This window comes from Nycticebus coucang, chromosome 20 (assembly GCF_027406575.1).
Source record: "Nycticebus coucang isolate mNycCou1 chromosome 20, mNycCou1.pri, whole genome shotgun sequence".
NCBI lineage: Eukaryota > Metazoa > Chordata > Mammalia > Primates > Lorisidae > Nycticebus > Nycticebus coucang.
The window spans coordinates 17,022,307-17,166,485 of NC_069799.1; the positions used below are offsets into that span (position 1 = coordinate 17,022,307).

General features: G+C 40.7%; 2 protein-coding genes and 1 pseudogene across 2 annotated transcripts; 1 reads left to right on the forward strand and 2 right to left on the reverse strand.

Moving 5' to 3' along the window:
• The first annotated feature begins 8,652 nt into the window (after positions 1-8,652).
• On the forward strand, positions 8,653-117,057 carry LOC128572477 (zinc finger protein 679-like). Its single transcript, XM_053572528.1, has 5 exons — positions 8,653-8,745; positions 22,311-22,463; positions 82,442-82,568; positions 91,332-91,427; positions 113,173-117,057. The coding sequence occupies exons 1-5, from the start codon at positions 8,653-8,655 to the stop codon at positions 114,117-114,119; spliced, it is 1,416 nt and encodes a 471-aa protein (XP_053428503.1). The 3' UTR covers positions 114,120-117,057.
• Positions 86,496-86,925, reverse strand: LOC128572754 (elongin-C-like). The gene has a single exon (XM_053572810.1). It carries the CDS (start codon positions 86,852-86,854, stop codon positions 86,516-86,518), a length of 339 nt encoding a protein of 112 aa, XP_053428785.1. The 5' UTR covers positions 86,855-86,925; the 3' UTR covers positions 86,496-86,515.
• Positions 117,058-119,736: 2,679 nt separating the features above from the next.
• Positions 119,737-127,169, reverse strand: LOC128572478 (NADH dehydrogenase [ubiquinone] 1 alpha subcomplex subunit 12-like; annotated as a pseudogene).
• Between the last annotated feature and the right edge of the window lie 17,010 nt (positions 127,170-144,179).

Here is a 144,179-nt window from a genome sequence, read left to right on the forward strand (position 1 = left end):
AATTCCAGAAAAAAAAAAAAAAGAATTATTTCCAAGGGCAGCTTCCAAATAGAGGACCAGGGAGAATTTTGCTTTTCTGGTAAAAGAAACAAACAGATAACTTACATGGGGCATTGGAAGAAAGTGGGTATGTCCATCAATGAGAGGATTTTAGTATCCTTCATTGGAGAACATTCATGAGGAGTTCGGGCTTAGGCACAATGAGAAGGTCAGGAATAAGGAGGAGATACAAATGAGGTTCACCTGAGGGTGCATGAGAAGGTTCCAGAATGAGCCTCCGTGGGAAGTGTTCTGGTGAGTTTCTCACTCACATGATTCCTGCACAGAGTACTGCCTACAAGATGAGCACAGCTTGACTTTGGAAAAGAAACCAAAGGTCTCTGACATTGTACAGAGCAATGACATTGAGGAGGCCTCTGTTCCCTGTGGTAGGATCAAGTAAGGGACCACACTGGTCACAGCAAGTGGCCCTGATTGCAGTTTCCAGGAGATTACCTGCAGTGGTATAAAAAAAGCCTGGTGACTTTCCTCATGTTATGTCTGAGGGCATTTATCAAGATACAGCCAAGGTGTGAACACAGCAGCTGCATTTTCTACTAATCTGAGAGCAGCTCTTTCAGCTCACCTGAGACAGAGTCTCACTATGTGGCCCTTGGTAGAGTGCTTTAGTGTCACATCTCACAGCAACCTCAAATCCTTGGCTTAAGAGAGTCTCTTGCCTCATCTTACCAAGTAGCCAAAATGCCTAGCTATTTTTGTGGTTTAGCAGACCTGGGCCGGGTTCGAACCTGCCACCCTCATGTATGTGGCTGGCTCCATAACCACTGTGCTACGGGCGCCAAGCCACAATCCTTACCTTTTAATCTTTTTCTCATTATAAAGAAATGTATTTGAGATCTGAGAATTAAGTTTATGTACTTGTCAGTGTGTGCTTACAGTGGCAACACTGTACAAAGAACTCAGCAATAGCCGGGCGTTGTGGCCGGCCCCTGTTGTCCCAGCTACTTGGGACGCTGAAGCAGGAGAATCGCTTGAGCCCAGGAGTTGGAGGTTGCTGTGAGCTGTGATGCCATAGCACTCTACCTAGGGCAACAGCTTGAGGCTCTGTCTCAAAAAAAAAAAAAAAAGAAGAACTCAGCAAGGTTTATTTATTTTATTATTTTTTTTTTTGAGACAGAGTCCCACTATGTCACCCTTGGTAGAACACTGTTACATCACAGCTCACAGCAACCTCAAACTCTTGAGCTTAAGCGATTCTTTTGCTTCAGCCTCTCAATAAGCTGGGAATACAGGTGCCTGCCACAACACCTGGCTATTTTTTTGGTTGCAGTTGTCATTATTGTTCAGGAGGCCCAGGGCAGGGTCAAACCCACCAGCCTCGGTACATGTGGCAGGCTCCCTACTGAGCTACAGGCTCTGATCCAACAAAGGTAACTTTTAAGACAGTCAGTATGCCTGCTCTGACCACATACTAGGAGCTGGCTGGTGGATGCACACCTGGCTGAAGCCTGAGGAAACTTCTCTCAGGACTTGTCTTAACTGGACTTTGAAGTTTGGGGAAAGGAGAGGAGGGATGTAATCTGTGTACCCATACCACAGAATGTAATTGGCTTCAGCCAAAATTTACTTTAGGAAACTTACAAGAACAAGGTCACCCTATGAAAATTTTTGCAGCCAAGTAGTACAGGGAAACAAACGGAAACCCCTGAATTCCTTTTTTTTTTTTTTTTTTTTTTTTTGAGACAGAGCCTCAAGCTGTTGCCGTGGGTAGAGTGCGTTGGCATCACAACTCACAGCAACCTCCAATTCCTGAGCTCAAGCAATTCTCCTGGCTCCACTCCCCAAGTAGCTGGGATTACAGGCACCCACCACAATGCCCGGCTATTGTTTGGTTGCAGCCGTCATTGTTGTTTTGGCGGGCCTGGGCTGCCAGCTTAGGTGTATGTGGCTGGTGCCTTAGCCTCTTGAGCCACAGGCACGGAGCCAACCCCTGAATTCCTATGTTACAAAGCCCCCCTTGAAACCTGGTTTGCTTGCATTAACAGCTTAACCTGATGCGCCTCTGTCAGCTTTTTTGTTCTCTGATGGCCCCCCCATCTTATGTATACTAGTTCACATTATACCCCAAGTGTACATATATGATGGAGAAGGAGGAAGAGAACACCTAAATTTATATTTTAATTCCTACCATCTCAGAATAAAGACAGCCCCCATTCTCATTCCCCTCTTAATATCAGCAGGTAAAGCGGGATCTGCAGCACTTGGTGCTAGCTCTCTAGCCTTACAAGACGTTAACTTTAAATTCCTCAGCCAATAAGTTGCTAGAGATTTAGGACTGTTATAAAGTTCCATCGTCCAGGCTTAGCGCCCCTAGCACAGTGGTTACGGTGCCAGCCACATACACCGAGCGTGGTAGGCTCGCACCCAGCCAGAACCAGATAAACAATGACGACTGCAACCAAAAATAGCTGGGTCTTGTGGCGGATGCCTGTAGTCCCAGCTACTTGGGAGGCTGAGGCAAGAGAATCTCTTAAGCCCAGCATTTGAGGTTGCTGTGATGCCAGGCACTCTACCCAGGTTGACAGCTTGAGACTCTGTCTCAAAAAAAAAAAAAGAAAAAACATTGGAAGGTGGCGCCAAAAGCTCAGTGGTTAGTGTGCCAGTCACATACTCTGAAGCTGGTGGTTTCAAACCCAGCCTGGGCCTGCTAAACCAAAAAACTATAGCCGGGCATTGTGGCAGGTGCCTGTAGTTCCAGCTCCAAAGGAGGGTTAGGCAAAAGAATCTTTTGCACCCAAGAGTTTGAGGTTGCTGTGAGCTAGCACTGTAATTAGGGTGACAAGGTGAGACTCTTGTCTCCAAAAAAAAGAGACGCATTGGAAGAGGCCTTCCCTCTTTCTTTTTTTTTTTTTTGTAGAGACAGAGTCTCACTGTACCACCCTCGGGTAGGGTGCCGTGGCGTCACACGGCTCACAGCAACCTCTAACTCTTGGGCTTAAGCAATTCTCTTGCCTCAGCCTCCCGAGTAGCTGGGACTACAGGCGCCGCCACAATGCCCGGCTATTTTTTTGTTGCAGTTTGGCCGGGGCTGGGTTTGAACCCGCCACCCTCGGCATATGGGGCGGGCGCCCTACTCACTGAGCCACAGGCACCACCCAGGCCTTCCCTCTTTCTACTGGACTATCCAGACTGGAAATCAAAAGCAGCTGCTGTCTTCTTTTTTGGAACTCTAGAAGACCTAGCCCCAAATCATTTAAAACGCAGTACCCGTCTCTTATGTTAATTTATAAGTTAATCTGTTTCCCTCCATCTACACCTGCCCCTTAGCAACCACTTGGTGCACCTATACTTTCCACATTCTTCCCCTGAAAGAACCAAACCAGCGCCATCTTAGGAGTTAAGTTTCCCCCCTCCCCCGCCATTTAGTTTCACTTTCCAGGTATGCCCGGGCAAGCCCAGGCAATTCCCCGGAATCATGAGACAACTGCCCAACCCACCTAACCAATCCAGAAGTGCCCCCTTTGTTTCAAGCTGTTCATGCCCACCCGCTGCGCGGGACCATAAAAACCCCTTGCTCCACAACTCTGGGCTCCTGGCTTGGATCCGTTGTAACAGAGACCCCGGGAGTCCAAGTTCGAACTTGCAATAAAACGGCTTCTTTTGCTTTTGCATCGGTTTTGGCTCCTCGGTGGGAGATTTCAAGATCTGGGGACAACATTTGGTGCATTGGCCGGGAAAATCCCCCAGGACTCCCCTGAGGACATCCGATCCAAAGAGCTGATATGTGGTAAGTGTTTGTCTTGTCTATTGTGCTAATTTTTTGAGATTGAAGGTCTGTGCATGGTGTGGTCAGTGTAAAGTCAAGGTGAACGCGCTGGAGGCTGCCAGCCAGGAGAGCGCGCGGAGACATCCCGGCCTCTTCAGAAGTTCGAAACTCAGTGTATGTTGTAGAGGTAATCCCACCAGACTGGGACGAGGATATCCCAGGGCATGGTGTGGAAAAAGTGTTTTTTGTGCCCAGGCAATTTCGCGGGTCGCTCCCGCAGTATGGTCAGAGACCGTCAGATTACTTTCGGTTTTGTTTCCGCGGACCGTCTGTCTGGTTTGTCCTTTTGTGTGCCGTGTGTTTCACTGATGTCTTTGTGTGGTTGTGGCTGGCCTTGACGGGCGACTCTGACTTAGACTGTAACATGGGACAGACTCAAACAACCCCTCTTTCCCTTTTCCTTGACGATTTCTTAGACTTCGAGTCCAGGGGGCAGGACCTAGGACTCATGGTGAAAAGAACTAAACTCATCACTTTTTGCAGCAGCGAGTGGCCAACTTTCAATGTTGGCTGGCCTCTGGAGGGAACCTTTCACCTTCCCATCATTTTTCAGGTTAAGGACATTGTCTACCTCTCACGGACGGGTCATCCCGACCAGGTTCCGTACATTACCACTTGGATGGATTTGGTGGAAGATCCCCCTCCTTGGCTAAAGGCACTTTGGCCTCCAGCAGATAATCACTGCAACAGTACGGCCGTTCTTTCTGTAGGCTAGAAGACCCTCACTGAGAAACCCAAACCCAAACCCTCTGCACCGCTTTTCCCTGTGTTACAGGACAGCATGAACCAGGATTTCTCTTGTCCTCCTCCATATCGTCCTCTCTCCCCTCCACAGGTTGCTTCTCCACCTCCTGGAGAGGAGGCAGCCGGGGAGCTGGCCGCAGAAGCTGAGCCTGCAGCTAGACCTGGTGCTGGGAGCCTGCCATACACGAGGCAGCAGGCCCAGCGAGAGGCGAATGCTGACGCTACTGTCCTTCCTCTGAGGGCTGTAAGCCCCCCAGATGCACAGGGGGCACAAGATTTTTATTATTGGCCCTTTGCCACAAGTGATTGGTATAACTGGAAAATGCAAAACCCTACCTTTTCTGAAAAGCCTAGTGTGTTAGTTAATCTTTTAGATTCTGTTCTCTTTACTCACCAGCCTACCTGGGATGATTGTCAGCAGCTTTTACAGGTGCTCTTCACTACAGAAGAGAGGGAGAGAATTCTGTCAGAGGCTCAGAAGTCGTCGTGGGTGCAAACGGGGCTGTGACCACTAACCCTGCAGATATTAACACTGTTTTCCCCATTACCCGCCCTGATTGGGACTTTCATACAGGGGAGTCTCCAAGTCTACCGCCAGACTCTAATGAGGGGTCTCCAGAAAGCGGCCTGTAAGCCGACTAATTTGGCTAAGGTAGGGAATGTGCAACAGGAAAAGAATGAATCTCCCGCTTCCTTCTTAGAGAGGATCATGGAAGTGTTCCGTACTTATACTCCCATGAATCCTGAAGAAGATAGTAGCAAGGCTGCAGTAATCATGGCCTTTGTTAATCAATCTGCTCCTGATATATGAAAGAAACTTCAGAAAGTAGATAGATTGGCTGAGAAAACTTTACAGGATTTGCTTGCAGTGGCTGAGAAGGTTTACAATAACAGAGAGACACGGGAAGAAAAACAGACTCACGCTCGGGCCAAACAAACTCATGATTTGGCTAAAATCCTGCTGGCCGCCACAGCTGCCGAACCTAAAGATCGACAGGCTCGACTGAAGAGATTGGCCACTGAAGGTGAGGAGAAACCCTGGGAGGGGGGGACGCAGATGCTTACAAAGAGACCAGTGCACCTACTGTAAGGAGATAGGACACTGGGCCAGAGAGTGTCCTAAATGGAGAGCCGGTAAGCCTGTCCACCGTGGTGAAGCTCGCATCTTGGAGATGGGGGAATTAAGTGATCAGAGGGTCAGGGTTCAGCGCCCCTCCCTGTACCCAGGGTAACCATCAAAGTGGAGGGGACACCAATTGATTTCCTTGTGGACACCGGTGCCCAGCATTCAGTGCTTTTAAGAGACCAAGGGACCTGGCCCCAGCTGCACTGCAACCAAAAAATAGCCAGGTGTTGTGGTGGCTGCCTGTAGTCCCAGCTACTCGGGAGGCTGAGACAAGAGAATCGCTTAAGCCCAGGAGTTGGAGGTTGCTGTGAGCTGTGTGATGCCATGGCACTCTACCGAGGGCCATAAAGTGAGACTCTGTCTCTACAAAAAAAAAAGAAAAAGAGAGAGAGAGAGACCAAGGAAAACTAAATACAAAGAAATCTTGGGTCCAAGGTGCAACTGGGGTGAAGCAATATTCATGGACTACCCAAAGAACTGTAGACTTAGGCATGGGCCCGGTATCCCATGCATTTATGGTTATTCCAGACTGCCCATACCCCTTACTTGGAAGAGACCTATTAACCAAAATCGGGGCTCAGATATCTTTTAGGCAGGATGGCCCCCAGGTAACAGATGGGCAAGGGCGACAAATTCAAGTTCTCACTGTTCATTTAGAAGATGAGTACGCGCTCCACCAAATACCGCGTGGAGCCCCGGCTGACATCAGCGACTGGCTCCACTCTTATCCATTGACATAGGCGGAAACAGGAGGGGTAGGGTTAGCCCTTCATCAGCCTCCTGTCTTAGTAGAACTTAAGCCGGGAGCAGAACCCAAAAAGTGAAGCAATACCCCATGGAAGTAGAGGCGAAGAGGGGCATAATCCCGCACATCAGACGCCTCCTTCAGGTGGGCATTTTGATGCCCTGCCAGTCTGCTTGGAATACCCCCCTGTTGCCTGTTAAGAAACCCCTTACAAATGACTATCATCCAGTACAAGATTTACGAGAAGTAAATAAGTGGGTAATGGACATTCACACCACGGTACCTAACCCGTATACACTTCTCAGTGCTCTGTCACCGACTCAAAAGTGGTACACAGTACTAGATCTAAAAGATGCCTTTTTCAGTCTGTCTGTAGCCCCACAAAGCCAGGCTATATTTGCTTTTGAGTGGAGTGATCCAGAGGAGGGCATCAGTGGACAATTGACCCGGACCCGCCTGCCCCAAGGCTTTAAGAACTCTCCAACCATCTTTGATGAGGCTCTACATGCAGATTTAGGTGAGTTTCATAAATCTCATCCTGGCTTGACCCTTCTCCTGTAAGTAGATGATATATTAATAGCAGCCGCCACAGAGCATGATTGCCTGCAAGGAACAAGAGATCTACTTACTACCCTGGGAGACATGGGATATCGTGCATCAGTGAATAAAGCCCAAATTTGTCAGCAAAATGTGACTTATTTAGGGTATGTGCTTAAAGATGGCCAGAGATGGCTAAGTGAAGCCAGAAAGTGCACTGTGCTTGGAATTACTGTTCTCACTACTCCCAGGCAAGTACGGGGATTTCTGGGGATGGTTGGATTTTGTAGACTGCTGGTGCCGGGGTTTGCAGAAATGGCTAAGCCCCTCTATGAGGCCACTAAGGCAGGACAGCCCTTCCAATGGACAGAGGAAAGAGATCAGGCATTTAAAAATCTTAAGACTGCCTTGCTAATCTCCCCTGCGCTAAGTCTCCCTGATATCACCAAACCTTTCCATCTATATGTGGATGAGCATAAAGGGGTGGCAAAGGGGGTACTAACCCAGACTCTGGAACCCTGGACCCGCCCAGTAGCTTACTTGTCTACAAGACTCAATCCAGTTGCCTCGGGGTGGCCTGCTTGTCTACGTATTATAGCAGCTACTGCTCTCCTAGTGAAAGATGCCGATAAACTCACCTTGGGGCAGGAACTGTTAATAACAACCCCTCACACCATTGAGGGAGTTTTGAAGCAGCCCCCAGATCGGTGGATGAGCAATGCACGGCTAACTCATTACCAAGGTCTTCTTCTGAATCCACTGAGGATTCAGTTCTTGCCCAGTACAGCTTTGAATCCTGCCACTCTTCTGCCCAACCCGGATGCAGAGGTACCGCTGCATCACTGCCAAAACATACTGGTGCAAGTCTACAGCCTTTGCCAAGATTTGGCCTATCAGCCGCTGCCAGATGCTGAGGAAACCTGGTACACGGACTGCAGCAGCTTTGTGAAAGACGGACACAGGTATGCAGGGGCGGCGGTGGTTTCAGAGACTGAAACGTTGTGGGCTGAACCTCTTTCAAGCGGAACTTCTGCCCAACAATCAGAACTTATGGCCCTTACTAAGGCCTTAGTGCTGGGATAAGAGAAGAAGGCTAACATCTATACAGACAGCCGTTATGCATTTGCCACGGTCCATATCCATGGGGCCATATACCAAGAGAGGGGATTACTGACGGCAGAGGGAAAACAGTAAAGAATAAGCAAGAAATACTAGACCGTTTGACAGCTATCTGGTTGCCGACAAAGTTGGCCATCGTTCACTGTCCGGGCCACCAGAAAAGAAATTCCCAAGTGGCCAGAGGGAATCGCCAAGCCGATGAAGTAGCCAAGGAAGTGGCCCTTACAATGGCCCAGGAGCTAATTCTCCATTTGCCAGATCCAGGGGCGCCAGTTACCTGAAAAACCCAAATATTCCCCTGAGGACCTGGCTTGGCTCCGCACCATTCCTCAGGCCCATTGCCCAGATGAATATAATGGCTGGTGCGCACTGCAGATGGCAAGACTATTCTCCCAGCACAGTTAGGAATGGAAGTGCTGCAACGCATGCACCAGGCCACTCACATGAGCAACAGAAAGTTAAAAGATGTAGTCTGCCATGCAAAAATTAAAATAGAGCACCTAGACAACAAGATAGACCAAATCATCAGGGCCTGTAAAGCCTGCCAGCTCACGAATGGCAGAGCGGGCCCTGCTGCTCCGGGAACCTGAGAACAAGGAGACAAGCCTGGTGCGTATTGGGAAGTGGACTTCACAGAAGTCAAACAAGGTCGGTATGGATATAAATATCTTTTAGTCTTCATTGATACCTTTTCTGGGTGGACTGAGGCATTTCCAACAAAGCATGAAACCGCCCAGGTGGTGACGAAGAAACTGCTAGAAGACATCTTCCCCAGGTATGGACTACCAGCCTTGTTAGGCTCAGACAATGGTCCTGCCTTCGTATCACAGGTAATGCAGGGGGTGGCTACAGCTCTGGGAACTACCTGGAAATTACATTGTGCTTACAGGCCCCAGAGCTCAGGACAGGTAGAAAGAATGAATAGAACTCTAAAAGAGACCTTAACCAAATTAACTCTTGAGTCTGGAGGAGACTGGGTGGCTCTCCTTCCCTTTGCTTTATATCGGGTGAGAAATTCTCCCTATAAGCTAGGGCTTACTCCTTATGAGATACTATATGGAAGACCACCCCCCATCATTCCTAACACTCGTATAGATTTAATAACTGAGGCAGATGATGAAAATTTCCTCCTCTCCCTTCGGTGTTACCAGCAGGTACAGAAAGAGTGTTGGCGCCACCTGCGGGCTACTTACAAGTCTGGTCCTATACCTGAGCCCCATAAGCTCTGGCCTGGTGATTGGGTCTACGTAAAAAGGCATCACCAAGAGACTTTGGAACCCCGGTGGAAGGGCCCATATGTCATAATCCTGGCAACACCCACCGCTCTCAAAGTAGATGGCATCACCTCCTGGGTACACCACACCCACATGAAACTTGCAGACCCGTTTGCCATCCAAAAGACTTCATTCCACAATGGAGAATCCAGCAGGCCAAAGGCAATCCTTTAAAACTCAAACTAAAGCGCTCCCCACCTACTCGCTGTTAATATTGATTGTATGTACCCCTCTGAATGCCTTTCCTTACCGTAATCCCCATCAGCCATATAATGTCACCTGGTATGTCTATGGGGGACCTGTGCGGGGGAGGTTCCGGGGCACCTTTGTTCGAACTGCTGACTGGATGCTGTTGAATGCTACATGGGGTATCCATCCTAAAAACACTTGGTACCCAGATTTATATATAGAACTAGATCAAGTAGTGGGGCTCACGCACAGTACCTGGAGCCCTCAACACAGCTTATATTATGTGTGCCCAGGTCATAAAACAGAAGTGTGGAGGAAAGAACTATTTTTTCTGTCAACATTGGAGCTGTGGATCCACGGGTCAGATCTGGTGGACACCACCGAATACACCGACTTAATTACAGTAAAGAGAAGTCCTGGTCCATGGTCACATACGGTCGGTAGAGACAACTGCTGGCGTACAGGGCTCCTTGGGGAATTAAGATTATGTGACCCAGTGTGCATTCAATTCACTAGCCTTGGGAAAAATAGCTACACCACCTGGGAAATAGGAAAAATTTGGGGACTCCATTTATACAGCCCCACTCGAGTGGCAGGCTTTAATGGTGCTGTACATGACAAGGGAGGGTTCATTAAGATAAAAGTGGAATACAGACTAGTTCCTGATAAACCCGCACGAGCTGGGCCTAATAGAATCCTCCCTTACCCAGCTAGTGTTCAAGTATTTTCTAGGTTGAACACTTGTGACCCTATGACGTCCCCATCGCCATCCAGTGCCAGTGAAAGTAAGGGTCAATTTGCATACCTGGACCCAACATGGGACCTGCATACCAGTACGTATCAAGTGTTAAATTTAAACAGGCCAGAACTAACTGCAGCCTGTTGGCTCTGTCTCAGTGTAAAACCTCCTTATTATGAAGCTGTTGCCATCTAAGGGCAATACACTACTGGAGACGCCACAGCCTGCCGATGGCATCAAAACCACCCTAGACTTACTGTTCAGACAGTAGTGGGAAAGGACTTGTGTGTTGGAAAGGTACCCATTTCCCACCAGCATTTATGTAACGCTACTAGCCCATGGGATGGAGCCGGGTATCTGATACCCCCGAACAATACCTGGTGGGCTTGTTCATGAGGGGATTTTAAATCAGAATAATGATTTTTGTGTCCTGCTACAGCTTATACCAATGATAATCTGTCATAAAGAAAGTGAAATACTTCAGAAATATTCAGGTACCTTGAGCCCAGCCCCACGAAAGAAACGGGAGATAATCACCGCTCTCACTATTGCCACTTTATTAGGACTAGGGATAGCAGGAGCTGGGACTGGAGTGTCGGCCCTAGTCCTCCAGAACAAGAATTATGGTGCCCTCCAGGATGCAATTGATCTAAATATTCAGCAATTAGAGAAATCTATTACTCTTCTTCAAGACTCTTTGACTTCCCTATCCAAAGTAGTCTTACAAAACCAGAGGGGACTGGACTTACTGTTCCTCCAGCAAGGTGGGCTATGTACCGCCCTAGGGGAAGAGTGTTGTTTCTATGCTCATCATTCGGGGGTCATGAAAGAATCTATGGCACTTGTCTGAGAAAGCCTGTGCAGATGTAAAATAGAGAAAATGGTCAGAGCTGGTATGAGTCCCTGTTCAATTGGTCCCCCTAGTTGACAACTGTGATATCAGCAGTGGCAGGACCTCTAATAATATTACTGTTACTTCTAACTATAGGCCCTTGTATTATCAACAGGCTCATTACATTTGTGAGAGAACATGTAGGGGCTGTACAATTAATGGTTCTTAAAAGTCAGTACAGACCCTTAGCAGAACAAGAGATGATGGATACACAGGTGTAGGGGCAAGGCCCATGATTGGGCCTTTAATTTACAAGTAGAGGGGGGAGTGAAAGAACCAAACCAGCGCCATCTTAGGAGTTAAGTTCCCCCCCCACCCCGCCATTTAGTTTCACTTTCCAGGCATGCCTGGGCAAGCCCAGGCAATTCCCCAGAATCATGAGACAACTGCCCAACCCACCTAACCAATCCAGAAGCGCCCCCTTTGTTTCAAGCTGTGCATGCCCACCTGCTGCGCAGGACCATAAAAACCCCTTGCTCTGCGACTCTGGGCTCCTGGCTTGGATCCGTTGTAACGGAGACCCTGGGAGTCCAAGTTCGAACTTACAATAAAATGGCTTCTTTTGCTTTTGCATCGGTTTCGGCTCCTCAGTGGTCTTTGTGGGGGATTTCAAGACCTGGGCACAACACCCCTCCCTTCTAAAAGGCATCTATTTAAGTCTCTGACCATCACTGAGACATTGGGTAACATTCTTGGTTACCCAACATGCCCGTTGGTTCCCCCTATGGGCATGGTATTTGGAAATAAACTTTTCTCTTATTAATCTGCTATAATTGTGAGTTGATTTTTTTTTTTCTTTTTGTTGCAGTTTTGCCGGGGCTGGGTTTGAACCTGCCACCTTCGGCATATGGGGCCGGCGCCCTACTCACTGAGCCACAGGTGCTGCCCTGTGAGTTGATCTTTAATGCCAGATGCTCAACCCCTGGGCAATACTGTGACACTTAAAGGCCAGGCTGACTCCACTTTGCTTCATAAACCTGCGGCACTTCCCCTCTTCCATCTTAAGGGCCTTCTACCGGGTCCATCCCCCCAGTTCTTTGCTAGTTGCTCTGCAGTTAAGTACAAACCCTTTGAGGAGAAATGGTCTAATTTCTGTTAGATATTCTTTTTAGCAACTAATCTGCAGGTACAAGCTGTTTCACACCCCCTAAAAATATAACGCTGAAAATATTTCTGCTTCTGTAAAATTCTGCTTTGTGCTAGAATACGCTTGCCCGACCCTGGGGCCTGGGAGTTCTTTTTTTTTTTTGAGCTAGAGTCTCATTATGTCACTCTCCGTAGAGTGCTATCGGCATCACAGCTCACAGCAACCTCAAATTCTTGGGCATAACTGATTCTCTTGTCTCAGCCTCCCAAGTACCTGGGAATATAGGCACCTGCCATGATGCCCGGCTATTTTGTTGTTGTTGTTGTTTTCATTGTTTGACAGACCCAGCTGGGTTTAATCCCTCCAGCCCCAGTGTATGTGGCCAGCACCTTAGGCTGAGCCTGGGGCTGAAGTTCTTTGGGCAGGAACCCACTTGCTGCCAAGGGCAATAAAGGACTCCATACCCAATTTGACCTCAGTGTCCTGGAATATTTTCTGTAATTCCACTCACATCCTTGGGCACAATTACACTCTGTCTCAAAAAAAAGAATAAAAATATATATATATATATATATATGTGAAAAGAAAAGAAAAAGAAAAAGAGAAAGAAAAAAAGGCTTGGCACCTGTAGTACAATGGTTACGATGCTGGCCACATACACCCAGCCTGGGGGGTTCAAACCCAGCCCAGACCAACTAAACAACAATGACAACTGCAACAAAAAAATAGCCAGGCATTGTGGCAGCTGCCTGTAGTCCCAGCTACCTGGGATGCTGAAGTAAGAGAATCACTGAAGCTCAAGAGTTTGAGGTTACTGTGAGCTGTGATGCCATGGCACTCTACCAAGGGACACATAGTGAGACTCTCTCTCAAAAAAGAAAATAAAAAAATAAACATTACTTGCACTTTTTTTTTTGACAAAGCCTCAAGCTGTCATGCTGGGTAAAGTGATGTGGCATCACAGCTCACAGCAACCTCCAACTCCTGGGCTTAAGCAATTCTCTTGCCTCAGCCTCCCAAGTAGCTAGGACTACAGGTGCCCACCACAACACCTGGCCATTTTTTGGTTGCAGTTGTTGTTTGGCAGACCGGAGCTGGATTTGAACCCACCAACTCTGGTGCATGTGTCTAGAGCCTTAGCTGCTTGAGTCACAGGCGCTGAGCCAATTTGCACATTTTTTAAAAGAGTTCTGATATAAATGAAAAGCCAGCTTTTTCTCAAAATCTTTGTTTACGTCTATGTTCTCCATTAGGTATTTTCTTCTCTTTTTCATCAACCTAAGTGTTTTTTGTTATACAGTCAGAGTGAAGGGCCCAGCATGAATCCAAACCCTGCAGTGTGGTGGTGGAGGGATGGTAGGGGCTGGTGGGGAAGCAGCTACAGTTTAAAAAGGACCATTTTTCTTTTTTAGTTCTAAATAAGTAATTGACCTTGAGTCTTTTGCTGAATGCCAGCCGCTTATCTCAAGAGTACTTGTAACATAGCAACCACAGGTTTTTTCTAGCAACCAAAAGAAATAGTTCTTAAAAACTCTGCAGTAACTCTTTAATTGCTGGAAGGAGAGGGTTTTAACTGCAAGTGGGTTATTTACACTACAATGTTTTTTTTTTTTAATTTAATTTAATTTTTTTTATTAAATCATAACTGTATACAATGATTACACTACAATGTTAACTAACTCCCACCCAGAGATGTTAAGGGCAGTGGGAGACATAGGGGATAGGGGATATGTTAGAAGGTAAAAAGGCTAGTTAGCAGGGTGGGGGGGAGTCGGTCTTTCACCAGGGGCTGATAGAATCTCAGCGGCCCCCTCCAGGGTGAAAGTTGGCCCTTGTGCCCCAGTCACAACCAGTGAGGGTCTGCCCTTCCGAGTCTCACAGCCTCTGAGCAGGGTCGGTTCCAGATAGAGCCAGCCAGTCCAACATGCACGCCTTTTTTCTCACAGCCTCCAGGTAGGGCCAGTCCCGGATAGAGCCAGCCAATCTTAAACCTTCTAAATTACCTCAGTCCCTGCACCGACCAACCCCCCAACTTGGTCCCGGTTTCCCCGGGAAATTTCCTCTGCGCTTTGTTGCAACCCAAAATGCATCACGCCAAAGAGTATAAAACCTGCCATCATCTCTACATCGGGGTCATCCTCTCTGAGCAGAGTTCTGCCCTAGGTATGGCCCAAGCATACTTGAATAAAGTCTCTCCTTTGTTTTTTGCATGTGTGTCTGGTGATCTCTCAGTGGCGGAATTTGGTCTTAACAAGAGGACCCTGGCCAATAATTCCTAAAATACCATATTCTGTGTGGGGAAATTAGAGATTAAAGACCCTGAACTCTCCAAGAGCAAGATAGAATTTAGGAGTTTAACCTAGCAAAGAAATAGCATCCTAGCTTTAGAACTTCAATTGTTGTTGTTTTTTTTTTGAGATAGAGCCTCAAGCTGTCGCCCTGGGTAGAGTGCTGTGACATCACAGCTTAAGCATCCTCCGACTTCTGGGCTCAAGGGATTCTCCTGCCTCCACCTCCCAAGTATCTGGGACTACTGGCGCCTGCCACAACGCCTGGCTATTTTTTGGTTACAGCCGTCATTGTTGTTTGGCAGGCCTGGGCTGGATTCAAACCCGCCAGCTCAGGTGTATGTGGCTGGCGCCTTATCCACTTGAGCCACAGGTGCCAAGCCTTCCAATTGATTTTTAATAAAAATAGCTTTACTGGGCAGCCCCTGTGACTCAAGGAGTAGGGCATGAGCCCCATATACCAGGGGTGGCAGGTTCAAGCCTGGCCCTAGCCAAAAACTGCAAAAACAAAACAAAACAAAAATTAAATTAAAAAAAATGGCTTTACTGACAAACAACCAACCTGTGCAGTTCTTACAGAAAACAATATTGAGGAAGAAAACAGTGATCACAACTTGCCTATTTAAAGGTTAAATGGCCCAGGCACATTGGAGTGCACCTTGCAGTTTAGCAAGGCCTGACAGATAATTCATCAAGCCTAGGGGCCACAGCTCTTCTTGTAAAAGGATAAGGCTTCAGTTTTTAAGAGGGCTGGAACCCAGAAACCCTGGGAGAGAGGTGGATGCTGCAAAAGTTACTGGAGACAGTGTGCACAACCAAAACCCACACAAACAGAGGAAGGAACCCTTAGGCAGAGGTAAGAGGAAGGACTTCTTTCTCTTCAGCTTTCAAAGCCTATGTGGCCCCACAGGGGAACAAGGGTTCCCTTTGGACCCCTGAAGAGGTTAGGCCAACCAAGCAGAAGTGGGCACATCATGTTTGCCTTAAGGTTATGTTCCTTGTTTTTCTAGAAAGCAAGGACTAAGTACACTTAACTATCAATTAAGGAGCAGAAGATAATGGAAAAAAGTCATGTATTTATATAATTGCTAATGCATGATGCAAATAGCACACAGGTTGTTCATTACACAGTTCTCCATTAGTTCATAGACCTCCCAAATAAACTTAGCATTGACAAGGGTGTCCCTATCTCAGTGGTTGGGGTGCTGGCCACATGCACCAAAGCTAGTGGGTTTGAAACTGGCTTGGGACTGCTAAACAAAACAAAACAAACAAACAAACAAAATAGCCAGGGGTTGTGGTGGGCACCTGTAGTCCCAGCTACTTTGGAGGTGAGGCAAGAGAATTGCTTGAGCCCAAGAGTTTGAGATTGCTGTGAGCTACGATGGCATGGCACTCTACCTGGGGTGACAAAGTGAGACTCTGTCTCAAAAAAAAAAAAAAAAATTAGCATTGAGAGAACTCCATAAAAGTTGAGTGTGAAAGCACTGAGGGTCTCCGTTGAGTCTCACCATGGTTGATGGAGATCATATGGGCTCACCTATAAATGTGTCTCTCTCTGTCTTGTATCTTCATTTTCCACATTTGGCCAATTCCACTTTAGCAGGTACCCCACAAACCTGGCAAGAAACTGGTCCCCAACAATTCTGCTTCTTCCTAACATTTTAAAACTGAGCCCCTTCTCTGTTGGGATCTCACTTCATAACTGAGATCCCCTTTTTATTGTCTATCCAGTAAAGCTAAAATTTTGCTCAGATACTACAATTTCTTCCTCTTCCTCTGAAAACTGAGCAAATTATCATTCTCTTTTTATATGCATTATTTTCTATTCTGTGTATATTTTTTCTATCTTGTGGTTTTCAGAATGAGAAGTTATTCCAAGTCATGAATGAAAGGAAACAGACTCAGGTTGTGTGGGCATCATGGTCTTATTCACTTGGGTTGGAGTGAGTTGAGGTCAAGAAAAAAGTCAGCACCTGGGTTAAGGTGGGGTGGGAATATAAGCATTGGGAAGGATTTGTGTACTCATTCCTTTCTGGGCCTGGGCGGGACTTGTGCACTCCTTTCTGTGTCCCTGTGCTTGGTTATATCACAGAATAAAGTGCTTTGTAGTACCTGTGTTCCTGTGGGATTATTTTTTTTTGTTTTGTTTGTTTGTTTGTTTTTTCCATGAGACAGAGTCTCATTCTGTCGCCTCCTGTAGGGTGCTATGGTGTCACAGCTCACAGCAACCTCCAACTCCTGGGTCTAGGCAATTCTCTTGCCTCAGCCTCCTTCCCGGTAGCTGGGACTACAGGCACCCGCCACAACACCCAGCTATTTTTTTTTGTTGTTGTTGTTAAAGTTTGGCTGGGGCCGGGTTTCAACCCTCTACCCTTGGTATATGGGGCTGGCGCCCTACCCACTGAGGCATAGGCACTGCCCCCACCCCCAAAAAGTGTTTTCTATAAGAGTTTTTTTTTTTTTTGTAGAGACAGAGTTTCACTTTATTGCCCTCGGTAGGGTGCCGTGGCGTCACACAGCTCACAGCAACCTCCAACTCCTGGGCTTAGGCGATTCTCCTGCCTCAGCCTCCTGAGTAGCTGGAACTACAGGCGCCCGCCACAACGCCCGGCTATTTTTTGGTTGTAGTTTGGTAGGGGCTGGGTTTGAACCCGCCACCCTCCGTATATGGGGCCGGCGCCCTGCTCACTGAGCCACAGGTGCCACCTCTATAAGAGTTTTAGAAATTATTAGATGTAGTTAGTAAAATACTTACAAACTAAATAATGTGGTCTGTTATATTTACTTTAAAATGAGACAAGGGTGACTGAAGTTGGTTTTTCCAAGTGAAGGCAAGATGATAAAAATTGTGGAAGCATCTTGATCGGTAGTATGTGTGATGGGTTTTATTATATAAATATTTCCACTACTGGGTAAATGCGTGCATGACAATCATAATGCTGAAATAAAGAAAATAAAGCATTTTCATAAAAATGTGTAACACACCACTCATCATACCTTTTCCAATAAAAAATTTCCTTCTGCACATTGCAAGTTGTAAATGTTGAGGTTTGTCCCCAGATCTGAGTATGGCAAGTAAGTGTGTAGCAGACAGTTTGGCATTAGAATTGGAAGAGAACACTCTAAATGTCCCTCCAAGTGTGGACAGTGAAGTTTCCAAAAATATTTGTGGGAGATTGTCTCTGTGGGTTGTACTAAGAAATATTATTCTTACCTTGATGACATAATTATATTTTCTTAACAGTCTGTGAGTTAGAGCAGTGTGTCTTCTAGAAGTTAAAGTAGAAGGAGCCCTGGGATATGCAAGGCCCACACATCAGGTGCTAACGTCCTGCCCAGGAGAAGGGCAAGTCTACCCTTTACCTGCCACTTGTCCTAGTTCCACATCTCTGCTTACCCAGCTCAGCCCCAAGGTCCCTTCTCCTTGGTGCAGGCCAGAGGAGGAGGAGAAGAGGCTGGTGCTGTGCCCACTTGTGTTCAGTTTGGAGACTTAAAGTCTGGAAGGTTGGAATAATTAGTGGGAGTCCCTAATTCCTGGAGGTTGTGGATATACTTATCAGACTCCAGGTACTTCTCACAAACCTAGATCTCACACGTGCCCTGTCCAGTCACAGTAATCACATTGCTTATGTGTATATCCCATCCTTTGCAGAGTTATGCAACCAAACTATTGAGGTTCCTTTTTGGAGCCCTAATTTTTGTTCAGTATATGATTTCTGGAAGATAGATAGGCATGCGTCAAAGCAGAGCATGAAGTGTAGGTCTACTGGTAGTCCCCTTTTGTACATTGTCCCATGCTCCCACATGGGGCTCTGTCTCTCCCACCCGTGGACCTAAGGTGAGATTCTGATAGGGAGTAGAATGTTCACTTATTCTGACAACAAAAAAGTGGGGTTCAGGATAGTTACATCTCTGAGGTTAGTAGAGTCAGAGCCCTCAGTGCTATACTTCAATGTAGCAGCAACTGTACACGTGCTGTTCTGAATACAGAGCTGTACTCTACAGTTAATATGTAGAATGAGACTCATGCCTGTAGTCCTAGAACTCTGGGAGGCCGAGGTGGGTGGATAGCTTGAGCTCACGGGTTCCTATGCAAAAGCGAGACCCCCATCTCTACTAAAATTAGAAGAGGCAAGAGGATTGCTTAAGCTCAAGTTGGAGGTTGCTGAGAGCTATGTATGATGCTGCGCACTCTACCCAGAGTGACAGCTCGAGACTCTGTGTTGAAAACAAAACAAAAAAAAATTCTGGTGAGGTGGCTCACAACTGTAATCCCACCTCTTGGGGGGCTGAGATGCGTGGATTGCCTGAGTCAGGCAATGCAACAGGTCAAGACCAGTTTGAGCAAGAGCAAGACACCATCTCTAAAAAATAGCCAGGCATTTTGGCGGGTGCCTGTAGTCCCAGTTACTTGGGAAGCTTAGGCAAGAGGATCGCTTGAGCCCAGGAGTTTGAGGTTGCTCTGAGCTATGATACCACGCCACTCTAAATGGTGACAAAGTGAGACTTTGTCTCAAAATTAAAAAGTACATGGAATAATTTTTTTTTCTTTTTTTGAGACAGAGACTCACTATGTTGCCCTTGGTAGAGTGCCCTGGCATCACAGCTCACAGCATATTCAAGCTCTTCAGCTTAAGTGATTCTCTTGCCACAGCCTTCCAAGTAGCTGGGACTACAGGCACCCACCAGAACGACGGGCTATTTTTTTGTTGCAATTGTCATTGTTGTTTTAGCAGGCCTGGGCTGGGTTCGTACCTGCCACTCTCAGTGCATGTGGCTGCTACTGTAACCACTGAGCTACAGGCACCGAGCCTGTATAAATTTTAAAGATACATAACCAAAGTTATCTGTTATGAAAACAATAATATTTTGGAATATATTCCAAATATTTAGGTGGAAATAAACAGTAACAATTTGACCTATTTCATTATCTTTTCTTTGATGAGGCTACTAGAAAATTTGAAATGACACACATAGTTTTCATTTTATTTCTTTTTCTTTTTTGAGACAGAGTTTCAAGCTGTCACCCTGGGTAGAATGTCAAGGCATCATGGCTCACAGCAACCTCAGACTCTTGGGCTTAAGTGATTCTCTTGCCTCAGCCTCCCAAGTAGCTGGGACAACAGGTGCCCACCAAAATACCTGGCTAAATTTTCACTTTCTTTCTTTCTTTTTTTTTTTTTTTGGCCCGACTGGGTTTGAACGCGCTACCTCCGGCATATGGGGTCAGTGCCCTACCCCTTTGACCTACAGGCACCACCCCACTTTATTTCTATTGGACAGGCTGACTTAGAAAACTGCCTCCTATTTCAAAGCTTAGGCTACCTCCTCAAAAGACCAGAGTTCAGGCAAATAAAAAAAAAAAAAATCTCAAACTTTAAAAGAATTATTGCTTTTCACAAGATGGTGCCAAAGGCAAAGAAGGAAACTCCTGCCCCTCCCAAGGTCACAGCTAAAGCAAAGGCATTGAAGGTCAAGAAGGCAGTGCTAAAAGGCAACCACAGCCACACAAAAAAGTATATTCATACATCACCCACATTTGGGTGGCTGAAGGCTCTGTGGAGGCAGTTCACATATCCCAGGAAGGGTAGGAGAAACAAGCTTAATCAGTGTACCATCATCAAATTCTCCCTGTCCACTGAGTCTACCATAAAGAAGAGAGAAAAAGACAACATACTTGGTGTTCATTTGGATGCCAGACCAACAAGCACTAGATCAACAGGCTGTGAAAAAGCTCTATGACATTGATGTGGCCAAGGTCAACACCCGGATCAGGCCTGATGGAGAGAAGAAGGCATATGTTCCACTGGATCCTGATTATGATGCTTCAAAAGTTTCCCACCACGTTTGGCACAGTGGTAACAGTGCCAGTCGCATGAACCAAGGCTGGCAGGTTCGAGCCCGGCCAAGGCCAGCTAAACAACAATGACAACTGCAACAACAACAAAAAAAAATAGCCAGGCATTTTGGCAGGTGCCTATGGTCCCAGCTACTTGGGAGGCTGAGGCAAGAGAATTGTTTAAGCCCAAGAGTTTGAGGTTGCTGTGAGCTGTGACACTAGGGCACTCTACCATGGCAACACGGTGAAACTCTGTCTCAAAAAAAAAAAAAAGGAAGAAAAAGAAAATTCCCACCTAATTGGGCTGTTTTAAAGCAAGTCCAGCTGGCTAATACTAAATACAGGGTGTACATAAAGTTTGTGTGCAATTTAAATAGCAAAGTATTTTAACTTAAATCGAAATAGTGAAGCTTTAAGTTTAAATAGTAAACTATTGTAAATTGCACATGAACTTTATGTCCATCCTGTATGTAACTTTTCACCATAATATATATGTATATTTATATATATAAAATTGTCAATATGTTGTTTCCTTGAGTGGAAAACATGTATTTACTTTGTGTGTATATTATAAACAGATACCTATGTATATATAATTGAAATTAATAAAAGGATATAATTTAGGCTGGGCTCAGTGGCTCACACCTGTAATCCCAGCACTTGGGAGGCTGAGGCAGGTGGATTGCCTGAACTCACAGATTCAAGACCAGCCTGAGCCAGATTGAGACTTGTCTCTAAAAAATAGCTGGGCCTCGTGGTGGGCGCCTGTAGTCCCAGCCGCTTGGGAGGCTGAGGCAAGAGAATCACTGTAGCCCAAGAGCTTGAGGATACTGTAAGCTGTGATGCCATGGCACTCTGCCAAGGGTGACAAAGTGAGACTCTGTCTCAAAAAAGAAAAAAAAAAGGATATAATTTATATTTAGAGCAAAATACAAATATCCCTCAGCAGAACTGCATGCCAGAAGAGACACAAAGCCCTGTGTAACAAGAGTTAGGAGAGTTTGTAAGGTAAAATCCACATGGTAGCTGAGCCATTTCCCCAGGAGGTGTACCACATACTCCTAGTTATGCCTGTTAGTTGGGATCTTTAATACCACCTCCTGCATGAAGCCTCCTGCAATGCCAACCCCCTGACTGGAGACTAGAGGTAATTTCTAATTTCTAATTTCCCTTTGAACTGCCATAGCCAGACTTTGCTTTAACTCCCAATACCCTTCATGTGTCTGAAAGTTCACTGAATTCTTTACGAGCATGTTTTTACCTAGACATCATGATGTATATTGAAAACGCCTTCAAAGCAGAGTCTACCTCCTATTTAAATAATAGGTGCCCAAGTCTAGCACAGACTACACACTCAGTAAGTAGAGTTTCATTGCTTTAGTCGAAATTTGTTAAACAGTTACTGTATGGAAAACATGGTGGGCCTGAATAGAGAGATGAATAAAGTCATGGTCCCTAAGACGGATGCCGTGGTTCACGCCTGTAATCCTGGCACCGTGGGAGGGTGAATTGTGTGGATTGCCTGAGCGCACAGGTTCAAGACCAGCCTGAGACAGAGGGAGACCTCACCTCTTAAAAAAAAAAAAAAAATAGCCAGGCATTGTTGCAGGCTCCTGTAGTCCCAGCTACTCCGGGAAGAGTTGGAGGTTGGTGTGAGCTGTGACGCCATAGCACTCTACTGAGAATGACAAAGTGAGACTCTATCTTAGGAGAAAAAAAAAAAGTTCATGGTCCCTGTCCTTAATGAAAAAAAAAAAAAAAGTGCTGTGTTGAAAAAACTGATAGTATTTCTGGCCTCTTTTAGCCTTTCAGTCCGACGACATTCCTGTCACTCAAGGTCAGAGAGGCGGGGCCTGAGGTCCTATCCAATCAAGGATGCGTCTATATGACCTGTCCAATCAGATGCACAGCCAGAAAGTAGAAGGCGGCTCCGGGATTCTGAGCAGCGTTTTGTCTTTGGCGCTGGCCCCTGAGCGGAGCCTCCTCTTCAGCGGTTCCATCTCCTGGAGAGCCCAGTTGTCTCTGCAGCAGCGTCTGTCACCCTGTGACCTGCAGGTATTGGGAGATCTGTAGGGAGGACACGGGGCATCCCTGAAGCTGGGAAATGGTGAGTATAGGAGACTGGGTGTCCTGAGAGGGGGAGGGGCGTAGTTGAAGCCAGAGGTGGCTGTGGCGGGACCGGACAGTTTCACTTCAGTTTTAGAGTCTTCAGACTGCAGTTTGCCACTGGCACCCCTTAGCTCTCGGACCCCTCTTGGCAAAAGGAGAAGGGGAAGGGAATTGGGACCCTGTTGCTCCACGCGTTTCTGGACCGCGGTCTAGAGCTCGTTCTGAGCAACTGTGGCTGCAGCGCCACGCTTCCCTCCCTGGTGGTGACAATGGAAGGGTCCTCAGGGAAGAATCCCAACAGTGTGTGTGTGTGTGTGTGGGGGGGGGGTTGTTCATGTGAGAGGATGTAGTCCGTGGGACCCTCAACCCCTCCATTCTTTTGTTAAAAATAAACTTAGGGCCGGGGGCCCTGGCTCTCCCTGTTGGGGAACCGGAAGTGGCTCGCCTGCCTGTTGCTGTAGTTAAAACAAAGAAGGGGAGTTGTGTAAAAACGCTTTTTTATTGGAAAGGCTAGTAATTCCGGAAGACAGCGAGAGTGATTTTTTAAATGTTATTTTATCTATGCTACAAATTTTAATAATTTATATGGGGAATAATTTCAAAGTATACTAAAAATATACTTATGTGATTAACAACATGTAGGCAAGTTAAATACATATAACAATTAAAAACCAATCAAAAATCGTCATCAATAAAACGTCATTAAACTTGCTATTAAGTTGTTTCATAGTGCCTCGTTACTTCCTCAGTTTTTTTTTTTCAAGATTATTATCTTTATTCACTATTTCTGGTTTGGCCTGTTTGACTGACTTACTCTTCCTATGTTTTAAAGTGAATTCTCACTTTAGAAATAGCTAAGAGAGGTTGTGGGGGTGTCTGTGTCTACCACATTCTCTACTTTCATTTATTTTATTTTCACATCTATGAAATTGATTTCATAGATGGAAATCAATGGAATGGAAGTAATTGTTATGGTTATTTAAATTGACTTGTAGGCTGTGCTGGTTAATTTTGTTTTTTGAAATTCGTGAAACAGCGGGTACGTGTGAATGGTATCCATCGTATTTTGTAACATTAAGAAGCTTAATATACCGTAAAAATAAGTATAAAAGTTCAGACTTACGTAATGTTGGGTAATTATGACAATACTTTAGTTAGGAGGTATTGGATATTCTGAAAAATCTTGTAGTTGTATTGTTTCGACTATGTCCTTTACATATCTTAACTTTTTTTTTTGTAGAGACAGAGTCTCATTTTGTCCTCTTGGTAGAGTGCCTTGGCGTCACACAGCTCACAGCTCACAGCACCCTCCAACTCCTGGGCTTAGGTGATTCTCTTGCCTCAGCCTCTGGAGTAGCTGCGACCACAACACACGGCTATTTTGTTGTTGTTGTTGCAGTTTTTGAACCTGCCACCCTCAGGAGCCTGGGCCCTACTTACTGAGCCATAGGCGCCGCCCACATCTTAACTTGTTTTTTATGAGTTGGGAACTGTTAGATAAAATTGAAGGAATATATAGATTTTAAAGTTTTTACATCTATGATTGTGTTTTAATAATCAATAATCGCTGCTTGATTTTTAAAGTATAGTTTCTCATACTTGTTTTAATTCACTGTTCAGAGCTTTTATGGCTAGAGAAGTTGTATTAAGGGCCTTAGTGATGGCACAGGGCAATGGACTGATTTTCAGATTGAGTCCAATCACTATTGTTGGTATGACCAAAATGGCTAAAGTTGTGTATTTAGCAGGGCTAAAGAGGTGTAGTCGGCTGTTATATTTTTCAGGGAGGTTAATATCTTAAGTTACTTTAGTACAGTTGGACTTAAATTTTTGTACCCAGAGTAGAAAAGCTTTTAATTTTAGGGAACAAGGCGTCCCTGTTGTAGATGGGATATATGAAAAACCCTGGGTGTGGCGGTGCTTGTGGCTCAAAGAAGTAGGGCGCAAGACCCATATACTGGAGGTGGAGGGTTCAAACCCAGCTCTGGCCCAAAACTGCAAAAAACAAACAAACAAAAAAACCCTTGGTGCCACATGATAACTGTCTTTGAGGTAGCTTGGTGTGTCTATTGACATAAATTATAAAGGTAGTTAAGTTACTTTACATAAGGAATTATTCTGGTTAGTGTATCATAATGGGCACCTTTTAAACTGAATATATTTATGACTAGCAGTTTCAGTTTTCAATTGTATATCTTTTTTTTGACAGTAGTTTTTTTTTTTTAACTATAAGAATCTGAGGGGCAGCACCCGTTGCTCAGTGGGTAGTGCGCTGGCCACATATACCGAAGCTGGTGAGTTGGCACCCACCCGGGGTAGGTAAACAACAATGACAACTGCAACAAAAAAATATCTGGGGCTCAGTGCCCGTAGCACAGTGGTTATGGAGCCAGCCACATACACCAAATCTGGCAGGTTCAAGCCTGACCTGGGGCCTGCTAAACAACAATGACAACTGCAACAGAAAATAGCTGGGCATTGTGGCAGCCTCCTATAGTCCCAACTACTTGGGAGGCTGAGGCAAGAGAATCACTTAAGCCCAAGAGTTTGAGGTTGCTGTGAGCTGTGACGCCATGGCACTCTACTGAAGGTGACGTAATTAGACTCTGTCTCAAAAAAACCCCAAAAAACAAAAAAGAAAAGGGAATTAAATATGTAGTCATATATTCCATTTCATTAAAAAATTTGTTTTTACCTCTTTCTTTGAGTGAATGTGGTAAGGTTTTGAGATGTGCTATTGTTTGAGGGTGATTTCAAATGGAAACCCAGGGCTTAGCTTTGCAATATCATTAAGAAGGAAGAGACAGAGTGTGGATTGCTTTATGGATGCTTAAACATGAATACATTTCCACATGAAAGTGTGGTAGGTAGATCAATTGGTGAACTGTAAATATTCATAAAACATCAGTTTCTGTTACAGAGTGGAGAATCTGTGGCAGCAGGTAACTTTGTTCTGTTTTCTATCATCTGAAATTTGGAGTTTAATGCTAAATGCTATGGAAGGGGACTTGTAAACTTCCAGAGATGGTCTCTGATGATTGTTTACTAAATGATTTGTTTTCATGGAATTGATAATTAAATGACATCACTATTTCTGACAAGACACATAATTTTGGTTTTCATATTGACATAAGAAATGTAAAGTGTCTTACAATTTCCTTCTCTCATATAAACATCAATACTGAGTTTGCAGTATTTTGCTGGATTTCTCAAACACTTGATAGTTTCTCATCTAAAAGTAAGTGAACAACCTTGACTGGGACCAAAGGTCTGAGTCTAGTGAGTAAGACAAGGTCAACCTTGGTCTTCCAAAATATGGTCATTGAGAGCCCAGGAATTCTTCCCTGTAGGTTTTCAGCCTGTTCACACCAGCTATGGAAAAGCCCTTTACATAGACAGAAGGTGCAGATGCCTCTAAAGCTAGGGAACCACAAGAAGATGTGGTGGATGGAAGTGGAGAGTGATGAGAAGCCCTTCCTGAAGGTGTAATTGGTATTGTTCTGGGCTGTTTCTTGACATTGTCCAGTAGAATAAATTTGAAATTACATCTTTTTGTCCAATAAAATGATTTCTTCATTATTGTGAGGTAGTATTCCTTGGGGGAAAGCTTGTAATACAAGATGTGCAGGCATCACACACAAGGGCTTCTTTCTTTTTTTTTTTTTTTTGTGATTTTTGGCCAGGGCTGGGTGTGAACCCGCCAACTCCGGCATATGGGACTGGCGCCCTACTTCTTGAGCCACAGGCACCGCCCACAAGGGCTTCTTTCATAGAGAGAAGTAAACAAGTGCAGAAACAAGGTGGGAGATGAGGACAGAATGGAGGGTGGAGAAATAATCTGTCAGGTCAGAAGATGTTTCATCTTGCAGTCAGACAGCTCTTAGGCATAAAGAGGGGCTAGATGTTGAAATCAGACTTAAAATTGGCCAAAAGGCAGGGCCTTGGGGGAAGAAGAGTAACTTGAGAAAAAATTGATGAAAAAGTATTTTGTTCTGGCTGCTGAAGAAAGAACTGTTAGCTAATTGGTTATGAGCAATAAATGGGAATGTGCAGAGTCCCTACTGGTCTTGTCATACTTCAAATAGGCAGTATCACCTAAGTCAGCATGGGAAGGGTTGCTTTTTGTGGTGAGCTGCTCTTGAAAACACAGAGCCTAAGGAATTTTTATTACCAGAACTACTTCTCACGATAAAGTATGCACCCCAAGATCTCCCACCACTATTCCCTTGCCCTATACATGTCGTCTTTCTGTCTTTTTTTTTTTTGCTTTTTGAGACAGAGTCTTACTCTGTCATTCTGGGTTTTACTGTTTTAAATTGCCTACAAACTTTATGGACACCCTGTATAACCAGTGGTGCTGTCAAGTCTTCTTACTGAGGACTAATTATAATGACTTAATTCATCTTTGCCATCTCTTAGGTTGTTTGAGATGAACATTGCCTAATTTTCTAATGTGACAGTCTTTTTATGTCTGCCATTGTGGTGGGTTATTCTGGAGTTGGAAATGACTCTGTTTTTAATTATAAAGTGTTTTTACACACCATCCAGAATTTCCAGGTGTGACATGAACATAGATGATTCCCACTGAGTGTTACTCTGGAGGGTGCTTTCCATCTCAACCTTCTGATCACAACACACAATTGTAGAGCAAATTACATGCTGTCCCAAACAATGAAGCTACAATAGTCTCTCTGACAATGTTCAATCACCCTTCTTGAGTAGTTATAGTACGTGATGTCCCCAAAGTTGCCCCTACTATTACCATACACAGGGAAAAAGGGAAATTGTAGCTATATGTACTTTTATTTACATCAAAAGTTTATAAAATATTTACAAACTGTTATCTATGTAAACTGTTATCTATGTTATCCCTTTGTAAAATTTTGTAATGAGTATTTTGTAAAGGTATACTTATTTATTTATATTTTTGAGACTGAGTCTCACTTTGTCACCCTTGGTAGAATGCCTTGGCATAACAGCTCACAGCAACCTCAAACTCTTGGGCTCAAGGGATTCTCTTGCCTTAGTCTCCCACGTAGCTGAGACTATAGGCACCCACCACAAGCCGGGCTATTTTTAGAGATGGTTTTTGCTCTGGCTCAGGCTGGTCTCAAACCTGTGAGATCAGGTAATCCACTTGCCTTGGCCTCCCAGAGTGCTGGGATTACATTCGTGAGGCATGTGCCTGGTCTCTGTAAAGATATATTTAGCTACAATTTTCAATTTTCCCTGTGTATGGTGACTTTGGGGACAACCTGTAGATTTTTACAAACTACCTTTATAGGGTAGCAATCAGGCATTGTGTCACTTTTTCAATTATCCTGATCTCTTTAGACCTAAAACTGATCCAGAGACTAGGAGGCCAGAAGCTCAACCTGGATCACAGATGTGCGTTGAGTACACCTGAGAATGTCCCCTTTCCCATTTTTCTGTTTCTCTAATTCTCATGAATGTACACAGGGCACTAGCTGCATCCCCACGTGTGCAAGACCCAAATCTGCAGGTGAAAATTTTGAGTCCAGGTATTTCCTCAGACACTGCTGCCTTCTTCAGAATCTAGAAACTTTAGAGTGCCAGAAAACTATGTCATGTTTCAAGATTGTGATTGTTGGTCTTCCTTAAACCAAAGGTATTTGTGTTGTTTACAAAATGTTGAGCTGAGGAGATTGTGCTGTGTTTGCTTTGTCTAGCTAAGTGTTACTATCTAGTGTTACTAGTCTAGAAGGAGTAGCAGCAATAGGGGGAATTTATTTTTTTTTGGAGACAGAGTCTCACTATGTTGCCCTCTGTAGAGTGCGGTGACATCATAGCTCACAGCAACCTCAAACTCTTGGGCTTAAGAATTTCTCTTGCCTCAGCCTCCCAATTAACTGGGACCACAGGCATCCATCACAATGCCCAGCTACCTTTTTGTTGCAGTTGTCATTGTTCTTTAGCTGACCTGGGCGGTGTTAGAACTGGCCAGCCTCGGTGCATGTGGCTGGTGCCATAACCCCTGTGCTACGGGGTTATTGAAGAAGCCATCATTCACTCACTCAAAACCTAAAAATTTTAACCAGACCCAAGATTGACTCTTCCCTACTGGAAGGTGAAAGTCACAATACAAGAGTTGGTGGAAGAACAAGCAGTTTATTCGAAAGCAACGTGAGGAGATGGCTGACTAATGCTGCAAAAACCACCTCATGTTTCTGGGCTGACCAGAAGTGGTGAAAGGAGAAAGGAGCTTGTGAAACTGTGTGTGGAAATGTTCCTATGTGTAGGTTTCCATGTCTCCTTGAAATGGTTTCCTGCCATCTGTCAGTCTGGCTGACATCAGCTAGACCAAAACAGAAGTGGGAGTTAACTGCTCCCTACTTTCCTTCAAGGAGTATTCTGCAATCTTGATGCTGTAGTGAATGGCTCAAAACACTTCCTGAAAAAAAAATTTTTTTTTGAGACATTTTCACTATGTCAACCTCAGTAGAGTGCTGTAGCGTCACAGCTCAGAGCAACTTCAAACTCTTGGGCTTAAGCAATTCTCTTGCCTCAGCCTCCCCAGCAGGTGGGACCACAGGTGCCCACCACAACGCTGACTTGTTGTTGTTGTCATTGTTGTTTGGCAGGCCTGGACTGGATTCGAACTCCCAGCCCCAGTGTATGTGGCCAGTGCCTTAGCCACTGAGCTACAGGTGCTGAGCCCCTTCCTGAAATTTTTTTTGAGTCTCAGAGTCTCACTTTGTCACCTTTCATAGAGTGCTGTAGCATCATAACTCAAAGCAAACTCCTGGGCTCAAGCAATCCTCTGGCCTTGGCCTCCTGAGTAGCTGGGACTACAGGCACCCACTATAGTGTTTAGCTCTTTATAGAGGCAAAGTCTCACTCTTGCTCAGGCTGGTCTAGTACTGCTGAGCTCTGCCATGACACCTGCCTTGGGCCCCCGAGAATGCTGGGACTATAGGCTTCATGGTTCAAATACTCTTTTTCCCTTTTCTTATAATAGTCGAAAGGCTTGAAAAGTCCTTCTCTGCTACATATGGCAGAGTCTTCTTTCCATTCTCTCTGCATCCAGGCTTCCCATATGCCCTAAAAAATTCTCACCTTAAATTTATATCCTGAAATAGTGAAAATCTTCCCTTTCTCTCTTTTGAAAATGAGAAAATGTAGATGTCCAAAATTCCCATTGTGGACTAGTTTGGGTCATTGGATAGTAGCAAAGAAGTGGAATATATAGTGTGGAAGCTCTGTCAGTCTATGTAAAATAAAATGACGTCCATGCACTTTTACAGAAGATGGCATTAACTGCCTAAAGTAACTCAAAGTTCTGAAAAAAAGAATAATTACAAAATTATTTTGCTTCTTTGCTTTCTAGGATGGCAAAGAAGACTATTTATTTATTTTTTTTTTAATTTTTTTTATTTTATTAAATCATAACTGTATACATTAATATGATCATGGGGCATCATACACTCTCTTCATAAACCATTTGACACATTTTTATCACAGTGGTTAACATAGCCTTTCTGGCGTTATCTCAGTTACTGTGCCAAAACATTTACATTCTACATTTACCAAGTTTCGCAAATACCCCTGTAAGATGCACCACAGGTGTGATCCCACCGATCCCCCTCCCTATACCCACCCCCCCTTCCCACTTCCACCTACTGTTAAGTTGTAGCTGGGTTATAGCTTTCATGTGAGAGTCCCAAATTAGTTTCATAGTAGTGCTCTGTACATTGGGTACTTTTTCTTCCATTCTTGGGGTACTTTACTAAGAAGAATATGTTCCAGCTCCATCCATGTAAACATGAAAGAGGTAAAGTCTCCATCTTTCTTTAAGGCTGCATAGTATTCCATGGTATACATATACCACAATTTATTAATCCATTCGTGGATCGATGGGCACTTGGGCTTTTTCCATGACTTAGCTATTATGAATTGGGCTGCAATAAACATTCTGGTACAAATATCTTTGTTATGTTGTGATTTTTGGTCTTCTGGGTATATGCCCAGCAGAGGAATTGCAGGATTGAATGGCAGATCTATTTTTAGATCTCTGAGTGTTCTCCATATATCTTTCCAAAAGGAATGTATTAATTTGCATTTCCACCAGCAGTGCAGAAGTGTTCCCTTTTCTCCGCATCCACGCCAACATCTCTGGTCTTGAAATTTTGTGATATAGGCTAGTCTCATTGGAGTTAGATGATATCTCAAAGTAGTTTTGATTTGCATTTCTCTGATGATTAAAGATGATGAGCATTTTTTCATATGTCTGAAGGCCTTGCGCCTGTCTTCTTCAGAGAAATTTCTCTTCAAATCCCTTGCCCAGCCTGCGATGGGATCCCTTGTTTTTTTCTTGCTGATGCATTTGAGTTCTCTGTGGATTCTGGTTATTAAACGTTTGTCAGAGATATACCCTGCAAATATCTTCTCCCATTCTGAGGGCTGTCTGCTTGCTCTGCTTACTGTGTTCTTAGCTGTGCAGAAGCTTTTTAGTTTGATCAAGTCCCAGTAGTGTATTTTTGAAGCTGCTTCAATTGCCGGGGGGTTCTCCTCATGAAATACTCACCCAGACCAATTTCTTCAAGGGTTTTCCCTGCATTCTCCTCTAGTATTTTTATAGTTTCAGGTTTTAAGTTTAAATCTTTAATCCAATGAGAGTCTGTCTTAGTTAATGGTGAAAGGTGTGGGTCCAATTTCAGTCTTCTGCAGGTTGCCAGCCAGTTCACCCAGCACCATTTGTTAAATAGGGAATCTTTTCCCCACTGAATGTTTTTAATTGGCTTGTCAAAAATCAAATAGCGGTAAGTAGCTAGATTCATCTCTTGGTTCTCTATTCTGTTCCAGATATCTACTTCTCTGTTTTTGTGCCAATACCATGTTGTTTTGATCACTATCGATTTGTAGTAAAGTCTGAGGTCTGGTAGGGTGATTCCTCCTGTTTTGTTTTTATTTCTGAGTAATGTCTTGGCTATTCGAGGTTTTTTCTGATTCCATATAAAACGAAGTAATGTTTTTTCAAGATCTTTAAAATATGACAGTGGAGCTTTAATAGGGAGTGCGTTGAAATTATATAATCCTTTGGGTAGTATGGACATTTTGATAATGTTGATTCTTCCCAGCCATGAGCATGGTATGTTTTTCCATTTGTTAACATTTTCAGCTATTTCTTTTCTTAGAGTTTCATAGTTCTCTTTATAGAGATCTTTCATGTCTTTTGTTAGGTAAATTCCCAAATATTTCATCTTCTTTGGCACTACTGTGAATGGGATAGAGTCCTTAACTGCTTTTTCAATTTGACTGTTGTTGGTGTATATAAAGGCTACCGATTTATGAATGTTGATTTTGTAACCTGAGACGCTGCTGTGTTCCTTGATCACTTCTAGGAGTTTTGTAGTAGAGTCCCTAGTGTTTTCCAGATACACAATCATATCATCTGCGAAGAGCGAGAGTTTGATCTCTTCTGACCCTATATGGATACCCTTGATCACCTTTTCTTCCCTAATTGCGGTGGCTAAAACTTCCATTACAATGTTGAAAAGCAATGGAGACAATGGGCAGCCTTGTCTGGTTCCTGATCTGAGTGGAAATGATTCCAATTTAACTCCATTCAATATGATATTGGCTGTGGGTTTGCTGTAGATGGTCTCTATCAGTTTAAGAAAAGTCCCTTCTAGACCAATTTTCTTGAGTGTTCTGATCATGAAGGGATGCTGGATATTATCAAAAGCTTTTTCTGCATCAATTGAGAGAATCATATGGTCTTTGTTTTTTACTTTGTTTATGTGCTGAATTACATTTATAGATTTACGTATATTGAACCAGCCTTGAGACCCTGGGATAAAACCAACTTGGTCATGATGTATAATTTGTTTGATGTGTTGCTGGATTCTGTTTGTTCGGATCTTGTTCAATATTTTTGCATCTATATTCATTAGTGATATTGGTCTATAATTTTCTTTTCTTGTTGGGTCTTTTCCTGGTTTGGGGATCACGGTGATGTTTGCTTCATAGAACGTGTTGGGTAGTCTTCCTTCTTTTTCTACCTTTTGTAACAGGTTGAGTAATATAGGTACTAATTCCTCTTTAAAGGTTTGGTAGAATTCTGACGTGAAACCATCTAGTCCCGGGCTTTTCTTTTTAGGGAGGTTTTGTGTAGTTGATGCTATTTCTGAACTTGATATGGGTCTGTTCAACATTTCCACTTGATTCTGGTTAAGTCTTGGAAGGTGGCATGCTTCCAAGTATCGGTTTATTTCCTTCCGATTTTCATATTTCTGAGAATAAAGTTTCTTGTAATATTCATTAAGGATTTTTTGGATTTCTGATGAGTCTGTTGTTATTTCGTCTTTGTTGTTTCTGATTGATGATATTAGAGATTTTACTCTTTTTTGCTCTCCATTTCTCTTCCTCTTTGAGAGATTGGGAGCGTTCGAAGACTTTATCTTCAATGTCAGAAATCCTTTCTTCTGCTTGCTCCATTCTGTTACCGAGGGATTCTACTGTATTTTTCATATCTTTGAGGGCGTAAGTTCTTGCTTCAGTGTGTCTAAGTCTTTGGTGGTTTTGTATTTAAATTCATTAAATTCTTGAGACAATTTTTGAATTTCTCCTCGAATTCCTAATTCCATTTTAGTAATCTTGTCTGCAATCCAAATTCTGAATTCGATTTCTGACATCTCAGCCAGTTGTTTATGAATGGGATCTTCAATCACATCTGCCGTATCTTTTCTTGGGGGGGTTGATCTATTTTGGTTATTCGTGTTACCAGAGTTTTTCCGCTGATTCCGCCCCATGGTTATTTTACTCCCTTTGGTTTTTCCCCTGGGGTTTTATCGAGGGTCCGTACAGTGTTGTGGCCTGAGAAACTGGGGCCCTGTCTGGTGTGGTGGAGCAAAGTGGTTCTGTCTTGCTTTCAGCTGGTTTCTGTTCGATCCTATTGCAACTTCTACTCTGGCTTGAAGTCTCAGCTGTGTGGAAAAATCAGCAATTAAGTCACCCCACTTGCCCACCTCTGGCCCCAGTTGGAAAAGGAGAATCAAACCTTCCTACAATTGCACACCCAGGGCACCGCCTGAAAAGTCCTCAGTGTATTAGCCCAGTTCAAAAGGTCCAAATCAGCTGTCTCAATCGGCACTTGTCTCGGGTGGAATGGTTCAAGAGGTCTCTGGGAACTGGATCACAGGGGCCTGGTGACTCCTCTGAGACAGCTCACCCCAGTGCAGCGTGGAGTCAGGAGGAGCCACCCTGCAAACAGAGCAGTCTGGGAAGGTTGACGTCTCCTTCCCCACTTTGCCCCTCCGTCGGACCCAGTCACTGGTATCTCTGCAGATGTCTAACCCAGTTGCCTGCAGTGAACAGACACTCCAGGGGTTTGCACCTGCCTGAACCACAAGGAAGTCTCCCAGGCCCCTGCAGACTGCCGCTATCTAGCAGGAGGAGATGGGGCCTGACATCTTTGAGTGTTTGATGCAGGTGATGGGAAGGAGGTGTTCACTCAGGCTTAGCCCCGTCCCTGATGGATGCTGCTAACAGAACAGAACAGAACAGACAACTTTGCGGGGTTCTGTCTCTGTTCCTGTCGAAATCGCCTACAGAAGACGGGCTGTTTTGAGTTCAAACGTCTTTGCTGCTGGAGATTTGCGTTTGAACACCTCTCTGGGTCGGCCCCGCCCTGGAAGCTTCCCGGGTTTGTGAGCCGGGTCAGGAAATCCCCCACTCACCGGTGGCCTCCTCTGGTTGCCCAGGGAGACAGGGTGTGTGGCCTCAGAATATCCAAAAGTGAGCGTTCTGCCGTTAAAGAAAAAACGGCTGTTGATCTACCTCCAGGGAACTGCTGCTCTGGTGTGGGCACTCAGGCGACCCTTTTCTCCTCTGTCCCGCGCCCCAGAGTCAGCACTGAGTGGCCGCAGTTTGTGCTGGGTCCACACCCCTCAAGAGATTCCCCAAGAATCAGAACTCTTGGGGGATGGGCCCCCAGACCCCGATTGGGAGTGGGGGGGGGAAGCTAGAGTTTCATTCAGTTTTATGCAACACTACAGTCCGGGGAGGGCTCCTGCACTGCACCGCAGGGATGTGCTTCCAAGGCTTGATTTCCCCTCAGCAGAGTGCCCTCTCCTCGCTCACGTGTCCCAGAGTCAGCGCTGACCTGACGCAGCTCAGGCACTGTGCACTCCCCTCGAGAAATCACCCAAGGATCTGAACTCCTGGGGGATAGGCCCTCAGACCCCGAGTGAGAGTAGGGGCTCTCAGCTCTCAGCGGGGAAGCTAGAGTCTTATTTAGTCTTGTGCCCCGTAATGTTGCCCGGGGAGGGTTGGTGCACTGCACCGCAGGGAAATGCCGCCAAGGCGTGACTCCCCTTCAGCCCGGTGTCCTCTCCTCACTCGCGCGCCTCAGAGTCAATGCTGACCAGTCGCAACTCGGGGACTGTCCACTCCCCTTGAGAAATCACCCAAGGATCCGAATTCCTGTTGGACAGGCCTCCAGACCTCAGTGGGCGGGAGGGGAGCGCTGGGGATTCAGGGTTGCCGGCAAAGGATTCCCAAAGTTTTATTCAGTTTTATGCCCGGCAGGAGAATGCCACGGCACCCCAGTAGGGGAGGTAGGTCCAGTTTTTAGAAAGTCTCTCCCTGGAGTGTAGTGGGAGGGCCTTTAATTTCTGCCTGCTTGTTCAATTGTGGGGCTCTTGAGCCGGTCTCATGGGGGAGGGGGACTCCAGTCCACTTGGTGGTGGATTTTGTACCTTTTGTTTGCGTCCTTGTGATCACAGCTTGCCTCAGCGGTGTTGATGTGCGTTCTTCAACCTTCTATCTTGGTGAGGCTCAAGTCCACCAGGATACTTACTAAATTCCTGTCCCTTAACTCTCCTTCTGGATGGGAGCCTCTGTTGAAAGCTGGCTTCAGTCCGCCATCTTGTCTCCCCTCCCAAAGAAGACTATTTAAAGACATGATTAGATATTAGAAGACATGCCAGATAATCTGTACCTTGAACTTTGTCAAAACTGGTTTTTTTCAACTAGTTTTTATCAGGTTATGATCACTTTTTCTGGCTAGTACTATCACAACACTGATGTTGTTTTTGCATTTGTGAATCAGCATCTGACACTAATTTGTTCTGTTACGGTTGATATTAATTTTACTCAGTTACAGTGTTCTTGGACACGTATTCCATTGTAGGGTTCAGTATATCTTCTGTATTGTTACTAAGTACTTGGGGAGATTATCCACTAATGTGTACAAACCAAAACATTTATTGAGGAAGCACCCCTTTCTTCTTAGATTCTCTTTCATATATGTTTCTTTGGAAAGTAAAGATTGTCTTTTTTTGGAGACAGAGTCCACTTTGTCACTCCCGGTAGAGTGCTGTGGCATCATAGTTCACAGCAGCCTCAGACTCTTGGGCTCAAGCCATCCTCTTGCTTCAGCCTCCCTAGTAGCTGGGAATATAGACGCCTGTCACAACACCCCGATATTTTTAGAGATGAGGTCTCTCTCTAGCTCAGGTTGGTCTCAAACTTGTGAGCTCAGGCTATCAGCCCTCCTCGGGCTCCCAGAGTGCTGGAATTACAGGCGTGAGCCACCGTGCCCTGCCTAAAGGTTGTCATCTGGTTCAGGATTCAACTGTGGTAAATCCAGTGTGTACAGTTCACTGCATGTTTGGCAAAGTATCATAATGGGACAGAAGCATTGTCATTCCTGTTGAGCTTTTTGGAGATTTGAAAATGGAATCTTCACCTCATATCTTCTGAATAAAAATCTGCATTTTATCAAGATCTCCATGTTAAAACTTAAGAGGTACCAGGCAGCGCCTGTGGCTCAAGGAGTAGGGCGCCGGTCCCATATGCTGCAGGTGGTGGGTTCAAACCCAGCCCCGGCCAAAAACCACACACACACAAAAAAAAAACTTAAGAGGTACCATTTATCTCACTGTGACATTTTCATATAAAAAACATACACAGGTCATACTGTATGATGTAAATAAGGCACAAAAATATACATGCCGGTATTGGTGGCCTTTCATTTCTACTGTGGCAACAAAAATGTGTAAGTGTACACTGGTTTTGTGAATGTTATGCCATCCCCTTTCTTTAGTGTTCGATAACACAAGAGTGAATATAGCTCTTCTATACTTATTAGGTAATTTCAGTCACTCATATAAGTCAGCAACAGTTCTCTGTACTTAATTTAACTAAAACTAATATTCAATCTCCCCTTGGCTTCCTGGTAAATTTGTTTGTTTTTCAGGGAGTGTTGACATTCAAGAACATGTTTGTATCATTCTCTATGGATTAGTGAGCCTGCCTGGACCTTGCTTAGCAGAATTTGTATTTGGATGTCATGTTAGAGAACTATAGAAGCCTGGTCTTTCTGGGTGAGGATAACTTAAATGCACAGTTCCAGGTCTACACTAAACAATTCATAGTCTGTCTTTGTAGAATGCTTTTATTCAGTTTCTTTGATTGTATGAGTATCAGGTTCTTGTTTCTAAGGAAAACTTTAGGATATCTTGGTAAAGAAAAGATAATATTGGAATTGTTTTATTTTGGCATTAATCTCACCCTTTTTTGAGCTGATTTATATACTTCAAGAGATTAATGGTAATGTCAGAAATTTAGTGGCATAGATTGTTACTCATACCTTTAAGTCTGATTTCTAGTACCAAATTTTATTTCAGTAGTTCTGGGTAGTGGAGTTAGGAATCCTCCAACTTTAAATACTTTTTTATTTATTTTTATTATTTTTATTTTTTTATAGAGACAGAGTTTCACTTTATGGCCCTCGGTAGAGTGCCATGGCATCACACAGCTCACAGCAACCTCCAACTCCTGGGCTTAAGCAATTCTCTTGCCTCAGCCTCCCCAGTAGCTGGGACTACAAGCACCCGCCACAACACCCGGCTATTTTTTTGTTGTTGTTGTTGTTGCAGTTTGGCCAGGGCAGGGTTTGAATCCGCCACCCTTGGTAAGTGGGGCCGGTGCCTTACGGACTGAGCCACAGGTGCTGCCCAACTTTAAATACTTTTTAAAGATTCTGACGTTTCTGTAAGGAACCTCTATGTGGGGATTATTATTTCAGGATCTTTTAAAATTTTATTTTCTCTACTTTAGCAAGGTACTAGATTGCCAATTGAAGAATCCCAATTCCTTTTTTCTAATAAAACATGTCTTGCTGCCTCTAAGCCAGCCCTCATCACCTGTCTGGAACAAAGCAAAGAATCCTGGAAGGTGAAGACACATAAGAGAGTAGTCAAGCATCCTGGTAGGTTGCAGTGAATGAAGCAGATAACACTGGTCAGAGGTCCAAAGGTCAAGGAGAAAACCATGTACCCTATAAAGAAATACAACTGTTCTGTACCCATAATGATTTAAATAAAGCAGTTTTTTTTTTTTTTTTTTTTTTTTGAGACAGATTCTCACTATGTCGTCCTTGGTAGAGTGTATCACAGCTCACAGCAACCTCAAACTCCTGGGCTTAAACGATTCTCTTGCTCAACCTCCCAAGTAGCTGGTACTACAGGCACCTGCCACAACGCCCAGCTATTTTTTGTTGCAGTTGTCGTTTTTGAGTTGGCCCAGGCTGGCTTCAAACCTGCCACCCTCGGTGCATGTGGCTGGCACCATAACCACTGTGCTATGGGCACCGAGCCTAAATAAAGCTTAAAAAAAAGGTGGGGGAGGAGCCATACAATACAATCTGATTAGGGAAGCTCAGTTCAATTGGAAATGATTTTTGAGAAGCCTGGGTTTCTTTCTCTTGATCTTACATAAGGCCATCTCTCTTCTTGTTTTTATTATTTTTTAATTTTTATTTTCTTATTGATACAGAGTCTCACCCTCTTGCTTCACACTAGAGTGCCATGGCATCAACCTAGCTCAGAGCAACCTCAAGCTACTGGGATCAAGTGATTATTCTGTCTCAGCCTCCCAAATAGTTCAGGATCACACTTCCTCAGACTATTCTCAAACTTGTGAGCTGAAGCAATTCTCCCACCTTGGTTTCCCAGAGTGCTAGGTTTATAGTTGTGAGCCACTGTGCCTGTTTTTGGTTTTAATTTCCAGAAGGACTTTATTTTTCAGTGGTATTCCTTCTAGGTTACAGTGTGAATGAAAGAACTTCCTATGACTTATGTGTGACTGCAGGATATGTCTACTCTTCCATTGCTTTTTTTTTTTTTGCAGTTTTTGGCTGAGGCTGGGTTTGAACCAACCACCTCTGGTATATGGGGCTAGCACCCTACTCCTTGAGCCACAGGTGCTGCCCAATGCTTTTAAGGACATAAAATATGTGTGTATTTTTTAGTAAATCTGTGGAATTTTTTTTTTTTTTTTTTTTTTTTCAGATACAGCCTTAAGCTGTCGCCCTGGGTAGAGTGCCATAGCATCTCAGCTCACAGCAACTTCCAACTCCTGGTCTTAAACAATTCTCTTGCCTCAGCCTCCCAGGTAGGTAGGACTACAGGCATCTGCCACAATGCCTGGCTATTTTTTGGTTGTAGTTGTCATTGTTGTTTGGCAGACCAGGGCTGGATTGGAACCCGCCAGCTCTGGTGTATGTGGCTGGCGCCTTAGCCACTTGAGCTACAGGTGCCAAGCCTTTTTTAAATATTTTTTAGGCTGAGTGTGGTAACTCACACCTATAATCCTAATATTCTGAGACCCAAGGTGGGACTATTGCTTGAGCTCAGGAGTGTTAGACCAGCCTAAATAAGAGGGAGACCCTGTCTCTACTAAAAATAGAAAAATTAGCTAACCATTTTATTGGTTGCCTATTGTGTCACTTTCTGGGGGTGAGTGGTAGGGATGAGGCTGGAGAATTGCTTGAACCCCAGGAGTTTGAGCTTGCTGTGAGTTAGGCTGGTCCTATGACAGGGCAACAGAATGGCACTGTGTCTGAAAAAGGTTTGTTTTTTTTTGGCTTGGCGCCTGTAGCTCAAATGATTAATGCACCAGCCACATACACCAGACCTGGTGGGTTCAAATCCTGCCTGGGCCTGCCAAACAACAATGACAGCTACAACCAAAAAATAGCCGCGTGTTATGGTGGGCGCCTGTAGTCCCAGCTACTTACGAGGCTGAGGCAAGAGAATCACCTAAGCCCAGGAGTTGGAGGTTGCTGTGAGCTGTGATGCTATGGAACTCTATCTAGGGCAACAGCTTGAGGTTCTGTCTCAAAAAAAAAAAAAGTTTATTTTTCTTTAGCATCATATCCAAAATATGTGAGTGAAGTGGTGATGTTTAGTGTTTGGTTCAGAAATCCCAGAAACACCCAAATAGTTGTATGTTTTCTGCTTTACATTTTTTTATGCTATGAAGGTTTCAAATAAAATTCTGTAGAAATTATAGTCAATAATTTTATCAGAACAGCTAAGAATCTCCCCAAATTTCAAAATTTTGTTTTTATGTGGACTGTGATAAATAATTTAATTTCTATGTGTTCTAATTTGCCACCTGTAATATAGTTAAGCGTATCTACTCCCTACAGTTCTCTTTTTTTTTTTTTTTTTTGAGACAAAGTCATGTGCCATGGCATTATAGCTCACAGCAACCTTAAATTCTTGGGCTCAGAGGATCCCTTTGCTTCAGCCTTTTGAGTAGCTGGGACTACAGGCTCCCTCCACTACGTTTGGCTAGTTTTGCAATTTTTAGAAGAGTTGGTGGCTATCTCTTGCTCAAGGCTGGTCTTGAACTCCTGAGCTCAAGCAGTCTATTCGCCTTGACCTCCCTGAGTGTTAGGATTAGAGGTATGATCCCCTACATCCAGTAGCTACATTTATGTTATGTTATTTTATTGTATTCTAGAAACAGAGTGTCACTTTGTCACCCCTTGGTAGAGTGCTGTGGCATCACAGCTTAGAGAAATCTCAAACTCTTGGGCTTAAGCGATTCTCCTGCCTCAGCCTCCCAAGTAGCTGGGACTATAGCTGCCTGCCCCAATGCCTGGCTTTTTTTTTTTGTTTGTTTTTGGAGATGAGGTCTGCTCTGGCATTGAGCTCAGGACAATCCACCCGCCTTGGCCTCCCAGAGTGCTAGGATTATAGGCCTGAGCCACTGCCCCTGGCCTACATTTCTTAAATATACTATGTCATTCAGGAGTTTATAGTATTCCAGAGGATACATTAGTGTCTCTATTGCTACAAAATAACTCTTATTTTATAATTATGTCTGGCTTAGGATATGCTTATTCATACGCACACAGACACACACATATACACATGCAGCAGAACCTCTGAAAGTTGACCACTCCAGGGACTGTAATAAACTTGTCAACATACAGACATGATTAGCATAAGGAACAAGGCCTGCTGTACTATGTACGCATGTGGAGCATGTCTAGGCTATGCAAATCAGGTCAGCTTGGGAGGTGGTCAATGTCAGGAGATGGTCCACTATGGACATTCCAGTGTGTGTTTGCATGTGTATTTTTTTTATCTATCTGTCTGTCCACATAACGTATATATTGTGTGTGTGTATACACACACATGCACAAATAGTTATATAAACACATACTCACACAGAGTGCCACGATCTGCAGGCCTGTCTCCATGGTCATGAGTGTGCATCTTCCTCCAGGTCTCTGGATGGGTAGCACCACTCCCAGATTATGCCTGGGAGAAGTTGGAGAGGCCCACATAGTCACTTGAGAATTCTCAGTGGGCATTCTCCAATCAGTAACCAAGATCAGGGGTCCTCTAGTTTGCCAAGTAAATGAGTGTCTGTCTTCTCTAAGTGACCCTCTAAGTGATCCTCCTTAAGGGCATTAGGAAAATTTCACAACTTCCTTTGTGGATTCTAAAGCTCTCATATAATCACTTTTTGTGAGAAGGCTTCTGACTTTATTGCCTAGGCTGGTGTCAAAGTGCTGGACTGAAGTTATCCTCTCACCTCAGCCTCTAAGTAGGTAAGATGACAGGTGTGACTCACTGTGCTGGGCTGACATAGAAGCATTTTTTCCCACAGATGGCTGCCAAATTTTTGTTACCATGGGAGGAATACATGAACATGAGACTTGTATTCTACCATCTTGCTGATTGTACTGTCTCTCTGTATGTTTCCACATTCTATTTCATTCTGTATTCAATTTTCTATAATTTTAGATTAAAATATTCAAAACTAAGTGTTAGAATTCCAACTTATGTAACAAGTAACTTAGATAATAAGTAGGCATTCCTTATTAAAAGCCTTGCTTGAAAGTTCTAGTTTACTCTGGGCAAACAAATCAGCAGGATTATCACCACTTTCCTCAACCTATATCTAAATGATTTCCCAAATGCTTATTTTAAGTAGTATGATTTATCATATTTTACAAAGTTAATATTTTTATTTTATTTATAACTTTTTTGATTGCTTCTAAAGGGTGAATTAAACCTTTTCAGGTTTTGTAAAAGTAGCAATATGTTAATAACACTAAAAATTATCTTTACTGTTTTTAAATGTTTATTAACATTTTCTGATAAGTATCTCATATTAATAAATTATACATTTTCCATGAAATTTTATTGTCATATGCTGCTTAAAATATTCAGTATACTTGCTCCTTCAATAAGCTGTTAACCAATATTAAGAAAAAAAAACCTTATGCCGGAGGTGGTGGGTTCAAACCCAGCCCCGGCCAAAAAGAAAAAAAAAAAAAAAAAAAAGAAAGAAAAAAAAACCTGCTTGAGATAAGTCCATAGTCACAGTGGAGCACTGTAGTTGTCTAGAAAAGAGAATTTTTGTTTGAGATAGAGGCTCACTCTGTTGCTAGAATATTGGAGCATCATCCCAGCTTAGAACAACTTCCAACACCTGGGTTCAAGCGATCCTGCCTGAGCCTTCCAACAAGAACTACAGGTGGCCACCACATCTCCTAGCTATACTTTTCTTCTTTTAGTAGAGATGGGGTCTCACTGTTCCTTAGCCTGGTCTTAAACTCCTATGGTCCAGCTATCCTCCCGCCTCATCCTCCCAAAATGCTGGGATTGTAAGTGTGAGCCACCGCATCTGGCCACGTTTTGGCTTTTATAAATAATGCTGTGATGAATGTGAGTGAGGACATGTATTCTTCCCTATTCTGCAGTGTGTATTTTGGATATATACCTAGATGTGGGATTGCTGGGTCAAATAATAACTTTTAATTTTAGTTTCCTGAGAAAACTTCATACATTTATTTTTTATTAATTTAGTTTTTGAGACAGAGTCTCAAGCTGTCGCCTAGTTAGAGCGCCGTTGCATCACAGCTCATAGCAACCTCAAACTCCTGGGCTTAAGTGATTCTTTTGCTTCAGCTTCCAAAGCAGCTGGGACTACAGGCGCCCACCACGACACCTGCCTATTTTTTTGTTGTTGTTCAGTTTTCATTGTAGTTTTAGCTGGCCTACGCTGGGTTCAAACTCACCAGCCTTGGTGTATGCAGTCGGCACCCTACCCACTGAGCTAGGGGCGCCGCCCTCCTTCATACATTTTAATAGCGCCTGCAACATTTCCCCTCACCAACATTTCAAAAGGTTTCCAATTTCTCTATATCCTCGACACACTTTTTTTTAGTGTTGATTGTGATTATGATGTAATATTTCATTGTGATTTTGCTTTGCATTTCTCATTAGTACTGTAGGCATCCTTTGAAATGCTCACTGGCCATTTATATTTCATTGAAAAATGTCAGTGAGCTCCTGCCTTCTACCTGGTTCTGCTCCTGACCTCTTTTTAATTTTTTAAAGTAGGTCACCTCACCTCAGTCAATTTTGTTTGTAGTTTTTATCTGTAGAGAGTGTCCTAAAATTTTCCAGACATACATGGATAAGGAAAATGGAAAATTATACCTAAATGTATCATTATTTACAAAATATTCATAACATAACTTTCCATCATATTTTTCTATGTGTTAAAATAAAGATATTAAAAATAGAAAATATAATTCACTTTCCTATCTATGAATAACTTTGGGACACTTTGTTTATTATAATTTTGCATGACAGTATTCAAGTTTGTATAGTTTAAGACATTGAGAACAAAAGTTAAGTAGATCATGCATCTATTGGCAACTTCATTTTCTTTCTGCTTTTTTGCCTACATGTTACTTATATTTGGTTTATGAATAGTAGATTTTCTCTAGCACTCTGGGAGGCCGAGGTGGGTGAATTACCTGAGCTTACAGGTTAGAGACCAGCCTGAGCCAGAGCAACACCTCATCTCTAAAAATAGCTGGGCACTGTGGCAAGTGCCTGTAGTCCCAGGTACTTGGGAGGCTGAGGGAAGAGAATCAATCAAGCTCAAGAGTTTGAGGTTGCTGTGAGCTATGATTTTGTGGCACTCTACCAAAGTGAGACTCTGTCTCCAAAAAAATAAAAAAGGACATTTTCCCTTGGTTGCTGGTTATTTTAACCTGTAGGTGAATATTTATGACAACTTTTTTTGAGAACAGAGTCTTGTTTTGCCACCCCCAGTAGAGTGGCATGGCATTATAGCTCACAGAAACTTCAAACTCTTTGGCTCAAGTGATTCTCTTGCCTCAGCCTCCTGAGTAACTAGGACTGCAGGCACCCGCTACAAAACCTGGCTATTTTAAGAGACAGGGTCTGGCTTTTGCTCAGGTCAGTTGTAGTACCCAGGTGTTCCACAAAGACCACACTGCCAAACAAATCAAATTTACATCAGAGTCCTTTTATTGAAGAGCCAGCTGGAGACTGCCTCAGTGTCCCAACATGGGGTTTCTGAAAGCAGCCCTGAGTGCTTAAGGAGTGAAGTTTTTAAGGCATGATCTGCATCCTGGTTGGCACTCAGGCTATCCAGGTGCATTTGAGGGGTAGGGGGTAGCAAGTAAGCATTGTACAGAAGCAGAATTCTGTGGTTAGTTAGCCATACATTATGCATCTTTGTTTTAATATTTTCCCCATACATTTTAGTTTCAGTACTTTTCTCCATACATCTTTGTCTCAGTATTTTCTCCACCTGGCATTGTTTAAAGGTCAGTCTGGGGACAGTTAGTTCATTTCCTAAGGCCAGGAGTTAGTCAAGCAAGAAGTTAGTGAGTACTTTCTCATCTTTCCTGGGAGTGAACCAGACTTACTCCATTTTGTTGAGGGCTTGCAGCCTAGGAATTTGTCAGGAGTTAACTGGGGGTGGTGCCTGTGGCTCAGTGAGGAGGGCGCCGGCCCCACATACTGCGGGTAGTGGGTTCAAACCCAGCCCCAGCTGAACTGCAACCAAAAAATATCCGGGTGCTGTGGCGGGCTCCTGTAGTCCCAGCTGCTCAGGAGGCTGAGGCAGGAGAATCGTGGAAGCCCAAGAGTTAGAGGTTGCTGTGAGTCCTGTGACATCATGGCACTCTACCGAAGGCGGTAAAGTGAGACTCTGTCTCTACAAAAAAAAAAAAAAAAAAGGAGTTAACTGGTATTTTTCTACCTTGGCCTAGACCTAACAAGTCCCCGCTTTTCTTTTTTTTTTTTATATATATATATATTTTTTTTATAAAATCATAACTGTATACATTGATATGATCATGGGGCATCATACACTCGCTTCATAAACCATTTGACACATTTTTATCACAGTGGTTAACATAGCCTTTCCGGCGTTATCTCAGTTACTGTGCCAAACATTTACATTCTACATTTACCAAGTTTCGCAAATACCCCTGTAATATGCACCACAAGTGTGATCCCACCGATTCCCCATCCCTCTACCCACCCCCCCTTTCCACTTCCCCCTATTGTTAAGTTGTAGCTGGGTTATAGCTTTCATGTGAGAGTCCCAAATTAGTTTCATAGTAGGGCTGTGTACATTGGGTACTTTTTCTTCCATTCTTGGGATACTTTACTAAGAAGAATATGTTCCAGCTCCATCTATGTAAACATGAAAGAGGTAAAGTCTCCATCTTTCTTTAAGGCTGCATAGTATTCCATGGTATACATATACCACAATTTATTAATCCATTCATGGATCGATGGGCACTTGGGCTTTTTCCATGACTTAGCTATTATGAATTGGGCTGCAATAAACATTCTGGTACAAATATCTTTGTTATGATGTGATTTTTGGTCTTCTGGGTATATGCCCAGCAGAGGAATTACAGGATTGAATGGCAGATCTATTTTTAGATCTCTGAGTGTTCTCCATATATCTTTCCAAAAGGAATGTATTAATTTGCATTCCCACCAGCAGTGCAGAAGTGTTCCCTTTTCTCCGCATCCACGCCAACATCTCTGGTCTTGAGAGTTTGTGATATAGGCTAGTCTCATTGGAGTTAGATAATATCTCAAAGTAGTTTTGATTTGCATTTCTCTGATGATTAAAGATGATGAGCATTTTTTCATATGTCTGAAGGCCGTGCGACTGTCTTCTTCAGAGAAGTTTCTCTTCAAATCCCTTGCCCAGCCTGCGATGGGATCCCTTGTTTTTTTCTTGCTGATGCGTTTGAATTCTCTGTGGATTCTGGATATTAAACCTTTGTCAGAGATATACCCTGCAAATATGTTCTCCCATTCTGAGGGCTGTCTGCTTGCTCTGCTTACTGTGTTCTTAGCTGTGCAGAAGCTTTTTAGTTTGATCAAGTCCCAGTAGTGTATTTTTGAAGCTGCTTCAATTGCCCGGGGGGGTTCTCCTCATGAAATACTCACCCAGACCAATTTCTTCAAGGGTTTTCCCTGCATTCTCCTCTAGTATTTTTATAGTTTCATGTTTTAAGTTTAAATCTTTAATCCAATGAGAGTCTGTCTTAGTTAATGGTGAAAGGTGTGGGTCCAATTTCAGTCTTCTGCAGGTTGCCAGCCAGTTCACCCAGCACCATTTGTTAAATAGGGAATCTTTTCCCCACTGAATGTTTTTAATTGGCTTGTCAAAAATCAAATAGCGGAAAGTAGCTAGATTCATCTCTTCGTTCTCTATTCTGTTCCAGATGTCTACTTCTCTGTTTTTGTGCCAATACCATGCTGTTTTGATCACTATCGATTTGTAGTAAAGTCTGAGGTCTGGTAGTGTGATTCCTCCTGTTTTGTTTTTATTTCTGAGTAATGTCTTGGCTATTCGAGGTTTTTTCTGATTCCATATAAAACGAAGTAATGTTTTTTCAAGATCTTTAAAATATGACAGTGGAGCTTTAATAGGGAGTGCGTTGAAATTATATATTGCTTTGGGTAGTATGGACATTTTGATAATGTTGATTCTTCCCAGCCATGAGCATGGTATGTTTTTCCATTTGTTAACATTTTCAGCTATTTCTTTTCTTACAGTTTCATAGTTCCCTTTATAGAGATCTTTCACGTCTTTTGTTAGGTAAATTTCCAAATATTTCATCTTCTTTGGCACTACTGTGAATGGGATAGAGTCCTTAACTGCTTTTTCAATTTGACTGTTGTTGGTGTATATAAAGGCTACCGATTTATGAATGTTGATTTTGTAACCTGAGACGCTGCTGTATTCCTTGATCACTTCTAGGAGTTTTGTAGTAGAGTCCCTAGTGTTTTCCAGATACACAATCATATCATCTGCGAAGAGCGAGAGTTTGATCTCTTCTGACCCTATATGGATACCCTTGATCGCCTTCTCTTCAGTAATTGCGGTGGCTAAAACTTCCATTACAATGTTGAAAAGCAATGGAGACAGTGGGCAGCCTTGTCTAGTTCCTGATCTGAGTGGATATGATTCCAATTTAACTCCATTCAATATGATATTGGCTGTGGGTTTGCTGTAGATAGCCTCTATCAGTTTAAGAAAAGTCCCTTCTAGACCAATTTTCTTGAGTGTTCTGATCATGAAGGGATGCTGGATATTATCAAAAGCTTTTTCTGCATCAATTGAGAGAATCATATGGTCTTTGTTTTTTACTTTGTTTATGTGCTGAATTACATTTATAGATTTACGTATATTGAACCAGCCTTGAGACCCTGGGATAAAACCAACCTGGTCATGATGTATAATTTGTTTGATGTGTTGCTGGATTCTGTTTGTTCGGATCTTGTTCAATATTTTTGCATCTATATTCATTAGTGATATTGGTCTATAATTTTCTTTTCTTGTTGGGTCTTTTCCTGGTTTGGGGATCAGGGTGATGTTTGCTTCATAGAACGTGTTGGGTAGTCTTCCTTCTTTTTCTACCTTTTGTAACAGGTTGAGTAATATAGGTACTAATTCCTCTTTAAAGGTTTGGTAGAATTCTGACGTGAAACCATCTGGTCCCGGGCTTTTCTTTTTAGGGAGGTTTTGTATAGTTGATGCTGTTTCTGAACTTGATATGGGTCTGTTCAACATTTCCACTTGATTCTGGTTAAGTCTTGGAAGGTGGCGTGCTTCCAAGTATCGGTCTATTTCCTTCAGATTTTCATATTTCTGAGAATAAAGTTTCTTATAATATTCATTAAGGATTTTTTGGATTTCTGATGAGTCTGTTGTTATTTCGTCTTTGTTGTTTCTGATTGATGATATTACAGATTTTACTCTTTTTTTTCCGATTAGGTTGGCCAGAGGTTTATCTATTTGGTTGACCTTTTCAAAAAACCAGCCTTTTGATTTATTGATCTGTTGTATTTTTCTTTTGTTTTCAATTTCATTTAATTCTGCTCTAATTTTGGTTATTTCTTTTCTTCTACTGGGTTTGGGGTTGGATGTTCTTCCTTTTCCAGTTGCTTGAGATGTCCCATTAAGTTGTTAACTTCCTCTCTTTCCGTTCTCTTGAGGAAGGCTTGCGGTGCTATAAATTTCCGTCTTAGAACTGCCTTTGCAGTGTCCCAGAGGTTCTGATAATTTGTGTCTTCATTGTCGTTTTGTTCCAAAAAATTGGCGATTTCTTTCTTAATCTCATCTCTGACCCAGCTGTCATTCAGCATAAGGTTATTTAACTTCCATGTTTTTGTATGGGTATGCAGATTCCTGTTGTTACTCAATTCAAATTTTATTCCATGATGGTCCGAGAAGATGCATGGAATAATTTCTATTCCTTTATATTTACTGAGGTTAGACTTGTGACCTAAAATGTGGTCAATTTTGGAGTAAGTTTCGTGGGCTGATGAGAAGTATGTGTATTCAGTTTTGTTGGGATGAAATGTTCTGTAGATGTCTGCTAAATCTAAATATTGGATGGTTATGTTTAAATCTAAGATTTCTTTGCTCAGCTTCTTGGTGGAGGATCGATCCAACACTGCCAAGGGAGTGTTGAAATCTCCGACGATTATGGAGCTGGAGGAAATCAAGTTACTCATGTCTGTTAGAGTTTCTCTTATAAATTGAGGTGCATTCTGGTTGCGTGCATAAATATTACTAATTGAGATCTCATCATATTGAGTATTACCCTTAACAAATATGAAGTGACCATTCTTGTCCTTCCTTCCTTTTGATGGTTTAAAGCCTACTGTATCTGCAAATAAAATTGCAACACCTGCTTTTTTCTGATTACTATTTGCCTGAAATATGGATAACCATCGTTTCACCCTGAGTCTGTATTTGTCTTTTAAGTTGAGATGTGACTCTTGTATGCAACAAATATCTGGCTTGAGTTTTTGTATCCAGTCAGCTAACCTATGTCACTTTAGAGGACAGTTTAAGCCATTCACATTGATGGAGAGTATTGATAAGTCTGGTGGAATTTTGGGTATCGAGTTTTTCAAAGGTCCACTGGACATTTTTAATCCTTTCGCCAGTGTGGAAGTTGGAGTTTGATCCGAAGTTTCTGAGTGAGTTTACTTTTGTGGTATAGGATTGGGTTGGTCATTGTGAAGGATAGGTCTGAGAACATCCTGAAGAGCTGGTTTACTTATTGCAAATTTTTTCAACATATGAATGTCATTGAAGTATTTAATTTCTCCATCATAGATGAAACTCAGTTGAGCTGGATACAAGATCCTGGGTTGAAAGTTTTTTTGCTTTAGGAGATTAAAATTTGATGACCAGCCTCTTCTGGCTTGAAAAGTTTCAGCAGAGAGATCTGCAGTTATTCTAATATTCTTACCTTTGTATGTTATCGTTTTCTTTCACCGGGCTGCTTTGAGAATCTTCTCTTTCATGTTGACTTTAGTGAAGTTAATTATGATATGTCTGGGGGATGACTTATTGGGGTTGAATCGTGCTGGGGTTCTGAAGCTGTCTGCTATCTGAATTTCAGATTCTCTAGGCATGTCTGGAAAATTTTCTTTCATAATTTCATGCAGAAGGGCCTCTGTGCCCTCGGAGGCGACTTCATCGTTCTCAGAAATTCCTATAATCCTTATGCTGCTTTTTTTCGAATTATCTGAGAGTTCTCTGAGTGAGTGATCCGTTTTTGCTCTCCATTTCTCTTCCTCTTTGAGAGATTGGGAGCGTTCGAAGACTTTATCTTCAATGTCAGAAATCCTTTCTTCTGCTTGCTCCATTCTGTTACTGAGGGATTCTACTGTATTTTTCATATCTTTGAGGGCTGTAAGTTCTTGCTTCAGTGTGTCTAAGTCTTTGGTGGTTTTGTATTTAAATTCGTTAAATTCTTGAGACAATTTTTGAATTTCTCCTCGAATTCCTAATCCCATTTTATTAATATTGTCTGCAATCCAAATTCTGAATTCGATTTCTGACATCTCAGCCAGTTGTTTATGAATGGGATCTTCAATCACATCTGCCGTATCTTTTCTTGGGGGCGGTTGATCTATTCTGGTTATTCGTGTTACCAGAGTTTTTCCGCTGATTCCGCCCCATGGTTATTTTATTCCCTTTGGTTTTTCCTCTGGGGTTTTATCGACGGCCCGTACAGTGTTGTGGCCTGAGAAACTGGGGCCCTGTCTGGTGTGGTGGAGCAAAGTGGTTCTGTCTTGCTTTCAGCTGGTTTCTGTTCGATCCTATTGCAACTTCTACTCTGGCTTGAAGTCTCAGCTGTGTGGAAAAATCAGCAATTAAGTCACCCCACCTGCCCACCTCTGGCCCCAGATGGAAAAGGAGAATCAATCCTTTCTACAATCGCACACCCAGGGCACCGCCTGAAAAGTCCTAAGTCTATTAGCCCAGTTCAAAAGGTCCAAATCAGCTGTCTCAATCGGCAGTTGTCTCGGGTGGGAGAGTTCAAGATGTCTCTAGGAACTGGATTACAGTGGCCTGGTGACTGCTCTGACACGGCTCACTCCAGCGCAGCGTGGAGTCAGGAAGAGCCACCCAGCAAACAGAGCAGTCTAGGAAGGTTGACGTCTCCTTCCCCACTTTGCCCCTCTGTCGGACCCATTCACTGTTATCTCTGCAGATGGCTAAGCCAGTTGCCTGCAGTGAACAGACACTCCAGGGGTTTGCACCTGCCTGAATCGCAAGGAAGTCTGCCAGGCCCCCGCAGACTGCCGCTATCTAGCAGGAGGAGATGGAGCCTGACATCTTTGAGTGTTTGATGCAGGTGATGGGAAGGAGGTGTTCACTCAGGCTTAACCCCGTCCCTGATGGATGCTGCTAACAGAACAGAACAGAATAGACAACTTTGCGGGGTTCTGTCTCTGTTCCTGTCGAAATCGCCTACAGAAGACGGGCTGTTTTGAGTTCAAACGTCTTTGCTGCTGGAGATTTGCATTCAAACACCTCTCTGGGTCGGCACTGCCCTGGACGCTTCCCGGGTTTGTGAGCCATGTCAGGAAATTCCCCGCTCACCGGTGGCCTCCTCTGGTTGCCCAGGGAGACAGGGGGTGTGGCCTCAGAATATCCAGAAGTGAGCGTTCTGCCGTTAAAGTAAAAATGGCTGTTGATCTACCTCCAGGGAACTGCTGCTCTGGTGTGTTCACTCAGGCGACGCTTTTCTCCTCTGTCCCGCACCCCAGAGTCAGCACTGAGTGGCCGCAGTTTGTGCTGGGTCCACACCCCTCAAGAGATCCTCCAAGAATCAGAACTCTTGGGGGATGGGTCCCAGACCCCGATTGGGAGTGGCGGGGGGGAAGCTAGAGTTTCATTCAGTTTTATGCAACACTACGGCCAGGGCAGGGCTCCTGCACTGTACCGCTGGGAAGTGCCGCCAAGGCTTGATTTCCCCTCAGCAGAGTGCCCTCTCCTCGCTCACGTGTCCCAGACTCAGCGCTGACCTGGCGCAGCTCAGGCACTGTGCACTCCCCTCGAGAAATCACCCAAGGATCCGAACTCTGGGGGGATAGGCCCTCAGACCCCGAGTGAGAGTAGGGGCTCTCAGCTCTCAGCAGGGAAGCTAGAGTCTTATTCAGTCTTGTGCCTGCCTTGTAATGTTGCCCAGGGAGGGTTGCTGCACTGCACCGCAGGGAAGTGCCGTGAGGTGTGACTCCCCCTCAGCCCCGTGCCCTCTCCTCACTCGCGCGCGTCAGAGTCAATGCTGACCAGTCGCAACTCGGGGACTGTCCACTCCCCTTGAGAAATCACCCAAGGATCCGAACTCCTAGGGGACAGGCCTCCAGACCTCAGTGGGTGGGAGGGGAGCGCCGGGAGGATTCCCAAGTTTTATTCAGTTTTATGCCTGGCAGGAGAACACCACGACACTCCAGTAAGGGAGGTAGGTCCAGTTTTTAGAAGGTCTCTCCTGTGGAGTGTAGTGGGAGGGCCTTTAATTTCTGCCCGCTTGTTTAATTGTGGGGCTCTTGAGCCGGTCTCATGGGGGAGGGGGACTCCCGTCCGCTTGGTGGTAGATTTAGTACCTTTTGTTTGTGTTCTTGTGATCACAACTTGCCTCAGCGGTGTTGATGTGCGTTCTTCAACCTTCTCTCTTGGTGAGGCTCAAGTCCATCAGGATACTTACTAAATTCCTGTCCCTTAACTCTCCTTCTGTACGGGAGCCTCTGTTGAAAGCTGGCTTCAGTCTGCCATCTTGTCTCCCCTCCCCCCACTTTTCTTTAGTTAGTCAAATCATTGACTGATGGGCGGGTATAAGGTTGGGCCCAGATTCATATTGATTTTTTAATTATTATAAGTTTTACAATGTTTATTCGTTTTTTTTTGTTGTTGTTTGTTTGTTTGTTTGTTTTTTGAGACAGAGCCTCAAGCTGTTGCCCTGGGTAAAGTGGTGTCATAGCTCACAACAACCTCCAACCCTTGGGCTTAAGCGATTCTCTTGCCTCAGCCTCCCAAGTAGCTGGGACTACAGGTGCCCACCACAGCACCCGACTATTTTTTGGTTGTAGTTGTTTGGCAGGCAGGGGCTGGATTGGAAGCCACCAGCTCTGGGACTACAGGTGCCCACCACAGCACCTGACTATTTTTGGTTGTAGTTGTTTGGCAGGCAGGGGCTGGATTGGAACCCACCAGCTCTGGTGTATGTGGCTGGTGACTCAGCCACTTGAGCTACAGGCGCTCAGCCTATTCCCTTTTTGAAGTAAATAGTAAGTTGATTCAAAATGCAGGAGTCAGGAGGAGGAGGAGGAGCAGTGGTGTGGATACATAGATTACATTTTTTTTTCTTTTCTCAAAGTTTAAAGTTTAATTAAGTAAGTCCCACGAGGAGTTTCATCAGGCTTCAGCCATGTGTGGACCAGGCAGCTTCCAGTATGTGGCTGGAGCAGGGCATGTTGATTGTTTTAAACATATGGAAGTATTTAGTAGTTATTTGCAAACATTTACACATTCTGGATTTCAAGACTAAGGTTTACATAAATTTAGCACAGTTTGTTAGATAATTCATAGTTTTAAGAGTTTTTAGAAATTTTCTAGTGTGTCCAATAGGTAATTTTTGTAAAAAAGGGAACACAGAACTTTAACCAGGCTATACTTGTAAAGGTTATTTAGTGTAGTAATTTTGTGGTTTCTAAATACATATCTAATAACAAACCAGTGACTAGGAAAATTAAAGTGTTTTTCTCTTTACAATGTGATATTAAAGTGCTATTTATGGACAATTTATAAAGTAATTTTATTTTACAGAAACTGATATCATTAAAACTAACGATTATTTTTTATTCATCTAATAATTAAACTAATAATATAAAAATATGTAAAATATTTCAGATTTATAATTATCAGATATGTTGATACTCACATAGCTATTATAAATTTGATGATTAAAAATAATTTTGTTTTCTTAAAAATATTTGGTTCATTTACTATTTAACATCAGTAGATATTTGCTATTCTAAAGTGCCAAAAAAATTAATATGATTATTGTATACAATTTTATACTTCTTGGCCAGTTTCTTCATTCTATTTAACAGATTAGTTTGGTAAAATAGTTATGTTTTACTTTAAGAGTTGACATTACAGACAAGGCTGGGATTTAATACAGGTGGGCCACAGCCTTTTTTGAATCATTTCTGTCTCTAATTTCTCCTTTCACTAAAGACAAATTATAGCAGAACTAACTTAGTTACCAAAATAAACTGTACTGCCAGTATACTGGGCTTAATTATTTGCATAAAGTGTAGTAAGAATGATTAATTATTAGCTATTTAGATCCCTTTTTAAAAACTGACTTTGCTAGAACTTTCTATAAGGAATTTTCAGGCAGTGCCTGTGGCTCAAAGGAGTAGGGAACCGGCCCCATATGCCAGAGGCAGAGGTGGCGGGTTCAAACCCAGCCCTGGCCAAAAACTGCAAAAAAAAAAAAAGGAATTTTCAGGTTAGACTTGAGCTTTTCACAAGCTCAGGTTTCATCTTTGGCATTAGATACCTGTATGTGTTAAGACCAAATTCCACCACTGAGAGATCACCAGACAGACACACATGCAAAAAGCAAAGGAGTGACTTTATTTGAGCATGCTTGGGCTGTACCTCCAGCAGAACTCTGCTCGGAGGGGATGACCCCAAGGCAGAAATGATGGTAGGTTTTATACTCTTTGGCCTGATGCATTTTGGCTTGCAACAAAACACGGGGGAAATTTCCCGGGGGAAACTGGGACCAAGTTGGGGAGTTGGTCATTGCAGGGACTGAGGTAACTTAGGAGGTTTAGGATTGGCTGCCTCTATCTGGGACTGGCCCTACCTGGAGGCTGTGAGACTCGGAAGGGTGGACCCTCACTGGTTGTGGCTGGGGCACAAGGGCCAACTTTCACCGTGGGGGCAGCCGCTGAGACTCTTATCAGCCCCTGGTGAAAGACCGACCCCCCCCAACTAGCCTTTTTACCTTCTAGCATATCGCCTATCGCCTATGTCTCCCACTGCACTTAACATCTCTGGGTGGGAGTTAGTTAACACTGTAGTGTAAATAACCCACTTGCAGTTAAAACCCTCTCCTTCCAGCAATTAAAGAGTTACTACAGAGTTTTTTAAAACTATTTTTTTTTTGGCTGCTAGAAAAAACCTGTGATTGCTATGTTACCAGTAGTCTTGAGATAAGGTGCTGGCATTCAGCAAAAGACTCAAGGTCAATTACTTATTTAGAACTAAAGAAGAAAAAAATGGTGTTTTTAAACTGTAACCGCTTTCCCCCCCTTCTCTGCCCCACCACAGGGTTCGGGTTCACTGCTGGACCCTTCATATGCATTGGGTAGATTTCTCTTTTCTTGAGGTCCCTAAGTAAATTTCAATTTCTAGATCTGTCAGAAAGCCACCTTTGTTACTTACCACAGATCAGGAACTGTTACCAATGGGTATCTGGCCAGTTTTTCCAAAGAGCTTTTTATAAAGTTAACCTTAATTCCTTAACGTAGTCTGGACACTTTTGGAAATGCTATTTCAGCCAAAGCCTTGGTAAAATAACCAGTGTCTTCATCATGTTTTAGAGAACAAAATGCATTCTTATTGAACTTATGCAAGTAACTGTATTGTTAGAAATTAAGAATGCTTACAAATGGCTTTTAAATTCTGGAGAAATTAAGGAGAGAGAAAAAAATAAATGTTTGAAGTTTTGCCCATAAGTACATACATTGCTTGAAAAGTTACAAATAGCACAAAAGACAGAAAATGGCTTCCTTGACTTCTGTAAAACAGAACACAGAAAGAATCAGCAACGTATCAAGCAAAAAGCCATAACAAACCAGCCCAGCTCCATGTAACTGATTTTTGTTCTGTTTGAAGTTAGGTTAGCAATACTCATGGACATGTTAATTTTTAATTAAAGTTCTAGAAGTTTGCTTCAGTTTCTCTTAGTATTTTTGAAGGATAAATTTTGGACTCAGTTATTACTGATAATGTATTCTAAGACAGATTAATATTTTATAAAATTAATTATTATTTTATATTTGACAGTGTTTCTTATACATTTTTAATATACCATATAAGCCTAATATGTTTTTTCAAAAAGACCAAAATTAGAGTTTTGCTCTTGTTAAACATTAAAGATTCTTTCATTTTTAAAAACTCACTTTTTACAAAACTGAATTACTATGTACTAGGAAGTTACTTATTTACTTGGCCAAACCAACAATTAGAAAGTTTATGGTAGTTTTCGGCCGGGGTGGGGTTTGACCCCCCCACCTCACCTCCCAGAGCGCCCTATTCCTTGAGCCACAGTTGCTGCTCAACAATTAGAAAGTTTAAAAGGCAAGAATCTCTTTTTTGTTTTGGTAACGATTTAGTTTCTCAAACAATTTAAACAATTAAACTACTACATTTTACAAATGAGGGACAGTTTATGGAAACAGGATTTTCTTATTCGGGGCTGCAGAGGGATCTTTCCCATTTTTAGGCTTAGATGAACTTAGAAATTTGATTCTTTGTTATTTTTTTTTTTGATTCTTTGTTATTTTTAAGAATTTATTTTTAGGCACAAGTGGGCTGTACTCTGCAGACCATATTCTTTAGATAAGTTCACAGTTGAATCTAGTAACCTTAGAAATATTACAGAGGTGGCAGTTTCATAATTTTTAAACATTTGGATTTTAATAACAGGCTCAAACTAATTTTATTTTAAAGGAAACTATAGTTGCTTGAACAATAAGTTTCTTGAGTTATTCCTGTTCAAAGTTGTTGTTGTTTTCTGGAGACACAGTTACAGTAGTCTTTTACAAACTCTTCTCTAAAATGATTCAGTACAGTTTCTCTGTGTTTTCTATTATCTTTTCTCAGACAGATAAGAGATAAAAACTGTGATACAGGGCTGTGGCTCAGTGAGTGGCGCGCCAGCCCCATATGCTGAGGGTGGCGGGTTCGAGCCCAGCCCCGGCCAAACTGCAACCAAAAAATGGCCGGGCGTTGTGGCGGGCGCCTGTAGTCCCAGCTGCTCGAGGCAAGTGAATCGCGTAGGCCCAGGAGTTAGGACGTTGCTGTGAGCCGTGTGACGCCACGGCACTCTAACCGAGGGCGGTACAGTGAGACTCTGTCTCTACAAAAAAAAAAAAAAAAAAAAAAAAACAACTGTGATACAGACAGGGGCCACTCACACAATCATTTCACTCTCTGTGAAGGGGTGGAGGGTGTGAAAGCCCACCTATTGTTATTATTTAAATCAGTCTCTAAGTACTCACAGGTATACAATTTCAACCTTTTTTTTTTAACCAGTTCCTTGGAGGTTTTAAAGGAACAGTAAGCTTATTCTTTGGCATAGATTTCCCACTGGTTTTTGGGCATACTTCTCATGCCGCCCAATTGGGAGCCTGCACTTCTGTTTTTAAATTAGAAAAAAAATCTTTAAAATGTCTTAATAAACAACCCAGTGAGGTATTTGCCTTAGAAGAGAAGGAACTTATTTTAAAAAGGAAAAAATGTATCTGTGAAGTACAGAGAAGCACAAAAAGGCACAATGATAACACCAGAATGGACCCAGAGTCTCACTGTGTCACCCTTGGTAGATAGCTGTGGCTTCATAGCTCACAGCAACCTCAAACACTTGGGCTTAAGCTATTGTCTTGCCTCAACCTCCCAAGTAGCAGGAAGGACAGGCTCCCACCACAACACTGGCTATTTTTTGGTTGACATTATTGTTTGGCAGACCCAGGCTCGGTTCGAGCCCTCCAGCTGTGGTTTATGTGGCTGGCGCCCTAGCCGCTGAGCTACAGGAGCCAAACATAATATTTTTGTTTTTTAAATATCTATCTTTATTTAATGTCTGTCATTTTATTATGAAGTTTAGTCCATAAATGTGTACATAATTTTGTGTTTTGAGACCGAGTCTCAAGCTGTTACCCTGGGTAGAGTGCTATTGTATCATCATAGTTCATAACAACCTTTAACTCTTTGGTTCAAAAGATCCTCTTGCCTCAGTTTTTTTATTTTTTAATAGAGAAAGGGTCTCGCTCTTGCTCAAGCTGGTTTCAACTTATGAGCTCAAACAGTCCATCTGCTTCACCCTCCCAGAGTGCTAGGATTACATGTGTGAGCCAGCCTGCCTGGCCTTGTGTTCGTAATTTTTGAAAGAGAAGAACTTACTGTCTATATTTATATAACTTTTGAAAGGGAAGGACTTATTCTTGACAAATTTTTTTACATCTGTACTTGATTTTGTTATTGACGCCAGCAATTACAGCTTGTTATATTGTACATGGAGACCCATTATTAAAGGTTTAGTGCTAACTTTCTCTTTTTGTCTTTGAACTCTCAAGCATGATTAAAAGTGTTTTGTGCACCATCATTGTAATAATACAGAATTTCATGTACGTGTACTTAGTTCTTTCTCCAGGAGTTATTTATTTGTACACAATATAGTATTGTTATCTGGCATCATTTTCACTGTCAAAGAAAGGGGCTTCCTTTCACATTTCTTGTGTGGCAGCTTTCAGCACCTATTTACCTTTGATGAACATTTCTTTTTTCTTCATTTGGAAGGTCAGTTTTGGTGGATATTATATATGTGCTTTGAAGTTTTTGTTCTTTCAGCACTTTAACTATATCGCCAACTCCTTTTTGATGTGGAAGGTTTGTGTTGATTAATCCACTAGTAATCTCATAGGAGCGTGCTTAGAGATAACACATCTTTTTTCTCTTACTGCTTTCAAGATTCTCTTTGTGTGACTTTCAAGTGTTTGATCTTCATCTGTCTTCTTATGGGACTCTGTGTTTCTCTTAGCTAAATTATGGTGAGCTTCTTGATATTTTATGTCTTTTTTTTTTTTTACATTTGAGATGGCTCATTCTCATTGTATTTAATTGCAGAAGTTCTGTTTATTTATGCTTTTTTTATACATTAATTTTTCTGATTTTACTTAGTTGTCTGTATCATTTCCATTTGACTCATTTAGCATTATTCAGATACAGTTTTAAGGTAATTTAAACATCTCTATTTTTTTATGATTGATTCCAGATTATTTATTGTTTGTTTGGTTTAGGTCCTCCTAATATTTTGTACATGTTATAATCTTTCATTGATTTCATTTACAAATGTTGTGATGTGACTATAACCTACAACACTCTGACACACATTGTACTAGAAAAGTGTTGACCATTACATTTGGACAGTGTTTTATCTATGGAAGTGTGTGGTTACTTTTTAGTTGAAGCATTTTCCCACATTTCCTCCTAAGAGCTTGTCATCACTTGCTAGATCTGAATCTGTCTGTTTTATTGGAGTCTCTATGCTGCTGTAACAATATTTTCCCTTTGAATTCAGAGCCCCAGTCTGTCTTATAAACTATAGCATCATTGCTTTTATCCCTCTCACTCATGGGAGACAGCAAACATTCTTTGGAAATGCCCTCAAAAGCAAGAAGGATTAACACAGGTAGCACTCTTCCCCACTCCCCAACCCCCGGGACAAAGGTGGGATTTTGAAGTTTACTTCCATTTTAACCATTCTGTATTACGATGGCATAAAGTCTGTGGTGAGTAAATATGACAGACTTTTCTTTCTGTTCTATTTGGTTCTTTTTATTATTGTTGTTATTATTTTGTTTTATTTTTTTGAGACAGTCTCACTATGTCACCCTGGGTAGAGTGCTGTGGCATCACAGCTCACAGCAACCTCCAACTCTGGGGCTTAAGCGATTCTCTGGCCTTAGCCTCCCAAGTAGCTGGGACTACAGGTGCCTGCCACAATGCCTGGCTATTTTTTTGTTGTATGTCAAATAAGTTGATATACATGTACTTTTACAGAAGATGGCATTAACTGCCTAATGTAACTCAAAGTTCTGAAAAACAGAATAATTACAAAAGATTTGCATTCTAGAATGCTAAGAAGGACATATTTAAAGACAGGATTAGAGATTAGAAAACATGCCAGACGGGGCGGCGCCTGTGGCTCAGTCGGTAAGGCGCCGGCCCCACATACCGAGGGTGGCGGGTTCAAACCCGGCCCCGGCTGAACTGCAACCAAAAAATAGCTGGGCATGGTGGCGGGCTCCTGTCGTCCCAGCTACTCGGGAGGCTGAGGCAAGAGAATCGCTTAAGCCCAGGAGTTGGAAGTTGCTGTGAGCTGTGTGATGCCATGGCACTCTACCCGAAGGGCATAAAGTGACAATCTGTCTCTACAAAAAAAAAAAAAAAAGAAAACATGCCAGATATCTATACCTTAAACTTCGCCTAAACTAGGTTTTCTCAACTAGTTTTTATCAGATTATGATTTACTTTTTCTGTCCAGTTCTGTCACAGCAGTGATGTCGTGTTTGCATTTGTGAATCAGCACCTGATACTAATTTGTCCTGTTCACAGTTGAGGTTAATTTTATTCACTCAGTTGTGGTGTTCTTTGACACTGTATTCCATTGTAGGATTCAGTATATCTTCCTTATTTATTTATTTAATTTTTTTTAGGGACAGTCTCACTTTATTGCCCTCAGTAGAGTGCTATGGCATCACAGCTCACAGCAACCTCCAACTCCTGGGCTTAGGCATTTCTCTTGCCTCAGTCTCTCGAGTAGCTGGGACTACAGGTACCCGCCCAACACCCAGCTATTTTTTTGTTGCAATTTAGCCAGGGCTGGGTTCAAACCTGCCACTTCAGTCTATTGGGCCAGCGCCGTACCCACTAAGCCACAGGCGCTGCCCAGTATATCTTCTGTACTGTTAATAAGTACTTGGGGAGATTATCAACTAATGTGCACAAACCAAAACATTTATTGAGGAAGCATCCCTTTCTTCTTAGATTTTCTTTCCTATACCTTGCTTTGGAAAGCAAAGGTTGTCATCTCTGTTTACTGGTTCAGAAATCAACTGGGGTAAATCCAGTATTTACAGTTCACTGCATGTTTGACAAAATATTTTCATGGGACAGAAGCATTGTCATTCCTGTTGAGCTTGTTGGATTTAGAAATGGAATCTTCATCCTATATCTTCTGAATGAAAATTTACATTTTATCAAGATCTCCTGGTCTTTGTTTTGTTGTTGTTGTTTGTCTCAAGCTGTCATCCTGGGTGGAGTGCCATGGCATCATAGCTCACAGCCACCTTTTACTAGGGCTCAAGTGATCCTCTTGCCTCAGTTTTTCTATTTTTAGTAAAGATGGGATCTTGCTGTTGCTCAGGCTGTTCTTGAACTGGTGAGCTCAAGCAATCTACCTGCCTTGGCCTCCCAGAGTGCTAGGATTATAGACGTGAGACACCACCATGTCTGGCCTATCTCCTGTTCTTTCTTGTACATGTTAAAATTTTAGAGATACTATTTACCTCACCATGACATTGTCATATAAAAAAATACACGCAGCTTACACGGTATGATATAGATAAGTCACAAAAATATACATGCCTGAGCCTGGCGTTGTGGCGGGTGCCTGTAGTCCCAGCTGCTCGGGAGGCTGAGGCAAGAGAATCACATAAGCCCAAGAGCTGGAAGTTGCTGTGAGCCGTGTGACACCAGGGCACTCTACCGAGGGCAGTAAAGTGAGACTCTGTCTCTACCAAAAAAAAAAAATATATATATATATACATGCCTGTATTGGTGGCCTTTTATTTCTACCATGTAAACCAAAAAACCTATCATGTCTACATTGGTTCTGTGGACATTATGCCGTCCCCTTCAGTGTTAGAGAACACATGAGGGAATTTATCTCTTCTGTACTTATTAGGTAATTCTAGTCACTCATACAAGTCAGCAACATTTCTCTTCACTCATTTAACTAAAAGTGAAATTCAATCTCCCCTTATTTCTTGGCAAACATGTTAATTTTTCAGGGAGTGTTGACATTCAAGGATGTGTCTATACAATTCTCTATGAATGAGTGGGTCTGCCTGGACCCTGCTCAGCAGCATTTGTGTTGGGATGTCATGTTAGAGACCTACAGAAACTTAATCTTCCTGGGTGAGGATAACTTAAATACACAGTTTTGGGTCTACACTAAGCATTTCATATTATTTCTTTGTAAAATGTTTTTATTCAGTTTCTTTTTTGACTGCATGAATGTCAGGTTCTTGTTTCTAAGGAAAACTTAAGAATATCTTGGTATAGTCAAGGAAATTTTGGAGATATTTTATTTTGGCATTAATCTTACCAATTTTTGAGTCAATTTATATCCTTCATTAGATTAATGGTAATTTCAGAAGTTTAGTGACATAGATTGTTACCCATACCTTTAAGTCTGATTTCTAGCACAAATTTTATTTCAGTAGCTCTGGGAGTGTAATCAAGAGTTCTCCAACTTAGTTTTTTTTTTTTTTTTTAAATTAAATCATAGCTGTGTATATCAATATGATCATGGGGCACCATACACTTGGTTCATAGACCATTTGACACATTTTCATCACATTAGTTGACATAGCCCTTCTGGCATTTTCTTAGTTACTTTGCTAAGACATTTACATTCCACATTTAACAAGCCTCACATATACCCTTGTAAGATGCACCACAGGTGTGATCCTTTCAATGCCCCTCCCTCTACCCACCTCCACCCTCCCTCCCACCCTTTCCCCCTTCCCCCTATTCTTACATTGTAACTGGGTTATAGCTTTCATGTGAAGGTCCTAAATTAGTTTCATAGTAGGGGTGAGTACATTGGATACTTTTTCTTCCATTCTCGAGATACTTTACTGAGAAGAATATGTTCCAGCTCCATCCACGTAAACATGAAAGAGGTAAAGTCTCCATCTTTCTTTAAGGCTGAATAATATTCCATGGTGTACATATACCACAATTTATTAATGTATTCGTGGATTGATGGGCATTTGGGTTTTTTCCATGCCTTAGCAATTATGAATAGGGCTGCAATAAACATTCTGGTACAAATATCTTTGTTATGATGTGATTTTTGGTCTTCTGGGTATATGCCCAGCAGAGGAATTACAGGATTGAATGGCAGATCTATTTTTAGATCTCTAAGTGTTCTCCATATCTCTTTCCAAAAGGAATGTATTATTTGCATTCCCACCAGCAGTGCAAAAGCGTTCCCTTTTCTCCACATCCACGCCAACATCTCTGGTCTTGGGATTTTGTGATATAGGCTAGTCTCACTGGAGTTAGATGATATCTCAAAGTAGTTTTGATTTGCATTTCTCTGATGATTAAAGATGATGAGCATTTTTTCATATGTCTGAAGGCTGCGCACCTGTCTTCAGAGAAGTTTCTCTTCAAGTACCTTGCCCAGCCTGCGATGGGATCACTTGTTCTTTTCTTGCTAATGCATTTGAGTTCTCTGTGGATTCTGGTTATTAAACCTTTGTCGGAGATATAACCTGCAAATATCTTCTCCCATTCTGTGGGCTGTTTGCTTTCTTTACTTACTGTGTTCTTGGCTGTGCAGAAGCTTTTAAGTTTGATCAAGTCCCAGTAGTGTATTTTTGAAGCTGCTTAAGTTGCCTGGAAGGTCCTTCTCATAAAAAACTCACCCAACCCAATTTCTTCAAGGGTTTTTCCTGCACTCTCTTCTAGTATTTTTATAGTTTCATGTCTTAAGTTTAAATCTTTAATCCAGTAAGAGTCTATTTTGGTTAATGGTGAAAGGTGTGGGTCCAGATTCAGTCTTCTACAGGTTGCCAGCCAGTTTACACAGCACCATTTGTTCAATAGGGAATCTTTTCCCCACTGAATGTTTTTAATTGGCTTCTCAAAGGTTAAATAGCTGGATTCATCTCTTGGTTCTCTATTCTGTTCCAGACATGGTATTGGTTTTTGTGCCAATACCATGCTGTTTTGATTACTATAGATTTGTGGTATAGTCTGAGGTGTGGTAGAGTAATTCCTCCTGCTTTGTTTTTGTTTTTGAGTAATGTCTTGGCTATTGGAGTTTTTTTCTGATTCCATATAAAATGAAGTATTTTTTTTTTTTTTTTTTTTTTTTGTAGAGACAGAGTCTCACTTTATGGCCCTCGGTAGAGTGCCGTGGCCTCACACAGCTCACAGCAACCTCCAACTCCTGGGCTTAAGCAATTCTCTTGCCTCGGCCTCCCGAGTAGCTGGGACTACAGGCGCATGCCACAATGCCCGGCTATTTTTTGGTTGCAGTTTGGCCGGGGCCCGGGTTTGAACCCGCCACCCTCAGTATATGGGGCCGGCGCCTTACCGACTGAGCCACAGGCGCCGCCCTAAAGTTTGTTTTTTTTTTGGCTGGGGCTGGGTTTGAACCTGCCACCTCTGGCATATGGGGCCGGCGCCCTACCCACTTGATCACAGGTGCCACCCAGAACTATTGTTTTTTCAAGATTTTTAAAGTATGACAGTGGAACTTTAATAGGGATTGCTTTGAAGTTATATATTACTATGGGTAGTATGGACATTTTAGCAATGTTGATTCTTTCCAGCCATGAGCATGGTATGTTTTTTCATTTATTAACATTCTCGGCTATCTCTTTTCTTAGAGTTTCATAGTTCTCTTTATATAGGTCTTTCACGTTCTTTGTTAGATAAACTCCCGAATATTTCATCTTCTTTGGCATTACTGTGAATGGCATAGAGTCCTTAAATGTTTTTTCAGCTTGACTGTTGTTGGTATATATAAAGGCTATCGATTTATGAATGTTGATTTTTGTAACCTGAGATGTTGCTGTATTCCTTGATCACTTCTAAGAGTTTTGTAGTAGAGTCCCTAGTGTTTTCCAGATATACAATCATATCATCTGTGAAGAGTGAAAGTTTGATCTCTTCTGACCCTATGTGGATACCTTTGATCGCCTTTTCTTCCCTAATTGCGGTGGTTAAAACTTCCATTACAATGTTAAAAAGCAATGGAGACAATGGGCAGCCTTGTCTGGTTCCTGATCTGAGTAGAAATGATTCCAATTTAACTCCGTTCAAAATGATATTGGCTGTGGGTTTGCTGTAGATGGCCTCTATCAGTTTAAGAAATGTCCCTTCTATACCAATTTTCTTAAGTGTTGTGATCATGAAGGGATGTTGGATGTTATCAAAAGCTTTTTCTCGGGTGGCGCCTGTGGCTCAGTCAGTAAGGCGCTGGCGCCATATACCGAGGGTGGCGGGTTCAAGCCCGGCCCCAGCCAAACTTCAACCAAAAAATAGCTGGGCATTGTGGCGGGCGCCAGTAGTCCCAGCTACTCGGGAGGCTGAGGCAAGAGAATCGCCTAAGCCCAGGAGTTGGAGGTTGCTGTGAGCTGTGTGAGGCCACGACATTCTACTGAGGGCCATAAAGTGAGACTCTGTCTCTACAAAAAAAAAAAAAAAAAAAAAAGCTTTTTCTGCATCGATTGAGAGAATCATATGGTCTTTGTGTTTTACTTTGTTTATGTGCTGAATTACATTTATAGATTTACGTATATTGAACCACCATTGAGACCCAGGGATAAAACCAACTTGATCATGATGTATAATTTGTTTGATGTGTTGCTGGATTCTGTTTGTTAGGATCTTGTTGAATACTTTTGCATCTATATTCATTAGTGATATCGGTCTGTAGTTTTCTTTTCTTGGTGGGTCTTTTCCTGGTTTGGGGATCAGGGTGATGTTTGCTTCATGAAAGGTGTTGGGTAGTCTTCCTTCTTTTTCTGCCTTTTGGAACAGGTTGAGTAGTATAGGTACTAATTCCTCTTTAAAGGGTTGGTAGAATTCTGACGTGAAACCATCTGGTCCCGGGCTTTTCTTTTTGGGGAGGTTTTGTATGGTTGATGTTATTTCCGAACTTGATATGGGCCTGTTCAACATTTCCACTTGTTTCTGGTTAAGTCTTGGAAGGTGACGAGCTTCCAAGTATCGGTCCATTTCCTTCAGATTTTCATATTTCTGAGACTAAAGTTTCTTGTAATATTCATTAAGGATTTTTTTGATTTCTGAGGAGTCTGTTGTTATTTCATCTTTGTCATTTCTGATTGATGAGATTAGAGATGTTACTCTTTTTTTCCTGATTAGGTTGGCCAAAGGTTTATCTATTTTGTTGACCTTTTCAAAAAACCAGCTTTTTGATTTATTGATCTGTTATATTATTCTTTTGTTTTCAGTTTCATTTAGTTCTGCTCTGATTTTGGTTATTTCTTTTTTTCTACTGGGTTTGGGGTTGGAGTGTTCCTCCTTTTCCAGTTGCGTGAGATGTCCCATTAAGTTGCTAACTTCCTCTCTTTCTGTTCTCCTGAGGAAGGCTTGCAGTGCTATAAATTTCCCTCTTAGAACTGCCTTTGCGGTGTCCCAAAGGTTCTGATAGTTCGTGTCTTCAATGTCATTTTGTTCCAAAAATTTGGCAATTTCCTTCTTGATCTCATCTCTGACCCAGCTATCATTCAGCATGAGGTTATTTAACTTCCATGCAGAGTATGCAGATTCCTGTTGTTACTGAGCTCAAGTTTTATTCCATGGTGGTCCGAGAAGATGCATGGAATAATTTCTATTCCTTTAAATTTACTGAGGTTAGACTTGTGACCTAAGATGTGATCGATTTTGGACTAAGTTCCGTGGGCTGATGAGAAGTATGTGTATTCAGTTTTGTTAGGATGAAATGTTCTGTAGATGTCTGCTAAATCTAAATGCTGGATGGTGAGATTTAAATCTAGAATTTGTTTACTCAGCTTTTTGTTGGAGGATCAATCCATCACTGCCAAAGGAGTGTTAAAATCTCCGACTATTATGGAGCTGGAGGGAATCAAGTTGCTCATGTCTTTTAGATTTTCTCTTATAAATTGAGGTGCATTCTGGTTGGGTGCATAGATATTCATAATTGAAATCTCATCATATTGAGTATTACCCTTACCTAATATGAAGTTACCTTTCTTGTTTTTCCTTACTTTTGTTGGTTTAAAGCCTATTGTGTCTGCAAATAAAATTGCAACACCTGCTTTTTTCTGATTACCATTTGCATGAAATATGAATGACCATCCTTTCACCCTGAGTCTGTATTTGTCTTAAGTTAAGATGTGACTTTTGTAAGCAACAGATCTCTAGTCTGAGTTTTTGTATCCAGTCAGCTAACTTATGTCTCTTTAGAGGACAGTTTAAGCCATTCACATTGATGGAGACTATTGATCAGTTTGGTGAAATTTGGGGTATCGAGTTTTTCAAAAGTCCAGTGGACATTTTTAATCTTTTCTCCATTGTAGAAGTTGGAGTTTCATCAGGAGTTTCTGAGTGAGTTTATATTTGTAGTAGATGATTGGGTTGGTCATTATGGAGGATAGGTCTGAGAATATCCTGAAGAGCTGGTTTGGTTGTGGCAAATTTCTTCAACATATGAATGTCATTAAAGTATTTAATTTCTCCATCATAGATGAAACTCAGTTTAGCTGGGTACAAGATTCAGGGTTGAAAGTTATTTTGCTTTAGGAGATTAAAAGTCGATGACCACCCTCTTCTGGCTTGAAAAGTTTGAGCAGAGAGATCTGCAGTCATTGTAATGTTCTTACCTTTGTAGTTAATGGCTTTCTTTCTCCTGATAACCTTGAGAATTTTCTCCTTCATGTTAACTTTAGTGAAGCTAATTATGATATGTTTGGGGGATGACTTATTGGGGTTGAATCGTGCTGGAGTTCTGAAACTGTCTATTATCTGAATTTCAGAGTCTCTAGGCATGTCTGGAAAATTCTCTTTCATAATTTCATGCAGAAGGGCCTCTGTGCCCATCGATGCCACTTCACCATTTTCCAGAACTCCTATTATTCGTATATTGGCCTTCTTCAAATTATCCCAGAGCTCTCTAAGAGAGTGATCCATTTTTGCTCTCCATTTCTCTTCCTCTTTGAGAGTTTGGGAGCGTTCAAAGGCTTTATCTTCAATGTCAGAAATCCTTTCTTCTGCTTGGTCCATTCTGTTGCTGAGGGATTCTACTGTATTTTTCATATTTTAAGGGCTGCAAATTCTTGCTTCAGTGTGTCTAAGTCTTTTGTGGTTTTGTCTTTAAATTTGTTAAATTCTTGAGACAAGTTTTGAATTTCTCTTCGGATTCCTAATTCCATTTTATCAATCTTTTCTGCAATCCAAATTCTGAATTCGATTTCTGACGTGTCTGCCAGTTGTTTATGAATGGGATCTTCAATTACATCAGCCATATCTGTCCTTGTGGGTGTTGATCTATTCTGGTTATTCATGTTACCAGAGTTTTTCCACTGATTCCGCCCCATGGTTGTTTTACTCCCTTTGATTTTTCCCCTGGAGTTTAGTTGAGGGCCCGTTCAGTTTTGTGGCCTGAGAGACTGGGTCCCTGTCTGGTGTGGTGGGGCTAAGAGGTTCTGACTTATTTTCAGCTGGCTTCTGTTTGACCCCAGTGAAGCACTTGCTCTGGGTTGAAGTCTCAGTTCTCTGAATCGGCCCTGCCCTGTAAGTTTCCTGGGTCTGTGAGTCACCTCAGGCAAATCCTATACTCTGGGTTGGCCTCCTCTGGTTGCCCAGGGAGGCAGGGGGTGTCTTTTCTGCCACCTCAGGGAACTGTCACTCTTATGTGGTTCTCCCCCAGCCTCATTCCTGTGTCCCAGAGTCAGGACTGACCAGCCGCAGTTCGGGCACTGTTCACGCCCGGACAAATCCCCCAAGTATGTGGACTCCTGGGGGACAGGCCTCCAGATCCCAGAGTGAGGGTGGGGTAGGGCACCAGGAGCCCAGAGCCACTGGCAGCGAGGACACTCAGCTCCCTCCCAGTCCCTCGCCTGGCCGCAGCGCCACAGCTCGAGCCTTCAGGCTTCAGAGTGAGGGCGGGGTGCGGGGAGCAGCTGGAGCTCAGAGCCGCCAGCAACGAAAAGACTCAGTTGCTTGCCCGGAGACACGGCAGGTGCTCAGGTCTCCAGACCACAGAGCGAGGGTGGGGGGAGCGCCGGGAGCCCAGAGCCTTTGGAAGCGAGCACACTCAGCTCCCTCCCGGTCTCTCGCTCAGCTGCAGCGCCGCAGCTCAAGCCTTCAGGCTTCAGAGTGAGGGCAGAGTGGTTGGAGAAGCTGGAGCCCAGAGCCGCCGGCAGTGAACAGACTCAGTTTGACCTAGTTCCTTGCCCAGCCACACTGCAGGCGTTCAGGTCTCCAGACCACAGAGTGAGGCGGGGGGAGCACCAGGAGCCCAGAGCCGCCGGTAGCGAGGTCCCACAGTTCCGCTCAGTTTTATGCCTTGTTGTATTGTTGCCCAAGGAGGCCTGCTGGACCACGCCTCAGGGAAGCGCTGCCCTGGTGAGGGTCGCCCTCTGCTGACTGTCCTCACCTCTCTCCCATGCCCCAGAATTAGCGCTGACCAGCCGCAGCTCTGGGACTGTCCTCTCCCCTCTAGAAGTCACCCAAGAATCCGAACACCTGGGGGACACGTTTTTAGACCTCAGAGAGAGTGGAGGGAAGTGCTGGGAGCTCAGCGTTGCCGGCAAAGGATATTTACAGTTTTATGCAGTTTTATGTCTGGCAGGAGAATGCCTAGGCACCCTAGTAAGGGAGGTATGTCCAGATTTTAGTAGGTTTCTCACGTGAAGTGTAGTGGGAGGGCCTTTGATTTCTGCCCGTTTGTTTGTGGGGTTCTTAAGCCGATCAGGTGGGGGAGGGTGGACTCCCATCTGCTTGGTGGTGGGTTTTTTACCTTTTGTTTGTGTCCTTGTGGTTGCAGCTCTCCTCAGCGGGGTTGATGTGCATTCTTCAATTTTCTCGCTTGGTGCTGCTTGAATCCATTAGGTTACTTGCTAAATTTTCATCCCTTAACTCTCTTTCAGGATGGAAACCTCTGTGGAAAGCTGGCTTCAGTTCGCCATCTTGTCTCCGCCCCCTCGAGTTCTCCAATTTTAAATTGTTTTCCTTTCTTTTTTTTTTCCCTTGGGGATTCATTGAGGGTATAAGAAACCAGGTTACAATGATTGTATTTGTAACAATTGTGCCTTGCCCCCAAAAGGTGTATTACATACCAAGACCCCACTCACCTCCCTCCTGCCCTCTCTATGCTCTTTCTTTCCTCCACCTCCACCTCCTTCTCTCTCTCTCCCCTTCCCCAAACCCGACCATGTCATTAGTTGTCATTAATTGTCCTCATATCAAAATCGAATACATAGGATTCATGCTTCTCCATTCTTGTGATGTTTTACTAAGAATAATGTATTCCATTTCCATCTAGGTTAATACAAAGGCTGTAAAGTGTCCCTTTTTTTTTTTAAATGGCTGAATAGTATTCCATGGTATACATATACCACAGCTTGTTAATCCATTCCTGGGTTGGGGGTCATTTAGGCTGTTTCCACATTTTGGCGATTATAAATTGACCTGCGAGAAACAGTCTAGTGCAAGTGTCCTTATGACAAAATAATTTTTTTCCTTCTGGGTAGATGCCCAGTGCTGGGACTGTAGGATCTAATGGGAGGTCTAGCTTGAGTTCCTTGAGGTTTCTCCATACTTCCTTCCCAAAAGGTTATATTAGTTTGCAGTCCCACCAACAGTGTAAAAGTGTTCCCTTCTCTCCACATCCATGCCAACATTTGCAGTTTTGAGATTTTGTGATGTGGGCTATTCTTACTGGGGTTAGATGATATCTCAGGGTGGTTTTGATTTGCATTTCTCTAATAATTAGGGATAATGAGTCTTTTTTCATATATTTGCTAGCCATTCATCTGTCTTCTTTAGAGAAGGTTCTATTCATGTCTCTTCCCTATTGATATATGGAATTCTTGGCTTTTTTCATGTGGATTAATTTGAGTTCTCTATAGTTCCTAGTTATCAATCTTTTTTCTGGTTCAAAATATGCAAATATCCTTTCCCATTGTGTAGGTTGTCTCTTTGCTTTGGTTGTTGTCTCCTTAGCTGTTCAGAAGCTTTTCAGTTTAATTAAGTCCCATTTGTTTATTTTTGTTGTTGTTGCAATTGCCACAGCAGTCTTCTTCATAAAGTCTTTCCCCAGGCCAATATCTTCCAGTGTTTTTCCTATGCTTTTATTGTTTCATGCCTTAAATTTAAGTCCTTTATCCATCTTGAATCAATTTTCATGAATGGAGAAAGGTCTTTTACATGTGGATATACAGTTCTCCCAGCACCATTTATTGAATTGAAATTCTTTCCCCCTGTGCATGTTCTTGTTCGGTTGATTGAAGATTAGGTGGTTGTAAGATCTTAGTTTCATTTCCTGATTTTCTATTCTATTCCAAATGTCTATGTCTCTATTTTTGGGCCAGTACCATTCTGTTTTTACCTCCACTAGGGCCTTGTAATACAGCCTAAAATCTGGCATGCTGATGCTCCCGGCTTTGCTTTCATTACTAAGAACTGCCTTAGCTACATGGGTTTTTTTTTCTGGTTCCATACAAAATGCAGAATCATTTTTTCCAAGTCATGAAAGTACATTGTCGGTATTTTAATAGGGATGGCATTGAATCATCCCTATTAAAAAAAAGTAGATTGGGCGGCCCCTGTGGCTCAAGGAGTAGGGCGCCGGTCCCATATGCCGGAGGTGGCTGGTTCAAACCCAGCCCCGGCCAAAAAACCACACACAAAAAAAATAATAAAATAAATAAAAAAATAAATAAAAAAAAGTAGATTGCTTTTGGAAGTATATGCATTTTAATAATGTTGATTCCTCCCAGCCATGAGCATGCTATGTTCTTACATTTGTTAATATCCTCTACTATTTTCTTTCTTAGAGTCTCATAATTTTCTTTATAGAGGTCCTTCGCTTCTTTTGTTAGGTATATTCCTAAGTATTTCATTTTCATTGAAGCTATGGTGAAGGGAGTTGTGTCCTTAATTAGCCTCTCATCTTGGCTGTTATTGGTGTATACAAAGGCTACTGACTTGTGGACATTGATTTTATATCCTGAGACATTACTGTATTTTTTAATTAAATCATAGCTGTGTACCTTAATGGAAGTATGGGGTACAATGTGCTGTTTTTATATACAATTTGAAATACTTTCCTCAAATTAGTTAACATAGCCTTCACCGCATTTTCTTAGTTACTGTGTTGAGACATTTATATTCTACACTTAGTAGATTTAACATGTACTGCATTTTTTGATGACTTCCAGTAGTCTTGTGGTTGAGTCTTTGGGGTTCTCTAAGTATAAGATCATATTGTCAGCAAAGAGGGAGAGTTTGACCTCCTCTGCTCCCATTTGAATGCCCTTTATTTCCTTGTCTTGCCTAATGGTATTGGCTAGAACTTCCAGCACTATGTTGAATAGTAATGGTGGCAGAGGACAACCTTGTCTGGTTCCAGTTCTAAGTGGAAAAGCTTTCGGTTTTACTCCATTCAGTAAAATATTAGCTGTGCGTTTATCATATATAGCTTTGATCAGTTTAAGAAATGTGCCACCTATGCCTATACTCTTCAGTGTTCTCATTAGAAAAGGATCCTGGATTTTATCGAATGTTTTTTGTGCATCTATTGAGAGGATTATATGGATTTTTCTTTTTCTTTTCTGTCGTTCTTTTTCTTTTCTTTTCTTTTTTTTTTTTGCTTCTGTTGATACAGTGAGTAATGTTTATGGACTTGCATATGTTAAACCAGCCTTGCATCCCTGGGATGAGACCCACTTGATCATGATGTATGACTTTTTTGATGATAAGCTGTAATCTGTTCGCTAGGAGTTTGTTAAGGAGTTTTACATCTATATTCATTAGCGAAATTGGTCTGAAGTTCTCCTTTTTGGTTGGGTCTTTTCCTGGTTTTGGTATCAGGGTGATGTTTGCTTCGTAGAATGTGTTGGGGAAGATTCCTTCCCCGTCAATTTTTTGGAATAATTTCTTCAGTATGGGAATAAGCTCTTCTTTGAAGGTTTGATAGAATTCTGGTGTGAAGCGATCCGGACCAAGGCATTTTTTTGTTGGGAGATTTTTTTATTGTTTCTTTGATCTCAGTGCTTGAAATTAGTCTGTTCAGGAGATTTATTTCTTCCTGTCTAAGTCTAGGGACAGGGTGTGATTCCAAATATTGATCTCTTTCCTTCACATTGTCAAATTTCTGGGCATAGAGTTTCTGTTAGTATTCGGAGATAATCTCTTGTATCTCTGTGGCATCAGTTATTATCTCCCCTTTATCATTTTTCTTTTTCTTTTCTTTCCTTCTTTTTCTTTCTTTTCTTTGGGGGGGGGATAGAGGTGTCACTATGTCACTCTTGGTAGAGTGCTGTGGTGTCACAGCTCACAGCAAACTCAACTCTTGGGCTTAAGTGATTCTTTTGCCTCAGCCTCCCAAGTAGGTGGGAGTACAGGCACTGCCACAACACCTGGCTATTTTTTGTTGTTGTTGTTGCAGTTGTCATTGGTGTTTAGCTGGCCTGGGTTGGGTTCGAACCCGCCACCCTCCATGTATGTGTCTGACACTGTAATCACTGTCTATGGGCCCTGAGCCTCCCCTTTATCATTTCTGGTTGAGGTTACTAGAGATTTTACTTTTCTGTTTCTAGTTAGTCTGGCCAAAAGTTTATCTATTTTACTTGTTTTTTTATAAAAACCAATTTTTTGTTTCATTACTTTTCTGAATGATTCTTTTGTTTTTGATTTCATTAATCTCTGATTTAATTTTGGAGATTTCTTTTCTTCTACTGGGTTTAGGCTTAGATTATTCTTCTTTATCCAATTCCATAAGATGGCTTGTGAGTCAGTTGATGTGCTCTCTTTCTGTTTTTGAATGTAGGCATCTAAAGCAATCAATTTTCCTCTCAGGACTTCTTTTGCTGTATCCCACAAGTTTTGGTAGTTTGTATCTTCATTGTTGTTATGCTGAAGGAAATTAATAATTTCCTTTTTTCTTTCTTCATGCACCCAATTGTCATTCAGCATAAGGTTGTTAAATTTCCATGCCTTTGTGTGGGGTTGGATGTTTTTGTTAAGTTGAGTTCCACCTTTAGTGCCTTGCAGTCTGAGAAGATACAAGGTAAAATTTCAATTCTTTTGATTTGTTGAGGTTTGTTTTGTGTCCTAGGATATGATCAATTTTGGAGAATGTTCTATGGGGTGAGGAGAAGAATGTATATTCTTTATATTTGAGATGGAGTGTTCTATACACGTCTGTCAGGCACAGTTGTTCTAGGGTCTCATTTGAGACCCTTATATCTTTGTTTAATTTCTATTTAGAGGATCTGCCCAGCTCTGGGAGAGGAGTATTAATGTCCCCTGTTATTATGGTGTTATGAATATCATATTGCTCAGACTAAGTAAGGTCTGTCTCAAGATTCTGGGAGCATTTACGTTGGGTGCATAAATATTTAGAATTGAAATATCTTCTTGTTGTATTTTTCCATTGACCAATATGAAGTGACTATCTTTGTCTTTTTTGACTTTAGTTGCTTTAAATCTACATGCAGGTGAAAATAAGAATCGCTCTTTTCTTGTGGATTCCATTTGCCTGAAAATTTGTCTTCCAACCCTTAACTCTGAGTTTTAATTTGTCTTTTGATGTAAGGTGTGTTTCCTACAAACAGCAAATGGATGGCTTGTGTTTTTTAATCCAGTCAGTCAATCTTTGCCCCTTCAGTGGAGAATTCAAGACATTACATTTATTGAGATAATTGTTAAGTGTGGTAGTGTTCTATTCACCTTATTTTGTGAAAGTCCACTTAGTTTTGTCTTTTGCATCATTGTGGAAGCTAGGTTCTGTCCTTTAATTTCTGTGTGCTTACTTTGCAGGTGGTCCATTGTGATCGTCAGTGTGTAGAACAGGTTGAAGTCTTTCCTGTAGAGCTGGCCTTCTTATGGTAAATTTCTTCAGTGTTTGCATACCAGTAAAAGATTTGATTTCTCCAACAATTTTAAGGCTTAGATTAGTGGGATATAGCATTCTGAGCTGGAAATTGTTCTGTTTAAGTAGATTAAAGGTAAATGACCATTGTCTTCTGGCTTGAAAAGTTTCATTAGAGAAGTCTAGGGTCACCCTGATGGATTTGCCCTTATAGGTCAATTGGCACTTAGTCCTGGCAGCTTGCAATATCTTTTCTTTTGTCTTGACTTTGGACAGACTCATTACAATGTGTCTTAGAGAAGCTCTATTAGAGTTGAGGCAACCTGGTGTCTGATATCACTCTGAAGGGAGTGTGTCAGAATCTTTGATATTTGGGGAATTCTCATTCATAATATTCTCTAGTACGGCTTCCATTTCTCTGGGTCATTCTTCTTCCCTTCTGGGATACGTATAACTTGTATGTTTGAATGCTTCATAAAGTCCCATAATTCTGTCAGTGAATGTTCTGCTTTCTCTCTCTTCGTTTCTGCCTCTTTAACTATCTGAGTTATCTCAAGAGCTTTGTCCTCTACCTCTGAGATTCTTTCTTCTGCATGATCTAATATGTTGGTGATACTGTTATTGCATCTTTAACTTCCCTAATTGACTGCTTCAAACCCTTCAGCTCTGATATATCCTTTCTATATTCTTCATATTGTTCATCTCTTATTTGATTCTGTTTTTGCATTTCTTTTTGGTTATTTTCCACTTTATCAGCAATTTCTTTCATTGTTTCCTTCATTTCCTTCATTGTTTTCCTCATCTGTATTTTAAATTCCCCTTCTGTCATTTCTAACATTTCTTTATAGGTGAAATCCTCTGTAGTAGCTACCTCACGGTCCCTTGGGGGAGGTTCATCTGGACTGGTTTTTCATGTTGCCAGGATTTTTCTGCTGATTCTTCTTCATGAGTGTTTTCTTTTACCTGTTTCCTTGCCCTAATTTTCATTTCACTTCCTCTTGCTCTTTAAGTTACTGTGCCTTTGGCCTAAGGTTTTGATAAGTCGTTTTGGTACAGGACCAGAAGGATGAGAAGATTGAAGTGCAAGAAGGGGAAAATGATTAAAAAAAAATAAAAGAAGAAGAAGAAAGAGAAATAAAAAAGAGAAAGGAGAAGGGATGAGTAAAAGGGAATATTGACAAGAAGAAGAGACACACAGAAAGAGGGAGACAGGAGTAATATAGGTGTATAGTAGGGCACTTTAACCCAACCTTAATAACCCCCAACCTCTGGGTGTGCTGGGTTGGGTGGTTCTCTTGAGGTCAGCAGCTCTTTGTCAGCCTGTTCAGACACAGTACCCAACCTTCACCAAATAGAGGGGAAACATAAAAATACTACAAATCAAACCCAAACAGACAAACAAAAAATCTTATGGGATAAAATTGGGGGGAAAATTTAAACAATAGGTGCAGAAACTCTAGCAAAAATAAATTCCTAATTGTTAAAGAAAACAACAATAGAAAATTATATTCAAACTAGAAAAAGAAAGAAAGAAAGAAAGAAAGAAAGAAAGAAAGAAAGAAAGAAAGAAAGAAAGAAAGAAAGAAAGAAAGAAAGATCTAGAGGAAAAATGTTGTAATAAAAAAATTAAAAACATAAAATAAAAACTCACAACCAAACAAAAGCTATATATTTATATATCTTGCTGAATATTGTCTGAGCAGCAGTGATCTCCTGGGGTATGAGATGTTAATCACAATGCTGATACAGCTATACGAGATGGAGACTGTAGACCTCTGCTGGTTTCTCAAACCCGGCAAGGTTGAGATCCTAAATCTCTCCTCAGTCCACTTAAAAGACACTTTAAACCATTAACCTTGACTAAGCAGAAGCTTTCCCAGGAAAGCACTTGTTGCTGGGATCTCTCCTGAAGTGGCTGCCTGCTTATCCAGTGCACTGAAACTGGTCTCACTCAATGCCCCTGAGGGCCAAGGCTATAAGGTAGCACTGTTAGTGCCAAACCCTGAAATCTCTGCTTTTCCCCAGCATCTCAGTCACTGCCTTTTTGCTGCTCAGTCACTAGATTACTTGCCTAAGTTCTCCCAGCCCAATTCTTGCTCTGTGACCCTGAGGGTGGAGCCTGCAGAGGCAGTTCTCCCATAATGGCTGCACAGGCACTGTTACCCTGAGGTAGGAGCCTGCAGAGGCAGTTCTCCCACAATGGCTCTGCCAACAGCCCACAGCCGAACAATATTAGCTCCTTTCAGTCTCAGTGGTTCAGTCCAGTGCCCTAGATAATGCTTAAAGTCATCTGCACTCTCACCCAAGTTAATTCAACCAAGTGCCCAAGTCCAAAAAAACAAAATAGCCCACAGATAAGTCCTTTCCTGTTTACAGTCTTGCTGCTGCTGTAGTTACAGTGGTGGGCAGCCTCTGACTGAATGAACACATGCAACTACTTGCCATTTGTCCACTGCTTTTGTATTCCTCCTGGGGTCCAGAAGTCTCTTGCCATCTCTATGTGTCCCCAAAGGGATGTTTCTGGGCAGATCCAACCAGTCAGAGATGCCTAGAGTCTTCTCTCCCCTATTTCACTGTGCCTGGTCACAGAGAAGCTATTACTCGGCCGCCATCTTGCTCCTCCCCTAACTTTAAATACTTTTTAAAGATTCTAAAGTTTCTATAAGGATCCTCTATGTGGGGATTATTATTTCAGGATCTGCTGTATGATTGAAGGAAAGGCTTTTCCAAGGTGCATATGTGAATCAAATTCAATAACCTATTGGTTGCAGTTATGTACTGACGTTTTTTGGACTTTTCAGTTGAAATTTTCCTGGTTTTGTAATCAGAAGATAATTAGAGGTTTGTGATTGGTAAAGTCTATATTTGTTTTCCTTCTAAGTTGATGTTGGGGTGCAGAAAATGATTCTTAAACAACTGTAGCTTAGGCATGCTGAGTGCTTTTCAAAATTGGAAAGCTTTTCAAAAATAATCCTGAATATCAAGGTCCTTAAAACCTAGCCTTGCTTCACTCACCACCAGGGTAGAGATAGACTCTCTAACATGTCCTTATGTAGCAAAGTTTCTTACCAAAATAAAAACAGTTGCCTTCTAGTGCTTTCCTGTTACCTCCTTATCTAGTGCAGATAGAAAATACAACCGCTCCTGGAACGTTTTTTTCCTCAACATAATTTCTGCCTCTCTGGTGCATTCAGATTTCTAAAAAAGCATTGACAAGTTAGTTTGCTTCTTCCCAGTCAGTACTTCCTATCTAATTATTGTTTGCCTCTCAAAAAAATTTCCATCTCTTTCTTCTGTTATGAAAAAGGGAATTTGAAATCATTTCCACTCAGATCAGGAACCAGACAAGGTTGCCCATTGTCTCCACTGCTTTTTAACATTGTAATGCAAGTTTCAGCCATCATAATTAGGGAAGAAAAGGCAATCAAGGGTATCCATATAGGGTCAGAAGGGATCAAACTTTCGTGCTTTGCAGATGATATGATTGTATATCTGGAAAATACCAGGGATTCTGCTATAAAACCCTTACAAGTGATGAAGGAATACAGCAGTGTCTCAGGTTACAAAATCAACATTCATAAATTGATAGCCTTTATATATACCAACAATAGTTAAGCTGAAAAAACAGTTAAGGACTATTCCATTCACAGTAGTGAGAAAGATGAAATATTTGGGAGTTTACCTAACAAAGGATGTGAAAGATCTCTATAAAGAGAACTATGAAACTCTAAAGAAATAAATAGCTGAAAATGTTAACAAATGGAAAAACATACCATGCTCATGGCTGGGAAGAATCAACATTGTTAAAATGTCCATACTACCCAAAGCAATATACAATTTTAATGCAATCCCTATTAAAGCTCCACTGTCATGCTTTTAAAGATCTTGAAAAAATAATACTTCGTTTTATATGGAATCAGAAAAAAACTAAAACAGCCAAGACATTACTCAGAAATAAAAACAAAGCAAAAGAAATCACTCTACCGGACCTCAGACTATACTATAAATTGATAGTGATCAAACAGCATGGTACTGGCACAAAAACAGAGGTAGATGTATGGAGCAGAATAGAGAACCAAGAGATGAACCCAGCTACTTACTGTTATTTGATCTTTGACAAGCCAATTAAAAACATTCAGTAAGAAAAAGATTTCCTATTTAACAAATGGTGCTGTGTGAACTGACTGGCAACCCGTAGAAGACTGAAACTGGACACACACCTTTCACCATTAACTAAGATAGACTCTCACTGGATTAAAAATTTAAACTTAAGACATGAAACCGCTATAAAAATACTAGAAGAGAGTGCAGGGAAAACTCTTGAAGAAATTGGTCTGGGTGAGTATTTTATTCAATTCCCCCTAGGCAATTGAAGCAGCTTAAAAAACACACTACTGGGACCTGATCAAACTAAAAAGCTTCTGCACAGCCAAGAACACAGTAAGTAAAGCAAGCAAACAGTCCTCAGAATGGGAGAAGATATTTGAAGGTTATGTCTCTGACAAAGGTTTAATAACCAGAATCCACAGAGAACTCAAATGTATAAGCAAGAAAAGAATAAGTGATCCCATGAAGGCTGGGCAAGGAACTTGAAGAGAAACTTCTCTGAAGAAGACAGGTGCATGGCCTACAGACATATGAATAAATGCTCATCATCCTTAATCATCAGAGAAATGCAAATCAAAACTACTTTGAGATATCATCTAACTCCAGTGAGATTAGCCCATATCACAAAATCCCAAGACCAGAGATGTTGGTGTGGATGTGGATAAAAGGGAACACTTCTACACTGCTGGTGGGAATGCAAATTAATACATTCCTTTTGGAAAGATGTTTGGAGAACACTTAGAGATCTAAAACTTGATGTGCATTCAATCCTATAATTCGTTTACTCGGTATATGCTTAGAAGACCCAAAATCACATTATAACAAAGATATTTGTATCAGAATGCTTATTGCAGTCCAATTCATAATTGCTACGTCATGGAAGAAGCCCAGATGCCCATCGATCCACGAATGAATTAATAAATTGTGGTATATGTACAACATGGAATATTATGCAGCCTTAAAGAAAGATGGAGACTTTTACCCCTTACCTCTTTCATGTTTACATGGATAAAGCTGGAACATATTCTTCGTAGTAAAGTATCTCAAGAATGGAAGAAAAGTATCCAATGTACTCAGCCCTACTATGAAACTAATTTATGGCTTTCATATGAAAAGTATAACCCAGCTATAACCTAAGAATATAGGAATGAGGAAGAGGGAGGGGAGGGAGGGAGGAGGATGGGCAGAGGGAGGGTGATTAGTGAGATTACACCTATGGTGCATCTTACAAGGATACATGTGAAACTTAGTAAATATAGAATATAAATGTCTTAACCCAATAACTAAGAAAATGCCAGGAAGGCTATGTTAACCAGTGTGATGAAAATACGTCAAATGGTCTATAAAACCAGTGTATGGTGTCCCATGATTGCATTAATGTACCCAGCTATAATTTTATACTTAAAAAAGGGGGGGGGATTTAAGCTTCTGTTCCCCAGTGGGAGATTGAGGTAAATCTCTCCAGAATTTCCTCACATATCTAGTACATTAGTAAATTCATATGCCTTTTATTACTCTTCCATTTGTGGGTTGATATTTCGGGAAACTTGGAGGAATTAATGAGAGGCAATGCTTAGCTAAGTGCTTCTCAGCCCAGGCTTCCAATTAGGATTTCATGGCCAGTTTAAAGAAAAGCCATTATTGGTGATTTTGCCTTCCCACAGATTCTATTAATCTGAGTTGTGTCATCCACATGGTTTCAAATAAGTGCCCCTATGTGATACTGTGGTTAGGCTAGTGCTATGCATAAGGGTTTTCAAATATATTTATGAAAATTGGGATCAGTTTCCACCCCCCCACCCCACCCACCCCAAGGAAGGTCACAGGGCTTGCTGTGCTTGGGGATAATGGGAACAGGACACACCACACATGTTGTAGCAGAAATTGCTGGCAAGGGAGGATATCTGAAGGCAGGAAATAAGAAAATCACACTTTGGCTGGACAAAGTGGCTCATTCCTGTAATTCCAGCACTCAGAGAGGCCGAGGTCCCATAATCCCTGCACTCTGGGAGGCTGAAACAGATAGATTGTAAGAACCCCTCCTCTAAAAATACTTGGGCATCGTGGTGGGCGCCTGTACTCCCAGCTACTAGGGAGAATGAGGCAAGAGGATTGCTTTGAGCCCAAGATTTTGAAGTTGGTGTGAGCTGTGATGCCGCCAGGGACCTCTACCTAGGGTGACAAAGTGAAGCTGTCTCAAAATAAAAGGAAATTCCATTTGCTCTTTATTTGGAGCCTTGTTTTTCCTGACTCTCCTGTGATGATGAATAGAAAAAGGTTTTGTTTCTTGTACTTCAAGATCCCTCTGCCTGTAGGTGAAGGGGTTGTGCTGATGCAGATGTTATTACATGTTATTTAGATGCAGATGTAATATGTCCAGAGAATCTCACTTGAGGAGGAAATCAAGGGAAGGAGGAAAAAGAGGAAGAAATGGTTGCTTCTCAGGTAAATGTTTCCCAACTCCAGGACTGTGAGCACTTTTCTCCTGCAATGTCATGTGTTTAAAATTTGCAAATCTTTACTTCTCTACTTGTGATGTTCCTGTCTATGGAGTTTGTTTCATGTATCCTTTTCTCCTTTTCTTATAGTCAAGTAGCTCTGAAATATCCTTTCCCCCTACCTATATAGCCGAGTCTTCTCTCCATGCACTCCACCCAGTTTTCTTATATGCCCTGAAAAAATTCTCACCTTAAATTTTTCATGCAAAAAAAAAAGAAAAGGAAAGAAAAAATGTCCCCTTTGTGCTTATAGAAAATTGGAAAATGTAGATACCCAAGTTACCCACTGGAGATGAGGTTGGGCCATTGGATATTAGCAAAGAAGGGGAATAGTATTGTTTATGTTTCTTCCAGAAGCTCCCTCAGTTCTATGTTAAATAAGATGAAGTACATGCACTTTTATAGAAGATGGCATTAATTGCCTAAGGTAATTCAAAGTTCTGAAAACAGAATAATTAGAAAAGACTTATTTTCTAGGATGCCAAAAATAAATATGTAAAGACACAATTAGATTTTGAAAAACATGGCAGATATCTATAGCTTGAACTTTGCCAGTACTATCACAGCAGTGATGTTGTGTCTGTATTTGTGAATCAGTACCTGATCGTGATTTTTCCTGTTACAGTTGATGTTAATTTTATTCACTCAGTTATTGTGTTCTTTGACACATATTCCATTGTACAATTAAGTATTTTTTATCATTACTAAGTACGTTGGGGAGATTTATCAATTGATGAGGTTAAACGAAACATTTAATATGGAAGATCCCCATTTGATTCCCTTTCATGTAGCTTGTTTTGGAAAATAAAGGCTCTCATCTTTGTTTACTGGTTCAGTGGTCAACTGGGATAAATCCAACTTCTACTACTCACTGCATGTTTGAAAAAATATTATTATGGGACAAAAGCATTGGCATCACTGTGGAGTTTGTTAGAATTTCAGAAATTGAAGCTTCATCTCGAATCTTTTGAATAAAAATCTGCATTTTAGAAAGATCACCAGTTTAAGGCTTGGTGTGGTGGCTCACGCCTATAATCCTAGCATTCTAGGAGGCTGAGGTAGGTGGATTGCTTGAGCTCATGAGTTTGAGACCAGCCTCAGCCAGATTGCAACCTCCAACCCTTAAAAAAATCAAGCATCGTGGCAGGTACCTGTAGTCTCAAATACTTGGGAGTCAAAGAAGAAATCCTGAGGCAAGGGTATCAATTCAGCCCAAGGGTTTGGGGTTGGTGTGAGCTATGACGCCATGATACTTTACCCAGGGCAACAAAGTGAGACTCTGTCTCAAAAAAAAAAAAAAAAGTAAAATAAATAAATAAAGGAAAAAACATGATTTCCAGTTTATTATTGCACACATTAAAATTTTAGAGATATCATGTGAGTGACAATGACATTTTCATATTAGAAATATACACAACTTATACTGTATAATAAATACAAAGCATAAAAATATACACACCTCTTTTAGTGACCTTATTTTTCTACTGTGTCACCAAAAAATTACAGTATGTACCTGAAGTTTCTGGATTTTATGCCATCTCCTTTCCTCAGTTAGAGAACACATGAGGGAATATATCTCTCCTTATCTTATTAGTTAATTCAATCACTCATAAAAGTCAGAAACAGTCCTCTTCACTCATTTAACTAAAAGTGAAATTTAATCTCTCCTTGGCTTCTTGGTAAATATGTTTGTTTTTCAGGGTCTGTTGACATTCAAGGATGTGTCTATAGAATTCTCTATGGATGAATGGGCCTGCCTGGACCCTGCTCAGCAGAATTTGTACCGGGATGTCATGTTGGAGACCTACAGAAACCTGGTCTTCCTGGGTGAGGATAACTTAAATGCACAGTCCCTAGTCTACACTAAGCATTTCATATTGTTTCTTTGTGGAAGGTTTTTACGGAGTTTCTTCTTTGACTGCATGTGTTTTAGAGTTGTTTGTTTGTTTGTTTGTTTGTTTGTTTTTTGTAGAGACAGAGTCTCACTGTACCACCCTCGGGTAGAGTGCCGTGGCGTCACACGGCTCACAGCAACCTCTAACTCTTGGGCTTACGCGATTCTCTTGCCTCAGCCTCCCAAGCAGCTGGGACTACAAGTGCCCGCCACAACGCCTGGCTATTTTTTGTTGCAGTTTGGCCAGGGCTGGGTTTGAACCCGCCACCCTTGGCATATGGGGCCGGCGCCCTACTCACTGAGCCACAGGTGCCGCCCGAGTTGTTGTTTTTTTTAATTGAACACTTAACACATTCTGTTTACTGCACTTCTGTCTTGCCTTTTTCTTTTTTTTTAATTATTATTATTTTTTATTCAATCATAACTTTGTACATTGATGCATTTATGGGGTTCAGAGTACTGCTTCAATATACACTTTGAAATGCTTACATTGAACTAAGTAACACATCCATCACAATTATACTCATTTCTTAATAGTTTTGAAATGTACCATTGCATCATGCACATTAGGTGAGGTCCTCCCAAATACCATCCCTTCTCCCATATCCCCTGTCCCTCCCCTATCTCTCCTCTTCCCTTCCACTTTCTGGAGTATAGTTATGTTTTGCCATTCATATGAATGTGGAGGTGGTTATATATTGATTTTGCAATAGTATTGAGTACATTGGATACTTTTTTTCCCCATTCTTGAGATACTTTACTAAGAAGTATATGTTCCAGCTCCATCCAGGTAAACATAAAAGATGTGAGTCTCAATTTTTTCTAATGGCTGCATAGAATTCCATAGTGTACATATACCACAATTTGTTAATCCATTCATGGGTCAGTGGGCATTTGGGCTGTTTCCATGTCTTGGATAATATGAATTGGACTACAGTTAACATTCTTGTACAAATGTCTTTCTTGTAAAATAATTTTTGATCATCTGGTTCTCTACCTAGTAGAGGAATTGCAGGATCAAATGATGGGTCTACTTTTAGTTCCTTGAGTGTTCTCTAAGTTCTTTTGGAACTTCTTTCCAAAAAGGTTGTATTAGCTTGCATTCCCACCAGCAGTGTAGAAGCGTTTCCTTCTTTCCGCATCCACACCAACATGTGTGATTTTGGGATTTTGCGATGTGGTTTTGATTTGCATTTCTCTGATGATTAAGGATGATTAGCATTTTTTCATTGTTTGTAGGCCATGCATCTGTCTTCATCAGAGAAGTTTCTGTTCAAGTCTCTTGCCCACATAGAAATGGGTTTATTTATTCTTTTCTTATTGATTAGTTTGAGTTCAATGTAGGTTCTAGTTATCAGACCTTGATCAGAAGCATAACTGCAAAAATCTCCCATTCTGAAGGTTGTCTGTTTGCTTTACTTACTGTGCTCTTGGCTGCGCAAAAGCTTTTTAGTTTGATCAGATCCCAGTAATGTATGTTTGGTGTTGCTTCAACTGTCCGGGGGTCCTCCTCATAAAGTATTCTCCCAGGCAAATTTATTCAAGTGTTTTCCCTCCACTCTTTTCTAGTATTTTTATAGTTTTATGTCTTAAGTTTAAATCTTTTATCCAGTGAGAATCAATTATTGTCCAGTTTCAGTCTTCTACAGGCCAATTCACCCAGCACCATTTGTTAAATAGGGAGTCTTTACCCCACTGAATATTTTTGATAGGCTTGTGGAAGATCAAATGATGATAAGTGGCTAGGTTCATCTCTTGGTTCTCTTTTGTGTTCCATAAATGTATCGCTCTGTTTTTGTGCCAGTACCATGCTGTTTTGATCACTATAGATTTATAGTATACCCTGAAGTGTGGTAATGTGATACCTCCTGCTTGTTCTTATTTCTGAGTAATGTATTTGCTATTCAAGGTTTTTTTCTGATTCCATACAAAATGAAGTACTATTTTTTTAAGTTCTTTAAAGTATGACAATGGTGCTTTAATAGAAATTGCATTAAATCAGTAGATTGCTTTGGGTAATATAGACATTTTAACAATATTGATTCATCCCAGCCATGAGCCTGGTATGTTTTTCCATTTGTTAACATCTTCAGCTATTTCTTTTCCCAGAGTTTCATAGTTCTCCCTATAGAGGTCTTTCACATCCTTTGCTAGGTAAATTCCAGATATTTCATCTTGTTTGGCACTATTGTAAAAGGAATAGAGTCCTTGACTATTTTTTCAGCTTGACTATTGTTGGCATATATAAAAACTACTGACTTGTAAGTATTGATTTTTATATGCTGAGACACTGCTGTATTCCTTGATCACTTCTAAGAGTTTTGAAGTTGAGTTCTTTGGATTTTCCAGGTATCGGATCATATCATCAGCAAAGAGTGAGAGTTTGATCTCTTCTGACCCTATTTGGATACCCTTGATCACCTTCTCTTGCCTGATTGTGATGGCTAAGACTTCCATTACTATGTTGAATAGCAGTGGAGAGAGTGGGCATCCTTGTCTCATTCCTGATCTGAGTGGAAATGTTTTCAATTTTACACCATTCAATATGATACTGGCTGTGGGTTTGCTGTAGATGGCCTCTATCAGTTTAAGAAATGTCCCTTCTATGCCTATTTTCTTAAGTGTTCTGATCATGAAAGAATGGTGGATATTATCAAAGGCTTTTTCTGTGTCAATTGAAAGAATCATATGGTCTTTGTTTTTTATTTTATTGATGTGTGATGTATTATATTTATAGATTTGCATATGTTGAACCAACCCTGTAACCATGGAATAAAACCAGCTTGATCGTGGTGTATAATTTTTTTGATGTCTTGTTGAATTCTGTTTGCTGAGATCTTATTGAATATTTTTGCATCTATATTCATTAATGATATTGGTCTCTAATTTTCTTTCCTTGTTGGATCCTTTCATGGTTTGGGGATCAGGGTGATATTTGCTTCATAGAATGTGTTGGGAAGTATTCCTTCTTTTTTTCATAGAATGTGCTTTGGGAAAGGTTGTATAATATAGGTACTAGTTCCTCTTGAATGATTTGATAGAATTTGGATATGAAGCCATCTGGTTCCAGACTTTTCCTTTTGGGGAGATTTTGTATTGTTGATGCTATTTCAATAAATTGATAATAGGTCTGTTGAAGATTTCTAATTCTTTCTGGTTGAGTCTAGGAAGGTGGCTTGCTTCCAGGTATTGGTTCATTTCCTTCAGATTTTCATATTTCTGGGAATAGAAATTTTTGTAGTAATCATTGAGGATTTTTTTGAATTTCTGAAATGTCTTTTTATTTCTCCTTTATCATTTCTAATAGACGATGTTAAGAGATTTTACTTTTCTGTTTCTGGTTAGGTTGGCCAAAGGTTTATCAATTTTGTTAATCTTTTCAAAAAAACAGCTTTTTATTTTGTTGATCTTCTGAATGATTTCCTTTGTTTTCAATGTCATTTAATTCTGCCCTAATTTTGTTATTTCTTTTCTTCTTCTGGGTTTGGGGTAAGAATGTTCTTCCTTTTCCAGTTGCTTGAGATGGTTCATTAAATTGTTGGCCTCCTCTCTTTTTCTTGATGAAGGCTTCCAATGCTATAAGTTTCCCTCTTAGGACGCCTTTGCAGTATCACACAGGTTTTTTTTTGTTTGTTTGTTTGTTTGTTTGTTTTACAAATTGGCATATTGTTTATTTCTGTTTGTGAAAATGTCCTTAATTTGTTGATATAGCAAACAAACTTCAACCCTGATTGCTATGCAAAAAACAAGATAATCTGTTTTGCAATGAACTTTATAGTTTAACTGTATACAGGCAACATACTATATATGAAAAAATTACTACCTGAACTACAGGTATTAAATACTGAAAAAATTAACAGTTTATTATAATTTATTTTATTTAACAATCTAGGAAGTTTGCAGCCATCAGCAGTTCCAGTGCAAGTTCAGGTGCAATTGGGAATTCAGGAATATCCATGGAGCTGTTAGTGTAGTGAACCTTATAGGTAAAATACATGCATACTTTTGATAGCACATGTGAAGGGATCTCTCTAAAATTGACCTCATTGGTTTCATTCTCAGCAAACTGACCTGGGCCACTCAACATGGCTTTTATTGTTCCTGATGTTAGTGCATGTTCTCTTTTTACAATAAATTCATGACCATCAGAAGGTATCAATTTGACATACATGGCATCAGGGCCTTCACGGCAACCATAGGTTTTCTCCTCTCCATCCATAATGTTCTCAGTAAATTCTATGTTGCTTCCCTGGGAACTTTAGTAATTTCTCGTTAGCTCCGTAGCCACTGCAGCAGGTCCCAGTGTACTGCCACAGACCCTTCCCACAGGTTTTGATAATTTGTGTCTTTGTCATCATTTTGTTCCAAAAATTTGGTAATTTTCTTCTTAATCTCGTCTTTGACCCAGCCATCATCATTCAGCCTAAGATTATTTAGTTTCCATGACTTTGTTTGAATATGGAGATTCCTGTTGCTGTTGAGTGCAACTTTTATTTCTTGGTGGTCCCAGAAGATACAAGGAATAATTTCTACATGTTTAAATTTGCTGAGGTTAGACTTAGGTCCTAGTATATGATCTATTTTGGAGGATGACCCTGGGCTGATGAGAAGAATGTATATTCAGTTTTATTAGGGTGAATTGTTCTGTAGAGGTCTCTAAAGTCCATTTGTTCTAGGGTCAGGTTTAAGTCTAATATTTCTTAGTTTAGTTTCTTCTTGGAGGATCCATCCAAAACTGTCAAAGGGTTGTTAAAATCTCCAACTATTATAGTGCAGGAACATATCAAGTTGTTCATATCCGTTAGGGTCTGCTTTATGAATTGAGGAGCATTGTGATAGGGTGCATAAATGTTAATTATCAAAATCTCTTCATGTTGGGTGTTTCCCTTGACAAACATGTAGTAACCTTCCTTATCTTTCTTTATCTTTGTTGGTTTGAAGCCAATTGTATATGCTACTAAAATTGCAACCACTGCTTTTTTCTGGTTTGCATTTGCTTGTATTTACAAGTCTATCCCTTCACCCTGAGTCTATTTTTATCCTTTAAGATAAGGTGAGATTCTTATATACAGGAGATAGCCAGTCTGAATTTATGTATCCAGTCAGCCAGCCTGTGCTTCTTTAGAGGACAATTTAAACCATTCACATTAATTGAGAGAATTGATAAGCCTGGTTGTGTTTTGGGTGTCATGATTTTTGGATGTCTAGTGGACATTTTTAATCCTTTCACCACTGTAAAAGTTGGGTTTTGTTCAAAAATTTCTGGGTGAGTTTACTTTAGTGGTGGAGCATTGAGCTGATCATTGTGGAGGATGAGCCTGAGAATATCCTGGAGAGCTGCTTTAGTTATGGCAAATTTCTTCAACATGTCTATGTCATTAAAATATTTGCTTTCTCCATCACAAATGAAACTCAGTTTAGCTGGATACAGGATCCTGGGCTAGAAGGTGTTTTGTTTTAGGAGATTGAAGGTCAATGACCATCTTCTTCTGGCTTGAAACATTTTGGCTGAGAAATCTTCAGTCATTCTGATACTTCTCCCTTTCTAGGTAATTCTTTTCTTACATCTGGCTACTTGCAGAATTTTCTCCTTCATCTTAACGTTGGCAAATTTAATCACAATGTGTCTAGAAGATGCTTTATTTGGATTGAGTCTTGCTGGGGTTCTGAAACTGTCTGCTATCTGAAGTTCCGTATCTCTTGCAATGCTTGAGAAATTATCTTCCAAAATCTCTTGGAGTAGGGCATCTGTACCTTTAGGACCATCCTCTTCTCCTTCAGGAATTCCTATAAGATTAATGTTTGATCTTTTGGAGTGATCCCACAGCTCTCTCAGGGAATAATCAGTTTTTGCTCTCCATTTGTCTGCCTTTTTGAGTGTTTGGGAACATTCAAAAGCTTTGTCTTAAGTTTCAGAGATCCTTTCTTCTGCCTAGTCAACTCTGTTACTGAGGGATTCTACTGTATTTTGGGGCTCCTGAACTACCTTCTTCATTTCCTTGAGCTCTGCTCTCTCTTTTCTCATTATGTCCATATCTTTGGTGACTTGGACTTTAAATTTATTATTTTCTTGAGACAGCTTTAGAACTACTCTTTGGAATTCAATTTCTATCTTTTCTTCTATTCTGTTTATCTTATTTGCAATCCATATTCTGAATTATATGTCTGACATTTCAGCCATTTGTCTATGCATGGCATCTTCAGTTGTATCTCCTTTGTCATTTCTTGGGAGGGGTGTTGATCTACTCTGGTTATTCATGTTGCCAGAATTCTTCTGTTGGGTCCACACCATGTTTATTTTCCACCGTTTGGTTATTAGAACTGGTAGGGTGAGATTGAATTGGGGTTCCCAGATAGTAGAGATAGCCCCTTACCAAAGAGTTAGGCTTTGTAATTGCGGCTTACCTCCTACAACCTTACAAAGGCCTCTTTCAGAGTTGTAGTCAGAGACTCTGAGGACCTACTTGGTGAGATAGCACAAGCTAGCTCTGTTTTGATATCAGCCAACCTCTACCCTATCCTAAGAAATGACAGTTTAAATCTCGACTATGAAGAGATACAAATAGCTCTGGTGCCCAGCTCCGACCCTTCAGTTCTTTTCCTCTACAAAACTTTGAAGGTCAACCTCAGAATGTCTCTGAGTGGACAGCCTCAGACACAGGTTCCAATTAAATTGTCTCAGGCAGTGCAAACCCTGCTCAACAGAGAGGTATTCAAGGGTCTCTAACAGTACATTTTGAGCCAGGGATCCACACTCCCACCCTCCAGACTCAGTCCACACTGTTGTCTGCTTCTCTGCTCACAGGCCCAGTTCTAGTCAGGGGCCATGCCCCTGCCCACCAGTCTTATTCCACACCCAGCTAGCCTCTGCTTGCCAGACCAGTTGGAGTCCGGGGACCACGCCCCTGCCTGCCCATCTCAGTCCGCTGCCTGGCAAGCCTCTGTTCACAGGCTCTGTTGGAGTCAGGGCACTGCACTCTGCCCGCAGGTCTCAGCTCACCTGGTGAGCCTCTGCTCATCCAGCCCCGCTGGAGACAGAGGACTATGCCCTAGCCCTCAGGTCTTGGTTCACACTCAGTATGCCACTGCTGGAGGGTTCTGTTAGAATCAGGGGACCACGCCCTTGCTCTCAGGTCTCAGTCCACCTAGCAAGCCTCTGCTTACAGGCCCAGCAGGGGCTGGGGAGCAGCCCTTCCTGCCGAATTCAGTCCCCACAGGGCAACCATTCTCCCGCTGTGGGTGCTGTCAGAGCTGGGGGTTCTGCACCCCGTCCTGCCTGACACAGCCCAAACCGAGGGTCAACACCACCACTGGCCAGGCACAGTCATCACCAGAGGACTGATCCTCCTCCCGCCGAGTGTTCCTTTCTTCCCACATCCTCTTTCTTCCCTGTTAGATACAGATTTCATCCTGATAGTTGGCAGTCCACACTATGCCCAGATCTCTCAGTACAATACCAAACACTCTGTACTCTGCAGGGGGGAGAACTTTAGACCCATGCAATGAAGGAAGGGTAAACTGGGAGTTTGGACTTGTGGGGGAAAATATCTGTTCAATTTTATGCCTGGCCAGATGGTGTCTAGGTTCATAAGTGGGACCTAGACACCTAGAGAAAGAGACCTGGAGTTTGGTGGCTCTCTCCAGCGAGGTAAAATGAGAGGTCTTTTGTTCCCTGCTCATTGGCAGATAGCCTACAGCAGGCCTCTTGCTTGGGAGAGGGCTCTCCCGTCCTCTAGTCTATAGGCTTTGTACCCGTAATTTGTTTTCTTGAATACTTTTCCTTGGAGTTACAGCTTGCTGAACTTCTTTCTTGGCTCACTTCCCCATGTTTGGCTTTATAGAGTCCGATTCCATCCAGTTTTTCTTCTGCTCAGGAGCCTCTCCAGATTTTTGTTTATAAGGAAAATTTAAGGATTTCTTTATATAGAAAAGAAAATATTGGAGGTATTTATCTTGGCATTAATCTTACCCTTTCTTCAGTTGATTTATATTCTCTTTTAAATTAACGGTAATTTCAGAAATTTCACAGGTTTTGGCCAGGCCGTGTTTGAACCTGCCACCTCCTGTATATGGGGCTGGCGCCCTACTCCTTGAGCCACAGGCGCTGTCCAATTTCAGAAATTTTATGGCATAAAATTGTTGTCCATACCTTTAAATCAAATGTTGACCACCAAATTTTATTTTGGTAGTAGTGGAGCTTAATATCCTCAAATTTTAAGCAGTTTAAAAATACTCCAGACTGGCTGAATTGGCTTCACACCTGTAATCCTAGCACTATGGGAAGCTGAGGTGCATGGATTGCTTGAGCTCAGGCTTTCAGATCAGCCTGAGCAAGAGTGTGAGCCCATCTATACTAAAAACAGTAAAATTAACCGGGCATCATGATGGATGCCTCTATTCTCAGCTACGCTGCAGGATTAGGCAAGAGGATTCTTTGAGCCCAAGAGTTTGAGGTTGCTTTGAGTTACAATGATGCCATGGAACTTTATCTAGGATGATAGAATGAGTCTTTGTCTCAAAAAAACAATATAATAAAATAAAATATTCTAAAGTTTCTGACAGAAACCTCTAATTGAGGATTATTATTGTGAGATCTTCTAAATGTTCTTCTCTCTGATTTAGCAAGGTACTAGATTCATTACTGGAGAATCCCAACATTCATCATTTTTTTTTTTCCTTAAAAAAAAAAAAAACAGGTCTCGCTGTCTCTAAGCCAGATCTCATCATCTGTCTGGAGCAAAGCAAAGAACCCTGGAACATGAAGAAACACCAGACAGTTGTCAAAGACCCAGGTAGGTTGGAGTGAATGGGCAGGTAATACTAGTCAGAGGTCCAAAGTTCAAGGAGGAAATCAAACAATACAATGTGATTAGAGAAGCTCTGCTACAAAAGAAATACTTCCTGAGAAACCTGGATTTCCCTTCCTTGTTCTTATATAAAGGCATCTGTGTTCTTGTTTTTACTTATTTTTATTTTCCTTTTTTTTTCTTGTTTTTTGAGAAATAGTCTCACTATGTTGCCCTTAGGAGAGTGCTGTTGTGTCACAGCTTACAGCAACCTCTAACTCTTGGGCTTAAGTGATTCTTTTGCCTCAGCATCCCAAGTAGCTGGAATTACAGGTGCTCACCACAAAGCCTGGCTATTTTTTGTTGCAGTTGTTCATTATTGTTTAACTGGCCCAGGCTGGATTCGAATCCACCAGCCTAGATGTATGTGGCTGGCACCTTAACCACTGACTGTGCTATGGCGCTGAGCCATATTTTTATTTTCTTATTGAGGCTGGGTCTTACTCTTCTGATTCTGACTAGACCGAGATGGCTTTATTGTAGCTCACAGCAACCTCAACTTTAGGGTTTCAAGGGATCCTATTGCCTTGGCCTCCTGAGGAGCTGGAACTACAGACTTATACCACCATGTCTGACTAATTTATCTTTTTTGTTTGAGACAGAGTCTCACTTTGTTGTCCTTGGTAGAGTGCTGTGGTGTCATAGCTCACAGCAATCTCAAACTCTTGGGCTAAAACAATTCTATTCTCTCAAGTGATTCTGTTTGGCTCAGTCTCCCAAGTAGCTGGGACTATAGGCATTTGCCACAACACCCAGCTATTTTTAGAGATAGGGTCTTATTCTTGCTCAGGCTGGAATTTTTCTGTTTTTAGAACAGACAATGTCTGGCTTTTGCTCAGGCTGGCCTCTAACTCCTGAGCTCAAATGGTCTTTCCTCCCTGGCCTCCCAGAGTGCTAGGTGGACACCTGTAGAGTCCTGCAGGCTCCTGGGGAGCCTGAGGCAGAAGGATAGCTTATACTCAAGTGTTTGAAGTTCTGTGTGCTAGGCTGATGCCATCACACTCCATCCTGGACAACAGAGTGAGACTCTTGTCTCAAAAAGGATTTTTTCTTTAGCACCATATACAAAATGTGTGAGTAAAGTGGTGATATTGATATTTGATTCAGAAATCCTAGGAATACCACAAATAGATATGGTATATTTTCTGCTTTGTAGATTTCTATGCTATGGAGGTTTTAAATAAGATTCTATAGACAATGTAGTCAGTAATTTTCTCAGAACACTAAGAACCTCCTCAAAATATAAGAAAATCAAATGTTATTTAGTGGCAACATATGTAAGTTCCAGTATCTGCAGGCCTCCCTAGACACCACCTCCAGGTCTCTGGATGGGTAGGACCACTCCCAGATCATGGCTGGGAGACATTGGAGAGGCCCACATAGTCACTTCTGACCAAGGGTCCTCTAGTTTTCCAAGTGAATGAGGGTTTGCCTTCTCAAAATGACCCTCCTTAAGGGCATTAGGAAGATTTCACAACCTCCTCTCTGGATCCCAAAGTGCTCATAAAATCATGTTTTTAGATACGAGGCCTCAGTACATTGCTTAGGCTGGTGTCAAACTGCTGGACTGAAATGATCCTCTCACCTCAGCCTCTAAGTAGGTGAGATTGAGTCACTGTGCTGGGCTTTCTTTCATAGAACCATTTTTCCCATAGATGTCTCCCAAATGTTTTTTGGGACTTCTATTCTACTATCTTGCTTATTTTAATCTCTCTCTATATGTTTTCCCTTTCTATTTTTCTCTGTATTAAATTTTTAGTAATTTTCTGGCTCGGCACCTGTAGCTCAGTGGTTAGGGTGCCATCCACATACACCAGGGTTGGCAGGTACACCGGGGCTGGCAGGTTCAAAACAAGCCCAAGGCTGCTAAACGACAGTGACAATTACAACAACAAAAAAAAATAGTTGGGCATTGTGGAGGGCGCTTATAGTCCTAGTTACTTGGGAGACTGAGGCAAGAGATTTACTTGAGCCCAGGAGTTTGAGGTTGCTGTGAGCTGTGACGCCACAACACTGTACCAAGGGCGACATAGTGAGACTCTATCTCAAAAAAAAATTTTTAGATTTTTTTTAGAACTATGTGTTAGAATTTTATGTTATGTAAGAAGTAAATTAGATAGTTAGTAGGCACTCTGTATTTTTTAAAAGGCTCACTTGAAAGTTCAAGTTTACTACAAGCAGAAGGAATCAGTAGAATTGTCACCACTTTCTTCAACCTAGTTCTAAATTATACATTAATTTTTCCCAAATAATTATTTTGTCTATTTTGATTCATCACTTTACAAAATTCATAATTTAATTGATTTTTAAATGTAAGACTTTTGTTTGCTTATAAAGGGCTTTTGAATTTTGTAAAAATAGCATCAATATTATTAATAACATAATAAAAATTATATTTACTGTTTCTGAATGTTTATTAAAATTTTCTGATTTGTTATTCATATTAATAAATATATATTTTCTGTGAAATTTTACTGACACATACTATATAGAAATGGTTCACAAAACCTGCTCTTATTCAATAAAATGTTAACTAATATGAAAAAAAAACACAACTACCTGCTCTCTATACATTCACAGTCACAATGGAATGTTATAGGTATTTGAATTTTTTTTTTTTTTTTTGAGACAGAGTTTTATTTTGTCACCCTCGGTGAGTGTTGTGGCTTCACAGCTCACAGCAACCTGAAACTTGGGCTTAAGTGATTGTCTTGCCTCAGCTTCCCACATAGCTGTGACTACAGGTGCCCAGCACAACACCCAGCTATTTTTTTAAAGATGAGGTCTCGCTCTGGCTCAGGCTGGTGTCGAACTCATGAGCTGAGGCAATCCATCCACCTCAGCCTCCCAGAGTGCTAGGATTACTGGTGTCAGTAACCATTCCTGGCCTGGGATTTTTTTCCTTTTTTGAGATGGATTTTCACTCTTTTGCTCAGGTTTTACTGTCCTGGCATCAGCTTTAATCACAGCAACTTCAAACTTTTCACCTCAAGTGATCCTATCGCCTTAGCCTCCTGAGTAGGTGGGAACAGAGACAACCACCACAACATGTAGCTGTTTTTTCTGTTTTTAATTGAGACAGGGTCTCACTCTTGCTTAGGCTACTCTTGAACTCCAGAGCTCAAGTGTTCCTTCCATCTTGGTCCCCCAGAGTGCTAGGATTATAGGTGTCCGCCAGCACATCCAGCCTAGAAAATTTTTTTAATTTAATACACCAATGTCATGTACAGAATTTAATGTCAAATTTTTAAGTTCTTGTTTTTCAATTACATTTCGGCATATGTCTTTTTCAGGGTAGGTTCTTACACATCAATTTATTTTGGGTTTATTTTCGCCTGTGCATTATAATTTCAGATGAAATTGCAACTGTTTATATGCACTTTAATTCAGAATAACGTTCAATTAAAATATAAATTGGCTATATGTCTACTAGTTATTATAGATGTGTGTTTTTCTTTAGCTATTACCTAATGTTTGTTTATGGCTTTTTTCATATATTTGTTTCTGGATGATTTTCTTTTCTTTCTTTCTTTTTTTTTTTTTTGGAGACAGTCTGACTATATCGCCCTTGGTAGAGTCCCATGGTGTCACAGCTCACAGAAACCTCAAACTCTTGGGCTTAAGTGATTTTCTTGCTTCAGCCTCCCAAATAGCTGAGACTATAGGTGCCCACCACAACGCCCGGCTATTTTTTTGTTGTAGTTGTCATTGTTGTTTAGCTGGCCCTGGGCAGGTTTGAACCCGCCAGCCTTGGTGCATGTGGCTGGTGCCCTAACCGCTGAGCTAAGGGCACCGAGCCACTGGATGATTTTCAATGTTTATTTTGTCCTGTCTGGTTAAACAGTCATGAAAATAGTATTAATCTTACATGGTTTATTGATGAATCTATATTCTCTTTTTGAGAGAGAAACCATTTTGCAATCTGAAGGCTTTTTTTTTTGAGAGAGAGACTCATTGTGTCACCCTTGGTAGAGTGCTGTGGTGTCACAGCTCACAGCAACCTGAAACTCTTGGGCTTACGCAATTATCTTGCCTCATCCTCCCAAGTATCTGGGACTACAGGCGCCCACCACCATGCCTGGCTATTTTAGTTGTTGTTGTTGCAATTATCATAGTCATTTAGCTGGCCCAGGCCAGGTTCAAACCCGCCAGCCTGGGTGAATGTGACCGATGCCCTACCCACTGAGCTACGGAAGCCACCCTTGAGGCATTTTTGAGAAACTTAGAAACTTTGCAACTATTTAATTATCCCATTGCAAATTCTATGTTGGACAGAAACCAATTTTTACCACCTTAAGTCTTCCTTTTTTTCTTTCTTTTTTTGAGACAGAGTCTCAAGCTATTGCCCTGGGTAGAGTGCTGTGCTGTCATAGCTCACAGCAACCTCCAAATCTTGGGCTCAAGTGATCCCTCTGCCTCAGTTTTTCTATTTCTAGTAGGGACAGAAATAGAAAAACTTTTGCTCAGGGTGGTCTCAAACCCATGAGCTCAAGCAATTCACCCACATCAGCCTCCCAGAGTGCTAGGATTACAGGTATGAGGCACCACTCCTGACCCACCTTAAGTCTTTCTAATTTATTTCTGTAGTATTAAGGGTATTTACATTGTTATGCTCAAGACCTGTAAAAGCTTTACATCTTGCCAAAACTAAAACTCAATGCCTTTTACATGATAACTGCACATTTTATTCTCTCTCCAATCCTTGAGAAACTTTGTTTTGCTTTCTTTTATGGTGAGTTTCACCACTTATGATGCATCATAATAAGTATATCCATATACTATCACGTTTCAGTTAACATGACAGTTGTAAGGTTTGTTGTTATCATAGATTGTGGAAAGGTTTTCTGGTTCAATGGTGAATATTATTCTATCATCTGTAAATACCACTTTTTTTGAGACAAAGTCTCACTCTGTGCCTCTGCGTCGGGTGGCATGGCATCCTAGGTCACAGCAACATGAATCCCTTAGGCTCAAGCTATCCTCGTGATTCAGCCTCCCAAGTTGCTATGACTAGAAGTGCCCCCCATAATGTCCAGCTATTATTTTATATTTTCACTTGAGATGAGATCTCACTTTTGATCAGACTATTCTCAAACTCCTAAGTTCAGGTGATCTGTCTGACCTGGCCTGCCAGAGTGTCAGGAATATAGGCATGAGTCACTGCACCTGGGCAATGGCACATTTTTTGACTTCTTTGTTGCTTATACATTTTGGCTTTTGTCAATAATGGTGTGATGGATGTGTGTGTGTGTATCTATATCTTCCAGTTTCTGCATCCTGTACTTTGGAAATATAGCCAGAAGTGAGATTGCTGGATCATATGTTAATTTTTATTTTTAATTTATTTTTAATTTTTTGAGGAACCTTCATACTTTTTTTTTTTTTTTTTTTGAGACAGAGCCTCAAGCTGTCACCGTGGGTAGAGTGCTATGGCATCAGAGCTCACAGCAACCTCCAATTCCTGGGCTCAAGGGGTTTTCTTGCCTCAGCCTCCTAAGTAGCTTGGACTACAAGCACCTGCCACAACATCTGGCCATTTTTTGGTTGTAGTTGTCATTGTTGTTTGGCAGGCCCGGGCTGGATTTGAACCCTCCAGCTCTGGTGTATGTGGCTAGCGCCTTAGCTGTTTGAGCTACAGGCACTGAGCTCCTTCATACATTTTTAATAGTGTCTGAAATATTTTCTTCGCCAACCGTTCAAGAAGGATCCAATTTCTATACATTGTTGAGAAACTTTTTTTATAGTGCTCATTCTGAGTGTGAAGTACGATTTCACTATGATTTTGCTATGCATTTTCCCTATAATTAGTACTTTTGAGCATCCTTTCAAATGTTTGTTGACCATTTATATATCTTCTTTGAAAAATGTCAGTTTAATCCTTCGTCAATTTTCAAATCAAGTTATTCATTTTTCTGTTGAGTTTTAGGTACTGTTTACATATGTTAATTATGTACATATATTTTGAGTATTAACTCCTATTATATATCAGATTTACAAATGTTTCCAGCCATTTCTAAAGTGGCATTTTACTCTATTAAATGCTTTCTTTGATGTGTGGGAATTCTGAAAATCGATGTAGTCTCACTGTTCTGTTTTTTGGTTGCTTATGCATTTCATGTCATATCACAGGACACAGTACCAAGAAGAATGTCATGATGTATTTTGCTATTTATTCTTTTAATTGTTTTTATTGGTTATATTTGCTTGTTTTTAAATTTTGTATTGTGACATTTCTTGTAATTATTTAATATATTTAAAATATTTTTTGCACATGGTGCAAGGAATTGGTCGTCCTTTTTTTTAATGTAGATATCCAGTTTTCAGCACCGCTTATTAAGTAGAATTTTTTCTATATTGTGTTTTCATGGTCATCTTATGGCAGATCATAGGATCATATACATAAGGATTTATTTCTGAGGGGCAGGGAAAGGAAGAGCAGAGAGAGAAGGCGGGAGGGGAGTGGGACCTTGGTGTGTGCCACACCTTTTGGGGGCAAGACACGATTGCAAGAGGAACTTTGCCTAACAAATGCAATCAGTGTAACCTGGTTCCTTGTACCCTCAATGAATCCCTAACAATAAGAAAAGAAAAAAAAAGAATTTATTTCTAGTCATTCTATTCTGTTCTATCATCTACTTACCTGTCCCTGTGCCAGTACCACCTTGCTTTTATTTTTGTAGCTTTGTAAAACATTTTGAAAACAGGAAGTATGTTGTTTCTATTCTTTTTCTTCTCCTCTTCACTTCCTCTTCCCTGTCCTTCTCCTCCTCTCCCCTCTCCTGCCCCTCCCCTGCCTCTTGTTTTGTGGCTAAGTCTTGTTCTTTCATGCCAGCTAGAGTGCACTTTTGTCATAATTCACTGCAACTGCAACTTCCTGAGATTAAGCAATCCTTCTGCCTTAGCCTCCAGAGTAGCTGTGATTATAGGTGTGTACCACCATGACTATCGTTCTTGTGTGAGTGTGTGTTTGGAAGTGATGGATTCTTGCTCTTGCTCAGGCTTGTCTTGAACTCCGGACTTCAAGTGATCCTCTCATCTCACACTGCCAGAGTGGTGGGAATATAGGTGAGCCACCACCTGCCCAACTCTTTGTCCTTTTCCAAAGTATTTGCCTAGTCATAGTTGGTAAAGAAAGTTTTAGGACTTTCTTTTTAATTTCAGAAAATATACCAGTAGGATTTTGATAGAGACTACATTGAATTAACTTTGAGTAGTACTGATATCTTACTAAAATCAAATTAACTGATCTTTGACCAAGAATTTGTTCAAGAGAGTGTTTAATTTCCACATGGGGGGGATTTGCCAATTATTCTTCTGCTTTTTTATTTGTAAATTCATTTCTTTTTGGTCAGAAAAGAAGAAGAAATACATTGTATGATTTTCACCATCTTAAATTTTATTAGAATTATTATGTATCCTAAAAGAAGGTCCCTGTGTGATTGAAAATATTGCATATGTTGCTGCTTTTGACTAAAGAGTTCCGTCATGTCTGTTAGATCTAATGTGTATACAATGTTCAAGTTTTCTCTTTTCTAACTAATCTTTTGTCTACTTTTTCAATTCTTTATTAAAAATTGGGTCTAAAAAAAACAAAAAAAATTGTCTTAAAGTAAACAATCATCATGTTGCTGTGTATTTTTTCCTCCACTTCTGCCCATATTTATTTCATATATTTGGAATCACTGATGTTATATGTACGTGTATACATCATACAACATATATAATATATCTATGTATATATCTATAATGTATCTAACCTATGTATGTGAGATATATACGTCTGTTATGAAAACTGTAAATTGTGGCTGGGTGCCGTGGCTCACACTCATAGTCCCAGCGCTCTGGGAGGCTGAAGTGGGTGGATTGCATGAGCTCACAAGTTCGAGACCAGGCTGAGTAAGAGTGAGACCCTGTCTCTACTAAAAAATAGAAAAACTGAGGCAGGAGGATCACTTGAGCCCAAGAGTAGGAGGTTGCTGTGAGCTACCCAGGGCAACAACTTGAGACTCTGTCTCAAAAAAAAAAAAAGTATGTACTGATAGGGAGATTTTAGAAGTTCTTAAATAACATGTTTGAATGAATATGTTTTCTAAAAGGCGAATTACATAATTAGCGTGCACTCCACATTTATTAAAATGATTGGTTTGTGTGTTTTAGTTTACTGTATACAAATAACAGCATATCCATCCAGTGTTATCAACCTTTATTGGAATGATATAATTTATTCTTTTTTTGTTTGTTTGTTTCTTTCTTTTTTTTATTGTTGGGGATTCATTGAGGGTACAATAAGCCAGGTTACACTGCTTGCAATTGTTAGGTAAAGTCCCTCTTGCAATCATGTCTTGCCCCCATAAAGTGTGACACACACCAAGGCCCCACCCCCCCTTCCCTCTTTCTGCTTCCCCCCCATAACCATAATTGTCATTAATTGTCCTCATATCAAAATTGAGTACATATAATTTATTCTTAATTGTTTATTTTACATGTAAGTTTAACACCATGGATTACAACTTGCATTTAGAAATGCACGGATTATTTTTGCTTCCGAAAGCTGAATTGTAGCCTTTTGCTTTCGTGTAAGAAGAGCACCAATATGTCAATAACATAAGAAAGATGTTTTCCTAATGTCATTTAAGTGCCTAATCCTTAACATTTTTTCATCAAAGCATTTTATCGAGAATTATAATGTGTTTTTGTAACATATTATTAACATATTTTGTGACATAATATCCTAACTGCATTCCAAAGATTGAAAATTTGTGCTGTTCCTGGATTTCCAGTCATACTGAAAATTTTAATTATCTAGAATATTTTAGTAATGTATCATTTTTTCCATAATTTTGTGTGTTAAAATTTCTTTTAGTGTTGTTTGGATATTTATGTATTTATTTACTTATTTTTCAGATTATTGTGAGGGTACAAATAACCAGGTCACAGTTTTTTAATTTGTTCCATAGAGTCCCTGTTGTAGCTGTGTCCCACTCTCAGAAGATGTGCCATACACTCCTAACTCGTGCCATTTAAGTGGGGAGCACACCTAGCTGCTCTCTCCTCTACACACTCCCTTGGCCTCACTTTCCCCAACTGGAATAGAATTACATTTTTCTTCTATGTGGGCATGTGTTAGATCGCCTACTGGCTTCATAATAAAATTGAGTACATTAGATACTTGCTTTTTCATTCTTGTGATACTTTACTCACAAGAATGTGTTTCAACTCAATCCAGGTTAATACAAAAGCTGTAAAGTTATTATGTTTTCTTATGGCTGAATAGTACTCCATGGTACATACATTTATACCACAGTTTGTTAATCCATTCCTGGGTTGGTGGGCATTTAGGTTTCCACATCTTGATGATTGTAAGTTGAGCTGTACTAAACAATCTAGTGTAAATGTCTTTATAAGAAAATGATCTTTTTCTTCTGGATAGATGCCTAGTAGTGGAATTGCAGGGTCAAGTGGGAGGTCTAATTTGAGTTCTTTGAGGACTCTCCATACTTTTTTCCAAAGAGGCTGTATTAATTTGCAGTCCCACCAACAGTTAAAAAATGTCCTTCTCTCTCCATATCCATGCCAGCATTGGCAATTTTGGGACTGTGTGATGTAGGCTATTCTCACTGGGGGTAGGTGATATCTCAGGGTACTTTTGATTTGCGGTTCTCTGATGATTAGGGAAAATGAGCTTTTTTTCATATGTTTGTTAGCCATTCATCTGTCTTCTCAGAGAAGGTTTTGTTCATGTCTCTTGCCTGATAGCTAGGATTGTTTGCTCTTTTTTTGTTGATTGAGTTTTCTATGGATATTAGTTATAAAGTCTTTGTCGGATTCATAATATGTAATTGTCTTTTCCCATTCTGAAGGTTGTCTATTTGCTTTAATTGTTGTGTTCTTCTCTATGCAGTAATTTTTCTTTTCTTTTCTTTTTTCTTTTGAGACAGAGTGTCACTATGCCGCCCTCAGCATCATAGCTCACAGCAACCTCCAAATCTTGGGCTGCCTCAGCCTCCCAAGTAACTGAGTCTAATGGTGCCCACCACAACGCCCGGCTATTTTGTTGTTGTAGTTGTCATTGGTGTTTGAAAAGCGTGGGCCAGGTTCAAACCCTCCATTTCTAGTGTATATGGCTGGTGCCCTAGCCTCTGAGCTACAGGTGCTGAGCCAACTTTTCATTTTAATTAAATCCCATTTTTTTATTGTTGCTGTTGTTGTTGCCATTGCCACTGAAGTCTTCTTCATAAAATGTTTTCCTAGGCTGACATCCTCAAGAGTTTATTGCACATTTTTTTCTAGGAATTTTTATTCATGTCTTAAATTTAAATCTTTTATCCATCTCTAATCAATTTTTGTAATTGGTGAAAGGTGCACATCTAATTTCATTCTTTTACATGTGGTTATCCAGTTCTCTGAGCAGCATTTATTGGATAAGGGTTCTTTTCCCTGGTATATATTTCTGTTTGGTTTATCCAATATCAGATGGCTTTAAGAGACTGGTTTCTTCTCTTGGTTTTCTCCCTCATTCCATACATCTATGCCTCTATTTTTGTGCAAATAACATGCAAACAATCACTGTGGATTTGTAATATACCCTAACGTCTGATAGAGTGATACCTCGGGTGTTGTTTTATTACTAAGAATTGCCTTGGCTATATGAGTTTTTTTCTGGTTCTGTACAAAATGAAGAATTTTTTTCTCTGTATCTTCAAAGCATGATGTTAGTATTTTAATTCATTTTGCATTCAATCTGTAGATTGCTTTAGGAAGTATAGACGTTTTAAGAATGTTGATTCTTCTCTGCGAAGAGCAGGGTATGTTCTTCTATTTGTTAATGTCTTTTGCTATTTTTTTCTTAGAGTTTAATAAGTCTATTTATAGAAGTCCTTCGCCTCTTTTGTTAGATATATTCCTGGGGGGTTCATTTTCTTTGAAGCTACTGTGAAGGGAATTTTATCTTTGAATAGCTTCTCAACTTGGGTGTATACCAAGGCTACTGATTTGTGGACATTAATTTTATACCTTGAAATGTTGCTGTATTTCTTGATCACTTATAGGAGACTTGTGGTGGAGTCTCTGGGGTTTTCTAAGCATAAGATCATATCATCGGCAAAGAGCAAGAGTTTGACATCCTCTGCCCCCATTTGGATGCTCTTAATATTCGTCTCTTGTCTGATTGTATTAGTTAGAACATCCAACACTATGTTGAATAGTAGTGGTCAGAGAACACATCCTTGTCTGTTTCCTGCTCTAAGTGGAAAAGCTTTCAATTTTACTTCATTCAGTATGATATTAGCTGTGGGTTTGTCATAGATGGGTTCAATCTTTTTAAGAAATGTACCTCAGTTTGAATGCCCATATTTCAATGTTCAGGGCATCAGCCATATACACCGGGGCTGGTGGGTTTGAGCCTGTCCCGGGCCTGCTACAAACAACAATGACAACTACAGGAAAAAAAATAACCGGGCATTATGGCGAGCACCTATAGTCTCAGCTACTTGGGAGGCTTAAGAGAATCACTTAAACCTAAGTGTTTGTGGTTGCTGTGAGCTCTGATGCCTCGGCACTCTACCAAGGGCAACATACTGAGACTCTGTCTCAAAAAAAAAAAAAAAAAAGAATATATATTATATTCTTGTCAGAAAGGATGCTGAATTTTATCAAATGCTTTTTCTTCATCTGTTGAGAGGATCATGTGGTTTTTGTTTTTGCTTCTATTAATATGATGAATTACACTAGCCTTGCATCTTTGGGGTGAACCTTACTTGATCATATTTGTAATTTTTTTAATGTGTAGCTGTAATCAATTGGCTAACATTTTATTGAGTTTTTTTTGCATTGATATTCATTAGTGTAATCAGTCTGTAGTTCTGTTTTCTATTTTGGTCCGTGTGTGTGTGTGTGTGTGTGTGTGTGTGTGTGTGTGTATGTGTGTGTGTGTTTCATGAATCTTAGCAATTTTATTTTCCCAAACAGATTTATCTTTCCTGGTCGTAGTATCAGTGTGATATTTGCTTCATGGAACATGTTAGAGAATGTTCCTTCCTTCTCAGTGTTTTAGAATATGTTCTACAGCATTGAAAAAAAGGCTCTTCCTTAAAGATATGATAGAATTCTGGCGTCAAGCCATGTGGTCCAGGGCTTTTTTTCTTGGAAGTATGTTTTTTTTTTCTTTTGAGACAGTCTCACCATGTCTCCCCCAGTAGAGTGCTGTGGAGTCACAGCCCACAGTAACCTCAGACTCTTGGGCTTAAGCGATTCTCTTGCCTCAGCCTCCCAAGTAGCTGGGACTACAGACACCTGCCACAACGCCTGGCTATTTTTTGTTGCACTTGTCATTGTTGTTTAACAGGCCTGGGCAAGGTTCAAACCCACCAGCTTCGGTGTATGTGGCTGGCACCTGACTCACTGAGCTACGGGTGCTGAGTCAGAAGTATTTTTTATTGTTTCTTCAATGTCAGTGGTTGATATTAGTCTGTTTGAGACATCTGTTTCTTCCTGATTAAATCTAGGGAGATGGTATAATTCCATGTATTGGTCCATTTCCTCCACATTGTCAAATTTCTGGGTATGGAGTTTCTTGTAGTAGTGACAGATAATCTCTTATTTCTCAGTGGTATCTGTTGTTTTATCCCCAATTTCATTTTTCCTTGAGATTATCAGAGATTTTACCTTTTTGTTTCTAGTTAATTTGGCTAAAGGTTTATCAATTTTATCTATCTTTTCAAAGAACCACTTTTTTTCATTGATTCTCTGAATGATTCTTTTGTTTTTTACTTTTATGAATGTCTGCTTTAATGTTGGTTCTTTCTTCTCTTCTGCTGTGTTTGGGATTGCATTGTTCTTCTAATTCCATTTCCTTAAGATAACTCATTAGATTGTTGATGTGCTCTCTGCTTTTTGGATGTAGGCATCTAATGCAATAAATTTTCCTCTTAGGACTGCTTTTGCAGTATCCTATGTTTTGGCAACTTGCACATTCATTGTTGTTACGTTTGAGGAATTTAACAATTTCTTCCTTAGAGTGTGTTGCTTTGGGATTGTGTGTTGTGTATATGTTTATTAAGCCCATTTGTTTTAGGGTTGCATTTAAGTCCCTTGTATCTTGGTTTAGTTTCTCTTTAGATGATCTGTCCAGTTCAAACAGAAGGGTGTTAAAGTCCTCAGCTATTTTGATGTTATAGAATATTATATTGCTTAGACCAAGCAATGTCTATTTCACAAATCTGGGAGCATTTAAGTTGGGTGCATAAATATTTAGAATTGAAATGTCCTCTTGGTGTATTTTTGCCCTGACCAGTATGAAGTGACCATCTTTCTCTTTCTTAACTTTAGTTGCTTTAAATCCACATGTATCTGAATATAAAATTGTGACCTCCTCCTTTTTTCTGATTTCCAGTTGCCTGAAATATTGTTTCCCAACTTTTACCTTAAGTCTTTTGTTGTCTTTCAGCAGTAGGTGTGTTTTGTGGAGATAGACTGTGGGTGGCTTGTGATATTTTATCCAATGGCCAGCCTGTGTCTTATCAGCGGGGCATCCAAGCCATTAACATTTATGGAGAAAATTAATATGTGTGGTAGAGTTCTATTCAACTTACTTTTTGAAGGTCCATTTCTTACTTTTATCCTTTGTGCCATTGTAGCATCTGGGTTTCGTCCTTTAGTTTCTGAGTGTTTACTTTACTTATGGGCCATTGTGATAATCACTGTAGAGAATCAGTCTGAGTTTTCCTGTAGAGCTGGTCTAGTTGTGGCAAGTTTCCTCAATGTGTGCATCTCAGGCAAAGATTTCATTTCTCCATCAGTTTTGAAGCTTAGATTAGCAGGATAGAGTATTTTCAGCTTGAAATTATTTTTTCTAAAAAAGTGAAAGGTAGGCAGTGCCCATAGCTCAGTGGGTAGGGTGGCAGCTGCATACACCAGGCTAAGTGTGTTTGAACCTGGCTCAGGCCAGCTAATCAATGACAACTGCCACCAAAAAAAAAAAAAAAATCCATGCATTCTGGCAGGTGCCTGTAGTCCCAGCTACTTGGGAGGCTGAGGCAAGAGAATCGCTTAAGCCCAAGAGTTGGAAGTTGCTGTAAGCTGTGATGCCAGGGCAACAGCTTGAGACTTTGTCTCATAAAAATAAACAAACAAAAAAAGCTAGAGGTATATGACCATTCTCTTCTGGCTTGGAAAATTTTAGCTGAGAAGTCTGCTTTCATCCTGTTGGATCTGCTCCTGTGTGTCAATTGGTGCTTACTACTGGCTGCTTGCAGAATTTCTCTTTCATCTTGACTTTGCACAGGTTCATTACAATGTCTATTAAATATAATATATTTGTGTTGAGATAACCCAGAGTTCTATATCTCTTGTAAAGGAGTGTTTCAGAATCTTTAGTTATCCTTGCAAAGTTTCATTTATGACTTCCTCTAGTGGGGCTTCTGTTCCTTTGGGGAGTTCTTTTGCATGTTGAGAAATACCTGTAATTTATATATTTGAATGCTTTGTTTAGTCACATAATTCTCTGAGCAAATTAGAGAAATCACTTTCTTTTTTCTGCTATTTTAACTGCCTGGGTTACCTCAAGGACTTTATCCTGTAGCTCTGAGATTCTTCCTTCTCTATATTATAATCTGTTATTGAGCCTTTCTACTGCATCTTTACATTCCCTGATTATCCTTTCCTCCACTGTATCCTTTCTGTATTTTTTGTAGTTTTTGTGCAATTTTTGGTTATGTTTTTTCACTTTCTTGTCAAATTCCCTTTATTGTTTTTGTCATCCATAATTTAAATTCCCTTACTGTCATTTCCATTAATTCTTTGTAGGTGGTAGCTACCTCATGATCCCTGGGGGAGTTGTTCTATTCTGGTTTTTCATGTTGCCAGAATTTTTCTTTTACATTTTCCTTATGTGTGTTTTCTTCTTGTTCACTCCCTTCACCTACTTTTTCCTTCTCACTACCTTATTTGTTTTAAATTACTTCTTTTCCAAGCTTAGTTCTTGAAGTGGCCTTTTGGAATAAAACCAAAAGGAAGATAAGGGTAAAGAGTGAGAAGGGAGAAAGAAAAACAGATAAAGAGGAAAAAAATTAAAAAGCAATGGGGTAAAGAGAAAACATTGAAGAAAAAGAAAGGAAAAGGACAGTGAGAGAAAGAGAGCAACAAGGGAACTGGTGGTGTTTGGGAGGTTGCTTTAGCCACACCTGCAGCTCTAGGACATTGGGGGACTGGGCTATGCGGGTCCCTCTAAGTCAGCAGCTCCTTGTCAGTCTGGGCAAAAGCAATCCCCCACCTCTGCCGAATATAGAAAGAAATCAGCAATCTGTTGCATTTGGGACCTATCGATACCTTTCCTCCAAAGGCCAAACTTAGAAGGACACCCAAAACTGTGACGTCATGTCCTTCTTGAACAATGCCACGACCCTCCCCCCCCAGCACTCAGAGAAGAGAAAAATAATAAAAAAGAAAAAGATAAAAATTAAAAATATGGCTCAGCCCCTATAGCTCAGTGGCAAGAGTGCCAGCCACATACTCCAGAGCTGGCAGGTTCGAATCCAGCCCAGGCCTGCCAAGCAATAATAACAACTACAACCAAGAAATAGCCGGGCATTGTAGTGGGTACCTGTAGTCCCAGCTACTTGGGAGGCTGAGGCAAGAGAATCCCTTAAGTCCAAGAGTTTGAGGTTGCTGTGAGCTGTTACACCACGGCACTCTACCCAGGGTGACAGCTTGAGACTCTACCTTAAAACAAACAAACAAACTATATATATATACACACACACACACACATATAATTGTATAACGTAAAGAAGAAATAAAGGTGTATCTTAACTGTTGTATGAGATATTTATGTGGGAAGGATGAGGAAAGTAGAAAAATCTGTACAAAAGAGAGCAAAAGGAGAGAAATGGGAAAAAAAGAAAGAAAGAATAAAAGGGGCTAAAAACCATAACAAAAATGGATTGCCCTTACCATTAAAAAACATTAAAATGAAAAAACAAAAATACAACCAAACGAAACAACTAAACAAAGAACAACAATAAAAGACAAAAGCATAAACAAAAAATAGGGAAACGATGAAAAAGCCAAAAATGTCAAAAAGTATATAAATATGTGTGTGTGTTTATGTTATGTTGCAGTATATTTGGTGGACACCAGATGAAGCTGTGGAGTTAGAAGATAGAGAACACAGGCTGGGTTTTCTGTACATAATAGAGGTCAGAAGGCACTCTAATTGCAAAGGAGACCAGATGTGGTCTTCCTTACTTCTTTGCCTTCAATCCACGCCTGTTTGCTTAGTCACCATTTAGTCCCAATGGGACTCCAGGCCAGTGCTCTCACAGACTTACCATGATGCTCATTAGACAGTGTACCCTGACAACAAAATGGCCCTCCCATTAGGTCATGGGGTGCTCATCTCGGCCCACGGATGGCCACTTGAGCTCAGCAGGCACACCAGAGCCTGCTGTGCCCTAGAACCCCACAGACTGTTCCTTCCAGGCTCATGGTCTTTCCATAATCATGGTGCCCCACAAGACACCAAGCCAATGAGAGAAACACTGCATTTGGCATTTAACTCTTGCTGCTGGACAGTGTTTGAGTCTACTCCATGCTGCAGCAAGCAGCCTAGTCTCAAATCAAAATACTGCAGGACAGCACTGTCCTGTCTCCAGCCCTCTGGCTGACTGGCTGGCCTCTGCCTTTTCCAAGCATCTGCCTTCCATGTTGGTTTTCTTTTAATTTTGTTTTATGATTTTTTGTAGTTGGTTTTACATTTTTAATGTATGTCACCTCATGTCAGTCATTTTTTTTTTTTTTGGAGACAAAGTCTTAAGCTGTCACCCTTGGTAGAGTGCCATTGTGTTATAGCTCACAGCAACCTCCAACTCTTGGGTTCAAGTGATCCTGCTTCAATTTTTCTATTCTTAGTAGAGATGGAGTCTCGCTTTTGCTCAGTCTGGTCTCAAACAAGCTCAGGCAATCCACCCACCCTGGTTTCCCAGAGTGCTAGGATTACAGGCATGAGCCACTGTGCCCAGGCTCATGTCCATCAATTTCTTTCTTTATTTTTTAGACAGAGTCTCATTGTGTGGTCCTCAGTAGAGTGCTATGGCATCACAGCTCACAGCAACTTCAAACTCTTGGGCTTAAGTGATTCTCTTGCCTCAGCCTCTGAAGTAGCTGGGACTACAGGTGCTAGCCACATGCTTGGCTTTTTTTTTTTTTTGGTGTTGTTGTTGTAATTGTCATTGTTGTTTAGCAGGCCTGCGACAAGTTTGAACCTGCCAGCCCTAGTATATTTAGCCAGCACCCTGACCACTCAGGTACGGGCATCGAGCCAGGGCAGTCAATTTTATTTAATTTTTATCTATACAGAATGACCCAAATGTTATCATACAATACATAGGGAAAATGGAATATTTTAGCTAAATGTAAAATATTCATTATACAATTCATCAAAATATTTACAAAACATTTTCGTATGTGTTGGTATATAAATATTTTAAAAAGCAAAATATAACATGAGTTTTCTACTTTTTTTTTTGAGACAGAGTCTCATGTCACCCTCTGTAGAGTACTGTATCGTCACAGCTCACAGCACTCTTCAACTCTTGGGCTTAAGTGATTCTCTTGCCTCAGTCTCCCACATAGCTGAGACTAAAGACATCCACCACACCACGCAGCTATTTTTTGGTTGTAGTTGTCATTGATTCAAATCTGCTAGCTTCGGTGTATGTGACTGGTGCCCTAGCTGCTAAACTACAGGTGCTGGGCCGAATTTTCTATGTATTTTGATCTTTTGGTCACTTTGTATATTATAATTTTGTATGACAGTATTTATATCTGCATACTTTAAGACATTGTACAAAAGTCAAATATAAATCAATTACATGTCTATGGGCAACATAATTTTCTTTATGTTTCTTTGCCTATATAAATATTACTTGTATTTCTTTTATGAATACTACATTCTCTCAGTTGCTGGGCAATGGTTATTTTATCCTGTTGGTGAATATTCCCAAATATTGTGTTGAAATTAACACATTTATTGGTGAATATACATTATGTTTACGTGAAACATCTGTGATTTGAAGATAAAGAAAAACCATATAGCTGTTAATTTTCACATGATTGTTTATTTTGTCTTGCAAAAATTCACACCAAATATTTTAATATTTTAATTATACAGTTCAGTCTGTATAATCATATACAGTGAGTATATAATTATATATGTTGACATTGTTATTTCACATAGATCCGTACAAGTTTTTATCTTGCAGAAGCGAAACTCAGTATACTTAAAACTATTCTTCATTTTGCCTATCTGAGCTTTCATAAATACTATTCCATTTTTTGTTTGTTTTACAAATGTAACTATTATAGATATTTTATATAAGTTAATTCTAATGTACCTTTTTTGAAATATAAGCTTTTTTCTCACTTATCATAATGTTAATATTTATCTTTATTAGAGATGTTAGATTTCCTGATTTTTAAAATTGACTAATACAGGCATCGCCTGTGGCTCAGTGGGTAGGGCACCGGTGGGTTCTAACCTGGCCCTGGCCAGCTAAAAAACAGCAGTGACAACTGCAACAAAAAAGCCGGGCATTGTGGCGGATGCCTGTAGTCCCAGTTACTTGGTAGGCTGAGGCAAGAGAATCACTTAAGCCCAAGAGTTGGAGGCTGCTGTGAGCTGTGACACCACAGCACTCTACTAAGAGTGACAAAGTGAGACTCTGCCTCAAAAAAAAAAAAATGTGTAATACTCTATTATTTATATTTCCTAAACTAAATTTATGTATTCATTTCGTGAGGCAAGTTTGGATTGCCTTTATCTATTGCCTTTTGTGAGCGATGCTGAAATAAACGTGTGTGCAAAAAGCTCCTCATCTGAACATATACAGGAGGGTTGTGTATCTGTCCTATATTTAGTTTCATTATGTATTTTTATATATATATACAGAATCTAAAAATAAATTATAAGCTCTCAATAAATAAACCCTTATGTTATTTAATATTTTTTGCCTTTTGTGACAGTTTTGATTTAAAGTACATTTTATGAAATAGGAGATGTTAGGCCTCAAAATACTTTTATTATGCCTTGGCTGGGCATTGTAGCTTATGCTTGTAACCCTAACGCTCTGGGAAGCTGAGGTGGGAAGATCCTTTGAGCTCTAGGAGTTGGAGTCCAGCCTGGGCAGGAGCAACACCCTGTCTCTGTTAAGAGTAGAAAAAAAAAATTAGCCAGGTGTCATGATGGGCACCTGTAGTCTCTAGTACCTGATTCTGGAGGAGTGCTCAAACTCAGGATTTTGAGGTTGCTTTGAGCTAGTCTGATGTTGTGGCACTATATTGTTGACACAAGATTATATTCTGTCTCACCTCCCCAAATAATTTTTAGAAGATATTTCAAACTGGTAATACACCTAAATCTTAGTTATAAAAATTCTTCCTTATTCATCTGCTCTCAACTATGTTATTGATGTCATCAATTACATCTTTTATGTTGTACACATATAACCTTTAACAGTGGTTTAGTGTTAACTTTTTGTGATTGTCTTCGAATTTTCTAGCAAGAATAAAATTATTTTTTGCACCATCATTTAATAATAGAGAATTTTATGTAGGTGTACTTAGATATTTTTCACAAAGTTATTTATTTTTATATAATTTAGTGTTACTGCAGCTTACAGCATCTATTTATCTTAATAAATCTTTAATTTTTCCTTATTTAGACAGGCAGTTTTGTTGGATATTGTATATATGCTTTGAAGTTTTATTCTTTCAGCATTTTGACTATATCACCCAACTTTTTTTCATGTGAAATGTTTGTGTTTACAAATCCACAAGTAAAAATAAATAAATAATTAAATCCACAAATAATCTCATAAAACCATGTTTATAGATGACACATCTATTGTCTCTTGCTGCTTTTAGGATTCTCTCCTTGTGTGTGCCTTTCTTTTAGGATTCTCTCCTTATGTGTGCCTTTCAAATCTTTGCTTTTAATCTGTCTTGTTATGGACCTTTTTGTGTTTATCCTAGCTGAAGTATGGTGAGGCCCTTGATATTTTATATTGTTTTCCTTATTTGAGTATTTCTCAGTCATATCTACTGTATTCTTCAACTTGATAATTTCTTTGTTTTATGATTTTATATTTTGTTGACATACTCATCTTCCTGATTTTTTTTTTTTTTTTTTTAGAGACAGAGTCTCACTTTGTCACCCTCAGTAGAGTGTTGTGGTGTCACAGCTCACAGCAACCTCCAGCTCTTGAGCTTAGATGATTCTCTTGCTTCAGCCTCCCAAGTAGCTGGAACTACAGGTGCCTGCCACAACACCTGGCTATTTTTTTGTTGCAGTTTGGCCAGGGAAGGGTTTGAACCCACCACCCTCAGTATATGGGGCCAGCACCCTGCTCACTAAGCCACAGGTGCCACCCTCATCTTCCTGATTTTATTTCAATGTCATATTCTTCCTATTGCACTCATTGAGCATCACTCAGATAATTTTTTTTATTTTGTTTGTTTTGAGACAAGCTCTTTTTCTTTTTCTTTCTTTTTTTTTTTTTTTTTAGAGACAGTTTCACTTTATCGCCCTCAGTGGAGTGCTGTGGCATCACAGCTCACAGCAACCTCCAACTCCGGGGCTTAGGTGATTCTCTTGCCTCAGGCTCCTGAGTAGCTGGGACTACAGGCACCCACCACAATGCCCGGCTATTTTTTTTGTTGCACTTTGGTCAGGGCCGGGTTCGAACCCACCATCCTTAGTACATGGGGCTAGCGCCCTACTCACTGAGCCACAGGTGCTGCCCTGAGATAAATTTTTTTCAAGTAATTTAGACATCTCTATTTTTTATGGTTGATTCCAGATTATTTATTTTGTTTCTTTAATTATTCTATGTTACCCTAATATTTTGCACATGTCGTAATATTTGGTTGAGATTTGAGGATTAAAAACCACCTTTCACAAACTTTGTAATGGTGCTTTATCCAGGGGGAATCTGATATAAATTGACTATGCTGAAAACTTGAAGAACCTCATATGCATTCTGAGGGCATTTCTTTAGTAGAATTGTTGTTTATTTTCTAATTAAAGGATTTTTTCCCCACATTTTCTCTTAAGAGCTTCTCATCACTTGGTATATCTATATTTGTCTGTAGTACTGAAGTCTCTCTGCTTCTGTGACAATATTTTACCTTTAGTTTTAACAGCCCTAGTCTGTCTTATAAAGGATAGTACCATTCCATTTCTGTCTAGCATATTATTCATGCTAGACAGAAACCTGTCTTTGGAAAGGCCCCCCCAAAAAACAGATGGATTAATATAGTGTCACTGGTTTTTGTTTTTTTGTTTTTTCTAGGAAAAAGCTACGATTTAGGAGTTTACATTTATAGACAGCATATTGTATTATGAAGGGGGACTATCTGTGGTTGGTAAATATAACAAAGTTTTCTTCCCCCTTTGTGTGGCTTTTCACATTCTACTCACCTATGTGCTGCAATTTCTTACCTGGTTTTTGGAATTCCCCAAAATATAGCATGTATTTGTTACATTTATCTATGTAAAAGATATTTAGAGCTTGTGTTTTATTTTATGACATCTTGGTAATGAGCTTGGCATAATTTTACAGATAAAATAGTAATGTATATTTATATACTTCTGATAAAAAGTCAATGACATAATTTGTTACTTTTTAAATCTTTGCAGCTATATTTTCTCATTCCACTCAAGATCATTTGCAACAGAAGGGCATACATATTTTCTTCACAGACATGAGCAGATATGGGAGCCGTGGCCTTGAGAATTTAAACTTAACAAAAGATTGGGAAAGTGTGAATGAGTGTAAGCAGCAGAAAGAATGTTATAATGGACTTGAAGAGTGTCCAACAGCTACCCATAGCAAAATCTTCCAATGTGATAAGTGTTTCAAAGTCTTCAGAAAATTCCGAAATCTAAATAGGCATAAGATGATACATAGAGTAGAGAAATTATTTCAATGTAATGAATGTGACAAAGGTTTTAATTGGTACTCACAAATTTCTGCACACAAAAGAGTTCATACTGAAGAGAAACCCTACAAATGTGAACAATGTGGCAAAGCCTTTAAGTGGTGCTCAAATCTCACACTACATAAGAGAATTCATACTGGAGAGAAACCCTACCAATGTGAGGAATGTGGCAAAGCCTTTTATCGGTACTCAGACCTTTCTGCACATAAAAGAGTTCATACTGTAGACAAACCCTACAAATGTGAACAATGTGGCAAAGCATTTAAATTACACTCAGTCCTGCAAGCACATAGAAGAATTCATACAGGGGAAAAGCCCTACGAATGTGAAGAATGTGGCAAAGCCTTTAATTATTACTCTAGCCTTTCTGTACATAAAAGAGTTCATACTGGAGAGAAACCCTACAAATGTGAAGAATGTGACAAAGCCTTTAATAGATCCTCACAACTTTCTGAACATAAGAGAAATCATACTGGAGAGAGACCCTATAAATGTGGAGAATGTGGTAAAGCCTTTAATCGGTCTTCAATCCTTTCTAAACATAAGAGAATTCATACTGAAGAGAAACCCTACAAATGTGAAGAATGTCACAAAACCTTTAATCGGTACTCAAACCTTTCTTTTCATAAAAGAATTCATACTTGAGAGAAATCCTACCAATGTGAAGAATGTGACAATGCCTCTAATAGTATTCCAAATTTTTTGTACATAAAATAATTTGTACTGGAGAGAAACTCTATGAATGTAAAGAATGGGGCAAAACTTTTAACTAGACCTCAGACCTTATTAAACATAATAGAAATCATAGCAGCAAAAAATCCCAAGAATGTAACTCATGTGACAAAGCCTTACCTACTCATCACAATTTTCTGTACAAAAAAGAATTCATTCTGAAGAAAAACTCCACAAGTGTGAAGAATGTGAGAAAGCTTTTAACTTTCACTAACACCTTCCTATGCACAACAAATTTATAACCGAGAGAACCCTTAACAATTGTGAAGAAAGTGGCAAATCCTTTAACCACTACTCACACTGTTCAATACATTAAAGAATGCATATTGAAATTCTACAAATATGAATAGTGTAATAAATTGTTTAAATATTTCTTAAGCTTTCTAATCATAATTAATGCAGGAGAATAATGTCACAAAGCCTCTAACTTGTGTTCTTGCTGTTAGATAGGGATAAGAAGAGAGAGGGTCCAGTGATACTAGGAGTATTTTGTCCATAGTAAGAAGAACAAATTGACCAGAGGAGTTTTCCAAGAAGGAAAACATAACATGTCAAGAAGGCTTCCACAGACTGAGCAGGTATTAGTTCTTAAAAAAAAATGGATCTTGTGTGGCAGAGAGGCCACAAAGTGGACATATGGCCAAGACCACCAAAAGTGGTCTTTGGAGCATGCATACAAGTAAGGGGACAGTACCCTCAAGTGATTCATTATCTTTAACTTAGTAGCAATTACAGCTGCTCGGGGACAGTTTGCAAATACTGTGACAATCGCCAGAAAATGCCACACACACACACACACACAAAAGGTAGGACTCAACTATTACAAGAAAAATTATATTTTATGCCTCCCCCTCTTAACACAGATTTAAGAAATGGACATAAACTGGAAAGATCTTATTAAACTCAGGGCCTTTTCCACATCAGGAGGTAGGCCCTTTCCTTCTCTGGAATGTATATGCTTTAATAAACTTTGGACTTTTGTCTGCTTTTATCTACTTGGTATCCTCATTTATTTCATTGACTTGGTACTAGTAGCCATTCATTTCACTTGGAACCAAAACCCAGGGAATATAACCTGACATCTAGTCCCCACACCAGATATTTAGGGACCAAAATTTGGGGAAAAAATACACATCTTCCGCAAGATAAGGTAATGGAACTCTAGACATTGTAATGTTCACTCTGCCTGCTGCATATTATTTATTACTCCTACATCTCTCTCAATGTCTTTGCTTTCCAGATAATGATTTCATTCTCCCTGCTCCTCCTCCTCCTTTTTCTTTTCTTTTTTTATTTCTTATTCTCCGTCAACCCAACCCCCCAGCCCCCACAGTTGGTCCTGATAGTGAAAAGCTTAAAAGAGGCCTCAGACTTGACAAGCAGAATTTTCAACCTGGCCTTTGGTCTTGATAACCAGTGTGGGGTGAAGAGAGGGTTAGAGAATGCAGGGCCAGCATCAGGCCAAGAGCAGAAAGATGTTTTTCAAATGGTTTCTACCACTACGGAAGAAAGTTTTTACTGCCAGAGTTACTCTAGAGGCTCAAGCAAGAAGACTGCAGGACTGAACCCTGTCCTCACTATGACTCTGGGTCCCTGGAAAAAGAAATGCCTCAAGAGTGGTCTCTGCTGCGACCATGCCCCACTATCAGAGAGAGATACTGAAAGTGATATTGCCATATCCTTAAGATAGTATTTCACTCACCTTCCAGATCGCATTGAAATCCTGACCCATTGTTCTCCATACCCACTGATTCTCTGGAACTACTGTGAGATCAACAAACCCCAGTTTCAGAACAAGCTATATTTTGTCTTGCTGGGTTTCCTGATCCTTGTGTAGCGGATAGTAATAACAACACTGGAGCTACTCCTCTGCTTCTCCTGAATTTTCAGAACTTCTGTTTTTCTCTCCTGTCTCCATACTAAGGATGGACAATGCAATCCTTCTGTGTACTATATAAACTCTGATCACTGGGAGGTCATGTCTTCATTTGTTTTAGCTTTTTCCAACTGCCTTATCCAATTGTTTGGATGAAGTCTTAAGTTTAAGTTATACACATAAATAATCCTTTAATACCACAGGCCTCCTTCCTCAGGCTCTAAAAAAAAAAAAAAAAAAAAAAACTTACTTTGTTTGAAAATAGAAGAAAAATTCAAGAAGGAACCAGGGCATAGAAGACATGTGAAGGAAGTCATAAATATGAAGATATATTTTAGGTAAGGAATGTTAATATGAAAAGAGATAAATTTTGAGTAGGAAAAAAAAGAACTTAATTAGAAATATCTATCCTGGCTGGATGCCCATTGCTCAGTGGTTAGGGTGCTGGCCACATGCACTACAGCTGGTGGGTTTGAAACCAGCCCAGGCCTACTAAAATAAAAATAGCCTGGCATTGTGGTGGGCACCTGGAGTCCCAGCTACTAAGGAGGCTGAGGCAAGAGCCCAAGAGTTTGAGGCTGCTGTGAGCTGTGATGCCATGGCACTCTACCAAGGGTGATAAAGTAAGACTCTCTCTCTAAAAAAAGAAAAAAAAAATGTCTATCCTAAAACATCTCATGACTTAAGATAGAAAATTTGGGGCAAGCAGAGAGCTCCCACATGTAAAAGATGGTCTATGTAAGATGTAGAGGTTTCTGAGAGTCAATTTAGAAAAACTTTGTATGGGAACAAGTTGGCTAAAATGAAAAAGGCATCTTTAGTTAAACAATATATTCTTTTCTCAGTTATGTTACTTATGTTTAAAACGTTTTTAGTCTTCTGTTTTTTGTATATGTTTAAATTGATAAACAATTTTTATCAAATATTCAAGGTTAATTTACCAATACAGAGTTAAAATAAAACCAACTCTCTATACTTTCTTCTGCATGCCTGAAGCTATGGTTGCTTATTTCTGGGTGTTGAGATAAAGCTCACTAACCTGTTATCACTACTCAAGGTCATCAGTTACTCTCTTGAATTGAAAGGCTGAAAAAGCCATCTTTACCCTTTAAAAGATCAGCTACTTTTCCTCAACTTGTGACATTTTCACTCCTTCCTATGTGTATTGTGTCCACTCCATACTTCTCAGCTTTTTGTTGCTGAGGTGAGATGACAGAATGTGTATGTTTAACTACTGCAGCACTTAAAAAACAGCTTTTTTTCCTTCATGAAATGTAAACTGGCCACACAGGAACCATTTTTAGTTGTGGGTCTAATTTGAGACTCAATGCCCCTCTTGCTTCCCTTTTTGCCTCTTGACTTTCAACAAGCAAATGAGTCATTTGCAGTTGATTTATCCATCTATTGGGTCACTGGTGCTCTTTTAAAAACCTATGTTCATACTGTAGTCTTAACAGAGCTCTGGTTACCTCCCACTGAACAGGAGATGAATGGCCTGTGTTAAACCTGGAAACCTACTCCCTGAAAAAACCCAGGGAGAAACGCCAGACTCCTCTCAGGGTGCATGAATGGGCAGCAGCCCTGTCATTGCGATCACTGGTGAAAACCAAGGCAGTCCTCTGGGAAGAGGACATGGTGAGGGAAAGATGATAAAGTGGTACCCAGGCACAAGTGAATATTAAATCCAGGCATTGATGTTATGAAGGCAGTGTACTTTTGATAATGGATGCCTCCTGGCAATGGTCCCTGACCTTGTGATTCTGGGTGCAAAAATGCAGGGCCCAGAGAATTCTGGCCAAGTGAGATGGGTACTTCATTGTGCCCTGGGAATACTTGGTTCATGACAGGGATGCCTTTATAGACAGCAACAATTTGGCCCAATGGAGCAGCAGATGCTCAGTCCAATGGGTAGTCTACCATCTTTTTTCTACCTATACACAGCCACTGGGCAAAAAGATTCAATGTCACAAATATAATTTGGGATCCCTGTTAAGTAATTGGAAGACCCTTGGAATTGACAGGCTTCAGAAGATGAAATTAATATTGCTTTATAACAGAACCTGACCCCAGCACCAGGTATGAGATGGAATGTTTTGGTTTATGAATGGAAGTCTTAAAAATATTATAGTTAGATCTTTTTTAATGAGGGGAAGGGAAGTGGCCAGAGATCCCTTATTCCAGGGATCCCTTATGTAATTTGGAAATAACCCTCTAGCACTATGAGTCTTGAGTTGAATGTTGTAACATAGAAAGAAAAGGGAAGGAGTCAAATAGCAGGGTGGAAACTAGCTATAGCCTGAGCACAAACTGAGTCTCACACTCCCCCAAATATTTCTGTCCACCACCCACACATCTACTTTAGAAGGTATTGCTACCAACAGACAGCCTGTGAGTGTTCATGTCCCATTCTCCATTGGAGATCTGAAAAGTTGGAGAAAGAAACTAAGGAGCATTTCAGCAGACCTCAGGAGGTTCATAGAGGAATTTAAACACTTGTCATTAGTCTTAGATTTAACTTGGAAGGATATGTAGTTCTGCTGTCCTCACTGTTTAGTAAATAAGAAGGATTAAATATGCTGGACAAGCCTATGGATGTCAACATCACACCCTACATCTGGGTTTTCCCCCAGGTCATCAGGCTGTTCCCTGAGGGATACTAAAAATTACCAGTGAGATCAGCCAGGAGATATACTCCAGAACCACATGAGTGTTTAATGGGCACAATGAAAGCCATCCAGGTAAAGGCAGTCAACTTTAATAAAGTTGGGAGAGGTGTTTCAGGGAAAGAAAAGAAAAGAAAACCCCAGCAGTGTTTAGTGAAAGGCTCACTGAGGCTGTTAGAAAGTATACCAACATGGACCCCCAACTCAGCAGAAGCTATACTAGTGCTAAATTTGCATTTTATTAACCAATTGTTTTATGATATCCAGATTAGGCTTACAGATAAATCTCAGCTGTTGTCAGTGGCTCCAACTGTCTACAGTGATAGGAATCTGGAAGTAATAGAAAAGGACCATCAGAAGGCTAAATTATAGAGAGTGGCAATTAGTGCCTAGTCTCCTCCAGAGACTTGGGCTTGAGAAGTTTAGGCAAAATCTGATATTGGTGTGGGAAACCTGGCCACTACCAAAGGGTATATTAAACTTCCACCAAAGGGAATTGATATGGAGCAGGGAAAGCTGGGATGTCCAAGAAGCCTTGTCCTAAATGAGGACAATCTGACTGTTGGGCATGGAACTGCCCCTGAACTGCATGGTATCAAGGAGGAGTCCAACCCCTTGTGGACATGGATGGCTAAGCATAAAGTACCCAGATTTTACACAGATGCCCATACTTTCCATATCACTCATGAATCCCCACCACCTTCTCTCTTCTTCCCTCTTTCTGCTCTCCCCTTCCCCCCACCCATGTACTAGGTCATTAATTGTCCTCATATCAGAATTGAATACATAAGATTCTTTCATCTCCATTCTTGTGAGGCTTTACTAAGAAAAACGTGTTCCACTTCCATCTAGTTTATCAAACCCCAGTGAGAATGGTTCACATCACAAAATCTCCTAGTCAAACAATTTTTATTAAGTTAATGGTCAGCAGTAAAAGTGCAATTACATGAAAAGCTCATATTTTGCATGTTTTATCTATTTTTCGTTGTCTTCACTTATAAGGTGTTAAAGGTGAGACCCACTCCTGAATCTTCTTTCTAGTGGTGGAATAAGGTACATGTTATTCTGAAGTGTCACTCATGTGGTTTGTCCAAATAAATTTTGAGCAATAGGTTAGAGGATCATCAGTCATATAGTGAAGCCAACAATGCTATTCAGGAGGCATCATGCTTCCATTCACATCCAAGAATGAGTTTTTCACATTCATTTCGGTGGTGTATATAACCCATCAGTGACAGCCAAAAAATAGCTTGTTGTCTTCATAGTATTTGTTGCCATATTTGTCTTCTCCCACTAATTTGTCTTCTCCCACTAATTCTCCCAACCCTCACATCATTTGCCCTGAAAAATACTTGTAGATAGCCACAGAGGCTGCTGTGACTGCTGATCTGCTGCAGCTGTACTTCAGGACCTCCAACTTGTCCCTCAGGCCCATAGTCCTACATTATTATGTATCTGGGAAGGGATACTGGTCACTCACAAAATTCTGCTTATTCCTGAAGTTCCAATTGCTTTATTAGGAAGAGACATTTTAGTCAGGCTAAATTGGAGACATTTTAGTGTCCAATTACAGCTACATCCCCACTCCCTACAAAAGTATGTGGATGGACAACCTTCAATATTACTTTAGTGGGGGAACAAAAATTACATACAAGTCTAGAAGATGTAGATTCTGTGTTCTGGGCAGATGGGAAACCAGAAAAGGCCATAAATGGTGTTTCTGGTATAGGAGACAGATCCTCAGATCTGGAACCTCCTTTCTCCACAGGAACAGTATCCCTTGTTCCCAGAGGAACAGCAATATTTGCCCCAGTACTACAAGAATTACTGGAAACTGGCATGTTGGTGGAGTGCTCACACCCTTCTATTACCCAATCCTGGAAGTAAAAATGCCCAATAGAAAATGCAGACTTGCCTAGGATTTAAAAATTATTAATGTAACAGTAATTGTTTTACGCCCAGTGCTTCTAAGTCTATATAAAAATATTACTCAGATTCCAGTAGAATAGGCCTACTTTTAAGTTCTAGATTTAAAAAATAGTTTCTTTTCAATTTCTTTACCCCCAGATAATTTTTGTTTGCCTTTTAATGGGAAAAATCCCACTAGGGAGAACCAGAGAGTTGATGTGGATTGTCCTTTCCCAGGGATTCTGGGACAGCCCTCATGTGTTTGAGGAAACACTTCAAAGGTAGCTCATAGAGTTAAATTTGGAGCCCCCAAATGCCCCCAAACAATATGTTGATGATATATTCATTGGTAGTTCTTCATATGAAGATTCAATTATAAGCACCAGGGTGACTGTAGAGCTCCTGGAAAAGGAACGCTTTAAGGTTGCACAGGAAAAAAATCTCAATTATGTATGCTACTTGTGACCTAGTTGGGGTTTTTATAGTCCCAGAAGAGCAATAACTGTCCTCAAGTAGAATTCAGATCATCTGCTCCCTAAAAATTCCAACTACTGTTAAACATCTAACAGAATTTCTGGGGATAGCTGAAGTAACAGAATCTGGATTTCTTCATTTGTCAAAATAGTAGAACTCTCTAACTCAATAACTATGAAAATGCCAGGAAGGCTATGTTAACCAGGGTGATGAAAATGTATAAAACCAGTGTATGGTGCCCCCCCCCCAAAAAAAAAATAGTAAAACTCTCCTATAAAACTTTAAGATGAGATGAAAATAAAGCCTTGATATGGGAAAGGAAAAAAAAAAGGCCTTTCAGGGACTAAAGGAGGCCTTGACTTGTGTTCTGGCTTTTGGAACATCTAAATTAAGATGACACTTTTATATTTCGATATAAAAAGAAACTCACTGTAGGATTATAGTACAGGGTTTTAAAGAGGGTTGTGGCAGGTGGAATATTTCTCTACAAATCTCTACCCTGTAGCCAAAGGTCAGCCCCATTACCTGAGAGTATTGACTACTTCAGGAATCCAGCTACAGGAAGCACAAAAGCTGGTCTTTTCCAGGACTCTCATTTTGGAGAGAGTCTCATGCAATCCAGCCTCTTATTTACCAAGAATACACCATTTGGCTCTCTAATAGTCAAGTCCTAGAATATCAACTCTTCTAAAATTATATCCCCAAATCACCCTAAAATCCTGTGCAGCCTTAAAGTCAGCACCAGAACAAGGGGAGCATAAAACTATAGATAAAAACTGTGAAAAATCAATATTAGCAGAGTCAACAGGAAGGGCAGATTCAAAGACTACCACTCTGTGAGATCCAGGGGGCATTTGGTTTTCTCATGTAGTAATACGATGATAAATGAAAATAAAAAGACTGGCTATGTCTTGGTCTCCCATACTAAGGAAATCAGCCCCTTACTACCAAATACCTCCATGCAAAAGGCTGAGTTAACAGCCATAAGTTAGACACTTAGACACTAAAACACTTTGAGAGTAGATATTCCTTCATGATTCTCTATTCATATGGAGAAATTTAGAAAAAGAGTATTTACTCTCAGCAAAATTGCTCCAATCAAACATGCAAAAGAGGTTAAAAAACATTTACAGACAGTCCATTTACCAGTAAAAGTCTTGGCCATACACACTAAAGACACCAAAGGGAAGGGGATATAACGCAAGAAAACAACAGGGCCAATAGAGAGGCCAAGAGAGTGACACAAAGAAAAATTTGTACCAGCAGTGTTGCCAGTCATACCCACACCAACAGAGGTACAGGGCAAACAGGTGTACTGTAAAGGTAAGATACATGGGCCAAAGAAAAGCTATATTCCTTCATTCCTACAGAATGGTGGGAGCATCTTGTCTAGTATCTCTGATAAGTAGTCTCTAGCTTCCACCAGGCTTTCCATGGGAGATTATGCCTTTAAATATCTTCATACAAATGGTGATCATTTAAGGATTGGAAAAATCAGTTAAACTATTGCCTCTTATAACCTTTATATCCAAAATAATTCACAAGGGAGAGCTTGTGCACCTCAGTTACTGGAGACAATTTATTTGTTACACAACAAAGAGGGGAAAGGTCCATCAATTTTTATTTGTCAGAAAGCCAGCAAGTTTAGAGAAAAGTGAGAGTAGCCTCTCCAAGACTGTTCTGTTCTTCCATTTCAAAACTACAGTTTTATAAGTAAAAGTTCAAAGCAAAGACCACATTAACCCTTACTTTAAATAAAAATCAGCATAACTCAGTGACCTATTACAACATTTCCAATTCAAAAGATAATCTCCTAAATCAATCCAGCTGAACTACTCAAGATAGGCATCTTTAGGGTGGGAGCTAAATTTACAAAACAGTAAGAAAGGGAAACAGGGTGAAGGTCAGGCAGGACCTAAACTGACCAGACCAGCTGTGTCATGTCCACATTAGCCTGATTAACTCCATCTTATTCTCACTACATGTGCTTTCATTCCCATTACTACATTTCATACCTATGAAATGGATTTTTAATGGAAATAATTACAATTTACTGCATTTGTCTTGGGGTTGACCTTTGTTGGGCAAGGGAAGGTTTAAAGTTATACTGGGGACAACATGTAGCACAGTAAGAAAAGACAACAAGGGGCACATTAAGTATAATAACCAAGCTTTCTGAGAATAATATACTTCCCATTCCAACAACTGAAGTTTTTAACCCTCATTTCTGCACAGTTGCTGGTTTTTCTCAGGGCGATAAATCTAGATGCGGGAATGATGTAATCCAGACAACTTGGCCACTGTAGGGGTCACAAGTAATATGTCCCTGAGTCAAGTCCTCTTTCCCTTGAGTTCATCAGATCTTTCCCTCCAATTCCTGAGGATAACCTGGTCACCAGCTGGAACATACATACATAGGTTTCAGGACGAAGGGCAGGGGACCTCTTAAGCAATTCAGAGTGTGGGATAGTGTAGCTCAGGACGTGGCTGGGCATGCCATGACAGATATCAAAATGCCATCTCCTGGAAGCCTTGAAAAAGTCAGGAGAGCATGCTGAGTAGAGGGTCCAAGGCCAACTGAGTAAGTTCCTTGGTCTGGGTGGGTCCGTTATTATAATCCAGGATATGGAAGATATATCTCAAAAACTACTCCAGGGTAAAGAAGTAAACAGAGGCTCAATTTGGCTTCTTTACACTGATAAAGTCAGGGTTGTTTCCAGGGTAAGAGAATAAAATCATTTAGCAGTCACCTACAAATATATACAAGTTCTGTGTTTTAAGGGTAAGGCTTTCATGATGTTCTCATGCAAGTATTCTTATTTACAGCCTTAGCACAGTTCCTAAGGTAATACATATCTTTAAACGTCCCTATAGGACTGATCTGAAGTTCGGGCAATACAAGTGAATATTCCTGAAAATCAGTTGTTTCTGGGGTCCCTTGTGAGGATGTGTTGTAGCCACACCACTTACTGGGAATTTTTTACTCATGTTCCAATTTCTCCTCCGGTATTTAGAACTAGCAGTTAATGTTTAATATTGCACAGATTCCTTCCAGTATGGCCAACAGGCCATTTTTGTTGAGTCTTAAGCCTTTTGCAGTTTCTTTTCCATCAGTCTTAGAGTCATAGACAAATCTCTGATCACATTTCTTTTGGCATATAATCTGGAGATTGAGACAATAATCACAGCAAGATTTGTAATGTTACTGCTAGGGCAGTCACCCCAAAATATGTCAGAGACATGTACTTTGGGGTAAATATTTTTAACTTTGTTTTTTATTCAGTACCCACTGTGAAATTTTAAAAATTTGCATATTAAAACCTTATATTGGCTCAGCTCCCATAGCTCAGTGGTTAGGGAGCCGGCCACATACAACGGGGCTGGCAGGTTGGCGGGTTCGAACTCGACCCAGGCCTGCTAAACAACGATAACTGCAGCAAAAAAAATAGTGGAGTATTGTGGTGGTCTTGTAGTTTGAAGTCCCAGCTACTTGGAAGGCTGAGGCAAGAGAGTCACTTAAGCCCAAGAGTTTGAGGTTGCTGTGAGCTGTGACACCATGGCACTCTACCTAGGGTGACATAGTGAGACTCTGTCTCAAAAACAAACAAACAAAAAAGAAAAACCTAGTACGTTCAGATAGAAGAATGAAGTTAGACCCTTACCTCATGCCACACACAAAACTCAACTCAAAATTGATTAAAAATATAAATCGATGACCTGAAACTGTAAAACTACAATAAGCAAAAGTAAGGGGAAAACTCCATGATATGAGTTTGGGTAATAATTTCTTTGCTATTACCCCCAAAAGCACAGACAGTAAAAGCAAAAATAGAGAAAGGGGATGCCATCAAACTAAGAAAATTCTGCACAGCCAAGGAGACAATTCTAAGAGAGAAAGGAGACAACTCAAAGATTGAGAAAAAAGATCTGCTAATCATAGGCTGGATCAAAATTGAATATGCAAAACATAGAAGGGAGCCTAGTGCAGTGGCTCACACCTGCAATCCTAGCACCCTGAGAGGGTAAGGCAGTGGATGGCTTGAGCTCAAGAGTTGCAGTGCATCCTGAGTCAGAGCAAAACACAGCCCTAGTAAAACCAGATAAACCTAGCAGAGCATCATGACACAGACCTGGAATCCCAGCTGCTCTGGAGGCCAAGGGGGGTGGATGGCCTGAGGTCAGGAGTTGAAGAGTAGCCTGAGCAAGAGTGAGACCCGCTTGAAACAACAGATGCAAGCTGAGCTTCATGGCACAGGCCTGGGGTCCCAGCTACTCAGGAAGCTTGGGCAGGAGGATGGCTTGAGCCCCAGAGATTGAGGGTGCTGTGAGCTATGATGCTACGGAGTGAGACTCTTGTCTCCCAACAAAACAAAACTAAACTAAACAAAAGAAAGAAACACACTAAAGATCTTCAAGAAACAACCGAATGTTAACCTCAATGAGCTGGAAAAGGAAGAACAAACTCAGGCCAAAATTACCAAAGAGAAAGAAACAACAAAACTCAGAAGAAATCAATGAAAAACAGACTAGAAAAAACATGAGTAAATCTATAAAACTTAAGATGTTTGAATCAATGATCAAAATGGTCAAACCTTTAGCTACACTAAAGAAGTAAACCGTCACATGGAAATAAATAAGATCAGAAATGCGAAAGGAAAATACAAGTGAGACATATACTAGAGAAACGGAAGTATCATACTAGGCTAGGGCAAAGCCTAGGCCAATGAATTGGATCAGCTAGTAAAAGTGGACACTTTCCTCAAGAGGTACAACCTACCAAGGTTGGAAATGTCCATGTCTGCTACAAGGTAGTTTAGGGGGAATCACAAAGGTCTACAGAGGCCAAGCATGACTAAGAAGATGGCACAAAGGGCTGACGGGTTCCAACCCATCAGTCTGAGCACGTAAGGCTGGCATTCTATTGAGCTACAGACACCTCACCAGTCGGTTCAGTTTTTGCAGGTCTTTAGTAGCTGTCCTGTTTTCGTATGTGGTCCAGGCTGCTCTCTTAACTGCTGAACTTGAGTCATCTCCTTCCTTCAGCCTCACAAAGTGCTCTAGCCTCTACCACACATCTCCAGACCACCGGGCCCTCTGCGCTACCTCCCAGCCTGCCTTCCCCGCCGCTGCTGCCTCTACCCTAGTCACTGCCACCCCCTCAGCTGCCACGGTGGAGTCCTCCTCCTTCTCCACCTCCTCCACTACCCTCTCCCCCCCGCAACTCCCCAAGCCCTCTGTCCTGGAGAAGTACCCGCGATCGCGTTCATCACTCTTGCCACGGGCCTGGGGCAGTTACAGCGGGTGGCTGCAGCCGAGGGGCAATGGTCACAGTGGGCGACGGCGGTGTGGTACAGGCCTGGGCCGGGGCTGGCGAGAGCTGCGGCCCCATGAACCTGGCTTGGTTGCCTCCCGACGACCCGCGCGGCTCATCGCTCTTACCATGGAGCAGCTGGATAGCCAGGGCCTGTTTCACAGCTTCCTCCCAGGACACCAAGCCAACTTGCCAAAAGCTGAGGATGACAGCCATATGACCCACCCACCGGACCTGGCCCCAAATTCAGTTTAGAAAAGTCAGAAAAAGACACTACAAAAATTCAGAGAACATTCAGAAGATCATTTGCAATAATCCAGCAAGACTTATTCCTGGGCTGCTGAGAGAATTTAACATACATCCATATGGAAATGTGCCACAACACATTATCGGAATGAAGGGCAAAAACTAGATTATCTCAATAGATGCAGAAAAACCATTAGAAAAAATTCAAAATCCTTTCACGATAGAAACTCTCAATGCATTAGCCCTAAAGGAATGGACCTCGAGGCAATAAAGGTCATATAACAAATACAGGAGTTTTTGTTTGTTTTTCAAATGAGGGTGCCCAGGGCTGTAGTTGCCATTCTTAATTTCCCAGCTGCACTTAAGTTGCTTGCTGTGTTAGTAGCTGATTTCTGATTGGCGCCTTTCACCAACAGACGGAGCTGGGAGTGTGGAGCACAACTTGCCCCGGAGTGGCCTGGGAATATTTTGTTCCCTCCAGCCATCGCTGTGCACACGCTGCAGAGTCCTGTGCCCTGGCGATTAGCATGGCCCGGGGCATTCTGGCTGGGTGCACCTCCTTGGAGCCTAGTAGGCCTTGAACTGCACTTGGAGCAGCGTGTCATGTGGAGAGAGGCAGGCAAAGACAGACCCAGTGGGCACATAGGAGGGACCTCGACCCTGGCAGGTGGAGGCCTCATGAAGTGGGAACCAGTCCCTGGGTGAGAACTGCTTGCCAGGTGTGAGTGGCATCACCATTTCACTGTTCCTGTTGTGTTTCTCCCCCTGCTCAAAGATCATGGCCTTTGCAGTCTGTGTGGTGCCCAAAGTTGCAGGTCCACCAGGCAAGTGCAAGTCTGCCATGGATAGCCGGTCTAGGAGGCGCATCCGATGTCCCTGCCCTGAGCCCCAGTTCTTGGCTGACATTGGTTGGAGGGAGAGGTTGGGCTTTGAAGAGCGGCAGTGAGTTGGTCAACTGAAGACTGGCCAGAATCTATCAAGGACTCAAGTAAATCAACCAGAAAATAGCAAACAAGCATATTAATCATTGGTCTAGTATTTATTTTCAACAATTTTCTTTAACCTTTTTAACACCTATGTCTGGAATTCCAGGATTCATGACAGTTTTTCAAATTTTTAAATAACCGTCTTTTTTACTATTATGTTTCATTTTGTATATTACATTGAGTATATAAGTAGTACATAAAATACAAATATGCAACATTCATATTTTATATCTCTTCCCCTCTTTATTGTTTCTGGCTGTATTCAATCTCATAAATACTGTAGTTTACTGCTATCCCCTTTATCAGTTTAACAGACATACTGAACAGTTTTAATTTTTTAATTTTTATTTGTTCTTTTTCAAATACAGCTAGTCAAGCCTACAGGTTTTTTTGCTCTTTCTACATTATTTTGGTTTCCTAGTTTTTCATTGTATTTACTTAAAATTTTATTTATTTATTTATTTTACTTAAAATTTTAAAACATAATTCCAATTTTGAAATTAATGTGATATCTATTTTCTTCTAAAACTTCATTCACATGGCTTATTTTCTTGCATGCTTCATTAGTTTTAATATTGTAGTCACTTTGGGGTGTCTAAAGTCAGTTTAATACTTGATTACATTTGTCTTGGGGGTAAGCTGGAAAACCCATATGGATTTGATGGCTTTTCCTCAATCATTTATTTCTGCTCCTAAGAATTTCTTATACTGTATTCTGCTTTTAACTCTTTTTTTTTTGGAGACAGAGTCTCAGTATGTCTCCTTCAGTAGAGTGCTGTGGTGTCACAGCTCACAGCAACCTCAAAATCTTGGGCTTAAGCAATTCTCTTGTCTCTGCCTCTCAAGTAGCTGGGACTACAGCTGCCTGCCACAACCCCTGGCTATTTTTTTGTTGTTGTTGTTGCTGTTGTCACTGTTGTCATTGTTTTGCTGTCCCTGCCACGTTCAAACCTGCCAGCCTGGGTGTATGTGGCCAGAGCCCTACTTACTGAGCTACGGGTGCCACCTGCTTTTAACTCTTTTCATGATTTTACAGATACTTATAATTTCTTAGTTGATTTTTAGTTGTATGTATTAAAGGTTTTTGCACTTCGTATTTTTCCAGAAGCACAAATATCCACATTGTACACATGAGTAAAATATTTCACATAGATATCTCATCAAGGATCTCAAAGTTCTTCATTTGTAACACAATTCCTGACCCACATACCATATGGTAATATAACAATTTGTAGAGTATATTTATTTTTAATACTTGAAAACATATTTTTGTTTTACATAAATTTCTGAAGCAAGAATGCTTTGCTACAAGAACATGGTCAGAATTCCTTTTTGTCCACAACATGAATCTAATATTAGTAGAGTTATTTATGTGAATTTAGGTATTTTGGCTTCGAATAGATAGTACTTCCTTGACTCTGTAAAAATAATCATAATTTGGATTTTCCACTTAAACCAGAAATTGCTTACTGGGGTCTTAAAGTTTTCATGTGACTAGGTAATATTTGTTAATTATACTTTAATTGATAGTTCTTATTGTCAGTTTACAGTGCCTGAAAAATAAGGTCTGTTGGCTTTTTGCTCTCATAGAGTTAATTAAAATGTTTGGGCCTAAATCTTGCCATTGTAAATAATTATCTCTGGTATTTGAAAATAATGTGTATCCTCAGTTTCTTGATGAAAAATTCTGTTTTTTTATTTCTATTTTTAATTGGACAAACCTTCTATAGTAAACCTTTATATAATAAAACCTTTATATAATAAAGTTATATAACATGTTTATGTTAATTTGTTTGCTTTATACCAAAATAATTGATATTTATGATGGTTTTAACGCCACATAAAGTTATTGTCAATGTATCTGTCATTTTTTAAAATTATTGTTGGGAATTCATTGAGGGTACAAAGAACCAGGTTACATTGATTGCATTTGCCAGATAAAGACTCTCTTATAATTGTGTCCCACCCCCAAAAGGTATACCACACACTGTGATTCTACCACCCCCTCCCTTCTTCCCTCTCTCTGCTCTTCCCATCCCTGACCTCTCACCATGTATTAGGTCATTGATCTTCCTCATATCAGAATTGAGAACATAGGATTCTTGCTTCTCCATTCTTGTGATGCTTTACTAAGAATAATATGTTCCAATTCCATCCAGGTTAATACAAAAAATGTAAAGTCTCCATCTTTTTAGTGGCTGAATAGTATTCCATGGTATACATATACCACAACTTGTTAATCCATTCCTGAGATCATGGGCATTTAGGCTGTTTCCACATTTTGGCAATTGTGAATTGAGCTGCAATAGTCTAGTGCAAATGTCCGTATAGTAAAAGGATTTTTTTCTTCTTCTGGGTAGATGCCCAGTAATGGGATTGTAGGGTCACATGGTAGGTCTTGTTTGAGTTCATTGAGGGTTCACTGTACTTCCTTCCAAAAAGGTTGTATTAGTTTGCAGTCCTACCAGCAGTGTAAAAGTGTTCCCTTCTTTCCACATCCACGCCAGCATCTGCAGTTTTGAGATTTTATGATGTGAGCCATTCTCACTGGGGTTAGATGATATCTCAGGGTGATTTCTATTTGCATTTCTCTAATAATTAGGGACATTGAGCATTTTTTAATATGCTTGTTAGCCATTTGTCTGTCTTCTTTAGAGAAGGTTCTATTCTTTTTACTTACCTAGTGATCTAAGGGATTGTTGGCTCTTTTTATGTTGATTAATTTGAGTTCTCTATGAATCCTAGTTATCAAGCTTTTGTTTGATTCAAAATATGCAAATATCCTTTCCCATTTTGTAGATTGTCTATTTGCTTTGGTTGTTGTCTCCTTAGCTGTACAGAAGATTTTCAGTTTAATTAAGTCCCATTTCTTTATTTTTGTTGTTGCAAATGCCATTGAAGTCTTCCTCATAAAGTATTTCTTCAGGCTGATCGCTTCAATTTTTTTCCCCACTCTTTCTTTGAGGATTTTTGTTGAGGTTACTGGAGATTTTACTTTTCTATTTCTAGTTAGTCTGGCCAAAGGTTTATCTCTTTTGTTTACTTTTTCAGGAAACCAACTTTTCATTTTGCTAATTTTCTGAATGATATTTTTGTTCTCAATTTCATTAATATCTGATTTAATTTTGGCCATTTCTTTTCTTTTGCCGGATTTAGGGTTAAATTGTTCTTCTTTTTCCAATTCCATAAGATGGTTTATGAGTGTACTGATGCACTCACTTTCTGTTTTTCGAAGGTAGGCATCTAGCTCAATAAATTTTCCTCTCAGGACTGCTTTTGCTGTATCCCAGAGGTTTTGGTAACTTGTGTCTTCATTCTTATTACATTTGAGGAAATTAACAAATTCCTCTTTTATCTCTTCCTGAACCCAACTATCATTCAGCATAATGTTGTTTAGTTTTCAAGACTTTGAGTGGGGATGAACATTTTCTTGGAGCTGAGCTTCACTGTTATAGCCTTGCAGTTTGAGAAGAGACATAGTATAATTTTTTTTTTTTTTTTGTAGAGACAGAGTTTCACTTTATTGCCCTCAGTAGAGTGCCATGCCATCACACAGCTCACAGCAACCTCCAACTCCTGGGCCTAGGCAATTCTCCTGCCTCAGCCTCCTGAGTAGCTGGGACTACAGGCGCCCGCCACAACACCCGGCTATTTTTTTGTTGCAGTTTGGCCGGGGCTGGGTTTGAACCCGCCACCCTTGGTATATGGGGCCGGCACCCTGCTCACTGAGCCACAGGCGCCACCCGAGACATAGTATAATTTTTATTCCTTTAATTTTGTTGAGGTTTGATTAGTATCCTAGGATATGATCTATTTTGGAATATGTGCCATGAGCTGATGAGAAAAAAGTATATTGTTTTGGAATGGTGTGTTCTGCATATGTCTGTTAATCCCATTTGTTCTAGGATTATATTTAAGTCCTTCATATCGTTCTTTAGTTTCTGTTAAGGGGATCTTTAGTTCTGTCAGAGGGGTGTTGAAGTCCCCAACTATTAGAGTGTTATGGGATATCATATTGCTCAGACCCCTCAAGGTCTGTTACATAAATCTGGGAGCACTTAAGTTAGGTGCATAAATGTTTAAAATTGAAATGTCTTCTTATTGTATTGTTCCTTTGACCAATATAAAGTGTCCATCTTTGTCTTTCTTAACTAATGCTGCTTTTAATCTGCTAGTATCTGAGAATAAGATTTGAACTCCTCCTTTCTTCTGATTTTCATTTGCTTGAAATACTATCTTCCATACCTTAGCCTGAGTCTTGATTTCTCCTTTAGGGCTAGGTGTGTCTCCTGGAGACAACATATGGATGAATTGTGTTTCTTTTCTTTTCTTTTTTTTTTTTTTTTTGGCTGGGGCTGGGTTTGAACCCACCACCTCCACCATATGGGGCCAGCACCCTACCCCTTTGAGCTATAGGCACCGCCCATGGATTGTGTTTTTTATACAATCAGCCAGCCTCTGCCTCTTCAGTGGGGAATTCTGTCCATTGACATTTATTTAGAGTATCAATAAGTGTGGTGGAATTCTACTCATCTTTTTATGAGATAGTTTTTTGTCTAGTTTTATCCTTTGTGTCATTATGGAAAATAAGCTTTGGCTTTGTCTTCTAGGTGTTTACTTTGGTGGTGGTCCATTGTGATGTCAGTATTGAGAATAGGTCTAAGTATTTCCTGTAGAGATGGTCTCGTTGTGATGAATTTCCTCAGTGCTTGTATCTATAAAAATCAATCTATCTATTGATTGATTTCTCCATCAATTTTGTCACTAAGTCTAGCATGATACAGGATTCTAGGCTGAAAATTATTTTGTTTAAGGATGTTAAAGGTGGCCGACCATGATTTTCTGGCTTGCAAAGTTTCAGTTGAAAAGTCTGCTGTCATCCTAATGGCTCTACCCTTGTAGGTCAATTGGCACTTATTCCTAGTGCTTGCAGAATTTTCTCCTTCATCTTGACTTTGGACAGGTTCATTTACAATGTGTCTTGGAGAGGTTCTGTTGGAGTTGAGATGACCCAGGGTTCGATGTCCATACGAAAGGAATGTGTCAGAATCTTTAGTAAAACTTGGAATGTTTTCATTTATCATAGTCCCCAGTAGGGCTTCCATACCTTTGGGATGATCTTCTTCCCCTTTGGGAATTCCTATTATCTGTATGTTTGAACACTTCATACTGTCTTATAGTTCTCTATGCACCTGCTCTGTTTTCTCTCTTTTCTGACTCTGTAATTACCTGTGTTAACTCAAAGACTTTATCCTCTAAGTCTGACGTTCTTTCTTCACCATGGTCTAACCTATTTTTGAGACTTTCTACTGCTTCTTCACATTCCCTGATTGTCTCCCTCATTTCTTTAAGTGTGTCCATGTCTTTTCTATATTTTACTCACATTTCATTTGACTTTTGGTTTTGTCTTTCTATTTTCTCATCCATTCCCTTTATTGTGTCAATCATCGTATTTTAAATTCCCTTTCTGTCAGATCCATTAATTCTTTATAGGGTGAGTCTTCTGTAAAAGTTGCCTCCTGGTCTCTAGGAGGAGTTGTTCTATTTTGGTTCTTTATGTTGCCTGAATTTTTCTTTTGATTCCTCCTCATTTACGCTTTCTTCTTGTTCACTCTTTGTGTACCTTTTTATTTCTCACTTTCTCCATTGCTTCAAGTTACCTTGTCTTAAAGTTTATGTCATGTAGAGGCCTCTTGGTATAGGGTCAGAAGGTGGAGAATGGTTGGAGTGAGCAAGGAGAAGCAAGAGGAAAGGAAAAAAAGGAGGAAAAAAATAAGAAAAGAGGATCACACCCGTGGTGCATATTACAGGGGTATTTGCGAAACTTGGTAAATGTAGAATGTAAATGTTTTGGCACAGTAACTGAGATAACGCCGGAAAGGCTATGTTAACCACTGTGATAAAAATGTGTCAAATGGTTTATGAAGTGAGTGTATGATGCCCCATAATCATATCATTGTATACAGTTATGATTTAATAAAAAAATTAAAAAAAAAAAAGAAAAAGAGAAAAATAAATGAAAGAAAAGGAAAAAGGGGGAAGAGGAATAACAGAAGAAAATTGAAGAACAGGAAAGATGGAGGACAGGAAAGAAAGATGAAAGTGATAGAAGTAATGTTATTGTTAGGGTTTTGAGTAACTGTGTTGGGTGGGTTCCTCTATACCAGGCACTTCTTATCAGCCTGAACACATTCAGACTCTTCCTTTTCCAAAATTAGGAAAAGAAGACAAAGAGCAAACATCAAAAACAAGAAGGAAAAATTGAGTAAGGATGAAAAAGAAAAGGAAAAAAAATAGAAAAGTTCTGCAGCATGATCTTCCTAAAACTTTCTTCCTGGGGCCAATGTTATAAAGTTCTTCTGGCCTCCTTGAGCCAGACTACAGCTATGGTCTACCATCCAGACCACAGCTGTGCAAAGAAAGAGTGGGAAAAGAAGAAAATAAAATAATAATAAAAGAATACAAAACAGGGAAAAAAGATAAAAATATTAATATGACAACAGATAATGGAAATTAAATGTACCATGAATCAAATAAAGGAGAGGGAGGGGCTCAGCTCCTGTAGCTCAAGTGGCTAAGGTGCCAGCTATATACAGGAGAGCTGGCAGGTTTAAATCAAGCCCAGGCCCACCAAACAGTAAGGACAACTATAACCAAAAAGTAGCCAGACATTGTGGTGGGCATCTGTAGTCCCAGCTACTTGGGAGGATGAGGCAAGAGGATCTCTTAAGCCCAAGATTTTGAGGTTGCTGTGAGCAGTGATGACATGGCACTCTACCCAAGGCAACAGCCTGAGACTCTGTCTCTGTCTCCCCCCCTCTAAAAAAGAAGAGGGAGGAAAAAGGAATAAATAAAAAAAAAATAAAGATAACAAACCAGAAGTAAGAAAAAAAAAGGGGAGGGGTGATATCTCACCTGATGCAGAAGCACATTATGTGGGAGAGATGAGAAGAGTAGAAGAGTCTCTATAAACTGAGAGAATGCCCAGGAGTGAAGTGAGAGAGAGAATAAATTAAGCTAAAATTCTGCAACAACAACAACAAAAAATACAGGAGCCCTTGCTCTTGTTCAATGTAAAAATGGATTTAGAAAAAGAACCACCCTCCCTGAACGTGCCCAATCTTGTCTGATCTCAGAAGCTAAGCAGGGTCGGGCCTGGTTAGTACTTGGATGGGAGAAAAAGAACCACCCAAACAACTTAGCAAAAAACAGAACACATTGAATCAGGGTAAAAAAAAAAAGAAAGAAGAAGAAGTTCAAATAGCCTGTTGTAAGCAATCTCAGCAACAACTAGAGGAAGGAAAGAAGAGAAAAAATATTAACAACAACTATAAGAAAGAAAAAAGTAAAGAAACAACAACAACAACAAATATATATGATGTAGGGGTCTGACTGTAGTAAGAATGCATTTATATTGCAATATACTTCCCAGACACCAGGTGATGAAGTGAATTGGGGCGGGGAGGGGGGGATGAACAATACAGCTGTTAACTTCTCTCTGGTTCTCAGACTTAGACCTGTTTCCTTGCTTAACTGTTCCTGGTGATTGTCTATTTACTCACTCAGCACTCAGACACCACAAATCTGGGATTCCACAGCTCTCAAAAATTCTTCAGAGGCAGGTCTCACTGATTCCTCCTACAACGGTTCTGTGGAGTGTAGATATCCCTGGGCCTGTCAAAAGTGTAGGACTGCTGCCTGCAAGGGGAACTCAGACCACTGAGCCTTAGGCCCCCAGCAAGAGGCCCACACTCACAGCCTTCTGGCAACCTTCATGACAATGGCGACCCCCTGTTCGGGAACTTTCCCTGTATGGATGACTCACCCACCACCAAACTACAGCAGAACTGCTCCAGACAGCACCTAAATCTGGCCACCAAATTTCACTTCAGATATATACTTCTCCAATCTTTCTACTCAGTGCCTAGCTTCCTCCAAGAACCAAAAACTGCCAAAAGCTTCTTCTGGGACCTCTGTCGGGTGGGAGGGCTGGCTGCCACTATGGCCAGGCCAACTCACATATTCAGTACTTTATTTGTGCACATTAAAAAAACAGCATTATGTATAGATGTTATAGTCATAATTCTCATTCTACAAGAAAAGAAACTTTTAGTAATTTATTGATTGCTCCAAAACCTCATTCTCATGAATTATTTTGATTGTTTTATATTAATTATTTTGATTGTATTATATTTATATATTGTTTTATATTAAGACACATAAAAACACAGAAAACTATATATTATAAATAACATCTTGAAAAGCACAAACTTTCAAAATAAAATTAAGATGAAATAAAATGCATGAGTAGTCCTATATAAAAAGAGATATATCAATAGCCAAAAAATAAGGAAATCAATTAAACTAATTAAAATGTTTATCACAAAGGAAATGACAGGAAAAAAATGACTGAACTGGTAAATTTTATCAAAATTTTAATGAAGAAATAATACCAACTCTTTACAAACATTTCCAATATTGAAGAGGTAGAAGCATCTTCCAGTTTATTCTGTCAGATCAGGATTATACTAATTCTAAAACCAGACATAAGTCATTACAAGAAAAGAGAATGACATACCATACTCCCTCATGTATATAAATGCTAAAATACTAGAAAACAATGAGCAAACAGAATCTAGTGAAATATGAAGCCTGTTATAAACCATGATTGACTGGGATCATTTTACAAATGCAATGTTGGTTTTGTAAACAAAAACCAACCAATTAACCAGATAAGAAAACAGGAGTCAACTCCCTAGTATTGTGATAACATGATCCTATTTATATGAAAGATATTCACTAAACCTATAGAACTAATAAACAAGTTGAGTGAGTTCACAAAATACAAGACCAACATACAAAATTTATTGGTAGACTTTTATATACAAGCACTAAACAAGCTACAAAGTAAAAAGACTACTCTCATTATTAATAGCATTAAAAGAAAGAAACATTTAGAAATAAATTTAACAATAAAAATAAAAAAATTTTACACTTAAAAATCTAAAATGTTATTAGTGAAATAAATCAATAAATAATTGAGTAAATTACACACATCTACTGTTCAAAAATAGTAATTTTTTTTATTAAATCATAGCTGTGTAAATTTTTTTTTTTTGTGTGTGTGTGGTTTTGGCCAGGGCTAGGTTTGAACCCACCACCTCCGGCATATGGGACTGGTGCCCTACTCCTTGAGCCACAGGCGCCACCCCATAGCTGTGTACATTAATGCGATCATGGAACACCATACATTGGTTTTATAGACCTTTTCACACATTTTCATCACACTGGTTAACATAGCCTTCCCGGCATTTTCTTATTTATTGTGTTAAGACATTTATATTCTACATTTACTAAGTTTCACATGTATCCTTGTAAGATGCACCACAGGTGTAATCCAACGATCACCCTCCCTCTGCCCATCCTCCCCTCTCCCTCCCTTCCTCCCTCTCCCCTTCCCCATATTCCTGGTTATAACTGGGTTATAGCTTTCATATGAAAGCCATAAATTAGTTTCATAGTAGGGCTGAGTACATGGGATACTTTTTCTTCCACTCTTGAGATACTTTACTAAGAAGAATATGTTCCAGCTCCATATCATGTAAACATGAAAGAGATAAGGTCTCCATCTTTCTTTAAGGCTGCATAATATTTCATGGTATACATATAACACAATTTATTAATCCATTCGTGGGTCAATGGGCACTTGGGATTTTTCCATGACTTAGCAATTATGGATTGGACTGCAATAAACATTCTGGTACAAATATCTTTGTCATAATGTGATTTTTGTTCTTCTGGGTATATACCTAGTAGAGGAATTATAGGATTGAATGGCAGATCTATTTTTAGATCTTTACAAAAGGAATGTATTAATTTGAATTCCCACCAGCAATGTAGAAGTTTTCCCTGTATTGCACATCCATGCCAACATCTCTGGTATTGGAATTTTGTGATATAGGCTAATCTTTCTGGAGTTAGATGATAACTCAAAGAAGTTTTGATTTTCATTTCTCTGATGATTAAGGATGATGAGCATTTTTTCATGTCTGTAGGCCAGGCACCTGTATTCTTCAAAGTAGTTTCTCTTCAAGTCCCTTGCCCAGACTGCGATGAGATCACTTGTTCTTTTCTTGCTTATACGCTTGACTTCTCTGAGGATTCTGGGTATTAAACCTTTGTCAGAGACATAACCTGCAAATATCTTCTGCCATTCCGAGGGCTGTTTGCTTGCTTTACTTACTGTGTTCTTGGCTGTGCAGAAGCTTTTTAGTTTGATCAGGTCCCAGTAGTGTATTTGTGAAGCTGCTTCAATTGCCCAGGGGGTCCTCCTCATAATATACTCGTCCAGACCAATTTCTTCAAGGGTTTTCCCTGCACTCTCTTCTAGTATTTTTATAGTTTCATGTCTTAAGTTTAAATTTTTAATCCAGTGAGAGTCTATCTTAGTTAATGGTGAAAGGTGTGGGCCCAGTTTCAGTCTTCTACAGGTTGCCAGCCAGTTCACCCAGCACCATTTGTTAAATAGGGACTCTTTCCCCCACTGAATGTTTTTAATTGGCTTGTCAAAGATCAAATAACAATAACTAGCTGGATTCATCTCTTGGTTCTCTATTCTGTTCCAGACATCTACTTCGCTGTTTTTGTGCTAGTACGTGCTGTTTTAATCACTATCGATTTATAGTATAGTCTGAGGTTAGGTAGTGTGATTCCTACTGCTTTGTTTTTATTTGAGTAACGTCTTGGCTATTCGAGGTTTTTTTTGCTGATTTCATATAAAATGAAGTATTATTTTTTCAAGATCTTTAAAGTATGACAGTATAATTTGTTTGATGTGTTGCTGGATTCTGTTTGTCAGGATCTTGTTGAATATTTTTGCATCTATATCCATCAGTGATATTGGTCTATAATTTTCTTTTCTTGTTGGGTCTTTTCCTGGTTCAGGGATCAGGGTGATGTTTGCTTCATACAACATGTTGGATAGTCTTCCTTCTTTTTCTACATTTTGGAACAAGTTGAGTAATATAGGTACTAATTCCTCTTTAAAGGTTTGGTAGAATTCTGACGTGAAGCCATCTGGTCCTGGGCTTTTCTTTTTAGGGAGATTTTTATGGTTGATGCTATTTCAGAACTTGATATTGGCCTGTTCAACATTTCCACTTGATTCTGGCTAAGTCTTGGAAGGTGACGGGCTTCCAAGTATTGGTCAATTTCTTTCAGATTTTCATATTTCTGGGAATAAAGTTTCTTGTAATATTCATTAAGAATTTTTTGAATTTCTGAGGAATCCGTTGTTATTTTGTCTTTATCGTTTCTGGTTGATGAAATTAGAGATTTTATTTTTTTTTCCTGGTTAGGTTAGGCAAAGGTTTCTCTATTTTATTGACCTTTTCAAAAAACCAATTTTTGGATTTATTGATCTGTTGTATAATTCTTTTGTTTTCAATTTCATTTCATTCTGCTCTAATTTTGGTTATTTCTTTTCTTCTACTGGGTTTGAGATTGCAATGTTCTTCCTTTTTTAGTTGCTTGTGATGTCCCATTAAATTGTTAACTTCCTCTCTTTTCGTTCTCTTGAGGAAGGCTTGCAGTGGTATAAATTTCCTGCTTAGGACTGCCTTTGTGGTATCACAGAGGTTCAGATAATTTGTGTCTTCATTGTCATTTTGTTCCAAAAATGTGGCAATTTCCTTCTTAATCTCATCTTTGACCCAGCTATCATTCAGCATAAGGTTATTTAACTTCTTTGTTTTTGTATGAGTATGCAGATTCCTGTTGTTACTGAGTTCAATTTTTATTCCATGGTGGTCCGAGAAGATGCTAGGAATAATTTCTATTTCTTTAAATTTACTGAGGTTATACTTGTGACCTAATATGTGATAGATTTTGGAGTATGTTTTGTGGGCTGATGAGAAGTATGTGTATTCAGTTTTCTTTGGATAAAATGTTCTGTAGATGTCTGCTAAATCCAAATGTTGGATGGTTAGGTTTAAATCTAAAATTTCTATGCTCAGCTTCTTATTGAAGGATCTTTCCAACACTGCCAAAAGAGTATTGAAATCTCTGAGTATTATGGAGCTGGAGGAAATCATGTTGCTCATGTCTGTTAGAGTTTCTCTTATAAATTCAGTTGACTTCTGGTTGGGTGCATAAATATTAATTATTGAAATCTCTTCATATTGAGTATTACCCTTAACAAATATGAAGTGACATTCTTATCCTCCTTACTTTTGTTGGATTAAAGCCTATTATGTCTGCAAATAGAATTGCAACACCTGCTTTTTTCTTATTCCCATTTGCCTGAAATATGGATGACTATCCTTTCACCCTGAGTCTATATTTATCTTTTAAGGTAAGATGTAACTCTTGTATGCAGCAAATATCTGGCCTGAGTTTTTTTATCCAGTCAGCTAACCTGTGCCTCTTTAGTGGATAGTTTAAGCCATTCACATTAATGGAGAATATTAATAAGTCTGATAAAATTTTGTGTATTGAGTTTTTTGAAAGTCCAGCGGACATTTTTAATACTTGTGCCACTGTGGAAGTTGGAGTTCAATCAAGAGTTTCAGAGTAAATTTATTTTTGTGGTATAGGATTGGGCTGGTCATTATGGAGGATAGGTCTGAGAATATCCGGAAGAGCTGGTTTGTTTATGGCAAATTTCTTCAACATATGAATGTCATTAAAGTGTTTAATTTCTCCAGTTTAGCTCGATACAGGATTTGTTGTTGGAAGTTATTTTGTTTTAGGAGATTAAAAGTCAGTGACCACCTTCTTCTGGCTTGAAAAGTTTCAGCAGAGAGATTTGCCGTCATTCTAATATTCTTCCCTTTGTAAGTAATGGATTTCTTACGTCTGCCTGCTTTGAGAATTTTCTCCTTCATATTAACTTTAGTGAAGTTAATTATGATATGCCTGGGGGATGTCTTATTGGGATTGAATTGTTCTGGGGTTCTGAAACTGTCTGCTATCTGAATTTCAGAATCTCTTGGCATGTCTGGAAAATTCTCTTTCATAATTTCATGGAGAAGGGCCTCTGTGCCTAGCGAGGCCACTTCATGAGTTTCAGGGATTCCAATGAGGCGGATATTAGCCTTCTTTGAATTATCCTAGAGCTCTGTGAGTGAACGATCCATTTTTTCTCTCCATTTCTCTTCCTCTTTGAGAGTTTGAAATCGTTCAAAAGCTTTTCTTCAATGTCAGAAATCCTTTCTTTTGCTTTCTCCACTCTGTTACTGAGGGATTCTACTGTATTTTTTAGATCTTTGAGGGCTGCAAATTTTTGCTTCAGTGCTTTTGTCTTTAAATTTGTTAAATTCTTGAAACAACTTTTGAATTTCTCCTCGAATTTCTAATTTTGACTTTTGAATTGGTCCTTGAATGTCTAATTCCAAATTTTCCTCAATTCTATTAATCTTGTTTGCAATCCAAATTCTGAATTCGATTTGTGACATCTCGGCCAGCTGTTTATGAATGGGATCTTCAGTTACAGCTTCCATATCTTTCCTTGGGGGTGGGGGGGGGGTTGATCTATTCTGGTTTTTCAAGCTACCAGAATTTTTCCACCTATTCTGCCCCATGATTATTTTACACTATTTGGCTTTTCCCCTGGAGCTTTGTTGAGGACCTGTACAGAGCTACAGCCTTAAGAACTGGTGATTTGTTCGATGTGGTGGGGCTACGTGGTTCTGTCTTGTTTTCAGCTGGTCTCTTTCTGACCCTAGTGAAACAGTTACTCTGGATTGAAGTCTCAGCTGTGCAGAAATACCAGCAATTAAGTCACCCTGCCCCTGACAGGCAACAATTGGAAAAGGATATTCAAACCTTCCTATAACCACAAACCTAGTGCACCACTTGTATAGTCCTCGGGCGATTGGCTCAGATGAAAATGTTGAAATCAATTGTGTCAGTCAGCACCTGTCTCATGTGGGAGAGTTTAAAATGTCTCTGGCACCTAGATTGCAGGGGTCTGGTGACAACTCAAATATGACTTGCTCGAGTGCTCCGTGAAGTCAGGAGGACCCACCCAGCAAATAGGTTAGTCTGCGAAGGTTGACACCTCCTTCCCCACCTTGCACCTCTGTCACACCCAGTCACTCATAGCCCTGCAGGGCTGTGACCCAGTTGGCGCTAGTGAGCAGATACTCCAGGTCCTCCTCCAAGTCAGGAGGACCCACCCAGCAAATAGGTTAGTCTGGGAAGGTTGACACCTCTTTCCCCACCTTGCACCTCTGTCACACCCAGTCACTCATAGCCCCACAGGGCTGTGACCCAGTTGGCTCCAGTGAGCAGATACTCCAGGTGTTTGCACTCCATTCCCTGCCTGAATCATAAGGACATCTATATCTGCTCAGGCAGGCCGCTGCTCTCTGCCCCTATCCAGCAGGGGGAGGTGAGGCCTGACAATCTCAGGTGCTTGGTGGAGGCTGGGGGTGTTCACTCAGTTCCAGCCCTACCCCTGATTGATGTTACTGACAGAACAGAACAACTTTGTGGGAATTTGTTTTTGTGCTTGCTAAATTCCCCTGCAGAAGAGAAGCTGTTTTGAGTTCCCAGCACCTCACCTCAGGCCCTGTCTTTGCTCCTGCAGGTTTGTATTCGCAGCACAGTTAGCTGACAGTTCTAGCCTCCTGCCTTCCTTTGTCTATAGGCTGATGATCCCCTGAGGGCTGGGTACGTCTTAGGCTCAGTAAAGCAGTCCTCTGGGTCAGCCCTGCCCTGGGAATTTCCCGGCTCTGTGCGTGCGTTTTTCTATTCCCCGTGCTTCACCCAGGCTGGTACCACCTCAGGCAAACCCTTTACTCATGGGGCCTGCATTTCAGTCCAGATCTGTTCTGCTGTGTTTGCCACCTGAGAAGATGCCGGGCCTTCCTCTGGTTGCCCAGGAAGACTGGTGGTGTGGCTTCGGAATATCCGTGGGTGAGCCCTATTGTTGCCAAAAACGGCTGCTGCTCTGCACCTCAGGGCACCGCCACTCCAGCGTGGTTCCCTCTCAGCTGATGACCGTCCTCTCCTCACTCCCATGCCACAGAATCAGCCCTGACCAGCTGCAGTCTAGACCCTGTCCACACCCCTCTAGAAATCACCCAAGAATCTGGACTCCTGGGTGACAGGCCTCCAGACCTCAGAGTGAGAGTGGAGGGGACTGCTGGGAGCTCAGAGTTGCAGGTCGAGAATATATACAGTTTTATACAGTTTTATGCCTGGCAGGAGAATGCCGTGCACCCTAGTAGGGGAGGTAGGTCCAGTTTTTAGAGGGTGTCTCCCGTGGAGTGGAGTGGGAGGATCTTTGAACTCTGCTCATTTGTTTGTGGGGCACTCTGAGCCATTCTCATGGGGGAGGGGAATCCTGTCTGCTTGGTGATGGATTTTGTATCTTTTGTTTGTATCCTAGGGGTCGCAGCTCACCTCAGCGGGGTTGATGTGCGTTTTTCAACCTTCTCTCTTGGTGCAGCTCTAATCTACCAGGTTACTTGCCAAATTTCTGTCCTTTAACTCTCCTTCTGGACGGGAGCCTCTGTGAAAAGCTGGCTTCAGTCAACCATCTTGTCTCCGCCCTCCCCAAAATAGTAATATTGTTAAGAAGATAATTTGATACACAAAGTCAATGATATCTCTTTAAATTCTCAATTGCCCTTTTTTATTAGATCATAACTGTGTACATTACTGCATTTATAGGGTATGATGTGCTGATTTTGTATACAATTTAGAATGTTTATATCAAACTGGTTAACATAGCATTCATCTCACTTATTTAATTGTTGTGTTTAGACATTTATACTCTACTGTTATTTTATTTGAGATGTACCCTTGCAGTATGCACAGTAGGTGAAGTTTCATAAATTCCCCTCTCTCCATCCATCCACCCCCCTCCCCTCTCCTCCCCCTCCTCTTCTCTCCGTTTTTTTCTAGGCTATGATTGTTTTTTATCTTTCATATGAAAGTGTGGGTGATTATAAATTGGTTTCATAATATTATTGAGTAAATTGGATTTTTGTTTCCTTTCTTGAGATACTTTACTGGGAAGAATATGATCCAGCTCCATCCATGTAAACATAAAAGAGGTAAAGTCTTCATCTTTTTATGGCTGCATACAATTCCATGGTATACATATACCACAATTTGTTAATCCATTCATGGGTTGATGGGCACTTGGGCTGCTTCCATGACTTAGCAATTATGAATTAGGCAGCAATAAATAAAAATTCTTGTGCAAGTGTCTTTGCTGTAAAGTGATTTTTGACTTCTGGATATATACCTGGTAGAGGAATTGCAGGATTGAATGGCAGGTCTACTTTTAGTTCCCTAAGTGTTCTCCAAACTTCTTTCCTGAAGGGCATATTACTTTGTATTCCCACCAGCAGTGCAGAAGTGTTCTCTTCTCTTCACATCCATACCAACATCTGTAGTTTTGGTGTTTTGTTATGTGGGCTAATCTTACTGAAGTTAGATGATATCTCAAAGTGGTTTTGATTTGCATTTAGCATTTTTTCATGTGTCTGTAGGCCA

What these genes read in the sequence shown, in the direction of transcription:
- LOC128572754 (XM_053572810.1), bottom strand. Translation starts at nt 86,854, where the DNA reads ATGGATGGAGAGGAGAAAACCTATGGTTGCCGTGAAGGCCCTGATGCC.
- LOC128572477 (XM_053572528.1), top strand. Translation starts at nt 8,653, where the DNA reads ATGGCAGAGCGGGCCCTGCTGCTCCGGGAACCTGAGAACAAGGAGACA. An exon ending in CTTCACAGAAGTCAAACAAG is followed by an intron (nt 8,746 to 22,310) that starts GTCGGTATGGAT and finishes CTGTCCAATCAG; the next exon opens with ATGCACAGCCAGAAAGTAGA. An exon ending in TGTCACCCTGTGACCTGCAG is followed by an intron (nt 22,464 to 82,441) that starts GTATTGGGAGAT and finishes TTTGTTTTTCAG; the next exon opens with GGTCTGTTGACATTCAAGGA.